Raw genomic sequence first — 144,179 nt, forward strand, 5'->3', positions numbered from 1 at the left:
AGTCGACACCAATTTATTAATACTCTTAAAAAATAACCTTCAATAATAGAGTTTTTTTGACTTTTAGTCCAAATTGCGTTTCGCCCAGGTACAACAGTTGGGCTCATCAGTTAGATGCTGTTGTACCCTTTCTAAGACGCAAAATTTTGGTCGATGATTACCGACACTTATTAAAATTACAGCATAAACTGGGCGAAACGCAATTTGGACTAAAAGTAAAAAAAACTCTATTATTGAATATTATTCATAAAGTCCACAAAACATAAACAAAAATTATGAAATTATTTTCATTATTTTAGTTTTCTGTTTTCTTTCTTCTATAACTTAAAAAATAACGTCACAAACAGGACAAAGAGGAACTTAATGGAGGATTTCGAGAAATAAAGAGACACCATTCCGAAATTGCTCGTTAAGCTGTTACCTTATACCAAAAAGTAGCCTCAAATCTACAGATAGAGACTTTTAAAAGGAATCCTTAGAATCCTTTACAAATCAGTGTAAAGGGAACTTATAAGATAAAAAAGAAGACACTTCTGAAGTATTTGAAGTTAAAACCTTTCAACAAATCCCAGATATATGTAAGGTCCTTTTACCAATCTAGCTATGTGAAAAGTAGCATTCTGATATAAACTCCTACGCACAACAAATCAATATACCGTCGGAACAACGGCAACGCCAAAACCGCGAATCAGCATTTTTGGACATTTTAACTTTTATTCACTGCGTGCGTCGATCCCAATTTTCCATCTTTTCCCTAGAAGCCTAAACTATCAATTTCCGTTGCACTAGTTTCCATAAGATTGCATAAGTTTCCAAAATTTTGAAGCCGTTCTTCTCACATTTGAATTTGTGGCCACTATATAGTCAGTACCGAAGGATCAAGGGATATCCCTTTGAGAAATTCGATCTAGTATAAGACACTATAAAAGTATATGTATAAAATGAAATGGTAACGGAGTTACGAATAACAGAGTTACGCGCGGCAGAGTTACGGCCGTCAAAGTTACGCGAAACCGAAGTTACGAAAAACTAGAGTTACGAATTCTAAAGTTATGTTAAGCTATGACATGTGATTTTTGGGTTGGCAACAATTGCGATATGGAATTTTGGAAACATAAATAAGAGAATATCGATTCTCATTAGTTATTTTAATAGATTTTAACGAAAATGGGTGTGGTTTAATCTTTTTATGCAAAAAACAACCCCATTCCTTGTTTATTTATTTGACACATAATAAGTTAAAAATCAAACAAAAACCCCACCTAATAAAAAGAATTCTAATATTCCTATATATTTGCCATATGGGCAGATCTTTTATGTCATATTTATGTACCTGCCAAACTATCAGAATTTTATGTTTTTTTTTGGTTCGTTAGAAGATTGTCACCCCAATTGCTATTGTCAACAATAGTTGATGTATATTAAAATTTAATAATTGAGTTTGAAAAGACAACGAATTTAAGTATTTATCATCAATTATCCAATCAAAATTTTACAAGATTAAATAACACCCATTTTCGCTTTACTCATTTCGTTCTGACCAATGAGAAAAATGTTAATCTCTTGTTTGTATTTCCATAATTCCATATCGTTCCTCGCAATTGTTGCCAACCCAAAAATCACATGTCATAGCTTAACATGACTTTAGAATTCGTAACTCTAGTTTTTCGTAACTTCGGTTTCGCGTAACTTTGACGTTCGTAACTCTGGCGCCCGTAACTCTGGTATTCGTAACTTCGTCGGTTACCCGTATAAAATTAAACAGATTTTTAAACCCGGTCCATATCCCTAAGTTTGAAGAGAAATTAAAATCAAGTCTCTTAAATAGTCCCATGATAATCATAATACTTTTGTTGAGTGCGACGACGACCTTAAGCCTATAACCAATTGAAAGTAATACATTCTTGCTTAACTCTATTTTGCTAGCCATCGTTCAATGAATGAACGAAAAAAAGACAAGAAATACAAAAAAAATAGCTACCGAACTCATTCCAAAGCAAATAGAAAGAGTAAAGTCTACGTTTCCAGACTGAATAGCGGACAACTTCTATTCGCCAGGACGAGATTTTTAGAGTTTACAACCAGTTTACAAACAAAAAACTTTCCTGCAAGATGAACAGAAAAATATATCCCTCTGCTACCTATGCATAAAGGTGTACAACAGTACCTGCATGTTGTTATTGTTAGATTTGTTTATTTTCGCGTAATTGAAATTTTAAGGTCGACTGCTTTTGAAAAGGGGAATTTTTGTAGTTCTGTGTAGGTACCTACTCTGGCATGGATGTGAAAAGTTTTTATTTTTTATTGTTTTTGTTATGTTTTTTTATGTTTTGTTGTGTTGCGGTTTATATCCAATTTAAAGTTTCTTTTTTGAAAATCATTAAAGCATAATCAATTCGAAAATCCTCTTTAAAACCACATATATACAATTATACATATTATTTCCCTTTATTTGTAAATGGGAATGAGGGGGTAGGTACTCAAGATTTGATTAAATAGACACCTTTTTATTACTTCCCTGAATCATCCTCATTCCTTATTTTTATTAGGTGTAACGATGTTATGGAATGTATTTACCTACGATTTTATTTTTTAAATTAGCAGTTAAGTAAATTGCCATAAATCAGATTTTTATGTATCAAAATAGAATATTTTTATAATATTTTTTTCAAATTATGATTGCAAACACTTTAGCAAACATAAAAACTCTCCTTGAGGATTAGATTGCGTGCCAACATACATAATCTTATTTGCTCAAGATATTCCTGTTTATTGAGTTCGACAATTGAAAGTCTATACCCACAACGAAGGAAAACATAATATCAACTTCAAATCCTAAAACGTGAATTAGATAAATACACGTTTCAGTTCATTTCTAACCTACAAGTTTATTGCACAAAGTAATAATTTGTCTCTCCCTAGCGTTACATATATATTTCGATATATAACGACATTAAAAAAGGACCAAATAACGAAAAAAAAAAATCCATTCAGATTCCAAAGTAATATAAAAAAAGGACTAATTGTTGTGCATAAAGCGTAAACGCACATTATCCTTCTTGAAAAATATTTATATTAAGGAGACTACACAAATATAACATAAGGCATGAAGAATTATGTGTTCCTATACTCTCTTCTTCTTTTTAGAAAACAGAGTAAAAATAAATAAACCGGAATGGAAACAAAACGGAAATAAACGACGCTTTTCCAAGCAATAAAATTACAACGCAAGCAAAATGTAGGGATTTGTAGGCATAGGATAGAAGCATTTTGAATATCACAAGGACAATAGAACAAAAATAACAAAATATGAGGGATAATAATATTGACAGAGCACAGGTGTAATAAAATGTAATGCATGCATATGCCTAAATGATGTTCTATTGTGCTGAGTGTGAAAAATAAGGGAATGGTGGGTAATTTTGGACAATTTTAATTTTGTTTTTACCATTAGGCATATTTGGTGTAATATTAATCAACAATTTTGACTTTATCATTAAGTTTCTATGTTTAGTGCTCAAGTAATTTACATGATAAAATTTGAAATAATAAAGAAGAGTTTAATTTTCTAACTTCAGAATTTCCAAGGAAGCCGAATTATATAAATTTTAAAATATGTATTAAGTTTTCTAAATAATTTTTTTTTTTTCACAAAGACACTACACGACACTTGTGTGCACACCACACTACAGACAGCACACCGATCATAACCCCGATGATTCCAATCACTCCGGTGTTTCGGATCAAAGCCTCGAAAAAAATTTTGGTTAACAGATATGAATAGGCCTAAAATCTAAAAAAAAATCCATTTTCAAAAATTTCCTCCAAATCTTTTGAGTGATACATCAAGAAAGGTCTCTTTGAGCTCTATTCATAACTGAAAACCAAAAGTGTTTTGGATGTCTGATTGCTAAATTAAAAATTAGAAAAGAGGAGTCTATGCAGATCCCTTTCCCCCTACTAGTTTACCTTAAACCTCAATTTAGCATTTTTCCCTCATGATATCACTGACACTTAAGCGACCCAAGGATAAAGTGCCATTAGTGAGATAGAATTGTCGAAACGTGATATTTTTAAAATTATTTTTGGTAATATAAAGTATAATACACCCCTTCTTCTTCCTTTTTCTCGGCGCTGTTATGATCTCGATGTCGAGGGGATCATAACTATCCCACGTAACTGCTTCACACTAGTGATCCGCCTGTGGGGTTCGCCGGGAAAGTAAAGTATAATACACCCAAATAGTACAAAAGGTACCTATTTACTATTAGAAGGTATCATAAAAACATAAAAAAAATATGGCAAAAAACTGTATAGCAACGATTTTCCTTTTACCTAACGCTATCAATAATACGAAAAAGATAATTGCCTTATTTTGGAATTTTTGACGTACTCGTATGTTTTAAATACTTGGGCAGATTAGTAATCAGAACATAAGCTTAAGACCAAAAACGATAGAGCCTTCTGTTTGCTAGATGATTTTTTCACAATTCAGATTAAACAAATTCAAACAAAATTAACAGCATGGTGTAATTCCCTTCATAATAGAGATGAACATCTCGTAACTGACCTCTTTAGATTTTACACACGGATTTTATAATATGTTTTCTCCTGAACAAATCTGATAAATGTTTCTTATACAGCTCCGTGAAGTCAGATTTGCGACCTCAAAATTTTTGAACCATCAAACTAGTCTACATAATTCGTTTGTCCACCGTTTGTCCAGAAAATGTTCGTTTGTCCACTCTTCAAATCATCTAAATCGTTTGTCCACCTTTAGTGTATACCAAATTTTATCGTTCTTCAACCCTCCGTTTAAGAGATATTCAAAAAACAAATTTTTGTACTGAAAAATTGAAATTCCTCTAAAATCATCAAAAATCAATTTATTTCAAAAATTCAAACTGCCGTCGTTTGGTGGACAAACGAGATATTCCAAAAAGAATTTCTTTTATAAGAACTCTCATAAAAAATATATTCTAAAACTCAAACGGCAAAAATTGCTCCCCCTCAAGAAATAAATACAAACAAAAAACCATTGTTTGCCCACCCTACGTTTAGGAGATATTCAAAAAATAAATTTTCAAAATTCTCACAAAAAAATACGCATACACCACAGTGTACCTTGTACCTTCTGAAAATTGCAAAGTCCCTAAAATCCACAAAAATTACCTTTTTTTTAAAAACGGTGGACAAACGAATTAGACAAGTTTAGTTAAAAAATGTTTAGGCTGCAGTTCTGGCTTAAATAAGCTAGAAAATTGAACACAGGATTATTATGACGAATTTCATCACATATTTTTTGAAACGACTAAACTTTCATTATTTCATAAGTGTATACGAGTATGTGGGGGAAATCGTGAAAAAATTTTATGATTCCACCTTTTAGCTACACATTCTGATTCCAAAGATATGCTTATTGGATGTGTGTTGGCATTGTCTTGACTTTGCAGAAACGTAAGTGTGGTAATTTGGAAGTTTATAAGGAATTTAAAAGAAATTGCATATTCTAACTAGGAGACAGGGAAAATGAAAACAAAATTTTATTTTTCAAGGTTCATGAAATGAATAATTTTTAATGAAACTGTTTTTGTTTATTTTAAGTTTAGTGAGAATTTCTTTAAATGATAATGTTTCTATTCATTTTTCCTTTTTATTTCTCAACTTTCCTTTTTTTTAGATTTTTTCTATTTTAGAAAAATATTCTTATTAAATATTTTCAGATTTAAATTGACACCAGTTGAGAGAAATCATGAAGAAATAACGACGATAACGTGTACGAAGAACAAAAATTTTCAAATTGCTTAATCAGTAAAATTAAATTAATTGGAATCAAACTTCACTAAGCTCAAATTCATTTGATTTATTTTACCCGGCATTTTGTTCGAAAGAAGCAAAAAGGATTCTTTTCATCAGCTAACAGTTTAATGTCACAAAATCGATTGATTTTTTCTAAGGAATTTCACTTTTAGTGCTTAACTATATTCAATTTATTTTTTTGTTTCAGTCTTTTTGATCCTTATTGTTTTGAAAACGGTTTGGGGTGAGGTTGTGATTGATTAAATGTCTTGAGAAAATGTTTACCTAGAAAATGGAAATCGACCCCGAATTCTTTTGTATGATGATGGTATTGTTATTTTTTTCCCAACGATTAACTTGTAGACAAAAGGTATTCTTCTAATAAAGTGATGCTTTGTTAAATCATTTATTTTAATTGTAAAGATCATTGGGTATAAGTTTACTTTGAATAATTTTAAGGTAATTAAGATATTTCAAAAATCAAAGAAATACAAATTTGTCAGTCTATATGGATGTCAGTTTGAAATTGATTGGAATGTCCGTTCTTAAAATCGAAGAAGAAGTCGAAGAAGTTAAAGAAGTCGAAAGTTGAAGAAGTCGAAGAAGTCAAAGAAATCAAAGAAAAAGTTGGAGAAGTCGAAAAAGTAAAAAAAAAAGTCGAATAAGTTGACGAAAAAAAGAAAAGTAAGAGAAATTTAAACAAATGCCGGGACCCTATCATGATACATGATAAAGAATTTTTTATTTGTTATTAGAAAACCCTCAGTCAAACTCAGAAAGATTTGATTCCAATAGACTTGACTTTGGATTTTGGTTATTCCGAAAATAGATAATTTTTTTTTAAACATTAGGGTTGAGGTTGTAAACGAAAGATTCACCCATAACTTCAGAATGTTTTTGTATAATGTTAACTATACAACCCTTCAGTCGTAAACTATCGCCTTTTTCATATGCCTAAACTTTTTAATAACTATACTGTGAATTACTATAAAATAAAGTACTTGGAGCACTGAGCGATATTATCTTAAATTAGCAGCCTTTGCCTTTACCATATCCATACCAAATTTCATAGTGGCCATCCAACATGTTCCCTGATGAAATCTTTCAGAGAATAGATTTTCATTTTATAACGCGTGGTTCAGTTGCGGTGGTAACGAGTATAAATTCTGCAAAAACACATAAATCCCTAAAATATCACAAACATATTCTCTTTCCAGCTTCTATTTAGTCAGATGGCAGAAAATTTAATTCGATAGTTGGCCCTGAAGTGGGATCTCTTCACTGCTGATGAGATTCGTTTAATATCATCATTAGACGTGACTTTACCCGGGAGCGTCATACCTGCTAGACAAAACACCATTTTGTGCTTAATAGGATTTTGTCAACACAACCATCCATTTCGTCCTGGATGATGGTGATATACTGACACGGACAAAAATGAAACTACCATAATACCCCCACGTCATCGATTGTGTTCAAAATTATATCTGACAGAGGGACAGAGTCTTTGGTTGGAGGGAGTTAATGAAAAATTTTAGTCTTTATGTGATGCGTTACAGAGCATGTCCTGGATGAACGATGAATGTTTAAGTCTCATTAACAAGAACCATGTATATTATTCGGAACACACAGAAGATTGTATGGGACATGGAACATAGGCAAACGACAACTTGCCAATTAAATAATTCAAATTTCGTTTTCGTGCTCTAAATCTGGAGTAGTTCAGGTTCAAAATAGTGAAAAGGAATTTGAATTTTCAGATCCCTCTTGCCTGTGTATTTTAATTATAAATTCCATATTTTCCTTAAAACTTTCTGCTTGTTTAACGATGGGAACATGCTTCCATGATAAACATCATCATAACCATAATGTGGCATGTAGTCAAATTTTTGTTGCTAATGACAAAAATAAGGTAACGCAAAAATACACTGAGAAAAATGATGGAATATGAAGCTTAATAATTAATATTGAGTGACATAAAGAAATTTGATGAAAGAAGTGTTAACTAAACAGAAACATTTTTTTTATTTTTTCTAACTGAGCTAAAATTTCAATCAAACTTCAAAATAAAATGTTAAAGAACACAAAATGTTTTGAACTGAATTTCTACATGGTCTCTTTCACAACAAAGCCTCTGATACAAAACCCAAAAAAGAGGTTATAATCTCTCAATAGAATTATTTTTCCTGCAGATATCCTCCCAATACATCAATTATTTCCTCTTTGTTTATAACAAAAAGACATTTCACCCACGCCATTAAAATAACACCATGACTACTAGCTGCTTTTATTTGTTAGAACTTCTTGTCAAAAGGAAAACCTATAAAAGAATTTAATATTACAATAGAGCTTTTAAAGCGCGTATCAAATATCAATTTATCGTTTTTTTTTCCAGTGAGAGATTGGATTTTTTTAAGAAAACAATAACCAATAATCATGACCCCATTTGAAAAGGATTTCCATTTGTAAGTCGATGTTTTCCCAGAAAAAATATAAAATTGATGTTAAAAGAACATAATAACGCACACAGTTAAAGTTATTTAATAATTGGCATTGAATAAGATAAAAACGGGTTTGTTTTTTCTTCACTTTGAATTTGATATGATTTCAAATAGACAGCGGAAAGGCGACATCATTGTTTGAATTTTTAATGGATTCTATTGAATTTGCATAGATTAAAAGGAGAAAACAATCAAAAGAATACTGAAGAAAATTGAACTCAATAAAACACTTAAAAAATCGATTCTCAAGACGTTCAAAGTGGAATTATTTGAGAGCAAATAATGGGCTTTATCTAACAATCTGATAAAAGATTGTCAAAAATGAAATTCATTTGTATTTGAACTACTTGGTATAATGTTTGAAAAATTATTGAGAGTTACAAAAAATAGCCGAAATGGGTTCGAAGGAAAACGTCAACCACCTTGTTATTAAAGACATAAATAATTCTAATTAAGTATATTTTAAAAGCATTTTCGTTTGGTCATCCAGAAAAGTCTTAAGTAATTTTTAAATTGTTCGTATAAATATCAACTCAAATCAATATGAAGGGGGTGGGTTGTTTCAGTTCTATAGTTTGCCTACTTTTCCATTAAACACATTTTGACAGAATTGAATTACCATAAACATCATTTTGCACTAATGTCCGGATATTTGCATAAAAGGTTTTCTACTTTATTTTGTATATTATCGTCTATTTTGTTGGCATTTCATAAAACCTCCGGGGGATGTACAGTCAGAACACACTTTTAGTTTTCTAAGAAAATTTTCTGACAAACAATTGAACCACTTTACGGATACCTATTTGATTTCAATTTAATTTCAAATTAATTTATATTTTAATTTCAATTTAATTTAATTTATAATTTAAAAAATTATTTCGCAACTATTACTTTTTAACGAAATTTTAGCTAATTACTAAATGCAAAGGATATAGATAAGAAAAAATCTTTCTTTTGGTTCAGGACATTCGACTACTATAAAATAAAACACATAATCATCGTGAAACATTTAAAAGAAGTCTAAATTGATGAAACAACCAAGAATTCAAAGAAAATAAATATTATGTAGATCCGCTAATGGCGGTCTTTCAACAAAAACAAAAATCTCGCTTTCCATCCATTGTTTGCAGAATATTCTGAAACAATAACCATTCTTCACTAAATAAAGTCGTGCATTTATAAAACATTAATGGATTCTATTCATTATTTTTCTGAGCTTTAGGATCAAAACAAGATAAATGCACCTGCACTTAAAACCTTCACTGAAAATTGTCATTGTTTCAAAGATTATTATTATTTATGAAAATAAAAAAAAAAATATTTAAATGTTTGTCCTCATTTCCTTTCAAGATTATGCATTTTTAAATGGACTGTTAACTCAGAGCTTTCAGATTCGCTTAGCGCTAAGTGCTTTTTAACCAAAGATTGTGTTTTTGTTTCTTGTTGCAATGTCGTCTATAAACAATGTCCTAGAGAAATTATGCATAAATCCTGCTACAGAATGACATCTCTTCTAAAATGTCGTCATCTCCTTGTATAGCCATAGGTCGCTGCCAATGTAATAATTGTAATCATAGTTTAAGCCATCCAGCAAAAACTGCTGTCTTTCACAAAAATCCAATTCGAACTTTAGGGGACAGATTGTCTATGGAATGAGTAATTTTCAAACACTGGTTGTACACGAGTAGTTAGTAATATCCTTTCTCTCATTTTAATGATGTGTGGTGGGTTTAATTGTAGTTTGATTTGGAGGACTCTCTTTCTCTCTTGCAATATAACTACTCGACTTGTTCATAAATAATAGTGTTTATGACAAGCAATAAATGTTATCTTGTTGTTCCATATGCATTTCTATGATCCAGAAGCATATAATGACGTTTGTTCAGTTTAAGTCCAAATTCATGCACAATATACGAAAGAATGATGGATGTCTATTATAAGAAGTCTTAAATTGAATTCAGCACAAGGACTCATTTATGGGTCCTCTTGTTATTGAGTCAATGGTGTTATATGGGTGTTATATGGGGTAACTGTTCCTCTGGTTCTTCCAATGATGACAATGGCAATGTAAGGATCCTTTTGTATTTTATATACGCCATACGCGATGTATAGTGAATGTTTGCCGATGATGCTATATATTATACATATATGCTCTTTCCCGGAGGAAGCTCAAAAATATTTTTTGTGTTGAACTATACTAAATAGTCAAGAGAAATAATGGCTATCAATCTCTAGAACGGAATCGATTTATTGGTTTTGAGTGTTAACCCTTGTTTTTCTCCAGAAAATTATTTATTTGATGGAAGGCTGACACTATTGCCAACTGAGAAATATTATACTGATTTTTTTTCCAAATTGTGAATATTTTAAGAATCATTTTATAGTAAAAATCCCCAACCACTAAAAAATGACGTAAATTATGTTTAATTGGTAAGTACCATATAGGATATAGCCGATAAAGTATGTATACCGCTCGTAGATGATCCTCTTCTACACTGCACTGGTGATATTTCCTGCCAAAGTAAAACTTGCGGAGATCATCACTTTTCCCGCAACTTCAGCTAAATAGTGGAAAAACTTCTACCTTGACCGCTTAAAACTTTTTCCAGTTTTTTTGGGTTAAACAAAAAGCACTCTGCCTCTACCCTTATTTCACCATTTTAAACTACATGATGAAGTGTAAGTCTCTCAATGACCTCTCACCTGGTCACTGTTCGATGCTTTCTTGATATAGAAAAGGCATTCAACAGTCATTCCAAGGTCTAGTTCACAAGCTTGATGAGCTTTTTCTTCGAAGTAGATTTGAATTAGGATTTCAATGTATTGTAACGATGAATTACTGAACGACTTTTAAGATAAAAGTCTGAACACACTACCTACTACTGCAAAGGTAGAAATGTGAACGGACCTTTAGTAATTAAGAAACTACCCTCTGAACACATCCCAAAATATCCCACTAGACTGGAAGTATGAAGCGCCCCTCCTGGAAAGGAAGTTTCGAGAAGCAAAGACGAGAACCTTCGAAGATATTCTCGAATCTCGAAATTCCGGTATAAAAGGGCAGCGTAGACACCGACCGGACACAGTTTAATCTTGAAAGTGAAAGAGTACAGTACAAAGTGAAATAAAGTGTTGCGAATTGTTAGTAGTAAATAAAGTGATTTAAAAGTGTGTTTGTTTGAGCGAATAATAAAAGTAAATTGAGTTGAAATAAAGTGTGTCCTTATTTTGAACGGAAATATAAGTGGAAATTAAATAAGTTTTATTGTGAACCCGGAATAAAACATTACAGTATAATATTAGAAAAATTTATAATGGTTCAACGAAAAATTAAATATTCATTTTTGTTGAACATTGTAAGTTTGTATTATTTCACTTTTTTACTTGCTCTATAGGGCAAGTATTGGTTTCGTGTAGAAAAAAAAATTCGAGGTTTTAATGAAAACCGACATTACGATGATGGAGAAGATCAAAAAAGTGGTTTTCGTCATGCCGTCCGTCGGTCTGTGCGTCTGTGCGTATGTGCGTATGTGCGTATGTGCGTCTGTGCGTCCATCTGTACATCGAGCTAGGGCCTAAACGGATGGACGGATTTGCTTGAAACTTGGTACACATGATTTTTACGTAATTCCCTAGACCCGTTTTTTTTATTTTTCTAATATTTTCTTTTAAACGCATATCTCCCATATAAAGTTTTCGAGGTATTGCAAATTTCTCAAAAACGGCTCTAACGATTTTGATTAAATTTGGTGTAGGTAATACTTTTAGTTTTTCTCAAAAAATGCGGAGAACGGAAATATGGCGTTGCCGTTTTTCAAAAATTAGCATATTTTTTAAGTTCATATATTTCATCAAAGCATAAGTTAATTTTATTTAAAATTTACAGACATAATTTTGAAGTGTCAAAAATAAAAAAAAGTTTTTGAAAAAAAAATTTAATTTTAATTTTTTTAACTTGCAATTTTTTTTTATTTTTTTTTTCTCGACACTAAATTTTCAATAACTATTTAAGATAACGATACTTTGAACTACAAGAGCAAGTACGTGCGACCCCAGTCGTGCATTTTATTTTGACTTTAATTTAAAACATAGTTGGCAATAATATAACTCCAAAATAGCAATTTTTTTAAGAAAAGAAATAGGAATTAAAATTATTATCGAAATTGTTGCTAATAAAAAAACTAGAAATAGCAAAATAAAAGATCTTGAAGCATCTTTTACTAATTTGATCCTATTTGTTTTTGAAAAATTTGATTTTTGTTTATACCTATGAAAAAAATGGAACACCTTTTTTATATCAATAAAGCTAAATTTCAAATGACCCTTAATGTCATGAACTCATGAGGTTTTGCAATTCCTAAAAATATTTTAATTAATAAACTTTTGATTTTGGATATTTTTCTTGTACCAGAAAACAAAATAAAATTACATAACAATAGAGTTTTGTTTTCATTTGTTTGTGACAACCACGTTCGGAAATTTGTTCTCATTTTGGATTTAGTTTATTATGTTTCTTTGGAAAACAAAAATTTAACTATATGATTATCCAAAAATGTTTGCATGGTGAACTTTGATTTTGATGTGAACATGAACATAAATATGAACAAACTATATATAATCAACATGAGTGTATTTCAAACAAAAAAAGTTAGTAAGACAATCCTGTGTTCACATTATTTATAAAATCCTTTGCATAATACGAGCACGAAGGAAAACCAACCCGAGAGGAAATTAAACAATCTAAAGTTGCTCCAAATCTCATCACAAAACTACACATAATCAAACATGGCAAAAGGATTACCCATAAACACTGTAAGCTTCATATATATATTTATAAGAACTAAAAACATACAAGGAGCATTACACAAAAGGATACAAAAACTATACAAATATACATACACACACACATACACACATAGACAAGTGATTTTGTTCGTCTTTCATTTTTGCAAAATATTTTCTCTTGCCCAAATGGATTGAAGTTTTGCCGGATTTTGTATATAATGTAGCTGATGCCGTAGAACATTGCTTAACCAAATACGATTTATAGAATCCATACGTAAGCACTATATCCTTGTGGGATCCTAAACACAGGATATACTTAAATGATATTCCAATACCATTTCCGGCAATTGTTTTTCTGCAGATGAACAAGAATGTAGGGCAGATGAATGAGTATCTAGTGTGTACCACCCCCAACAATACCACCATCACTTCCACCCACACCGTAATACGGATAGATGGATAGGTATAATAATCAACGTCAAAGGAAACTCAAAATGAGATTAGAAAATCGGTAAAGCATATTTTTGTAACCAAAAAACACACACTCACTCACTCACATTCGGGCAAACATTTTAAGCATCATCATTCTTGACAACAGGAGAAAATCTGGGAATACTGATTTGTGGTTTATTTCTGGGGAATTTTCTTCAGGCTTATAACAACCTTCTGGCCAAGTAAAAGTATAAAGAAGGCTTTTGTATCACTTCAGATATCCGTTTTAATAAACAAAATTTGTCCACAGATTTCATCTTAACAAAACCTAAGGCTTTAATCTCTGTTTTCTGAACTAACGAGAAAGTTTTCCCTTTCTTAAAGGATCTATTTATGTTTGTTTAATATAAAGAGTGTAGGAGATTGTTGATTATTGTTTTCTTTTTTAAAGTTACATAATGTTAGATATTCACAAATTTCTGTCACAAAACAGGTAATTGAGCACGCGGCTAAGCTCAGTAGGTATACCGTAGAATGTCCATTGTCGAAGTTGAATTGCTGCACCAGAGGAAGAGACACTAGAAAATTTTCTATGCAACTGCCCATGCCCAGCCCTATCCCAATCAAGAGATCAAGCGAGAGATTAACAAGATAGTTTTCTGCTAAACAAAAGCAAATAAAAACTCCATAACGTTATCTCTTTCATGTTGAAAAAAATTCCTGCTTTTTCGCCAATCATATTGATTATGATCCAAATGGGTACATATTTATGATGCTCAAAATTATATCATTCTTCCTTCAGGCTCTTAGTTGCATCTTTCTTTTTATTTCATCACTTGAATTCTTGGTCAGTTTTCGTCAGGTCTGTAAGCGGTGTTATAGTTGCATTGTTCTTCACAAATTTTGGAAAAAATCCGGTGAGACCTAGAAATTTCCCAAATTGGGTAACACTTTGTTTATGTTGTGTTGGAATTATCTAAATAGATAAGCATTTTTATACGTTACAGCGTTACTGCCACAGTAACACATTAGTTCATGTGTTTTTTTTTTTTTTTGTTTTTGTTGAAAAATGAACAATTACCTCTTTTAACAGAACAAATGTTTAAGACCAAAATATGAGGATCTGCACCGGGATTTTTTCGACCGTAGTAGGTACATAGTTGAAAAGATTTAAAAAAAATTTTTTTAGTGACCAAAGTCCTCAATTTTTTTTTGATTTTATAATTTTTTAATCAATTTAGTGATATTTGATATTTCATTATGTGGGCCAAAATAATATTTAGTGCGTAAAAAGTTGTCCCTTTGGACCTTTGGTTGAATTTCTTTTTTCTTGAATAAAAAATACAAATTAGTAGAAAAACCATAGATATTGAGTTATAAAATTAATTTATTTACGTTTACAACAAAAAACAACGCATGAGTTTTTCATACAAAATATTGTTGTCCCAGAGCATCAATCTCATGACATTAAGAGGAATTTCTCAAAATATCTCGTTTACGGCGTTGTAGTTGAATACTGTTACCAAAGGAATGAATTTCAACTTTAATCCAATCACCAGTAAATACTTATTTCACATAATACACAAATAACTAAAAATATTTTACATTTTGTAACCAACAAGGAATAAAATCTTAGCCACACTGCGTTACCATGTGAAATCAAACTTAAAGTTACTGTAATTTAGTACGACTTATTGTACTCTTAACAAAAATGAAAGCCATTGGTCAGGGAAAATAAACTAGAATAATTAAAAGCTTCGAAGTCACTAAAAACGGGTACGACTGTTTATTGCTCAACCACTGCGTTACCGCATTTGTGAAATAAGTAGGTATAGATAATATAGTGACAACATTTTTGAATTTTATTTTTCAATTAATTTCTTATTTACGATATATTAAGATATTTACAACTGCGTTACTGCTCCACTCCGTTACCAAAAAGAGTAAATTGGCAAAGCAATTGTTTTCGAAATATTTTAAAGTTATTAAATTCAACAAATTTCATATAAATAAATTGAATTCAGCTTATTTTAGAGTGTTACTATATAAATACATGAAATCGGTTTTTTATTTTGTTTTCCTATCTAATAGTTATACAACCTTATGAAAGTACCAAATATTTGTAGGTAAAATAATATTCTGGTACTAAGATAAATACTGCTTTACCTCATGTCATCAGTTTTTTTTTTATAGTATTTCTTACTATATTGGGGCTTCTGATGACTTTAAAATGTCCTAGTTTCATACGTCCCGATTAAACATCATAAGTTGAAGCTTCTAACAGTAAGATGAATTACGTTTTTGCTATCTTTCCTGTGTTTTTAAAAATTTAATATTTTTAGGTAACACAATGAAATAAACTTTTAAGAATATTCAATTGAAATTAATTTTTCTGTGATTTAACTTCATAGGAGACTTAAATTGTTACTATAGTTTCAAGTAGGAATATCAGAGAGCTATATTATATGATATTATTATATAAAACTGAAATTTGCAGTAAAGTGACGCAGTTTTTTTAGTTTTTTGATCACTTTGTGTTTAAACTATCATAAATATAGAAATATAATTCAAAACATCACTGCAAATGTTATTTTATAATAGATTAAAGTATAATCATTCAAAATTTACTAATTAGGCATCAAAAAGTATTTTGGCCCATGTGCAGGTTGAACCTTATTATTTTAATGTTCTAGCTCCAAGATATTTTTAAGCTATCAATTTGACATATGAACAAATCCTTTTTTTTTAATCCATATTTCATTTATCCTTTGAATAAAACACCACCCCACATAACATTGAATATAATACTCTAGGAAATGTTTCTGTCATAGAGGTAATTTGCATTGGATTAAATTAAATGTACCTATAGAGTTTATGTGCTAAGATTGATTAGATTGCCATCCAAGGACTTATATAGTCCAAATAAACGAGACAACACTGAGCACATCCGTCGTCACTGACAAAGAGATGAAGCGAGAGGCCTATTCATTATCCTAATGAATTATTTGTGGTCGGAATGGAAGTGTGTTCCGTCAACAGCCTTGAGGCTTTCAACTGCTCTGGTATTCAGGTCAACACAACAACTGCCCCAGGGACTTGCCAAGATGTTCTTCATTAATTATATCGGCTGCTGCAACAGCAGCAGCAGTTCAACATCCTTGAAGCTATAAGCAGAGTTTCTACTGCTGCTTCTAGGTAATACTGTTGCTGATGCTACACATATTCGCACTTAATTCATCTGATTATCGAAAATGATTGTAATAAAAACGGAGTCGTGAGGTTTTGGGAAAATTAATTTAGCCTAATGAAAGCCAAAGAGTGGAGCATAAGAGAACTCTGAGTGATGAGGAGCAGATGAAATTTATATTGAAACTAACCGCCAACTTTTTAAATTAGGATGTAATTTGCTCTGGTGTACGTGAGCTCAACTTGTGTGTGTGTGTTGATTTCAGTTGAGATGAGAACATAAAGGAAAAAGTTTCTCATGAAAAAAAAAGCAAGCTCTTTCGGATGATGCGAGTGCGATAGATGCGAGATGTGAGAACGGGAAGGATAAACTTTACTAGGTCCTGTGGATTACTATCAAATATAGATTTGTTCTCCCTCGGGAAATTGAGTTGTTTTTGTTGATTTGGCATTTGCAAAAACGCAAAAACTGGAATGCACGATAAAGCTATACTTTATTCTATCAGTTTTTGTGAAGATAAAGTTTAGTCCTTTAGGGTTTTGTTGATTTTTTTTTTTTTTTTTTAATTTTGTTGAAAGCCAGCGGAAAATTTATTAGTCACGACCTCATCAAAAGTTTTGTGCAATATTCTGAAAGTACTATCATCAGCCAATTAGAAGCTATCAGGAAGTTGAATTAGAGAAACAACAACTATTATGGAGAATGGAGATGCGTGGGCAACAACGCACAACACAGGCGACTGACAGAACTCAAGGATGAGTAAAAAGTTTGCCATCATCTGTTGATTGGTTTTGATTAAACTTTTCTCTATACAAAGTCCTATCCTATAACCACTCCAATCAAGGTGCTTACTTTCTAATTTGTTATTTTGATTGAGATAGTAGATATGTACTTTCTATCTTCTGTAACTGTATCCTTCTTGCCTTAAGCTGTGTTTTTTTTTTGTTGGCAAGCACTTTTTAGGTTCCTGCTTGGGAAGGCAAGGATATTATTTTCGCTTCGACACGTATAACAGCAGACTCATGGGAAAAAATTCTTCTTTCGATAAAAACATATAAAAGAAGAAAGTTCAGGCAATATAGAGAGAACAAGAAAAAGAAACAAAAAATAATGCGCGTATATGACCAGAAACCAAGTGTTTCAGTGAGAAGCCTGAGAACAAGACCGTAGCTAAGGGGTTTTAATTTCCAGTTATTTAGTCCTTTTCCCTTTTCCATTTAGTTGGGTTTTAACATCGTTTATGAATTTTTACATTTCTTTTGCATCGCCTTCTTTAATATTTCACAACTACGGGATTGATTCATATCCCATTTTCCATTAAAATACCCTTTAGATGCAGTGGCAGGTTTATGTACGATTATTACAAGGAATCAACGTTGCGAAACGGAACTTCATGCAGTGAGAATAAATGTTCTGTAGTGTTGTGTTAATGGATGTTTTTGTGTAATCTGAAAACAAGAAACAAAACAAGCAAAAAAAAAATTTACAATGTGGCCTGTTTTATTACAACACACGCGTTATTGCAGTAAAAGCGGAAGTGAGCCTTAATTTTGGTCTATCATAGTTTATACTTTCACTCCCTTCACTCTGCAGTTGAATACCAATATTCCAGTTAAATTCTATTTCAGAGAATAGTAGAGTCAATTTTTCTTTTCCAAAGATAAATATAAACTGTTTTAATGCGAATTCAAATCAGTTATGATATGAATATTGAATATATCAATCATTGTTTGATTTTAAATGCATTTCTGCGACCCCTCTTTTCTTTTGGCCTTTCATCAAGGGAAGTTTTTAATTATTTCAGAAAATTGAAAGGGTAGAACAAAAGATTCCAAAAAGCAGTAAATCAAACAAAAAAGTGAAATAAACCATGATCTATGGTAGCTATGACAATGTTAAAATTTAATTAGGATTCATTGCAGCAAAGTAAAAAAAACAATTCTTTTCCTACATAAACTAATACAAGAGCAGGGAAAATGTCAAAAATGCAAAATATATAACCCAGTCAACCTAGTAACCAGTAGAATGATAGATAACACAAAGTAGATAAAAAATACGAAATTAAAACTTCATAGAAGCTGTGGACTTGTCGCTCATACAGAAAAGACAAAACTTAAGTCACGTTTCCTGTGATGTCCTTTCGCTTGACACCAAACAATGTTCTATATTTCTTAATTAAGTGTTTATTGTTATAAATGAGCTGTCAGTTGTGTGCAATTTCCTACAAATGTCATGGTTTTTTTTATTATTTTTTTTTTCACTGCTTTGTGGGCAACAGTGAAATAATGAAACAGGAGTAAGTCAATGAAGAGGACAAAACTTAATGAACACCACACTCAAATTCAAAACAAAAGCATTCCAAAAATGTTAAATACTTTGGTTATTGGAAGAAATGATTTCCCCCTAAATTTTGTTTGCTCATTCGATAGACAATTAGGTGAAATTCAACTTTTGGCCGTTATCAACCGTAGAAAATTCAATTTCGAGTCTTTCATGTTAAGAACATTTTTTTCGAAATTCTATCTGATATTAAAATAGATACAAATCAAAAAACTAAAAACCAAAAAAAAAAGAAAGTTTATAAGTTTTGAGCACTTTTTATTAAAATTATAAGAAAAACCTTCCTAGAAAAGATAGTTCACCTTAAAATTCTATACAACTCTGCTATACAACCTTTTTTTTTTGTATCGCTATAAATACAAAAGTTATTTATACTTTTTTGTTAAAAAAATACCCCTTTTTTGAAGAATGAAGAGAGTAAGAATATAAAACGTCTTGAATGTTCTCTTCTAAGACAAAGCAATAAAATACTCACTAATCATTTAAAATTCAAGATTTGGTTGAAAAAAATTTAAGAAAAAAGTAAAGATAAAAAATACAGACAAAAAAAAGCATTTTTCAAATAACTTTTGTATTTATAGCGTTAAAAAAAAAGTTGTATATTGTCGGAAAGTTTTTTCATAGTTTTTACAAAAAGTGCTCAAAACTTAAAAACTTTCTATTATTTCTGAAGAAGAACATTGGTGTTTATAATACAAGTTCTATTATACCTACTACTGAATTCAGTAAAAAAAAGAATAAGCACTTAATTTAATTGGACTTTTTAAAAATATTGATTTAATATAGCTTTTTACGGCCTTAAGTCCAACCAAAGAAATGGCGTTTCGTCCCGGTGGAGCTCACTTGGACTCATCAGTTGACTTATCGTGACTATTATTTCATTTTTTTTTTTGTTTTTGTTACTTTTTTGGCTTGTAACTTTTTTAATATTCATTTTTACCATAATAACCATTTTTACGTAGGATAAAAAGAAGTCGAGATATTTATTAAAAACTAAAATATAAGATGGCTGCCAAAAGATTCATTTCACGTGTGCGAAAAATCAGTGTTATGATATTCACCAATTCTCTATCAAATGAGCAAACAAAATTTGGTTTAGAAAAAACTGCTGGGTCTTCCATAAATGAACATCATAAATGCACTGGACTATTAACGAAACCAATGAACCACGCATATAACTAGTGCTAACGCTAAGGGATTCGCACATGCCATTTTGACGTAAGACCATGCGAGCTCATGCTTTGTTGGTCCTTAAAAATGGTATTAATATTTCCATATCCGACACTAAAAACGTGTTTAAATATAGGCTGCTCTATTGCAGTTTTGAAATGCGTTCTTATACTTTCATGAATAAAGTTGAAAGTAAATTTTAAGACTCGTACTTCGAATGAATGTTTAAAGAAAAACACTGACTTTTACATCCTATACCTTCTGTGTATTCTCTTGTATGCCTCCGAGAGTTAAGAAAAGAATTGACAAGGATGATGTATGACGATAGATATGGTAATTTTGAGACTTCTGTTTCAATTGATAGCAGGTACCTATGATTGAGTTACGTCAAACGTATTCGGTGGTAGATGAGTTTTTTTTATGAAGTGTAAATTTATGCAGGACTGACAGGCATCCTGCCTGAATTACACACATTGAATTTGAATTGGAATCGACTTTTGATTGGATTTTTTTTTTTTTTACTACAGCTTTATTTTCCTAGAAATTTGGGGTTACTATTGAAACAGTTTTGAATGATTTTGTTTAAAGTGAAATAGAAATAAATTTTAGTGGAAATACTGATACCTGAGTATTTTATCAGTTTAAATTGTATTTTCTCCTTATTTTCATTCAACCAACACCTTTTTGCCTTCTGCCATGTGTTTATAATCACCCTTTTCTTTAGAAAAACCATTTTAATTTTCCTTCATTAGAAAAATGCTCTTGCCACAGTTATACAATGAATTCTAATTAAAATCAACTCTTATAATAAGCAAACTTTGCGTTTTGCACTAATAAGCCATTTATCTAGCAAAAACTCATAAATATATCAGTTTGTTGTAGGCAATAAAGTAAATTTTATTGCTCGTCTTGTTTGCACCTTGCCATTATTTCTAATTAACTCTCGGTCTGTTTTTATCATAAAAAGCCAAAGCAAAAGAATAGCAAGAGTAGAGTAGAGTGTTGTTTGTAAAGGTAATATCATCTACATAGATAGGTATCTCTCTACCAACATTATATTTGTATACACACCGCACTTTGGTGTCCTCTCGCATTATAATGCTCTGTGGCAAGGATGCGTTTTGTATACCTATTACCGTAAAAATGTCATTACAGCGGAAGCCACAGGAAAAAAAAAACATAATTTTGCTTTCTGGTTTTATTTCCTCAGAGACGTAATTAACTTTTGCTGTTTTTGTTGTTGTTGTTTTTGAATGAACCCCTGCAAATGACAACACTGTGGTTATGGTAACAATAAAGTTAAGAGATATGGTTGCGTAACACCATCATCACGGGAGATAAAAATAAAAAAACAAAAAAAAACAAACATATATCTCATTAAGTCAACCATTAAAAAATGTTTATTTTTTGTTTGTCTTCTTGTGCCCATGATGAAGTGTGTATTATCAGATTTTGTAGCTTTAAACAATTCATTCGAGATTTTTCTTTTAATTTAATTTAATGCAGCACTTCACATGCACTTATTTTATATCAAATTAAAAATAGTTTGATGATTTTTAAACCTATAAAATAATTTGTTATATGTAAATAATTATTTTCAACTTACCCGAATGACAAATTTCCAGTGTTTTTTCTAAATTGTTTAACAAATACTTCATACCTTCATTACTTTTTCTTTAAATAGGCACCATGTTAACTTTTCACATAATCTATAACCAGCAGACAAACAAGACGCTTTCAACGACACCACATTTGTAAATTTAAGATAAGCAGTTTAGAAGTTGTAAAGGAACACACACCGTCATGAACTGCAACGTACCAAAAATTCATCAAATCTGACGTTCATATATGCAGTTAACTCTCTTTTTAGTGTATTTTGTTGATAGATTGATCTTAAAAATGTTCTAGAAAGTGAGTAAATGCTTCGATTCGTACTTTTTTATATGGCCTTACAACTCCTATCCCTCGGGTTCGGGGTCTTTTTATATTATTATCAATAAAAAGAAACATTCAAAAACGCTTTGTTTTAGTATAAAGTTGATCTGATGAAAAATGTCATCCATCCTAAAAAATCTTTATTATTTATTCTTTGTCATTCAATTTTTATTTGTTCTTTATCAAAAAAATAGCTTCAATCTGAAAAGAATGAAAAAATATTAACAGTAAAAGTGTCTTTACAAAAATCGGAGGATGCATGAAAGGACTAAAAGTCAAATGGAAACATTAATAATGGCCCCCAATTCTCAAAATATAGTTTATTGGTTTTTATTAAAAATTCATGTTCTTTATTGAGTGTATATGGCGACATTGAAGGACGACGCGACGAACGTCCGTCAACACGACTCGAACATTAGATTGATGTCCTTGTGGGCGATTGGAAATCAAATTAATGGCCGATGATATTGTTTCTTAAATGAATGGGATTGTAGACTCTTACGTCTAACAGCCTTTAATTTTATGTGGGGTGTGGGTAAATACTGATGGATTGATAGGTAGATAGGTTTTCAGATTTTCGTATTATCAATGAATTAAATAACAGCTTTTTTTTTATTAAAATAATTCAGTAAGTTAATTAATATTCAATTTATAGGAGCGACGATTGCGTTTAAAGATTTAAAACGATAGGAATTTCTTCAAAGGACTACCTTTAGATTTAACTGATAGTTCAAAGGTTTTTCTTAATAAAATTATAAAATGTTCCACTATGATGAAGCTTTGTCGGCAGATTTTTGAAAAAAAAAAAAATCCTATAAATGAAAAGTGCGTAATAAGCGTTTTCTTTTAATTCCTTTTATTAAAAGTAATTACTTTTGGAAATATTTAATGTTTCCCCAGGCGACACTTTGTGCTATACAGCGTCAAAGTGTGGATTTTGAAATGGTTTTTATTCATTGCCTTGAGGCGTAAAAAGCGTTAAGTGTAAAGTGCACTCGTTAAAAATTATTTTTATTCGTTTTTCGAATTTATTAATTCAGGGGGTTGAATGTCTACATTTAATCCATTTTATTTCTTAAGGGCTTTCAAAATAAACAATCAAATTCTATTTCTTAATGGAATTTTGTGTATTTTAAGAAAAAACAAGTTGCCAATTGATTGATGATGATTCAACAAAAATATCGAAATATGAGTGGTATTGGTTTAATTCTTCAATCCTTTATTATTGCACTTTAACACACATACATACACATGTAATTCTTTAGGTAGTTCTTTAACTTTGGTTGAATCAACTTATTTGATATTAAGATTGAATTGAACATTAGTACCTAGGTATATTTGATACTTAACTCTCGAAGAAAATCGACCTAAAAGAAAAAAATTTCTAACATACCTATAAAAGAAAAATTTAACAGCATTTGAGACTTGGCGAAACCAAACAAAATATATCATCATTTTTGAAAGTATAACATTTTTTCACTATTAATATTAACAGATATATCGTCATTAACATGAGTAAAGTTATGCCAATGTAAGCAATTCTTAAATTGCTAAGTGGTAACAACTTTGAAGATATAGCGTTACCACGAACAATTCGAATATACCCAAAGAATCACCCCTAACATTTTCTTTACCTTATTCCTGGGCACCCTGTTTATAATAAATTAAGAGGAATCCGAAGAATTTTTACAGCGAAAATGGAAAATTGCAAAATTGTAAAGATGGGTTCCCCCTTCTCTGAGTAACGGGAACATCTATTGTCAAAATTTCAACTGATCATGATAGAATGACATTGTGGCTTTTCTACGATCCGATTTTGTATTTTCGGATTTGTTGTTGTTTTATTTCGAAAATCCTATGAAATCCATTTGCCATTTCCTCAGTTACAGCACTGAACCAAAAAGGTACATAAAATTAATGAATTTGTGCATTAAATTAATGTAAAAATTCATGGCAAATGAGCCAATGTAAAAATTCATTAAATTTAAGAATCTTTTTAAGAACAAATTCATAAGGGAATGAATCTTTCTTAAAAATTAAGAATAAGTTCTTAAATTTAATGAATTCTGTTCATACACGAATTCGAAAATTTTTGAACATGTTTAAGAAAAGTTTCTTAGATTTTAAGAAAAATTCATACAATCTAAGAATTATTTCTTATAATTTAAGAACAAAGTTTAAGAAAAGTTTCTTACATTTTAAGATTATTTCTTATATTTTATGATTTTTTTCATAAATTCCGTAAAAATTTGAATGAAATATTGCTTAAATTTTATGAAAAAAATCATAAAAACTATGAATTTTTCTATGATTGTTTTCATAAAATGTAGTACACTTTTCATTAAAATGTATGCATTTATTTATATAGATGCATATAATATACATTACCATTCAAAGCATTTAATTTGTTCCTGAAAAAAATTGTGTTCCAATCAAACAAACAGCAAAAGAAAACAACCCAAAATCTGAGACAAAGAAATGAAACAGTTTTTAAAAATATAAGAAATGGGTTTTATGGGTCACTTTCACTATAAATTAAATTAAAAATATAAATATAAATATCACTATAAATTTATTTTTTAATTTAATTTTTCTTTTTTAATTGATGCATCATCTGGAAAGATAAAAAAAAGTTTGTATTAGTAAAATGACTATGTACTATTTGGTTCAAAAAATCAAAATAGAAGGTAGAATTATCTTTTACCTTATTGTAATCGGCAGCATTAGGTTCAGCAGCTGAAAGAAAAAACAATACAAAATTGAATAAGTTGGGGAAAAATCACAATATAAAAAATTTAGGTAGATACAGAATTAAATAGAATAATTTGAGGAATGTTGATAATATTACTTTAAAACAAAATTTAAATATTTAAAGGGATTAAATAACATGCAACACTTACTAAATTCTATGTTTTCCAAACATGATGTGTTTGCTTTATTTTGCAATGACAACTTTGGGTGTACTGGATCTGTTGCAAATAGACTTTAGGATGGTTTTTACGGTGCAGTATTAAGTGCCCTTTTGCCGGTTCTATTATATTTCGCTTTTTTGCGAAAATAACATTGTCTAAAATTGAAGATTACTCGTTTCACAAAAGTATCTAAATTATGTACCTATAACAAAAAATTTTTTAAATATATTTAATATAAATATATAAAAGAAAGAAATTTTTAACAAATTAATTATGTTTTTATACTTATCTGAGTATATGGGAAAGAGGCAACGGGAACCAACAAGAGTCTTATACTCTTCAAAATTGTATACGTGGTTTTAAATGCTTAACACTGTATTGTTTTTTATTCACAAACTTGTTTCGGCAACGACTGTTCACTTTGAATATCAGATTTTAAACTAAATCTGCAGAGAAAACTTTCTAAGGCATAGATTCAAAACAACAGTTATTATTTTCTAGATTGATGAAAAAATACATAGACTTTAAGAAAATATACTTAAAAACTCAAAAGGTAAGAATTTTTTCATAAATTATATGTATACTTTCATAGAATTTAATGAATTAATTCTTAAATTTTGGAAAAATATGAATCTCGAACTTAAAAAGTATGAACAGATTCTTAGATTTTAAGAATAAGTTCTTAATACCGAATGCAGGATAACGGTAAAATGTTAGTTATTTTTCAATTAATGAAAAAATACATTCATTTTAAGAAAAAATACATTCATTTTAAGAAAAAATACTTAAAACACACAAAATTTATGAACTCCTTACAAATGTAATTTTGAAAATAGATTTTTTCAATTTTAGAAGGGAAAAAAAGTCAATTATAAAAATTATTTTAGCTCATAATACAAATGAATGCAAAATAATAGTGAATTTCGTTTATAAAGGTATGTACAGATTCTAAGATTCAGCAAAAAATTCTTTCCAATTGGATCTAGAAGTTTATGTATTTATTCATAAACTTTCGTATTCGTTCTTAAAAAAAATTCATAAAAATATTTTCCATAGGAAAATTTTTATGAAAACTGATTCCTAAATTTTATGAATCTTTCTTAAAACTAAACTTTTTTTTTAAGAATTTGTGCTTAAATTTAATGAATTTTTCTTAAAAATGTATGAATTTTGGTTTATGAACGAGATTCATAGTTTTTAAGAATAATACTTTTTTCAGTGAGGAAAGAAGTACATAATAATGTACTAATGTATATTATTTTAAAGGCAGTGATTATGGTATCAATCTTTAGAAGTCAATTTTTTTAATTTCGTCTTAGTTTTTGAAATATATGTATTTGCTTTTAAGAAAATGGGAAAATTTTCTATTGGAATCAAAAAATTTGTTATAATGACATAAAAATTCTGCCAGTTTGTTATTAAAAGAATCTTTAAAGATGATGAAAATTCTGCATTATTTTCGTGTTATGAAACATATGGTCGCATCGCTATATCATTAGTAGTTTATCAATATTTCTAACACTCAATTGTTTTCTAATTCACACCCAACAATAGAATCTTTTACTTTATTTTTATTCAGATACAATTTTTATATCCTTTTCTCACTCCCAGTCTTGTACCAAAAGAGTAAAGTTATTTTCTATAACTGTCATCGTTTATAGGAAAAAGTTTTTCTTTCAATTTTGTTTTAGATATTCTTCTGTCACTCCTTGCAAACCTCCTTTTCTCTCTCTCTCTCCATTATATTATTGTCCAGTTGGCTGCGAAAATGTTGATAACCATTCGACAATGTGTTGTCATAGTTCTTCATACACAAAAAAAAGAAAGTATATAAAGAAACTTTAAACTCTGTTCGTCGCTATTGGCAGCAGACAGAGGACGACAAAGTATTAAAAAAAAAATCACCAATAAGAAAAATATCAATACGGATGGATGCTAGAAGAATCCACTGCGAATATAAGAAAAAGTTTTCTCCTAATCAAAACTTTTGCATTGGTCTCGGGGTTTATCTGATCTTTGCATGTCTAGTCTATCGCCCCATCAATTTGAAGCGTCCACCTTAAACATTTTTCAAAATAAAAAATAAAAAAAAAAGAACCAATAAGTTTGTGAAAACTTTATATCCAAGAATGTGTTCGAGAGAGAATAATAGAATAGAAAAAAAGGAAGGATACGAATTGCGCTTTTTTCTGCAATTTTATTGAAAAAAAGGAGAACACTGAAAACCACTGAATGACCAGAAACTTTGTAAAAACAGTGCTAATCTAAATAAGTCTTTTGTTGGTAGTTTTCGATGTTTGATGCAATGAAGTTTTTTCTTGGCCTAGTTTCAAATTAAATTGAGTGAAGAAATAAAGCTCAGAATTAAGTTCATATTTAAACACGTTTAAGCCCATGTTAAATCATGATTTAACAGTTTTTTAATCCACGAATTGCCTATGAAATATTTGATTTGAAAAAGCCTTTAAAATTTTGTCTCTTTTCACTAAAAACAGGGAATTTTTTAATTCTTTTGTATTGATACACTAATTACACTCCTATAACACTTCTCCCCACAAAAACAAATCATTTCAACCAACAGGAACAGCTGCTAATGTCCATTAATTAAAAAAAAAAATCATTTGCATATCTTCGACAATGTATTTGCTGATAATGCGATGCTTTCGTGCCATTACGTAACACCAGCGTTTTATCACAGATAATGTAAACAGAGCTTTTTGCGTATAAATACTCCTTTTGCCAGTCGCTTTCGCACCCCAATGCAAAACCATTCAGCCTCGTCAATGATGGGTCCGACATAATCTCATTTGAAGCTGCTGCGTCACGTTTGCCTGCAAATAAACGACAAAAACCATGATGTTGGTGACGTCCTCTTCTTCTCCATCATATACGAATCCCTGAATGACACATAACCCAGCATGAATATCAGAACCGACACACAACATGGTAACCCTCACACCAAATTCATATCAATCTGACACCTCCTCATACACCACCTGAGAGCTGATTCGTTTATATATGTGTTTTGGAATCCAAAAATAGCAGCCCATGACAAAGACACGTAGTGAACCAAGGACACCAAAAAACCGATAAGCTAGAATGAATTTTTCTTTTTGTCTTGTTTTGTGTCATTTACCTATGTGTGGGTGTGTGGGGGGGACATAAAGTCTGTGACATCCCTAATGAGAAAAGTTTAAAAATAATTATGAGCGGGCACATTGTTTGAAAGTTTTTTTTTTTTTTTTAATTAATAACTAAGTGGAAAAAAATGTTTATGGGATAAAGTTTTGATCACACGGATGTATTTTTGTTTTGACAAAGCATAAAAAAAGGAATAAGTATTGATTTGATGAAGTATACTCTTAAGTTAAATTCGAACCAATTCAATCAATTTTTAACTGAATTCTAATGTTCTGTGTTGAGGCAGGAAAAAATAAGTTATCAATGTTTGTTTTTTTTATTTTGTTTTTTAATCTTATAAAAATTTTTCATAAAGTGCTCCCATAATAACTGTTTTCTTATCTTCAACATAAAAGTCAAAATCATTGAAACTTGAAATTGGTTTTTGCTTAACACATTTTTCGATTCTTTTCTTTCTATCTCAAGCTATAAAAGAGAAGATCATATTCAACCACACCATCAAATTACTTCACATGAGTGTAATACTTATTAAAATATTATATCCATCGTTATTTTCTATAACATGTCGCTGTCAAAAATGGTCCGTACAAAAAAGATTGTACATTATAAAGCTGGAAAGGGCTCTTTGGCTTCAACGTTCATTGAATTTTACAACATTGTAAAAACAATTCTGCCATTTTCTCATTTGTTCGTTATGTTTAGTGTAGCATATGTCGAACAAAAGACTTTCATTTGTATATTATTCAGGCTATATAAATGTTGATAGTGTAACACACTGAATATGAACACTTTTTCGGAGATTCAGACATAAAAGTTTACGATTTCCTGAATCATTTACTTTCAAAACAATTTGAAGAAAATATATAAGCTCAACCAAAATCAGCGAAATATTTATGTTTTTTGTAGACCTTATGAATACATAATTATTTTTTTGTCGTTCAAATTATCCTTGGAAATAGTGAAGCAGTTTATTGTAAAAAATTGAATGGACACTCGGGCGTATACGTAACTAAAATCGTTATTTGTTTTATAGAGAATTTTATGTCTTAAGGGTATTTTTGTTTTATGAAAAAAGAAATATTTGACAAAAAATGTGAAGAACTATTATAATATTTTGTATTTACAATGAAAATTTGTTGCTGTAAGGTTTTCCGATAAAAAAACAAAAACACTTGACAGTCATCAATCATTTCTTTTATATGAAGACAAAATCAATTTCGTTTAAATAACTTATATCATTTAATGGAAATTCGCCCCTTCAGATATTTGATTGATGAAAATGACAATTAATAAATTTGCTATACCAAGAATACTCTCAAAAATTGAAAAAAAAAAAATCATGCTTGTTCTCACACCACACATTCAAACATTATCAAAGAAAATGATGGATGTCCTGGCAAAGGAATTTAATTAATCGCCTCAGTTGTAAGCACTTCTTCAATAAGAATAATGATCATTTTAATGTCATCAACCCAAGAAATATAGCTTATATCCTCTTGCTTCTTGCCACAGGTGGCACAGTATTTATTTCATTTTTAGAACTGAAAATGGTTCTTTTTTTTTCGTGGTTTTGGCCAACAATATTCATATTAAAATTCATTTAGAAAAATTTAATCAAAAGATAGATAGATAGCCTTAAGATAAAGCGGAAAGGTAGCCTATACGAACATCTTTGTGATAACATCATCTAATTTCCTTTCGAGGAAAATTAAATTTCCTTTGACAAACGCTAAAACAAAATGAAAACAAGATAACAAAGCAGAATTTTCTGCGAGGTGGTTTTTATTTTTTTGCTGAAAAGGACAAAGTTAATTTAAATATTTACTTTATATAAAAAAAAGACCTCAAAAACGTTGCAATCTTCGAAATAGTTGCTATTCTTAGTGCTTGTTAACTCTTATGAAATCAATGTACTTCCGTTTTTACACTGGATACAAAAAAAAATCAAACTCAAAACATTTCAAAATCCCATTAAAGATACACTTTTCAGCGGAGTGACTTCCGTTGTCAATGTGCCAAGTGCACACATTCATCGTTCATTAATTTTAACCCATCATTTACTGGAGTCGTACAAATTATACCAAAATCTTTACCTCTCAATTCGTGGACTAGACTTGGCCACATGCTGAATGCTGCCAAAACGGATTTGTAGCCAATAAAAACTATCACAAAGTTGTTCAAAGAACTCAAGTCGTTCTACAAAAAAAAAATGTGTAAAAAGAAATATCCTAGAATGGTATCCTTTTGCCATCAAATGGGTACCAGAGCGGTTATAATTCTTTCTCCGTACACATTGTTGTGGTTGTTTGAAAAAAACATGCAGCCATTTTGACTAGGATATTCTATTCTGAAATGAGGTGACCAGGCCTTGAAAATATACAAATACATTTTAAGAATAAAATAGTGTAGGTAATAGAAACTTTATTATAATTCTAAGCTCTTGCTTGAAGTAACTTTATTTAGTTTCCAGTCGAGTCAATTTTTTATACACATGCACTCAGTTTTTTTATATACATTTTGAGAAAGAAAAAATTTACCCAAATGGTCACCCTTACCATCCGCTTACACGTATTATGAACTCTTGGAATAAAAACGATATCTGGTCTGTTTTATAAAGGAAATTAATTCGCAGCAATTAGTTGCAAAAAAGTACCTTTCGGCAAAAACAGAAAAAGCTTTTCTATATTCTTTCCGTGGAATGGATGGTGACTTTTCGTATAGGTTACTTTGTAATATAGCCAGTTTTCTTTTATTTTTCTATTTTTATTTTTTCTTGTTTCATTTGAAATAAATGAACTCATTCTGTGTTATGGTTTGTGATAGACATCTTGGAGCCCGGAAATGTATATCTAGTGTTCTTTCCTATGACCTGTGTCTAGGAATATTGTTGTTTTCATAAACACACAATTAGATGTTTGTCTGTTACTAATTGTCAGAATTGCCATCTCTATTAGAGCCATATGAAATGAAAGAAAGAATATTCGATAACAACAATGATAAATGGCTGGATGGCCCGCAGTTTCAGCATCAAATGCAAAATCGTGAAAAAGAAAATATAGAAAATAAACATATTACCACAACAGAATGTAAATTATGGACTTTTTTTCCGAAATGACTTTTGTTTTGGAAATGGGAAAAGTTACATTCATCTGATAAAAATTAGAAATTAGCAAAAGCAAAATAGATATTCCAATTAGCATTTTATCAAAAATTAGCAAGGGAGGGCGAAAAAGTGGTATTCATTTCATAGTTAGAACTTCTATGACCAAATGAATCGGTGATATAGTTAAAACGATATACATACTCGTAAGTTAAATTTTTTGGTACAGGAATAAGAATCAGAATGTTTTCTACGACGCACGGCTGAAATTAAAACACATTATTAGAAAAAATTGAGTTATTTCACATGAAACCTGTAGAAAATAAAGCGGTTTTGTCTCCCATTATAGGAAAAAAATAAAACTTAAATGAAAAATTGCTACCGTCAGACTCAATAAGGTAAGAAATAATTAATTATTATAAAAAAAAAAGAAAAAACCGACTTCTATGGAACGAAAATTTATTTAATGGTTTTCTCCTGGATTTTGTAGTCCGAACTAGATAAAATAAAAATGAAACTACGCTGCAGGCAACAGCTTTCGAATACAAATAGAATTATCAAAATTGATTCACCCAGTCCAATGTTATGAGGTCAACAAACAAAACAAAATACAAACGAATCCATAACCTCCTCCCTTTTGGAAGTCACACGTACGGGTTTTTGACCCAAATATGTAATCAAAATTATTTGTTCGTATTTTCAAATAAAAAAGGTTCTTAAGAAGTGTAGTTAATAAATACTAATATTATTTACCATATTACAATTTTTGTAATTTGTATTAACCAATAACACCCCATCCATGGGGGTAAGCCTTGTCGTGGCGGATGGGCTTACGGTGACTACTACTATGAAGCTAAGAGCTATGCGATCGCGAAACTTGTTTTCGCAGAAGGGCCTCCCATGGTCGACAGGTCGAAGCGGAGTAGGCTGTTGCTACTAATTACCCCCCCCAACGAAGGAGTGTTCCCACCAAGGCACTCCCAACAATTGACGGTAGCGGAAGAATTCATTTACAGAATCAACGGTAGCGTCACCAGTTCCAGTTAGGCCGAACTACTTGGTGAACCCCTTATATGAGCTACTCCGACATATTCAGAGCACAGGTCTATAAGGAGCAAATCACATCTAGGCAAAATAACATCAAGGTGAGCCTAGCGATACACACCAACATCTAAGAGCTTTCCATTAAGCGTGCATGCAATTCCTTGGGTTAGGCGACTGGAGATCACCGGCGTAGTAAAAGACGATCACATTACAAAAACACTAGCATGCCAGTGTCGACAATTGGCGAAAAACGTTTCGCGAAATTTTCCGAAAAATTTCGAGCATTATGGAAGTACTTGCTAACACGAACAGCACTACCCCGCCAGGCAGTACCGCTGCTACACACGGTACTGATCCTGGACCGATTAGAAATAATCGGGTCAGAGCTATACGGATTCCGGGGGCTAGCAAAGTAATGCACGAGGTTAGAAGAAAATTGAGAGTCGCGAGTTGGAACGTGGGTAGTATGAACGGCCGAAGCTGTGAATTAGAAGAGATGATGAAGAGGAGGCGAGTGGACATCTTGTGCGTCCAAGAAACCAAGTGGCGAAACACTGGAAACAGAGCCCGTTTCTTAGACGTCAAGACAAAACAATACAAGATGTTCTACTACGGAACAGAGCAAGGTAGAAACGGAATCGGTGTCATCCTTGCGGAAAAGCTTCTTGGAAGCGTTTTGGCCATTTCGAAGTCCAGTGACCGATTGATGTCTCTTAAACTGGTGATGGAAGGAAAGGTGTGGAATATAGTCAGTGCATATGCTCCCCAAATTGGATGTGAGCAGGTGGAAAAAGATGCATTCTGGCTAGACTTCCACAACCTCATTAAAGACATCCCAAAGGAAGAGCTTTTGTTTGTGGGTGGAGATTTAAATGGACATGTAGGAAACGGCAACGAAGACTATGAGGACTGCCATGGTGGCCTTGGATTCGGAGCTAGAAACCCTCCTGGCGAAGAAATTCTAAGCATGTGCAGGTCACATGGTCTTATAGTGTTGAATACCATGTTCATTAAACAAAGCCGACACCTTATCACTTATAGCAGCGGTGGAAATGAAACACAGATCAACTACCATCTGGTATCTAGTTTCATGAAGCCGCTAGTGAAAGACTGCAAAGTGATATTAGGAGAAGCGATCGCCCAGCAACACCGTCTCCTACTGACAGAATTTTTTATGGAGACGAAGGCGGCAAACAAACAAAGAGAGGCTACCGGAGGTATCAAGTGGTACAACCTGGAGAAGGAAAAAGGCGATGCATTCATCTCTGTTATGAGAAATTATCTGTGCGAGACCACCAGCAGATTACAAAACGAAGAGTGCAGAGTACAAAACATGTGGGACTCTCTGCAAAGAACTTGCTTGGTGAAGGCGAGGTCACTGCTAGGAACATCTAAAGGAAACTACCAACGGGAAAAAGAAACATGGTGGTGGAGCGATGAAGTCAAAGCAGTGATATCAAGGAAAAAGACCGCTTTCCAAGCTTGGTCCAAATGCCCCTCTCATAATAGAGATGAAAAAGCACGACTCGAAGTGGACTACAAGCGCTACAAGAAGGAAGCAAAGAAGAAATGCGCCCAGCATAAGGCAGAGAGTACGGAAATCATGTATCGCGAGCTTGGGGAAATATCTGATCCAGCTGCTGATGCAAACCAGGCTCTCCAGGAACTGCGACATGCCAAGATGAACAAGGGTGCAGCTATCTTCAAAATTGCCGCTCAAAGGAGAAGGAATGCTCAGGAAATACGTTCACCAAAGTTCATTAACGATGCTCAAGGCCTACTACTTGTGAATGACGACAAAATTCTCCACAGGTGGCGACAGTATTGTGACGAACTCCTAAATGAGCAATTTCCCAGGATTTACTTTCCAACAGCCGAACCTAATTTAGAAGAAGTACCCGACCTTACAGTCGAAGAAGTTAGCGTGGCGGTGAAAAACTCCAAGAAAGGAAAGGCGATTGGTCCAGACGAAATACCCTCTGAGTTCTGGAAGAAGATGGGAGACATTGGGTGTAAATGGCTCACGATTCTCATCTCCAAACTCATTAGCGGTGACCAAATGCCAAATCAGTGGAGAGAAAGTTTCCTTCTCCCAATCTACAAAGGAAAGGGGGACACACGAAACTGTGATAACTACCGATCCATTAAGCTGATGTCACACACCATGAAGATCGTTGAGCGGATTTTGGACGGCCGACTACGAAAAATAATACGGCTGTCTGATGACCAGTGCGGGTTTGTCTCGGGTAAATCAACCACAGATGCCATACAGAGTTTAAGAATCCGAATGGAAAAACACCGTGATTCCTCGAAGGATTTGCATATTGTGCTGGTTGATTTCGAAAAGGCATTCGATAGACAACCACGAGATCTGATATGGGTGTCCCTGAGACAGCGAGGGGTTCCGGAAATCTACGTGCGGATGATCAAGGACATGTACGAGGAAGTAAAAACGAATAAAATGCCCCGCAGGAGTCACCGAAGAGTTCCCAATTAAAGTCGGTGTGCACCAGGGAAGCGTCCTGAGTCCTTTGCTCTTTATTACCGTCCTTGACTTTCTGCTTGAAGAAAAAGTGACGGATCCGAAAGTGAGTCAGTTATTCTTTGCTGATGATGGCGCCATCATAAGTGAAGATCCAACATCCCTGCAACGAGCACTTGATGTATGGTTGGATGTTCTGGAGGGAAGTGGGTACCGGATAAGCGCGAAAAAGACAGAATATCTCTGCTGTCCATTTTCTGACCCAGACGGCCCTATTCCGGACATTTACCTGAATGGCACAATACTTCCCAAGTGCGAAAAGTTCAAATACCTTGGATCTATGATCAACAACCAAGCTTCTTGTGATGACGACATCAACCACCGAATAAGTGTAGGGTGGATGAAGTGGCGCGAAAACTCTGCCATCTTCTGTGACCGAAAAATGCCCCCTAAACTAAAAGGAAAGCTCTATACTGCAGTTGTTCGCCCAGCACTTACATACGGTTCACAATGTTGGACAATGTACAAAACGTATGAGAGTAAACTGACAGCAGCAGAGATGAAGATGCTTCGTATGACAGCAGGAGTAACAAAGCTTGATCGAATAAGAAGCAAGAAAATCCGAGGAAGTCTTCACGTCAAAAATACCGTCTTGGATAAAATACAGCATGACCGTTTAAGCTGGTACTGTCATGTACAAAGAAGAAACCCTGAGAACCCAGTTCAAAAGGCGATCGCATACGACGTTCCAACGCAATCGCGAAGAAGAGGCAGGCCTAAGAACTCATGGAGAAGACAAATGCAACGACAACTGCATTCAGTTGGCCTTAGACATGGAACAATTCGAAATCGAGAAGCCTGCCGACGTTTCCTGAGGTCAACCCGGCGAACCCCACATGCGGAGCCGTAGTGTGAAGCAGTAGAGTGGGAGAGTTGTGACCCCATCCGAGATCATGACTATCGTCGATAATGGAGAAGAAGTATTAACCAATAACATATTTCAATTTAAAAAGGTTACACATACACCACAGTGACCCGCAGTTAAGACGCAAATAAAATAGTTAAATCAAATTTATAGCTGTCTAAACAATTACAAAAGTTGTTGACCATTAAATAAAAGTAAAAATTTTGCATATGGGGTGAGAAGATTTCGAAGCTATTAAATATAGATAGCGAAAATGGGTATTTTTTACCCACTAACCCATGCAGAAAAAAAAAATCATAAAACAAAATGGCAAAAGTTTGGCGAGACTTTTTATTTTATTACCTGATAGGAGAGTTTTTAGGTACCAAAAGGGCTACTGTATTACTTTTTTGTTAATTTTTCTTTTTCAGCTTTCGTGAACATACACTTTGAACTTTCATCAAAATCAAAAAAAATTAATACCTAAGGATTCCTTTTTTAAAATTACGTAAAAATAATTTAAGACCTGCAAATGATTATTGGGTATGCAATACAATTTTTCATAACAACAAAAACTGTTTTAAAATCTTTTGAAATCGTTTAATCGATTTTTTAAATACATATTTTTCTATACGCACAAATTTTGAAATAATTGGTACACCACAAAAAAAGGATATGTTAATTGACACATTAAAACAAAGTTTAAAAAAATGGTTTTTCCAACAAAAAAAAAATTTAAATATTTAAAAAAAAATCCAAAAATAAATTATTTTCAATATTAAAGTTACTCAATTGTTCCATATATGTACATATATTTCTTTGCCTTAACCGATTTGAATGAAAATTCTTGTATTCTTTGCCTTAACCGATTTGAATGAAAATTCTTGTATACAAAAGAGTTTGAGGAACAACTAATAAACGTTTATAAGTCCTAAAAGCACATACTTATTTGCATTAAAAAATATTTTCTTTGAAAACGGTAAATAAACTTTTAATTTGTCAAATAATGATTAAGTTTTTTTCCTCTCCATAACTTGGTTAAATGGAACTGTTGACATAAAATATTAATAGAATTGGTCATTGTCATGCAAGCCAGTATCAATTATTATTAAAAGACAAGCAAATACAAAACGTTTTAGACAGTAATTTTTTTCAAATATTTTTGTGCATATACCTATCCCAAAAATTAAATCAACTACTTAACTTTCTTATCCTTTAAATATTAATTATTTTGAAAAAATATCTTAGCGTCATCTTAATATTCATTATTAACCAAAAACTTTGCTAATCTCAATCCACTTTGGGTATAATAGTCCGTTTTTACGATCATCGCTCCACATAACATTAGCCAGCAAATTTCATGATGTCAATTTTAATTTAAACGAGAAAACTTTTATCATTGAAACTTTTCTTATTAGCATTGAGGCGAAAATTTAGTTCCTCTACCAAAAATGCCACCGTCAATGTCCTCGTACATCCTCATTCAACTATTTATGCTAAAACCCGATAAATTAAGTTAAGTTTCTAGGCCAATATATTGAGTAGGTAGTTTAAGTTTGTAATAAGAATTGTCACAGAAAAAATTAGTTCCTCTGAGTCTTTTAGATAAGTCACTACTCGAGAGCTAATGGAGTATAGAAAATTACAAAACAGAGTTGGTTGATTCTGGTTTCTATTATAAAAGACGGTCCTAATCAATGTACTGAACAAAATTTAAGACCTAAAATCGAAACATTAAATTCCATGGAACTATAGAAGTGTTATTGTTTTTACCACTTTTTTTATTTGAACTTAATTAAAATAAAATGAATTCGATATTATATTAAAGAAAAAAAAAATTAGACTTAACATTTTCCAAAAACTTATTAGATATGGAATTCTAAAAATACTTGAATCTCAAAGCATAATTATTTCCACATTTTCTATAAATAAAAGTTTTAAACAAAAGAAAAAAATCTCAGCATAAATGATCAATTTAGTTTTCAGAGATGCAAAGTTTCAAAAATACTTCCTCACATCCTGTGCTTTGAGAAGATGAATATATTTATTAAATATTCAGTTGAAAATGTTTGAAAATCAATTTTGAATATTGATGTATAAAAATCTCTGTACACTCATAGTTTGTATAGAAAATAACTTTTCTCTAAAAGGAAATACAGGCCGTGTGTTTTGTGGGTGGTTAAGAGAGTTCCTTTATATAGCCTATCTGAAATTTTATATGTTTAGGAGGTAATAATTGTTGTGAGGAAAACACGAAACACCTTTGCTTATAAATAAACTAAAGATAGAATTTGATTTAGAAAACTCTTTGATTTGCATTTTCTAAAAGTAAACTGAAAATAGAAATCCCAATTGAAAGGTAGGAAGTAGGAACGCATCACACATACGAACATCGGATAGGTAAATGTCAGTGATCTTAGTCTAAGTGAAAACAAAGAAGGATATAAAGGAAAACCATCAATCACCATACGTTATTCGATCCATTTTATCTTTATTGCAAATGGGTATTGGAAAAAGGTTATAGCTTAGTTTGTGGTCTAGAGGGAAATCTTTTAAAGAAGATGCAACATTGTTTTGATATAAGGCATAAAACGAGACATGATGCAAAAGAATACCTACAAATGTATTTTATGCAAATAAGTTTTCATTTTAAAAGTTTTGAAAAATGCAAAGAAAAGATATATATGAAAGAATTAAAAAAAATGTGAATTGTAGACTAGAGGGAAGTAAAAATAATTTTGTTTGTGAATTCGTTACGTTAAGATTGGAAACTCATTTAAGCTCAGAAATTGATTTTTATCATTGCAATTATTGCTAATAAAAATAAAATGCACTACTGGGGTCTCACTTACTTCCTCTTGTAAAGGTAAAGGTTACTCAAATATTAAAGATTTTTATTGAACAAAATTAAGTAAAATTTGATATTTTTGAGAAATTGTTTTTATAATGTATTAAACACCGTTTGAAATTATCTTTTACACAAAACCAAGTATGTCATTTAATTTCTTATATAAAATAAAATTCTTAGAAAAAAAATTCGAAAATAGTTAGAGTCGTGTTTAAAAAAAATATATTTTTTGCCTTAAAAACTTTTGTATAAAAATTTTCGTTGAAATCGGGTTAATCTTGTACAGGATATTCAGAAACCAAAAAAATCGTTTTATGATAAGTACCTACCGTTAATAACAGTATAAAAAATTTTTTTTTTTTTTTTAATTTCAAAAGTTGGCTCTTATGTGTAATACTACACATACAAAAATTTTAATCAAAATCGTTAGAGTCATTTTTGAAAAAAAAAGGTACCGTTAGTTTTGGTCCTAAAAAAAATTTCAATTTGTCTTCTAAGGAATCACCCAAAACTAGTAACTATGAAGTTTGAAGAAAATCGCAGGAAAAAATCCAAAAATATTTCAATTTTCCTTTAAAAAAATGCCATTTGGAAAAGAAGCTCTATGCTATAACTGGGCTGATAAGAATGATTTTATTTTATTTGTTATGGTCTTATTTTGCTCAGTAATTTTAATACTTCAAAAATGAAATACTTTTCAAAAAAAAAAAAAAAAAACAAATATCCCACAATACTGCCAATGACTGTTATAACTCTCAAATTTTCGTTTCCTTCTTAGAAATCATATCCAAATTCAAATAATCTTTTCGATACCATTAATGGTATGTTGTATGCCCCATTGCAAACATGGCAAGAAAAAATAACCATTTCATCCGATATCCATGGGCTTGTTTCTTGTTATGTGTATTGAAATAACTAAAGTAATATCGACTGCGCCTTTATATATTTTTTATATTCGAACAACAAGCGCATAAAATATTTAAATCACGTTTAAGACGATACATTTATGAACTGTCACGTCTTTGGAAAATCCTTTTTCCAGTGCTAAGGACCTTTATACCCAGTTGTATGGAATGGGTACGAGGTTGTATTTTGTGAAATTGGGGTGGTAGCAAAAGGCATGATGGAATTCACGTTCATTTTCTGTTTTGCCTCTTGCACGTGGATTTGGGTGGGATTTTTATTTTTATTTACTCATCGCTTTCATCGTCATCACAGTAGCTAATGTTACTTTGTTGGTTTCCCCCGCTCCCTCGAAAAGAAAACACTACCATCAATAGCAAATAATATCGTCGCACATTATCGCTTCATAAATAAACGTTTTTCTTATTTATTTTGTACTTTGTGTCCTGGTAAAAGCAAATCATTTTTGTTTGTTAAGGTTTTAAGACCGTCTTTTTTCAATGAATATTCTTTCTTTATATATTTGTTGTTATTTAATAAAGAATAAAAGAATAAAAAATTAACATTTTAATCCTTCAGTAATTTTGTAACTCAAGATGAGTAAGGCGGCTACAGAAGTGGTGTTCTTAGTGAACTTTACGTGTCTATCAGCAATTAATTCTTCAAATTGAAAGGATTTTTCCAACAATCCAGCTTCATACCAAACGACTTGCTTTATTACAGCTTGGTCTTGATGAAACTTACAGACACCCACTCTGCCCTTAGAAAAGCTAATCCTGATTTAGTACCTGGTGAAATTGATTCCAACATACAAGGAAATTACTGATAACATCGAACTTAAGGTAGTTAAATTAAATTCAAAGTTTGCATTGCAAATTAGTATAGTTACAATCTTTCAAGGATCTCTCAAGTACGCACACTCTTTCAATACACTATATACACAACCACAATGTGGTGAAAGGTTAATCTTGATTAGAAATAAGTGCAATAGGTTGCTTAAAAGTGAAAGAATAGGTATTAAATTTAGCCCTCAAAGCTATAAATATCAAAGAGGTGTATTTTACGATCTTGGAAATAGATAAATTCCAATCCAACATAAAATTGATTCCCCATCAGAATAAATGAATTCGTGTTTTCTATTTGACTCCAAGGCAATATTTTTCAATTTGAGGTACAAGTTTACAGGAACTAATACATTTTATCATAAATCATAAAGGCTTTTCAAATAGTCTAAAAAATTATGTTCGTCAAGTTTCAAAATAAAGGTTAAGCCCATAAAAAGTAAAATGTCTTTATTAAAATTTTAAAAATTCTCCTTTTTTGTGTTTTGTATGCAAATTTTCTTAGTGATTTTATGATTTTATGTTCAATTTTTTTATTGCAACCCAACAATCAACCCTTTTGCTTGGATTGGAGTAAGAAGTATTTTTAACGTTGCTTGGGTGAGTTTATAGCATGCAACCATCATACTCTACAACAGGTGTGCGTTCCATTTTCATCATACTTCAATAATTACGAGCGCACTTTATTGTTTCTTTTTTGTTGCCTTTGTTTTATTTTAACAAAAAGTGTGCCACACAACGATGCATGTTCTTGGAATTATGATTTTTATCAAAGTTACTGCTAAGTTGTTAGCATAACTTTGCCTAGTTAAAACAGTTGTAACGTAGGTATTTTGTGGTGGTTTGTGTAAGGTAAGAATGTGCAATATATTATAGGTGCATTTATTTACCTGAAAATGTGTTGCTTTACATTGCACACACATATGTAAGATTTTACTCTATTTAACGAGAACCAAATGTAATATTCTTCATATAAATATCTTATTTTCTTTAAATAAGTTTTGTAATTTATCTCCCTAAATCGTTTCCCTTGTTTGAATGCCTCGATATTTTTATATTCTGTTTCTGGTAAGACAATGTATCGTATTTGTAGACAGCTTTTTGTTAGGTGACATTCAAGATTTACACCAAATATTGAAACTTGTGACAGTCTCTTATCTTATCAGTAAATTTTTAAACAATTATCTGCTCAGCAAGCATGCTCCTAGGTTTAGATGTTGGATATAAAATGGTTCACTAGTTTTTTAACATATGATTTGTTTTTTGCACCAGGAGTCTGGGTCCGATTTCTAAGACAGCCCAATACTATTTTTTACTTTCATATTTGTTTTGCTCACAAATAACACTGGTCAGCAAGGGCTACAAGAACCAAAATATCGCACCCTCAGTGCAAAAGAGCGATAAGTCAAAAAATGACATTTTTGAGATAATGATGAGGAAATGTTGCATTTTAAATTATCTTTCTTTTGAAGGGCTTGTTGTTTACATGAACGAAAAATTCGAAAAATTATGACTGTTTTTATCCAATTCCTACTATATTAAAAGTCAAACTCTTTCCTAATATCCAGTGCAAAACAGAGCTAACACAAAATGCTCACCTTTTTTCTTCAGTAATTTCAATGCAAGAGAGAGATAATCCAAAATAGTCCCATAAATCACACAGATTTTCTCATTTTGAAAAAAAAAAAAAATCTATGCAAAACAGAGACATTCCAAAATAATCCCCTTCAAACAATTCTTGGTTCCAATGCAAAACAAATACAAAACAAAAATATTTCATTTTTCTTAGTGCTAAAGAGCGATAAACCAAAATAGTTCTCCTTTTCTATCTGAATGTTTCAATGCAAAAGAGCGACAATACAAAAAAGATTTTTCTTTTCTAATAATTTATATTATTTAAACAAATTTAAAAAATAAATTTATTAAAAATACAAAATAAACATAATGGTTCTTGTAATACAGCTTTGACATTATGGAAATTGCTGTCGCATGGAAAGTTATAGGAGAAAGTTTAGAGTCAGTATTTTGCAGAAGCGTTTTCTCGAAATGAACTTTTTTGAGTTCACGCTCTTTTGCACTGAGGGTGCGATATATACATAGGTTTTTGATGTGCTGAACTCGAATATAAAGTCAGAAAATTTTTATTGGCCTCCGTTTTTTGAAATATTACCTACTGTTAGAAAATGCCTAAAAAAGTCATTTTGGCTGTTTTCGAGGTTATGTATTTTTGTGTGGTAATTTAAACTGGTTTCATTCTTGAAAAAAATGTTAAAATCTTTCTGATATCTCTTTTACTTAAAATGTATGTATGTATTTGACTCAGAAACAGCCCTAGCCAACGAAATTAAACATTTTTTTGCCACAAAAGCCAAAATATACTTTTCTAAAGGTTTTTGGGTTGCTGAACTCGAATCCACAATTAAAAAAATTCTATTAGCCTTCTTTCTTGAAATATTACCGTTATAAAATGCAAAAAAAAAGATTTTTTTAATAGAATTTTTCTGATTGCGGGTTCGAGTTCAGCAACCCAAAAATCTTAAGAAAAGGATATTTTGGTTCTTGTGGCAAAAAGAGATATCGGGAAAATTTAAACAGTTTTTGAAAGAAGAATATCTATAATCACCGTTACAAATTTGTTTATAATGAACTACCCCACACAAAAACAGGACCTCCTTTAAAAACGGAGGCCAATCAAATTTTTCTGACTTAAGATTCAAACCTCTACAAAAGAATATCTTTGTTCTTGTGCCAAAAAAAAAGTTCAATTTTGTTGACCAGTATAATTTTTTTTTAGATTTTAGAGAAATTTTTTAGTTCCAAAAATTATATCAAATGTCTGTACTTTCGTTTCTTAATGAAATTCATTTCAATAACCATCAGAAAATTCGTTCATTAACACACGTATCAATGCAAACATTCCAATATTTTGTATCACAGATAATATTATTGCAAAAGGATACTTCATTTCGAATCATTCAATTCAATTTGCTGGAAATTCCACTTAATCCTGTTCTCTCACTTGATATACCTACTATATTATAACTTATAGAATTACAAAGTTATCTCATTTGATCTCAAAACTAATAAACGCTCCCATTTGCCAATCGAAGTGCAATCCACTTCCACAAATCATCACCAATGTTTCATTTGGAATTACAAATTTAAATGTAGATAGACAGGTGCCCGGATTTAATATTCAAAGTCAGAATATAGAAATGCATTTAAAATCATTTTGAATTGTGGTTTAAACTGTAATGGAAATTATGAGAAACTAGTTACTTTTGAGGGGAATATTTGAATTATTCTTCATGAAAAAGTATTTCGCATCAATTTTATCATTGAAATGAAAATTCTAATTTTTCAAATAATCAGAGGTGGAACATAAGGATCACATATTTCATTTTTATTTAACCCTAGTTTACATCCCCAAAAAACTTACTACTTTTCTTGCCTGGGGTGTGTTACACCCCAACAGTTTTAAAGCGCATATATTTGTTTAAATTAATGTTCTGGTGCCTTGTTTACGTTATTTTTCAATCGAGTTGACATTAAAATTGTTGTTTAATGGACACGTATATTATCGGCAAAATTTTAATCGATTTTGTAGAGAAGTGCAAAAAGCTTTGGAATTTACTAAAATTAAGTATGAAAATATTGTTTTATAAAATAAATGTTAAAAGTTAAATATCTTTGTAAATGTATTTTTTGTTTTAGTGTGTAATTTATATAAGTAATTGAAAAAATATAATGACTGTGATGAAAAAGAAAGGGCAACACCGTTGAAAGTAATGCTAGACTTTGGTTCCAAAACCCAGGAAACAAGTTGTGCTGCTTTCAACACAGCACTTTTTTTTAGGGTGACCAGCGCCGTAAGGCGGCTACAATCCGCTGTGGATTTGGGCCTTAACCAACAAGCTTCTTCAACACAGCTCATTGTTGAAAAAGCAGTTTTCGGACCGCAAATAAACCTGTCATAATATTGGGCTATAACCTATAACGGAACAAAAGAAGTCGACGTGTTTGACCAAATGGTATCTTTATATTCATGTTCTCATCAAGCCAATCGGTGGCCCATGGTTGTAGGTATTTTACAATTTGTTGGATTTTTCAGCCTTGATTTTAACCCTCATTCAAGTAATTTAAAGTTATTTAGAAACGAAAAGCTTATCCAGCTTGCAGAAGAGCTAATGAAAATGGAGTTGGATGATCGTTCGCATCCTTCTATAGAAAAAGGGTTATCCAAAGCTAGTCAAGTCTCACCGCACTATGAGAAGATAGTCGCAGGTTTTTTCGATCAGTTGATAAGAAGCTTCCACGAAAACAGGCATTGCTTATTTAAAAAAAAACGTTAGTAAAAATGCCACCTTTGTCCCAGAGCAGGCGTCAGGAAATCGAGATGCGATGTTTGTGAAAAAAAAAAAACACTTGTCATCGCCACATCAATACGGTTTGTACTAAATTTCTCCCAGAACTTTGATCTATACCAGAATAAGTTTACGCATCGAAATGTTAATTATAATTTACTTATAATTCATGAAAAATAAAATAAACACTAAAAAATTGATTTATTTCACATTTTGATCATTGGGGTGCAACACACCCCAGGCAAGTGTGGACGACCTTTTTTCACACGAAATTTCCAAAAATCCAAGTTGAAGCTCTTTGATAAAATAAAGAAGAAAAGTATTCAGAAAAAAGAATTTTGTTCACTGATTTTTTATCCCAAGTCGAAAAACTGATTTTCAAAAAAGTTACAAGCATTTAAAAGTCGTCTGGGGTGTATCACACCCCAGGATGTAAACTAGGGTTAAAGAAGGAATTATAAAGGACGAAGGACGATATTATTTATTACTGAAATTAAAAATTTTAATCAACACAATTTTAATTAAAACGAAAATTTTTATATTTCTTGTTTCAATCACTCTGGTGTTATTATGTTCATATTTTTAAAAAATTGATTAAACCATCTGGTTTTTTCATAAAATAAGACCTTAACTTTTGGATTTGTACAAACTGCCAAAACAAATATCAATAAATTTTTTTAATCTTGATTTTATTTGACTTTAGCGCGAAACACTTCCAAGTTGTGGAAAATCAACTTGTTGAAAGCTTTAAAAGTCGTAAATTATTTATGCCAAAAGCAATTATTGAAATGATTTTAATTAAGAACTTTGTTACTATGGATTGCAAATAATGGCAAAGTTGATGGAAGTATTGATATAATTGCTCTCCAAACAACTTGAACAATATTGTAGAAATTTATAGATATACTAAAAAATAAAAGTTAAGAGTGAAGGCAAATCATAAATTTTTCAATTCGCCCTCGGCTTAGTTCTCATTGGCAATAAGAGGGTTCTTTGAGTAAATTTTATGGCTAATTTAAGTTCAAACAAAAAACGTTTAGGGTAAAGGCAATAAAAGTTTTGTAATTTTTATTTGAAATTGAAAATTATGCTGATATATTTTTTATAAACAATTTTACAAAATACTTTATATTAGTTTAGAGGTCAATCGTTAATATTATTTATATCGACTAACAGACGGATCTGTAAGACAAAATTTAGATGATAAATTAAATTTTTATAAAAGCATAAATTGCCATAAAACATCTACTTCAAAAGTTAGATACCTACTACTTCAATCTGGAGCCTTATAATCCTTTGAAAAATCCAGATTCCAATTGGGTTATAAATCGTAGATATCCTTCGAAAAAAGACTTGAATATGTTTATTTATTATGATTATGAACTAGAAGTGCATGTCACGTATCCCATTAAAGACTTCAAACGAGAAGTTAATTGGCACAATTGTGCCTCCAAAGGAATATTTTTGTGAAATTGCACCATTACACATTTACACACACACACATACACATTACTATAATGTTCAAAGACTTTCTCAAAACTACAATGGAAGATATTAACCCAGCATTTTCAATTTGTTCGTCGTTGATGTCGTACTGATTTTTCACATTCAGAGTCGATAACAAAGCTCTTTTTTCCATATCCGCCTAAAAGAACATATAAAAGGACTCGGAAAATGGTATAAGGAATCAAATCGAATGGAAAGTTTTTTTCTTTCTGAATTTGAAAAGCATCCTTCGTCATATGGAAGGATATACTCTCAATTCTAGTGTACATTATTTCTCATATAGTGCTCTTTGAGTTTATTTTTTTTTTGCAATTTTGAATTTTTTACAAATTTTTGCGAGAAACGAGGTTCATCTTCAAGGATCATTAGACTTCCATTGTAATATTTTGAATACCGCATATCTACATTTTATTAGTATTCTAGTGAGCACTCTCTCTCTACATATTATCATTTTATACTTCGTATTATGTCTGGTTTATTGGTACTGTCTGGTGTTTAGAACGCCTTGCACTCTACATTTGTGAAATGAAGAAGGATTCAGAAAGAGGTCTTTTTTTTATTTTTTATTATATTTTGCTTTGTTATGCAAAAAATTGACATTATTTCTTATTTTTTTTTTTTTCAAATAATTAAAATTGTCCTTCAATTTGTAAGGAAAAGGATTAGGAAAATATATCTTAAAAATTTTTTCAATATGTCCAAGGCTTAAAACTATTCTTTCAGTTTTAATATTGAAACAGTTTTTAAGTACGAGTGTATAATATGTTAGGGTAACATTTAATCGATTCAAATACAATTTTTTAATGCATACTAGGAATAGTCCTAGGAGTAGTTAAGTAAAAGCCCCATTTTAAGAAATTAAATAGAGAACAAAGGTTTGCCAGATGTCATCAATAGTAAAAATAAAAAGTTAGTAACATACACACAGGACTAAAATTTTTACTTTTATAATCCAAAAAATAATTTTTTTGAAAATTTTCCTTAGTTTTAACATTACTAAAGATACTAAAAAAAAGTGTTGAAATCAGTTAAGTCTTTAACGAGAAATTCAGAACATAGTAAACAAATTCAGTAGTATAACATAATATTTCTTGTATAACAAATAATTTTAACAAAACAATATTCGAAAATCCTTTGGGCAGTTTTTTTATCAATTTTTTTTTTGTTTTAACAGAAAATATAAATCAACGCATAATAATGAAATTATTATAGAATTCATCGGTCCGTTTTAATAAAATTTATTTTTTTGGAAATTTATCATAGGTAGGTACCTAATTTTATTAGGTATTGGAGTTCCTAAAACTGTTTGTACAAAAAAATTAATTTTTTTTGAATAAAACCGAAATATTCAATAATAGAGTTTTTTTTTTTTTTTTTTTTTACTTTTAGTCAAAAAAAAAAACTATTAAAAAAAAAAAAAAAAAAAAAAAAATATTATTCATAAAGTCCACAAAACATAAACAAAAATTATGAAATTATTTTCATTATTTTAGTTTTCTGTTTTCTTTCTTCTATAAAACCAAAATATTAATAAATCAGTCGAAATTTGGCGAAATTGGAGCCGTTTGAAACAACAATACCATTATACCTAACGAAGCGAAAACGAGAAAATTACCTTTAAGTTTTTCAAATATAAATTACTTCAGGAACTCATAGTTCTCGTCTGTGGTGGTATATGTGGGACACCCTGTATAATGGCTTACTAATAAGTAATAACTTTCGAGCTAAAAAGGAATTTACTGTGCTTTTCAAATGCCCAAAATATCAAAAAGAACTAATATAGCTACTATTAAGTTGCATGCCAAAACATTGTTCTTTCAAAGTTTTTATGGTATAATATTTCCTTAACATTATTTTTGCTTCTCAATGTTGCACGCAACATTATTCACTCTAAGGATTTAAGTACCAACTGCTGAAAAATCACCAACTATGATTTTTATCTGAAATGATATGAAAAAATAAAAAAAAACAAAAAAAATTAAAACAAATCTGGTTAAAAAAAATCTATTACAATATTATATTTTTTTTCAATTCTTTTTTCCATTGGATATCGTTTCTCATGCTTCCAACAACAATATCCAACAAAGTACCTGTTGAAGTATTCTTCTTGAAAAATTTCCCACTATTTTCCATACTGCGCACAAGCATAGTATCCGCCTTTCATGTTTATCGTAGTAGTTCTAGTTCTTAGTTCACAAAAAATATGTTAGATGGACTTCAGAAGTTCTATTATGGTCTCCTGTTGAACATTCACTCTTGTAGTCGTTCTGTTTTAGTTTTCAACAAAAATTCGATTTTTTAACGAGTTTGCATATTTCAAAGAGGCACGTGTAGTCGACTGTAACAAGGACAACATAATGTACCTCCAGAGCAGCTTATTCTATGTTTCTATTTGTTTGTATTGCCACAGGGTGGGTAATGGTTTTCATTTTCTCGTGTTTTGTAATTTTTCAAATTTTCTACGTATCAGTTTTACCATCGTATTTCCTGGTTTGATGATGAACGGTTTGGTCTTTTGATGATTTTTTCTTAAACTTCAATAATTTTGAGTTATCTAGAAGACTCAAGGGAAATTTAAAGGAAGCCACAAATTCATAAAAAAAATTTCAAAGAAATATGACTCAAGTTTATGTGAAAAACTTTGTACGAAATGGTACGAAGGGGAAGAATGATTTAACAAGTCAAAGTTGTAACAAAGTAGGATCTTAAAACTGCTTAAATTAAAAGAAAGTTTTGCCTTTGTAACCACAAAGGGACAATGTTTAGATTCTTCCTTCAAAAAGCATTTTTTTTCCAGTTCCCGCATTTTGTATCATAAAAATATCGGATTTCTTGCATTTTGTATTTCTTGTTTGCAAATTTTAAATAAATATTTAATAAATGCAATAAATTTGTTAGCGCCAGTAAAAACGGTCATTATATTGGAAGGGCTAACAATTTGAACCAACCAGAGGAGATAATTGCGTTGTTTCCTGTATGGTAAGAGACAGATTCAGTTAACTAACTGCTATTGTTTCATGTTGCTCTTGCTTTACAAATTGAAATAAAATCCAATACAGTTACCAGTCAAGTGAATGAGCATGTTGTACTGATTTCTGTGTTCAAAAACGATGAATGAATAGTGAATACATAATCACAATTAAATCTCCCTACGTGTGTATAAGTGCAACTCAAAATGGATATTGATTTCATAAATTTGTTAATGCATTTGTTTTTCTAACCACACTGGGGTTGAATAACTCATTGCAATGAGGTCAAATTGTGTGTTTATGTTGGTTTCCGGTTGCAAATTGCAATAAATTTTATATAAAAGAATAGGTAAATTTTTGTAATTTTGATTTTCCTACTCATAATAATATGAGAGGTAGAATTGGCTGCAATTTAAATGTGAAAATGGAATTAGATTGCTTACTTTAAAAAAAAATCTAGGCCAATAAAGTTGATGTTATAATTTTAAGTATTAAACTTATTGATAAATAGGTACTTTAAACCTAAAAAAATAACTATTACAAAGCTCCAGTTTAAAGTTATTGAAGTATTACACGTGCATTTTCGGCTTTCTTCGAATTTTTCTAGATTGCTTTGTCGTGTTAGCTTTCATGATCTGTTCAAAAGCCATCTTGACTCATGTGTGCAATTCGCACGTGGTAGAACTGAAACCTTAAAAACTCTTTTTTTTTAATTAAAAAAAAATTTAAAAAAAAATCTTTTTTTCTACCATTACATTTAAATCCATTTTTTTATATGACAAGCTATAATAAATTTTATATCATCTGAAAGCTTATTATTTTACCTTTTATATGAAGCTTCAATCAAATTTCTACGATGCCTACAAAAAAAAGTAAGAAGCCAACCATGTCGAAATTTCAAATTGAGATTACTGTGCTTCCTACACTCTGCCGTGCTTAGCAAAAAGGGCGCATATCCATTTTTATAGTTTTGAGATAAATGCATTTTACTGACAAGGGAAAAGGTTGAGAATTGTAAATGTGCTCAGTTTCAAAAATGATTTTAAGCAACTTGAGGTAGGAAAATTATAATTTTTAGTTTACACAATAATTATATATTGTTCAAGCTTCCAAAATACGTATCTTATTTTTTTTTTGTATTTTTAGAGTTAGTAATAAATGCATTTTTCTATTGAGGAATACATCGGAGTATTATCGTTGTGCTCCTCTTCATTGACTATTTTGAGCCACTTGGACTTGAAAATGCGCTGTTTTTAGTTAACATATAAATGAGGAATTGTTTCAGGATGTCGAATAGGCCTTAAACTCAATTTTGGATTTTTGGCTCATGCGCCCTTTTTGCTTAGTACGGCAGCACTGGTGTCTGGTCATCGGTGACAGATCTACTCAGGTGTTTTGGGGTATTTTTTTAAGTTTTTCAATTTAGAATTGTGTAGGTAACTTGTAGAGCACGTACTGTTATGTGTGATATAATGTATCAAATAAAGTTATATCACAACAAAAACATTACTGTTAAAAAAGGAGCCAAGTTCTTCTATGTTGAAATTATGCTGGCACAAAAAGTACTGAGATTTAAAAGTGTACCAAGTTCTAAAGTTTGGGTTCAAATTCGTATCAATAAAATTTTGATGTTCTCTTGACAATTTTTCTTAACCATCGATTTTTAAAGTTATTTCAAAAATTGCCAAGTAAACAATCAAAATTTTATTGATACGAATTTGAACCCAATCTTTAGAACTTGGTACACTTTTACATCTCAGTACTTTTTGTGCCAGCATAATTTCAACATAGGAGAACTTGGCTCCTTTTTTAACAGTAATGTTTTTGTTGTGATTTCACTACTTTTTGCAAGGTGTGGCTGTAGAATATAAAATCTCTTTATTTGATGAAAATTCAGTGAAAATGGGTGGTTGCCACGCCCCCTGCCTGAAATTCTCAAACTTTAAATTTTTTCCTTTGTGTAAACTACCAGCTCCACCATTCTACCAAATTTCAAGATTCTACGACAATCAGAAGTGCTCTATAATAATTTATGAAAATTCAGTGGAAATGGGCGGTTGCCACGCCCCCTGGATGAAATTCTCAAGTTTTAAATTTTTTCCTTTGTGTAAACTACCAGCTCTACTGTTCTACCAAATTTCAAGATTCTAAGATAATCAGAAGTGCTCCCCAACTAACAATTTTACTTCCACGAGGTTAAGATTTTTAATTTCTTGCAGCTATTATCTCTACAGGGCTTGTATTTAGTTTGTGAATCGAAAATTCAAACTTTCGAGGCTTAACTTTCGTTAACCGCTTCCTAGAAACCTAGTGCAAGTGGAATCTAAAAATTTCTGTAAACATTTCGTTTAAATTTCAATACGGCCACATGAAATTCCATTGTAGAAGCACAAGAAATAAAAGCCAATACCTGACTTCTTTTAAATGGCTTTGCAAAAGAAATTGTATTAGAACTGCTTACAAAATCTTTATGAATGCTTTCTATTTTTTTTATCCAATTGGAAAATTATTAGACTCAAAAATGACTTAGGTATGTATTTAAGTATGGTAGAAGTACCTACAACTTATATAATTGCCTTAAATGCATTTATTATTATAATTCTATATTACCGAAATTATGTCAATAGTATATGAGTCGTTATATTCATTAAATAAAAAAAAATATTACGTTGAATTTCAAATAAACCGCATTAAACGGTTTTGCCTTTTTAAACAAATATTCCACAAAATAGATGTGTTATTGTTACTGCATTCTAATATTTGAATTAAAAAATTGTTGAATCATTGTTTTTGATTGAAAATATTACAAAGTATGTTTTATATTACTTTCAAATATAACGACTTACATAAATGTTTATTTTGTATCTCTGTATGAGAAAAAAAGAAGTTCAATTTTAGGCGCATGCGCGAAAAGCTTTTAGTTTTATATGTTTGCCTTAGCGAAGTTAGGGGACATTTATTTATATTTGTAGAGATCCTTTAAGTACAAGCAAAACATTGTAAAAAGCATTTAATTATATAAGTTTGCCTAAGCGAACTAATTTTATTTCTAGAAGCCTTGTGAAAGTGAGTACAAGCTAAATTTTTTAAACTGTCAGGCAAACTCATGAGAATAAGAAATATTTGGATAAGTGCCATTATGGTGACCATTTTTGGTTTTTTTTTATTCATTGTTATAAAGAAATAAATAAAAAAGTGAATCTTTTCATATCGGTAATTGGTTTAAAATAGTGATATTGAAAATGGTTTACTGACCAATTTGGAGTTCATATTCAAGTAAGTAGAGAAGAAAGGAAAACAAGATTTTAATCTTCTCCACTTATTTAATTATAAAATATTGATAGCCATTTTAGATTTTTACCTAAGTTCAAAAAAAGTTAATTCTCTTATTTTTAAGAAAAAGCCAAAAGCCCAAAAAAATTAAAAATTTTTTTTCTGCTTCGGAAAAATGCAAGTTGACGGCATCCGGGTGAAACCTCTAAAGTCTAAAAAAACCGAATTTTTCAGATATTTTTTTCTGCTCCAGAAAAATTGTTCTTGAGTAAAAAGTTATTCTCTTTCATCTTCTCAATAATGATAAGATTTGACAATCAGAATATAATTATTATTAAGTCTTTAATAAATAATTTTTTACAACATAAAAAAAATCAGAAAATACCTAACCAAAAATAATAACTTTGAAAAAAAAAAAACACAAATGGTCACCATATTCTTTAAGATAGTGCAACTCATCAGGAATTCAGTCGAAGCCCTTAGAAAGTTCTGGTTTCAACTAGTCCAAATTTGAAACTCTTTTATTATATACCTGAGTAGCTCGATGGGTAAGGTACCGGACTTTCAATCAGGATGTACGAGGTTCAAATCCGGCAAAATTCGTCAAGTAAGTAGAAGTTTTTTTCTTAATATAATTGTGTTCGGAAATTTAATTTCAGAAGCAAAACTTGTCTGGATGGAAAACAAAGAAGAAAATGAAAAAATAAAATGTAATAGGTACACAAAAAAAAAAATAAAAAAAAAATATTTTTTTTTCTTTATTCTATTTGGGATATACCTCGTTTAGACTTTCACAATCATTCCACAAGTCTGCTCAGAGCTTCTAAATAAAAATAAAAGAATGCAACAATAATACACATTTTCAAATTTCAAATGTTGGTTGTTTCTATAAGGCATTAAAGACATGTTATGAGTCTCTCCAATTAACTTGCATATGACTCTTCTAAGGCCTATCAAGCTTCTCGGGTGGGCCAGATGGGCTTCTCTATGGTCGTATACAAGTAATATTTCTAAAATCGAAACAGCTTCGTTAGATCCTTGTGGAAGTAAAATTGTTAGTTGGGTCTATAATATATGATGAAAATTCAGCGGAAATGGGCGGGTGCCACGCCCCCTGAATTGAAAATGTCAAATTTTCGATTTTTTTCCTTTGTATACACCACAAGTCCTATCACCACCGTGTAAAATTTCAAGTTTCTACGATATCGGGAAGTTCTCCATAATTTTGATGATCTGTCAGTGAGTCAGTGAATCAGTGAGTCAGTGAGTCAGTGAGTCAGTTACGGTTTTTGCGATTTTTGAAGCCCTTTATCTCAGAAACTACTCATCGTAGGAGGCTGAAATTTTGTGAGGTGTTTGGTTTTGACGAGCTCAACAAATGTAGTGAGTTTGAATTTCTAGCATCTTTGGTGTGGAAGTTAGAGGGGGGTCGAAAATGGCCTGAGTTGTTTCCTGTAAATAAGGGTGTAGTGCCAAAGTTGCTAGAGAACTTGGCTGGGCACTACCGTGCCCCTTGATTATCATCATGCGTTTTAAATCAAATCTTTATGTGTTCTATATCAAAAGATATATTAGAAGAAGAACATCTTTTCACCATTATCTCAGGATTTTGAAAATGAAATTAATTGAAATTTTGTACAATTATAGTTAATTCTATTAGCTATCTACAATATAAATTTCGTTCATCTATGTATTAAAACAAAAAGTTCTAATCAATTGATTTTTTCTGTCGCTTTTTCGTTTCTTGTTTCAAATCACTACGATACTAAAGAAGTTTTCACTTCAAAAACTGGGTCGGTAATGAAAATTGGGTCTTCAACTGGGATTGTGAAAGTTTTCTTTAAGATTTCTCCTTTTTAACCTTTTTTTAGTGCGCAAATTACTGTCCTTTTTTTTACTTGGAGCACACTATAGTAATTTAGTACAAAATATGGAAGCAGATGGAAATAAAAACTATGCGTAGTCAGCTTTAGAAAATGTTCTTATTACACGGATCATTAAAACCTGAATTCGAATTTAAAGTAATTAATTGGTTTTATTTTGACCCAGAATAAAATTTATCCTATAGGTACACTGAGGGAAAAAATAAATTGAAGTTGAAACATCGTTGTTTCAAAGATGAACTACTTTGATTTATGTAATTTTAAGATACGAAACCATCAAAAATTTACATTTTTTCCACGTTGATTTTAAAATGTTCATCTTCAACGCAAAATCATTCCGATTAATAGTTAAATCAATGTGGTTTTCATTGATTTGACGGGGTTTTATGGCGGCTTTTCCCTCAGTGTATTGACTAAGCTTTCGTCCCGGCAACTCTTTGTTGTGTATTTTCCTTCAAGTAGCTATCTTTTATTGAAGAAACTTTGTTAGTTTTTTTTTTGTCATTAAAATATTAAAAGCTTGCAAAAGTCAAAATCACTTGCTGGAATGATTTCACGTCAAAATCATTCATGCATAGAATATTTAATGTTTTTCTTTGATATGTGAGTTCCCAGCCCGCAATGTTGATAAAAATGTAGGAGGTAGTTGAACTTAAAAAGAGCCCTATCCCTAGGAAAAAATATCAACCCTACTTCGGGGATGACTATGTCATTTCATTTACTAATGTGCCCCATATAGTTCATGACGTAGAAGGACTATTATTCTAGGAACAAGCAAACACCACCTCTTTTTTATCATTCCCAAATGGAATGAAATATCTACTCCTGTTTGAGGAAAGTGCGCCGCTAAGGTATCCCTGTTTTACAACAACTCGTGCAGATTGAACATACAACTTTGAAATGTTTAAAAATTAAAAAAAAAAAGAATGAAGAATAGTAAGAGAGATATTTAAAAAAATGTTTACGTTGGAAAACACATCTTCCACTTTTAATTTTTGTTTTTCTAGTTTTCATTTTACTTCAATCCTTATTCGCTTGTTCCCCGACACATTTACCCTAAATAAAGCGGAACATGTAGTCCCTACATGTAAATCCCTTACTTCACTTTGGCCGTACTTTGCTTCAATTCTCGTTTCAAATACTTTACCTACCCTAATGTGCCGCAAAGACAGTAAGCGACATTAAAATTCCATGAAATTATGATTTTGAGTTCAGTCTTGTTTTTCTCTTTTCAGGTAAAAGTTGGGATTTTGAATTGTCAGGATGATGTTATAGAAATATAATTTTATCTCCTGAGTGACAATGCCTTGGAGAGGTTTTAAAAACTCTTGTTTCCAGTCGATTTCATTTATTATTATTGAACTCGATTGAAAGTTTTTTCTTTCAGTTCTTGGTATTGTTATATTTCATCTTACATTTAAATAGATCATTTCCATCATTCTAAATCGTAAAAGTTTGTACCCTCAGAAAAAAGGACAGACAAGCCTTTGGCTAATATTAAGCTTCGTTCATCGTTCTTTGAGTTGAAAGATCACCCTTATTTTAGTATTGGAACTAATTTTATTGGAAAATTTTATAAATACTTTATAACACTTATACATACTTGACAGCAATTCTGCAGGATGGTTTTCTTCAACCCTAATTTTATCACCAACGACGGAAAAAAGTAACCTAGCTTCTGGTATATTTAATCATAATATATTTTGAAATATACCAGAAATCAGTTAGATATACCAGAAATAAAGTTATATTTACCAGAGGAAAGTTATATTATGTGATTTCCCGACAAACAATTTTGGTTCTATAAAGCTTTATAGATGCAATTAATGCTTCTGAAAAGCATTATAGAAGCAAATATGTTAGTAGGGTTAGTCATGTCTTATCGTGAAAATCGTAGAATGTCCGATTGCGCTTTGGCCAAAAAACAGATGTTGACTTCAAAGAAACATCAACAAATATTTGAATTGGGAAAACGGGACATGTACACTTTTTGTCAAAAATAAACTAATGATGAGGTCTTGTACTATTTACTGAGCACTATCTGATGGCATCCTTTCTTATGAAACAAATTTAAGCCTTGTTGAAAATATAAGTAAATTGTGTGCTCTTAGTAGGTACCTACTAAGTTGTGTTTTTCTCGAAATGAGTTGGAATGGACTTGTGCTGTTTTTCTCCCTAGACCCTTCATTTGTTAAGGTACCTAAGTGCAAAGTCCATTTTTCTTTATTTAAACCATCAAAACCACAGAATGATTTGGGTTTGCATGTCTTCCAATTTACGTCCCATCGAGTTTGGGTATAGTTTTTGAACAAAATTTGAATTTGCTGTGTTCCAAAACATTGAAAGCAGAAGACTCCCTTAGAAAAATATATATGTTCCCTTGCAACAAACTCTTGAGATGACAACAAAAATATGCTAGAAAATCTTTCTTTCAAATATCTTCCAATCCTTATAAAGTATTCAAATTTACCCATAAACCAAGACTACTCGACTATGAAGCATGAAGACTCTGCTTGCGGACATAAGATTCATTACGACAGCTTCTGACAATATTCTTAAGTAACGCATTATAATGCACATTTTATGGTACTGGCCAACACAAAATAACACAAAAACACAAAACCACATACCAAACAAGCAAAAAAGAATGTTCTCCTTTTGTCCATTTTAATTGAAAACCAAAATCGAAGAACCACATTCACAAAATTTCTTGAATTGAAATCCTTTTTGTATACAGGATGGAATGATAAGTGGGTGGTAAGGAGCCAGTATTACGAGTATGCTGAAATGTTGCACAACACACAAAGTAATGTGCACATAAAAATAAAATATTTCATTTCCATTATTGAGGGACCTTAAGAAACTGAGAAAATCTTCTGGGCAGGGAAGTGGGAAGTCTTTTCGGACAACAATGGCCGATTGAGAAATTTATTACACAAGAGGACATCCTTTTCCATTCGATGTTCAATGGTGTAAGTTGAGAAGAAGTATATTCTCTGTGTTACATAATACCTTGAATGAAAGTATCAGCGGAACAATATAAAATATTTAAGGCAGAACTCACATCACATGGTTCGACGGACAACAATGCTGTGGGGGATATAATTTAAAGACCTTTTCTTGGAAGTTCAAAGTGTTTAAGCACATTTTGCTGACAGTTTTTACGACCCTTCTTGTATAAGTTTACTATCACCTTAAAGAATCAGAATCTTTTGTAAGACACCAAACAAAAGCTAAAAGAAGAATAGAAGTCTTACGTGAAAAATCAATCTTTTTATGTAATTTCTTGACTTCAAAGCTTTTGTCATGCTTGAAAAACACTTTTTCTTTTTCTTTTTCTACCAATATTTATATCTCAATTTACACAAATCCATTTCAATCAATCAAACTGACTTAATCGTAATTGTTTCAAATTGAAAATTAACCTAACAACCTTAATGCAAGCCTACGCGCTCTCAAAATAGCCCCGTCACAAGAAGTGTGAAGACTAATGAAATCCAATTAGCCATATCAGTGTCAGTCTTATGTGTCGGGTATAGTTGGTTTGTCCATGTTAAAATGAAACCACGAAAACAATCACTATGATAGTCAAGTCAAGTCAGGACATATACAAAAGCATGAACTTTCCCATAATGTATTATGTAGAAACCCTCAAGAAAGTATGCAATGGCTTTTGACTTAATTCTTTGCGATTAACTTACAGAAGGTTAACATGGCTCTGGCGTGTCATGATTCATGTCAGCCAGGTGGTGAAGTACAGCCAACACTATGACTATATACAATATTCTTGGACATTTGACTCTGTGAGACGAGCAAGGTATATTATGGTCTTTTTCGTGATTAAAGTTAATATGTAGTGGTGTGTGGTGGTAGAGTGTAAGGTTTTTTTTTTTTGATAAAATACACAACCTGGCTCTGAAAGGAAAATAATGGAAGTCATTAGCAATGATAAATGTTGTTTGACTTGGCTAATGGTCTGTGTCTTCAAATGTTATTTCACCTGCTCGATTAGGAGTGAGATTAATATCGAGTGTGTTAGTGTTGGATGTACTATGTTAGATATGTGGGCGAGGAGAGGTTAATGAAAAATTTAAGATTGTGTCATAATCTATGCTTCTTTAGTTCTTGTTTCAACTCCTGGTTTAGATTAAAATAATACAGGAAACCGTATTTTTAGAGTCCTACCAAAGTAACAATTTGGCTTGCATAAGGTCAAATTATTTCGATTCGACAAGCTATTGTTTGTAAAGGTTTAGTTTACAACTTGATTACGCAAGTCACCCATTTCGGAAAATAAAGGAGGTCTCCTTAAGACTTCCTAGAAGTGTTTATAGGAAGCCTCGTAAATTATAGTTAAAGAAAGCCTTTTTAAGACCTTTTTGAACCGAAGTCACGTTTTTTTCAAGTGACAGAAGGCCTCTTATGACCTTTTCCAAGAGGTTCTTTTATCTTTTATCTGTGCTATCTCAAGTAGCACAAAAGTCTAAAACACACCAAAATATTTGGTGTATTTTTGCACTTTCGTGATATACATTTTTAATATAAAAAATACACCATTTGCTGGTATATAATAAACTCCGGTAGTTAAAAAAATATACCGATTTTTGGTGTATAAATGGCACTAGTGGTATATTAAATGATCTGGTTTTTGGTGAAAATTATCCCTCTGAAATTGAAAAATACACAATAAATCTATGGATAAAATACACCATTTAAATTATTCTGATTTAAAATTTAAGCCAAAGTTTATTTTTTTAACTCAAACAGTTTGATGAATTCTAATTCACACCATTTCTTATGAAATAAATGAAAATGAATTTTTGTTCACTTTCATAATATTGCCATAAGAAACTAATGGTTAAATATGAATTTGTTTGCCAAATTTTAAAACGAAACACATTTTGTCTTTTAATTATACCCTCTCTAAAAATCGAGCGCCTCAAAAATGTCAGTGAATTAATGATTTTTTTTTTTTTTCGATTTTAAAAATCAGTTTTTCAAAAATTATATTTTTTTTTTGTTGTTTTTAAATTTTTTTAGAACAGTTCTTTTATAATATAATATACCGAATCGAAAAAACCAAGAATGCGGGATAATAAGGTCGATAAATATACTATTATAGTAAAATAATTAATCACTTTCTTCTTTTTTTAAATGGCGGCCATTGAAAAATATGTCGTCTCCCACTTTTGCATTCTGGTAAAGAGAGTGTACAAAATATACCGTTTTGGTTGATCTCAGAATCGAATAATTTTATGCACCATTAATGGTATAAAAACAACTGAATATAGGTGTATTTTTTGCACTGAATCTTAAAAAAATGTTTAAATTTTTATACAGAAAAGACAGTGGTATAATTTTTATACCAATAATTTTGAGAAATACACCATATTTTTTTCAATTTAATCAATTTTACACCAAAATTAATGAATTTACACCAATTTATACACCAGTGTTTCGTTGTTTTTTAAAAAGGGTTCTATAAGGTCGTTTTACGCTGTTCGTCACAAGCTATTAGCTTGTGGATTGCCTGTGGAGAAAGGTCTTGAGGTAATGTGCGCCAAAATGATTTGCATAAGACCTGTCTTTCTTCTTAAACAAGTCAAAAAATAGTTTGCATTGAACCTTATACAAGTTAACCATCCTTAACAACGTTTTTAGGGTGGATTCAAAAAATCCTTAAGTGATTTTAGTCTTTTCGAAATCAACTCAAGCATATTTTATTTCAGCGATTTGTTTGCCAAGGATTCTTTCGAAAGCTGATCCTTGCATTTTATCAACCCTTATCGTCTTATCATCTCGGCAGATTTGAAGGAAAAAGAACCACTTTCATGTTGCATATAAAAATTACCGACTTACAATTAAAGAATAAGAATTTATATAGGCAACGTTTGACCCATAGTTTTGAACGTTTTACTTTTTTTTTCTAAATCTTAAAATCTGACGCACTTAGCAGCCTGCTCACTATTTTTCCGATTTGCGTATCAAATTGGCATTATTTTGAGAATCGTGAATGCACATACCCCGACAACAACTGCGGCTTGTAGGGTAATTGCGGGAGAGATGCCGCGTCGGGAGAGTTGCCGCAGTCAACCGAAATCATATATCTAGTCGTCCAGGCAAAAATTTGTTTTTTCTAATTTGTTCGTTTAACATTCAAATTAAAACATAGCAAAAAAAATCTGAACATATTGTATATGTAACGGGAGTTTTTGTCGTTTGTTTTGTTTTTTGCTCGCCTTTTGACTATGGAAATTTTTTAGCCTGTGGGAATTTTTCGTTTCTGAGACAAGTTTTTGCGTTTTTTTCTAAATGTTATGATTTTGTTTAGTTAATATGTGTTTCAAGAAGTGATGGGTGTGATTTTTTTTTTGTTCTTATTTTTTGTTGTAGTGTGGTGGCGTGCGGCATCTCTCCCTCACAAAAGGGAGAGATGCCGCATTTTTGTTGGGAGAAGATGCCGCATCCTGATTTTAGTGTCTTTTTTTTGTTTAAAAGAAAATATTAAGCTTTATTAGGTCACGAAAATGTATCTGAAAGAATAACAGAGGAAGTTAGACCAAAGATGTCTTAGAAAAAACTTTAAAATGCATCGAGAAAGGGATAACCCCGCAACATCTCAGCTTTCAGAAACAGCTCTTCTTCCTACAACAATTTCAGAACTGACATTTCCCACGTAAGCAATCACGTTCACTCTTGCAATCATTTTGAAAAGCGAATTGACACATCATAATGTTTCAAAAGCGCTGCGCCAGTAAAATTATTTTAAGAAATTCAGCACTTCCTGAAAAACGGATGCCAAATTTTTAAAAACTTAGGGTATTTTAAGAGGTTTTACCCACTACCTAACTACCTCAATAAAAGAAAAAAAAAAAAAAACAGGTTAAAAGAAGATAACAACTGAAAAGTGAATGTTGAGCTGGCTGAGCCCGCTGAGAACCGAAAAAAATGTGACCAATGTTGGAAAAACTATTTCTCAACAAAAAAAAAAAAACAAAAAAAAAACAAGAATGCATCCAATGCAAAAAATATAGCAAACGGGTACTAAAAAATCGTACCCTGTACAAAAAAAAAAAAACGAATTCATCAATCGTACAGATTGTAGGCGTGATGATTAAAGAATACATGTTCCACATTAATTAACAAATACAAATTCAATGCATTTACTATGCGGCATCTCTCCCACACATGAAGGGAGAGATGGCCCACTTAATACTTTTTTCTTTATTGTTAATTTCATAAAAAAAATAAATTTTTTTTAGGTTAAGTATTTTTTTATGATAGTAAACAAACCCATTGTTTAGTTTTTATTTTTTAATTTAATATTTTTCACCATTATATAATTTAAAAATTAATTTTTCAAAAACCGCGGCATCTATCCCGCAATTACCCTATATCAAAAATGTTCATCATGTTCATCTTTATGTCGAAATGATTGAAGCTGAATATAATCTCTTCAAAGGAAAACTCAAATGACGGGCATTGATGGCTATGACGATGTAAGTACAGAGACGTCGTCATCGTTGTCAGTGTGTGGTATCTTTACAAGGATGATGCCAATTAGGAGCATGTAAACAGGATACCATCATCCAGTTCATATATCCCAGTACCATGATGAATACTAAAACCTACATTCTGTACATACCTTACACTACTTCATTGTGCAATTCCTATCCAGTTAAAAACTAAGCTCATTTTTCAATATGGCTCTTAGTATCCATAGATGCATCGCTGATTAGACAAATTTTCCTCAAAAAAGAGCTTTTTGTGGTAAAGAATATCTTCTTTCATTCATTTGATTCGATTGAAAAGAGCTTGATGAAGAATTAGGTTGCACTAATTAAGATAGAAGAAGAAATGAATAGATAGATGGATGATGTGATAGGAGGATTATTGTTCATTAGAAGGCTTTTTCCATATTCTTCATGTTTATTATTGAAGAGCCATCAAAAGGATTTAAGATAACTTTATTTCCTAGAAATTAGATCTAATATCCTTTTTCTTGTGTTAAATGAGTTGCAGAAAGTACTCTTATTTTTAGGAATTCATCATAGGTGTATTCTTAATTCTGAAATATACACCCACTATTTCCTTTTGCTTGATATAGCTTAACTGCAAGTAAGTAAATATTCTAAGAATTCTGTTAATAGTCAAGTAAAATGAGTCCAAAAATAGTTCGAAAATGAAAGTTTTGATATTATTGTTATCTATAAAGTGTTCATATCTTCCATCATTACTTCTAAACTACTTATTGTAATTCAACAAATGGGGTATCGTTAAAAGCATCTTGGTTATCCGATGAATATAAATTCAGTTTTATAAAAAAAAATATCAAAATCTAGTTGCTGCAAGAAACTTTTAACTCTTTTTTTGATAAAGTACTCGTTTTACTTTAGAAAAAACACACCATTTTTGGCGCTCCTAGGAATACACAATTTTATATTTATAAATATAGGATAATTTCTAAAACTTTTGTATAACTCATTTTTCTATAAGAATTAAAGTAATTACCACATATGAAACAATAACAGAATCACACATGCTTCAAACGAGACGATGACGACGACGACGACGACAACGACGTCGGGAATGTTTTTAAAAAGTTTTAATTACACTTCAAATTTTCATACCAAACTACTTGCCAACTGTCGCATATCCTAAAGCAATAGCGCTTTGCGCTTTATTCCGTTCCATATACGAAATCTAAACTAACAAGTCGCAGAGAGAAGGAAGTCCCCCCGAAAAAAAAGGAAAAGGGTTTGGGAAAATTATTTTAAATTTGAAAAGTTTTTAGCAGCAGCAGCAAGTGTGTTTGCCGTCGCCGCCGCCGCAAAACAAAATTGCCATAAGCAAAACGGTAATCTCTTCTAATGGATGCTCCACAAAATAAAATGTTATTTCAAGTTATTTTTTTTTTTTTGGTGAATGCAATGAAAGGGTTAAATTTTTCTTTCGTTTGATTTTTATATTCAAGGTCATTTGGATCCAAAGGTCCTAAAATTCTTTGAAGAATGAAATTTTCTTAATTATTTCGATTAAAAGTTTTTAAAAATTGTTTTAATAAATTATTTTTTTAATATTTTGTTTGGATCGAAATAACATCAATTTTTCATCTAAAATTTGGAAGAAAAATAGATTGATATTGCGCAGGTCTTGAATGAGAACAGTATTTATAATTTCTAATGTGTCAAAACAAACTTATGTATTTTATTAATTGTTTTAATTATGGCGCATTTGGGGTTATTATACAACCTCTTAAGGATTTTCGGGAGACATTATTTTTTTTCAAAAATCGCTTCCAAACCTGCAGATCTAAAGTTTCCATCAGCCCTCTTGATAAATTCATATATCAAACTCTTTTCAAATAAATCAACAAATGATTCTTCAAATTCACCACAAAATAAACAAAATCAGAGGTAGATGTACCTACCTCAATAACCAAAGTCAAACAAAATTCCAATTCTCTCACAAAAATATTGCAAAATAAAACTGTGAGTGGCAGTATACTGACCTACAAATATAAACAAACAATACCATGAATTGTTCCCATCACAGTTTTCATCATGCGTACTCACACCTTTCTCCAATGCACACTTTTGTTCTTTTCAAATTATTGCAAGGATCTCCCAATAAATTAAAACAGCGCATATCCTTTCTCAGCTCTTTCCACTCGAAGTTTCATTTATTACTGCGCGTTTATTGGCCTCGTGACTCAGTTGTCGTGGTACCATTGAATTCAGAGCAAGGGTTTTATTACGAAACGTGTCCTTTTGTACAATAACAAACTCAATCCAATTCATTTTAAATGCTTAGAGGACTTTTAATAATTATACAGATGTGTTAATTCAATGTTTTTTAAAAGTCGGCCGTTTAAAATTGTATTTGAATTTGAAGATTGACTTTTTCCACAATGTGATAAAGTGAGTATTTTGAATATGGGAATGAGAATCCTCAGAAATACAATAACAATTGACAATGGATCATGGAAAGTAAAGATAAGGACAAAATAGAAAAAAAGAGAAAGTCGAAGTTTTGGTGAGAAAAAAAAATATTTTTTCGGTTTTTCACTAAATCATTCCCTCAAAACCACTCAAATACCCCCACAAATTTATTTCCGCATGTATTTTTCATTGTTTACTTCCAACCTTTACCTTTATATACACAGTTCCTTTTTTTTGCGCAAAGGTAGGTACCAACTCAAAATTCGTTGGAATTATGTAAATTTTTTTTGATTAGACGATTTTGATTTTTTTTTAAAAATTGAAAAAGAGGAACTGTGAATAATTTTTAAATTTATTTAAATTCATAATTATTGTTTTTCTATTATTTCAATGAATTATGAATGATTTGAAAAATCTAGAAAATAACTGTGTTTCGAACAAAAACAAAAATATTTAATAAAGGATGCAGCAAACAATGTATTGTTGTTTTTTTGTCCTTATCTTTTGACTTGCGCAGTAAACAAAACAAAAATTGAAGATGCAACAAGAAAATGATTTTACAAAGTCAGTTTAATATTATTTTCACCACACTGATTTTGAGGAATCAGAACTAAAATAAAAAATTGAAAAAATGATAAATTAAAAGTGGAATACACAGTGGAAATACAGGGTCGGAATAAGGATAGCGCGAATTAGTTAATCGACCAGGTGCAAATTTTTAGAGGCCTCAATTGCCAATGCTGTTTTTAAGAAAAAGAAGTTTCTTCTTTGAAGAAAGAATCACGTATAATAAATATTTTCAATTAGAATATTTGGAAAACTAGACGAAAAAAGTTAAATTTTAATAACTTAATAACCCAAGATGGAATTCCATTATATACATTATACATCAGGGTTTACATCATTGCTTCTTGAATTTTGGAAAATGTTTGGTCTTCTTCTACATAGTTTGAGAATATTACCATAAGTCACTTCTGAATCAAGTTCGCTGTTCAGCTCTTTTGTTTGATTTATTGCATTCTAAATGCTGAATCTACATCTCAAAACCAAGAATGTCCATTATGTTTATAGGTACTGTCAGTTTGTCAGTCGTATCTTGATCTACAGACTAAACTACTGAAGCAATTTTATTCATACCTATTATTTTTAATTTTTTTTTTTAATTTCCTAGAAGCAAAATTGAAATTTTTTTTAGGGTCAAAATTAACGGTGACTGTTATATTACAAAAGAAAAATTTTAATTTAAGATGATACTTTTTTTTAGTCTTTGTTCCGATTTTCCTTCCTGTTTTTGTTTGTTTTGGTTTCCTTTAAATCTAATTTTCCTAAGAAATCATTCTTCATCTTTAACTATCTTCATAAATTATTGTACAAAAAGACAGTACTTTACATTTTTATACTAGAAGGAGGACCTTTCACAAAGTGAGTGAATTCTGAAAAAGCAAAACACAACAAAATACAAAAAAAATATGTAAAAGCCTTGTAAAACACGTAAGGACTTTGTAGAAATATGTTTATAGCTCAGACTATTTTATGCGGAAGATGGGTGGGAAGCGGAGGAAGAATTCGTCGCCGGTCTTCGCCGAAAAAAACTTATTTAATTATTTTTTTATTTTCTTTTTGTTCTTCTCAAGGAGTGGAACAGGAAATTTGAACAAAACTATATAAGGAGCATAATAAAGAGAAAACTTTTCGAATACAATGTTAGCAACTGAAGCGAAGCGACTACGAATAACTAACCAACCAGCCAGCCAGACTTTCTCGCCAAAAGTTTCTTTTTCGTCAGAAAACAATAGAAACTTAAATTGTGAATAGGAACAATGGTCTGATGGCTTGTAGCACGGCACTATTATTCATTATTTTTCACTGTTCGTGTGATCTGAAATGTTTGGAAGTCGAACTAATTAAGTTTTGACACCAAGCTATTGTGTAGCTAAATAATATGAAGTTGATGAGTTAATTGATTTTTTTTTTTGTAATTTGTTGAGAGATGTAGGTAATTAAAATGTCCTAAGTTTGAACCCTTTCTCATATTTAGGGGAAAAATGTATAGGAAAAGATGAGTTAGAATTCGTCCATCAAACCCACAAATCTATTGAGAATAAAGCATTCAAGTGATATTCTAAAAAGCAGAATAGACTTTCAATGGTTTTACTTCAGGTAAAATACAAATATTTATTTACCAACATTTTCAGACACGTAACAATTTTATAACATTGTTCTGAGTAAGTTTCCATTCTAATGCTTTTTTATTGGTCTCTATTTCCAAACACACCTGTTACTTTTGTAGAATACTTGTTTTCTGTCACGCAATTCTTTAATCGCAGAAAAATAGAACAAGTAGTATTTAATGTTACTACTGTTAATCGCAAGTAAGTGCATGTTTCAAATTCATTGGGGCTTAAAGTCTTTGCGTCCATTTAATTGCGTCGTTTGACTATTTTTATTTTTAAACTTGCAACATTTGCATCGACAAAATTAAACCAATTGTTACGCTTTAATTGCCAATGCGTTTCTTGGTATAGTATTTGCATTTACTCGCATTAAAATGCATGAGTGTTCTATTTTTGTGATTAAATATTCGTGCGACGGAAATCGCATGTGTTTCATATGTTTTATTTCATGTTTTCATACATAAGTCACATGCTACCTACATTTACATTATTTCTGATTTCTAAATGAATTTTTAGTATTATTGTAGTGAAGGTAATATGCGTTTTTATATACCATGGTAAATGTGACAGAAATTGTAAGTTTATATCGTCCAAGCAATTGGGTTTGATTTTGTCTTATAGGTCAAGCTTAAATTCCTATGTTTGCAGATGTATGGTATTAAGTCATGCTTTCTTTAATTGGGATTGTTTCCAGAGACATATACGAGTACAATAGGTAAAACTAAGTAGATTTATCATGGACCACTCTTTGAAAGTCAAACGAACACAAAAAACTGAAGCGATTAAAATTTCTAGATCTAGAACAATTTGTCGTTTTTTTTCAAAGTTATGAAATTCTGAAACAAAAGAGCTGAGCAAAAAACTTGATAAAGCTATTACTTTATAATCAAGGGGCACGGTAGTGCCCAGCCAAGTTCTCTGGCAACTTTGGCACTACACCCTTATTTACAGGAAACAACTCAGGCCATTTTCGACCCCCCCTCTAACTTCCACACCAAAGATGCTAGAAATTTCAAACTCGCTACATTTGTTGAGCTGGTCAAAACCAAACACCTCGCAAAATTTCAGCCTCCTACGATGAGTAGTTTCTGAGATATAGGGCTTTAAAAATCGCAAAAACCGTAACTGACTCACTGACTCACTGACAGATCATCAAAATTATGGAGAACTTCCCGATATCGTAGAAACTTGAAATTTTACACGGTGATAGGACTTGTGGTGTATACAAAGGAAAAAATCGAAAACTTGAGATTTTCAATTCAGGGGGCGTGGCATCCGCCCATTTCCGCTGAATTTTTATAAAATATTATAGAGCACTTCTGATTATCGTAGAACCTTGAAATTTGGTAGAATGGTAGAGCTGATAGTTTATACAAAGGAAAAAATTTTAAATTTGAGAATTTCAGCCAGGGGGCGTGGCAATCGCCCATTTCCGCTGAATTTTCATCAAATATTATAGAGTACTTCTGATTATCGTAGAATCTTGAAATTTGGTAGAATGTTAGAGCTGGTTGTTTATACAAATTAAAAAATTTAAAATTTGATAATTTCAGCCAGGGGGCGTGGCAATCGCCCATTTCCGCTGAATTTTCATCAAATATTATAGAGCACTTCTGATTATCGTAGAATCTTGAAATTTGGTAGAATGGTAGAGCTGGTAGTTTATACAAAAGAAAAAATTTAAAATTTGACAATTTTAGACAAGGGTCGTGGTAACGGCCCATTTTCTCTGAGCAATACCTTACAAAAAGTAGTGAAATCACAACAAAAACATTACTGTTAAAAAAAGAGCCAAGTTCTCCTATGTTGAAGTTATTCTAGCACAAAAAGTACTGAAATGTAAAAGTGTGCCAAGTTCTTAAGCTTGGCTTTAAATTTGTATATATAAAATGTAGATTGTTTACTTGGCAATTTTTCAAATAGCTTTAAAAATCGGTAATTTAAAGAAAAATTGTCAAGAGAACAATTAACATTTTATGTATACAAATTTAAAGCCAAGCTTAAGAACTTGGCACACTTTTACATTTCAGTACTTTTTGTGCTAGAATAACTTCAACATAGGAGAACTTGGCTCTTTTTTTAACAGTAATGTTTTTGTTGTGATATTATTTAAATGAAACATCAACAACTTGATTATATTACCACAATATTTTAATTTCATATCATGGCTTAAGACTTAAGAGAATCCTTTAGATATTAAAGGTTTGAACTCAATACTAAATCAGAATTAAGAATTTTCATATATTTCTAATTTCACCGCACATAATTATTGACCAATATATTTTTTTGTATATAAAAGTACATGTAAATAAGGGAATTTTTTCTCTCCTAGCACCATGTCATAGAAACTCACAGACATAGCTTTCACTCAGAAAAATTGTTAAATTCACATGAAAGAAGAAATAGACTGTCCGTCTTTGTTTAGTATTTTGCGGAAAGATATTTCCTGGATAAACTTGTACACTTGCATAGGCTTAAATAGTCTTTGAATTTTAAAGTCGTTGTGTTTCCCTTTTTTGTGCTGGTTCATGGTTATTCAAAAAAGTCATTTTAACTCGTTTATTTAGTGGGCGTCTGGATTTTTGTTTATTTCGAGTATGCTCTGAAGGAATTCCTTCACCAAATGAATAAATTTTATTTTGGCTGAGTAGGAGAGTGCATTCAAATTCCATGAGGGTAAAAATATCCCATACTGAAAGCAGGAACTTGTTAGAAGAAGGAAAGGAAATGCACACATTTTTGAAATATTTGAATTGAGACCTAAGCAACGCAAGAAATATTCTGACTGTTGGCTGATTGGAGCTCAAGCTATTAGGTAGATTTGTTACTTTTTTATAGTCTGCATGCAATAAGCACTACTGAATTTTTTGTTTAAGAGTTTTGTTTCTCAATGAAAAAAGGAAAACAAGTTGGCAATTTCTTGACTGGTGTTCATATTTTTGTTGATAGATAGTTTTAGTTTGTTCAATTTTTCAAAATCTCATCGATAACTCGATTATCTTCTCTTCGACTATTCTTAGAGTGTGTGGTTGAAAACATGACAATTTGAGTTCGACACTTTACCCCTAACACAGACAAAGAATCTGTTTTCTACGGCTCGACATGATAGTTATTGTTGAATTGGAATTTCAATTTACATCGCCACAGATGCTACATAGTAGTGACATCTACGCCTGTCTGCGATATAAGATGGGTACTGGGGAAAGATAAACAATGAACTAAACGCACCCCCCCCAAAAACAAACGAAACATTTTCCATATTCTTTTACCAAAAAAAAAACTACATAAACAAATTTTGCGGTTTATTGCCTCTAAGTCCTTCTCTAGCATCTTGGATTGCGGGCAAAATAACCTTCATCCTGATGTTGATGTCACTGTATAATATTGCTTCAGCCAGTACCGACTTTCGTTGAATCTCATACAAAATCCTCTTCAAATGGAAAGAAAATTTGTATTCTTATTATGTTCTCGCGTATATACGTTTGTCGAGGATTTTGTTTATGCACTCTCCTCTCCCTGTTTTATACGAAAATATACGTGGTGAAAATGTACTATACCTAGTGATGCCATGGTAGCAGACATTTTTTAGCTGCTTGATGTCGTTTCGTCTCGGGGTGGATTAGGACTACAAAGTAGATAGATAACTAAGAAGGTTTGGGGTAGAAAATTAATTTTTTAGCATCATTATTCAAAAATTTGTTTACTTAGCATGTAACGGATGTTCGTAAGAGGAGAAAGGTTAAAGTTATTGGGGATTCTGTTTAGGAAATTTTGAACTCTTGGAATTTTTATTAAATTATTTATCTTGTCGTCGTTGGTTAGGGGTGCATATAAAAACATTGTGTGACCTTTTCAGTGGAGACATTGACATATGGTTGACAAAAACGCGAGTGAATCATACGAAAGTAGCAAGAATATTGAATCAAAGCAGCCAAGTCATATTGGAAAAAATGCTTTAAATAAATCAATATTGAATATTATTTCTTTTGCTTAAAGTGATAAAAAAATTTTTGAAGCTTTAACAAACCCTTTTGTAATTTAATAAAATTTGCAGTGTTAAATTTCAACGCTGAATATCTGACCCTCTTTTCTTCTCACTCGAGCTCCAAAGTTCCATTTAAACAATTGCTTTTATGTAGTAATTGGTAGTAGGTACATACATACTTACTGCACAAACTTGAACTGTTTTGCAAAGGGAATGTTAACCCAGTCGTTGATTGTATGCATGGCCATGTGTAAGTGAAAATTAATTTTCAATCCAAAAGTAGGTCAAGTTAAAAGGGATATCGAATATTAAAGTACTATAATACTGTTATTTCCAGTTACATTTCATAATGTTAAGTGTTGTGCTTTGTGAATGGAAGGCGTTCAGTTAGAAAATTGTTTCTGCTTCAAACTTTAATATGCATACAATTTTTGTTTCAAATAAAATTTAATTGGATTAAGTAAAAAAAAATTAGGAAAGAAAGAAATTCTTTTCGATGAACATTGAATTGGTTATTCTTCACAATTAACTATTAACCTAAAATATTACCTTCTATTTGCACTGATTCTTAAAACATAATAATTTGCAACAAAATCTATCATTTAATATAAAAAAAATGTCTCGCATTAAACATCCCGATGTTAGAAACTCTTTAGTTTCAATGATTTCATAAAGTAGATTTAGGTGACACCAATTGATGAGAATCAACAAGAACGAAGTTTTTTTTTTTTGTTTCGTTTTCATAATAGAGTACTGTATTGATTACACTGGTCTGCAAGGAAATCCTCGATTTAATACTTTTCTAAAGGATTTTTGTGTGCTGATTCCGAATTCGAAGTCAAAATTGGCCTAGCACGTCATGTTTTTTAGATATTCCCGTTTGAAAAACCCAAAAACCCATTTTTTGCTGTTGGCCTAATGGAAACTTTTTCTACTAAACTTTAAAATTCAGTTTCAATCTTCTCAATATCTCTTTTCTTATCGGAGATATATCTAAATTTAAGTAAGTTAAATAGATTTGGCTTATCTTACCATAGAAACTGATTTTTAAAAGTTCATATTTCTTTCTCAGAAGAACAAAAGTATACTTTTCTAAAAGATTTTATTATGCTGATTTTGAATCCGAATTCAAAAAATTTCGATCCCGTTTTTGAGAAATAGTAGTTTTTTTTTTTGAGATTTTCTAAACAAAAACTTGATTTTGTGATTTTCCAACGCGTATTTTTCAAAATTTTTTTAATTTTGATCAAAACGCTGTTAAGTTGATTGAGAGCTACTTATACAAAAGATCGCAGAGAGTTTTATTAAAGGACACATATTCATCTCAAAAATATCTCAAACAGGGAGTACCACAGGGATCAATTTTAGGACCCATCCTTTTCTGCATTTTTATAAACGACCTACAAAAAGAATGCTTGCATTCCTTTGTTCATATGTATGCTGATGACGTGCAGCTACATATTGCACGACCTTTTACATCCCAAACTGAACTAGTTTCTCTTTTAAATGAAGATATAAATAGAATTCATGAATGGTCAGTCAGAAATGGTCTTCTTTTAAATGCTAAAAAGTCACAAGTCATTGCAATTTCACACAAAAACTTCAACAAAAATGTGTTAGATGATATAATGCTGTCTAGTACTACACTTTCTTTTGTTGATTTAGTGAAGAGTCTAGGAATTCATATAAATGAAAAATTGTCTTGTAGCAACCACATAAATTCTGTTATTGGTAAAATATATGGTTGCTTAAGAAAGCTTTGGGTAGCTGCAAGCTTTACTCCTGTTGATACACGGCGAATGTTAGTTAAAACTTTAATTTTACCTATCATCACATATTCAGAAGTTGTATATAGTAAACTCGACTCATTATCGAGTCACAAACTTGAAGTTGCTTTTAATGATGCAGTGCGCTACGTGTATGGAATCCGACGACATGAACATATATCAGCATACACTAGTAACATTATCGGATGCTCATTTTCAAATTATACCAAGGCTCGAAACTGTATTTTTCTCCATTCCATTATGCAATTTTTATCTATACAATAATTTGAATTTCCCGCGATCATTAAGATCTCAAAGCCTTCTTCTGCCTAAGTTCAGATATTTAATTTCTTCCCGATTGTTTTTCATTCATGCTGTTAAACTATGGAATAGTTTACCCATTGCAATTAGAAAAGTAATAAATATTGACAATTGAAAAGAAATAATGAAACACTTTTCTACGCAGCATTAATATAAAATATGATTTTTCTTTTTGCATTTTTATTTTAAAATTTTCTTTTTGAATTACATTAATTTGAATTATATACATTAATTTTTAACTTATCTTGGTTATAACTATTATTGTTGAGCTCAAAATAATTTTTTTGTTATTGTTATAGTTTTTTTATATTATCATTAAAATGTAAACACATGTAAATATTTGTACTATAAAAGATTAAGTTCTTAATGTACAGCTCTAGATATATTAAATAAACTGAAACTGAAACTATTTCTAAATAGAAAAATATTATATAAAATTACAAAACACGTATAAATCTGTTTTAATGTATATTCTAATAGTTTTCTTTACATATTTGAATTTTTATATATAACGGGCGTTGATATTTACACTTTTCTTAATTAAGGTGTTTTTTTTTCATGTAGGATTTATTAAAAACTGCAGGATTTCAAAATGTTTGCTGTTCTTGTCAATTAGTATCTTAAAATGTGTTTAACTTTAATTAATAAATACAAATTTAGTGTCATATGAAATATGATAGATCATGATATGAGAAATAAGTCCTAAAAATTTGAGCTCAATACAAAAATTAGTTTTATTTTTGTACTAGGTCAACCGAATTAAAAAAGGTTATTTTCTACAAACTACTCATTTTTTTTTTTTTTCAAAATAAATTTTAAAAAAATGGCACGTGCTAGAATTCTTCTGAAACCAGATTTAGATTAAAAAAAGTCAAATCTTTCAAAATTTCAAAAAATTATTTGAAAAGGAGAAAAAAGGATACATTTTTCAGACCAGTGTTATTCAATACTTTTTATTTTTATAAATGGACTTGTATCAATTTAAGTCACAAGCAGCAAGGACAAGAGAATTTCACATTGTTTTGTCCTTTTCAAATAGCTTCAAGTTCAAAATAGAGGTTTTTGATGAAAGGATCGAAATGTCTGAAAAAAATTATTGCTACCAGAAGGAACAGTATTAAAGGAATATCTATTCTGAACAAAAAGATGTTATAGTTCTTGCCACAGCATTTCAAAGTAGTAGAGAACAAACATTTAACAATTTATAAAGCGTTTCGCCCAGGTACGACAGTGGGCTCATCAGTTAGATCTGTCGTTGAGGTCACTTGAACTTATATTGAATTATATTCAATCACTCCACGAACAAACATTTATTTAGGAAAAAATAAAATAAAATAATTAAATCGAATTTAAAGAGATACTAACAAAACCATTTTTTAGCGGTCTCTATTTCCATTGAAATAAAATCCCATTCATACAAATGCAATAACTAAAATCTAATCCTTCTAATCCTCGAACCGATATACACATATGTGCACTTCTGTTTAAAACTTGATTGTGCTTTAGATGAATTTCCATTGGTGCACTCGTTAAGTTGTGGTTGAAATTTCATTTAATTACCATCGTTCTCTCATATACGACACACAACGAACATCATTTGAACCAGTACAACCCATAGAGTAAACAACTTAAAAAGTAATACCAAAACCCGACATACAAAAATTCTCAATTACTAGAACAATGGTCAAGGATCTCGTCATAGGACGACGCCGCCGCCGTTGACGGTTCATGGCTTCACCATCGTCATGCAGAATAGAACAAAACACACAAGTTGTTGCTAAAAGCAGAGAAGCAGAATGGAGAACACATCATCGGAAGCTGCTACCAAAACCGCGAAACAATTCCCTCTAAACTACATCCACACAATACCGCAATACCCCGACGATTTGAGCAGATCTACGACCAGTTTCGTAGTAAAAGCTTCCAAGTTGTTACCCCAAAAAACCCCCGCCAGCTCACTTTGTCATTGATATAAAATAGTTAGCTGGATTTAAATGTAACCAGTAAAAACCCTCTATCCTATATCCTATAGAATAGGGAGGACATTTCAGGAATGAGAACGAACAAGGAGAGGGTATATCGAAGGCATACGCGACTTAGGCAAACTTTTTAATAGAAACTTATTCTAGTGATTTGCATAAAATTTTACTGCAAATGTTAAGCGCCAGAGTGAGAGTGCTATGAGTTTTTACAATTTCCTTTTTCTGTATTACACTACAGTTATGGTTGGTCCTTTTATTTTTAGTTTTTTTTTTTTTGTTGTCCTTATGTAAAGGCTTTATGGTTTTGAACTTTTCGCTGGTCGTTGTCGTCGTCGTTGTGTTTCGAGAAACTCATTGTGGTCGGTGTCTGTCCGACCCAGAATTGGGATTTTATTTCAACTTAATTGTTTATTCAACATTTTTGTGTTCTTTCGTTCCCAAAGGGTCGTCGTTCTCGTTCCCATTATTTGGTTTACGTAAAGAAACGTTTTGAAAAACATTTCTCGAAAGTTTTTCCACACAAATGGGGGAAAAATAATGACACTTAACACCTTTGACTTTGTACAATGCATTGGCAATGGGATACGTTTCCGTTGATTTTTTTGTTGTTCTAAGAATTGTATAAGGACTCGTGAACGGTGTTAATAGGTACAAAGTGGTTTTGATAATGTTTTTTTAGACACGAGGAACTACTTAGTGCTCAGATGGTACTCACAAGTGAAATGAGAATACCACCTCCTATTCCAAAACACATTTTCCGAACATCGATGAAAACCGATTTTCAAAAATGGAGGCAGAAGAGCCTTTTAAAATTGCCATAGCATCATATATAATATATATAAAATTAATTAACGCCTTGGCAACGATTGAAATGACTATTCAAAACACTAGTGCTGACATTGCCATTAAATGGAACCTTTTGGCCGAAAGTGACATGATTAACGAGATTAATTTTCATTAAACGAAGCAACCAAACGGAAATTGACGTATACAAAATTCCAAAAACTCTCAAAACATGATACCTTTACACCCCTACTTCTAATTATTCTTCCAAAATCATCAGAATAAAGGAAAAAAAAAACTTATTATTCTGTTAAGCTAATTTCGTTATGACCTTGTTCAAGGCAAATGTTGCCTGTTTTTGAAATTCTCCCCCGATGCTCGTTCACTCTAATTACCTAGAAGACTGGCCTATACAATATCATCAAGACCAATAGAAATAGCATTTAGAATTTTACATCGTTAATTTAGCTGCTTATTAGGGGGAGGGGGCTATACGCACTGTCTATACAGAGAAGGTATTAAAGATGATCATCCACTTACGAATATGAGGGGGAAATAAAGTCTTATAAGAGGAAATCTACAAGGTAGGTCAGAAGTTTATATAAATAAGCTACAAGTGTCTGTCGGTGTGGAAATCTTTTCAGCCAGCTACACTAGATAAAAATAATAAACCATTTTAAGCTCATTTTGTCTTAAAGAGGGTGTATCTTATAAGGCCTGGTCTATGATTTGATTAGATATGAACAAAACAAGTTTTAAATATAAAAGCATTACGGAAAGTGGTCAAATTCATAATGTTATTAAAATATGCCAACTAGAAAGTTGACGTTTTTTTTTTTTTTTTTTGGACGTGATAACGTCTTAAAAATCGATTAACCATGGCAGCCCCGCAAAAAAGTGACGCCATTTTCTCCCGTTCCACCTGAAAATTTGAGCAGTGCGGCAAAAATTTCAATTAAAAAATTAAAAACACTATTGGAGATACAAACATTTTCTATAGCTTATTTGAAATATAATAACCTAAAGTTAATCCAAATGAAGGCTTTTTATAAATTTCATCATTTGATAGGGTAAATAGGGGTAAAACAAAATTGCAAAAAAGTAGCTATTTTCTATAAAAGCGACGTTGTAGAAAGTTGAATTTTTTTTAATCAATAAAAAAATTTATTGTAAGGCCAACATGGCCTTTTAGAAAATTTTCTAAAAAATTTTAAAACCAAGTTATAAATGGTTTTTTTTTTAAATTAAAACATGAGGTACACCTTTGACAAAGTAGAGGAAATTTTTTTTGAAGATTTGAAAAATGCCATTCCAAAGATAATGAAAAAAGAAATTAGGGGTATTTAACGGATTTTTTTGAAGTCTCTGCGTTTTTTAATATGCATTTTTGAATTTTTCATTTTTAGTAATTTTTCGTAGCGCTCAAAAAATCTCAAACTTATAGAAAATAAAGTTTATGATCGTGCGCATGCATGTACACAAAAAATAGTATTCATAAATGATTTTTGACAGAATGACAGTTTTTAACGTTTTTTTAATTTTAGACTATAGATAGATAATAGGCAGGACTATATTTGTGTAAATTTTTTAATCAATTTTATATTCACATTTTGAGATAACGGTAAAATAAAGTTGTATTTTTCGAAACTTCTTTCTTTTGATCTAGAGCAGATAAAATTTATTTAACTCTATTGAGTATGCTAATAATATTACCTTTCATTTGATATAGTATCACACATATCTTATGGTTATGGTACATTTACTACAAGCTACACAATGTTAAATTAAAAATCTTCAGAAATACCTCAAAACACCTGTGGAGATCTGTTGCCCATGACCAACCAACAGAGTGGGTAGTACCGTATTCTCAGTTTAAAATTTTTACATGGTTGGCTTTAAGAAATTCCTACTTTTTTTTATAGCCATCGTACAAATATGATTGAAGCGTCATATACAAGGTAAAATAATAAGCTTTTAGATGATATAAAATTTATTTTAGGTTGTCAATTAAAAAAATGGGATTTAAGGTAGTTGAAGAAAAAGAAGATTGTTTTTCTTGCTTTTTTTAGATGAAAATTAATTTTGTTCAAAATATTCTAGCTCTTTTTGTAGATGTCATGCAGACATGGTTGATATAAATATTTTGAGCTGAAAAAATAGGCTTTCAGATGGTATAAAATTTATATAAAAATGGATTTAATGGTGTAATGAAAACTGATTTTCAAAAATTATTTTTATACCTTTTACGCATTGTACAAATTTAAATATGGCTTTATTCTCTAGAAAAAATATTAAACTTTATAATTGTGTAATTTTTTTGTAAGCTTTTCATTCAAAATTTGATATAATGACAAAAGAAAATAAATTGCACGACTGGGGTCGCACGTACTTGCTCTTATGCTTAAAATAACTATAATGTTAAAGCTTTTTATTCAAGAAATTTAAAATTTGATATTTTGAAGAAATTTCATAAGTAGTATAAAAAAATTAAATCTGTTTTTATAATTATTAAAACTCAATTTTAAAATATCTTAAAAAAAAAAACAAATATGCCATTTTATTTCTCGTATAAAAAGGTATTTTTAGAAAAAAAAATTTGAAAATTGTAGGAGCCGTTTTTTAAAAAAATAATTTTTTATATATAAAATTTTTTTAACATTTTTCAAAAAAAAAGTTGGTATGCCATTTTGAAGAAATAATTTATTTACATATAAAAACTAAATTTCTAAATTTTTCATTGATCCGTTTTCAAAAAATTGATTTTTCAAAAAAAAATTTTGAAATATTTTTTAAAAAACCAAAAATGCGTTTTTTGAAAATTTTCTAAAATTTTAATATTATCTTTACTTACACACTTTTGTATAAAAATTTTCATTTAAATCGGGTTAATTTTGTACGAGATATTCAGAAACGAAAAAAATCGTTCTATGACAGGTACCGTTAATAACGGTACAAAAAATATTTTTCTTATTTAAAAAGTTGGCCCTTATGTGTAGTACTACACACAAAAATTTTAATCAAAATCGTTAGAGCCGTTTTTGAAAAAAATTACCTTTTCTATTTCCGTTATATGGCAGGTACCGTTAGTTTTGGTCATAAAAAAAAAATTTCAATTTCCCCTCTAGGGAATCACCAAAAACTGCTAACTACCAAGTTTGAAGAAAATCACTTCACTCGTTTAGGCTGCAGCTCCAGATAGAGACAGACAGACAGACAGACAGACAGACAGACAGACAGACAGAATTGCCGGACCCACTTTTTTGGCATTCTCCATCATCGTAATGTCATGTAAAATTGTTATCTCGAGTTCGATTTTTTTTACGAATCCTAAACTTGCCCTATAGTACCTACACTTCGCGTCACTTGAATAGAAACAACAATTTTTCTTTAGAAAATACCGATTGGCGCTTCGGTGAGGTAACTTAGTAGATTTTTGGTTTTGCATTTTCAAAGAGGAATTTTTAATAAACAATGTTGTAAAAACAAAAAACCCAAAACAGAAACCGTATGGCTACTAGTTGCGTTTTTTTGCATTACTTCACAAAAAACAGTGTTTTTTTTTGCGTCACTTGAATAGAAACAAGCTCTTAAATTAGATAAAAATGATGAAAAATCATGGACAACACTAATTTTTGTAAAGCAGTCTTAAACTTTGACATTATTTGCACATTATAACCAATTATGGGCTACGAGCTACCATTAGGCATCACAGAAAATGCATAAATAGAATTAAACATTGAAAATGCACTTGGACTGTACACAATCGTGGACCTAATTGGAGAAAGAGACTATAGTGTTTGGTAACTTCTTACAAATTAAGAAAATGACATTTTCTACAATTTAAGGTTTGAATAAGTGAAATAAACTTTCGTTTTTATCCGGAATGCATCTGTTTTGTTTCTATTGCGTTGTTTTTTTCTGGAACTCTCCTTGTGCAACCTCTAAGAGGGTTGTTTTTCCACGTTCCTAAACTTCCCAAGAGCTTCTTCCATTATTTCTTTGTAAAAGTTTGCATCTTTTTTCGAAGCGTGAAGCTTCAATTTTCCTATTGCACATCATAAAAACAAAGCGTATTACTATAACACATTTTATTGCCCTTTATTGGCGATGCGATAAAAGTTATTCTTTCATAAACCAATGAAATAGGACTAATATTAACGTGGTCCATCTGAGTTGGTATGTTTTCCTTTAAAAAACCACTCTTTTCCTCACTTCTTTTCAGTTCAAATGCAATTATAAAATAGTTAACTTTTTTGTAATCTTAGTAGAACTTAAAATGTTGTTATTTTGCATTTTGAGGCTTTTTAAATGTTGTGCACCTTTTATAACTTCCATGATGGAACAAATTAACACATTACCATCGCACTAACACCACGTTTTTGACCGATTTTAGCGGCAAAGTGAAGGAAATTGCTGCTAGTTTTTAAATTATTTTTTTCTCTGCTCTTGATTTGGGTCTCACCTGTCTTATTTTTTTATTCAATCACTAGTTTACGATATTTCAAAAATATTTTCATACAAATTTGGCAAAATTTTCCAATATCTTTCGCGATTTTGCATAGTGCAAGTGCATTTCCAATGTTAGCTGCTATTTATGCATTTTCTGTGTTGCCTAATGGTAGCTCGTAGCCCATAATTGGTTATAATGTGCAAATAATGTCAAAGTTTAAGACTGCTTTACTAAAATTAGTGTTGTCCATGATTTTTCATCATTTTTATCTAATTTAAGAGCTTGTTTCTATTCAAGTGACGCAAAAAAAAAACACTGTTTTTTGTGAAGTAATGCGAAAAAACGCAACTAGTAGCCATACGGTTTCTGTTTTGGGTTTTTTGTTTTTACAACATTGTTTGTTAAAAGTTCCTCTTTGAAAATTTAAAACCAAAATCCTACTAAGTTACCTCACCGAAGCGCCAATCGGTATTTTCTAAAGAAAAATTGTTGTTTCTATTCAAGTGACGCGAAGTGTATATCGCAAGTAAAAAGGCATTTTTTTTAGCTTTTTCGTGTACATTATGATAAGATTCAAAAAGTTTTTGCGTTTTTCTACAAAACATAGGCACAGATATAAATATGTACGGTCTTATTCTTAAGCTTAGGTATTTTACTATAAGATTTATTGTCTAATAATTTTTTTTACAAGAAAGTTGACAAATAAATAATTTTTAAATATATTTTTTTAGTAAAAGCACGCAACCTGTTTTCTTATGAAGTAGTTATTACCTAAAAACTGGCTTTACAGACAACCACAATTAATTCATTTAAGCTACCTAGACTTAAATGAATTACTTCCACGTAGTTAGTTTTATTTTAAAAACTATTAAGGGTAACTTTAAGAAGTTCCTTTAAGTGTCAACTTGGTCTAACAAAAATTAGAAGGTAAACAATACTTGTCCCCCATCATCAACTACCCCAAAACTCTACAACAAATAATAATGGAAGCTTCATTGTTTGTTATGTTTACTTATCGCCTAATTGGATTGGTTTTGCGTAATTGGTAGTACATTGGCGGGTGCTCTACTCTGAAGGTACATATTGAAAGTTTTCATTTGATATTCCACCCTGTGATAATTTTCAGAATTTCATTAATTTGTAGTGGGGGGGGGGAATTTATTTTACATTGACAAACCAACCGATAAAATTGCCCTTTTCACCGCTAATTAGTAACTTCTCTGTATTCAGGTTTCGTATTTTTGCAAAGCATACTGAAAAGGAATATAGAAATAGATGAGGGGTTGACAAGTACCTATAGCACTAACGACTGATGACAAGGACGAAACGAGGTTGATAATAGTCAATTCAGTCTCTGCGTGCACTCTCTCTTTTTGGGTGCGATTTGAATAAGAAAGTAAGAAACACTGTCGTGGTGTAAAGCCTTCGGGAAAGAACATTTGCAGTTAATTATTATAGACAGCGAAGTTAAGGCAAGCGAAGAAATAAAAGTACCTGCCTGACGGTTTTTACTTCTTAATTAATATCAATCAAATTGTTAAACACTGCCTGTATGGTAAATATCACAGCCCTCATCAGAAAATTGAAGGTAAGTTCTGATTCCATTTGAATCGACACTTGAACGAATTTGTTTATGCCTGAAGAAGTTTCAATGAAACGATTGATAGGACTTACTTTAACTAAAAGGACTTATGTGTACGTGTCAGAGTAGGAATATATGATTTTCAAGAAGGTATACGGGTGATTTCGCAAGACTGCACTTGAAATCTCCAAGTATAGTTCAGTGGTATTAAACCAACTATTAAATCAATATTTGAATTGGTTAATTACAATCCTGACACAGTTTTCACAATCCCATGATACAGAAATATGGAAGACTTCTTGTGTTCCACCATCATCCACTTCACCGACATCAGCTACCAGCTTTATCACCTCCTTTCTCAACCACCATCTTCTGAAGTTATTGAGGCGAAAATTTTAGAAAATTATTTCAAACTCATTTCGGTGGGAGATAACATTCCACTATCACCCCATCGACCCTTAATGCTTTCGCCATAATGCAGAAGACCTTTTTGTCGATACCAACCAAGTGGAAATGTTGAAATGTTTTAATGAGCTTATGTCCTTAGTCGTGGCTTTTTCATCTTCAGCGCTAAGGATAATGATGAGGAGTTTTTTTTTTTTGTCTAAATTTGTCCTTACGCTGCAAAGACATTTAGAGTTCCAAAAGACTTTCGGACCTGATTCTCCTGACTTTTCATTTTACGAGCCTCGCCAAAATGAAAGGATTTTCTTCGTTTAGCAATTCTCTGAAGATAAATCGTCTATATGCAATAGAATTCTGCTGATGTGGTGCCAATATGGATATTTATTTTAAGCTTGATGGGGATTTGAGGCCTCCTTTGAAAATAATTTGTCGGAAGCGCTGAATTGGATCCTCTCTGCTCCCGTATTCATTTCGAAATCATAGTGGTTCTTTAAAATTTTTTATCCTTCTTGCAAAATAATAAATACCCTCCAAAGTTCCACTATTAGATTCAGATAACTTAAATTGAAAGTTTGTTCGGATTTAGGTAGTTTGTTTGTTTGCTTTCTCATTTAATGCCCCAAACTCGTCCACCATCATTATCATACCACAGATTACTATACCCTATAATACTGTACCTTATTACAGGTTACCGCGTTACAGGGTTTATTCAGGGATTGTTACCTACCATTTCCATAAAACCCACTGTGTGCTGGTTACATGATGATAATGGCTTGGCCATCAAAAAGGATGACTGTTGACTGAGATGTGGCCTTTAGGGGAATGAAACGGGGGGTTAAGGTATAAAATGAATGCTTTTACCTTAAAATGAAAGCCAAATTTATTTGCTTTTTGGCAAAATATGTTTGCTGCATTATTTGCTGAACGTGATTGGTATTACTGTTGGCTGCTTTTCAGCTATCAGAGGGGCTGACTATTATACTACCTATATGGAATCTACACGTGCGTCGCGTATACACAGGTCGTGTAAGGTCTATGATACTGGGTAAAATGTGAAAACCTTTTTGGCGAAATTTAATCAGTGAATCCTTAAAGCAAACACAAACGCAACACAGTGTTGGTTGATGTGATGGAAAAGTCTCTTCTTTCTGCTCTGATAGTCTCGTTTCTCCCTCCTATACCCTCTTAGACCATGATAGATTGGTAAAAGAGGACGTGTATACCTGTTAACTATGTTCATAGACAAACACAAAAGTCTATTCTGTATAAGTTTACCAACGAGGAATGTGACATATTGTTTCATATCGAAAATACTGGGGGAATGTACCTAATTCACTTTGATCTCATTCCCTGATGCAGACCATTATAATGCTTGCTTTTGGGAAAATATTGCCGTTTTCATTAATTTACATACTCAAAGGAAATTAATTGAGGCTGCAGGATGTTTGGATACATTTGATTATATTTTTTTGAGGGATGGTAGGTATACGTAATGCAATCACGTTACGTTACGCACATCAAAAGAAGTGTTTTATGAGATTGTATTTCAGTATTGTAGACAGAATATGTTATTTAGAGGAAATATCCAGACATTAAAGATGAATTGTAGTTATATAAAGATGAAAAAATACAATACCATACTTTACCTAAATACAATAGTTGTTTGTAACGTCTCAAAAAGGAGTAAAAGCTGAAACACATATACGGCGTATACAGGATTTCTTCTTGGGGGGAGGTCATGCCAAATTTTTTTTACAAAAGTTTTGATAGTAGGTAGGCATAAACTTGAAAATGTGCTATTTGAATTAAAAATATTAAAGTTTATTCGTTTTGCAAATCGAATCGAGCAGTTCCGAAGAGTTCTAAGAATAACCAAACAAAAACGTTGTGTGATTCGTTTGCTTTTGTTTAGGGTTCAACCTTAAGTCTAACTAATTAAGACCATCCTGTCCTTAAAGTACAGTGTAATGTATACGGATAGGATTTTCATACACTTAAAAACGAAAAATATGCGCTCAAAATATACTCTTAAAAAAAAAAATATCTACTTTAAATTTGCTTTTAAGGCCACATGAATTTGTAAAATATAAATATTTCTTTAAAATTATAAAAAGATTTTACGTAACTTTTATGAAATCTATATACGAAACCATTTCCGAGTTCAAAGATGTAACTTTTTGGAAATATTGGGGTTTTCCTTAAAAACAATAAATAAAATTGGCGAAAATTTAGTCTTAAATAATCCAATTTATCATTTGATCGTGTTTTTTATGAGTTTGGACAATTTGCCAGTTTTGCACAGCATTTGCTTACGTTTTTGACTTTTTTCCAATTGACTTTCAGTCACTTTTAGTCAAAAATTTTAAGCGTGAAATTTCGTTATTTTTGCCAATTTTTGCGAAAATATGCACGAAAAACATGCATTTATTTCCAAAATATGTCAAAATATGCAAAAACAAAATGCTAACAAATGCAAAATATGCAAAAATATGCACTAACGATTGATTGCCATTTTAAAGGAAATATCCTGATTCGTGTACATACTACGTTGCCATGCTTCCGAGGTGTTCCTAAAAAAACATGCATTTGCATGGAAACCCGATCCCTAGTAAATGTACAAGTCCTTCGATTCAATAATTTGCCTTTAAACAACTCTGCATTGTTTTCCGCTAGTCCAGAATTATTTTATAAGTTAAAATAAAAATCATTTTATAAGACATCCATTTACTGTTAATTCATATAATTCTCATTTAAATGTTCAATATTCTAAATTAATACTTCATGTTTAATCACTTTAAAATAATTTATGTTTGTAATCATATATTTCATTGATTTAAAATTATTTCAAAAAATCATATAAAAGGCAGAGCTTGATTCAAAACAAATCACTCTTGTTTGATATTTCATTGAGCAAAGGTTGCCTAGCGCTAACGTTCTCAAAAAAGTATCACACCAGGGGGAGGGGCTTTAATTATAAGCCAACCTTAAATCGTTTAATTATTTTTTATTATTTACGACGTTTTCTTCAAAGCGCCTAAATATTTTACAAAAAGTAGTTCAACGCAGTTTATGGTTGCCAACTATTTTCATTTAACGTAATTTAAATTTCTCATTTATTTTAATAATAAAATTGTTTGTATTCATATTTGAAAATACAACAAAACATCTTTTCAATCATCTTTGTTGGTGAATCAATTTTCTTTTTGTTTAATACCTTTGTTCGTTTATCTGTTCAACGTTTACTACGGTCTTCGGACAGTATAAGCGCCTCAGAATAAATAAACAAAGCTGTGATTTCTAGATTTGTGACAGATAAGAGAACTGATACTACACAATAGTGTGTAGTCACACCCACAAACATCAAGGACGAAAACCTGGTCCTACAATTTTAATTTAATAACACTGGTAACTTTCGAATTAATTGTCTTCCTAACCTCAGGCAAACGAATCGCAAAGTTTTTCCAAAAAAATTGTGTTTGAAAATATAATTTCTTTTAAATTTTGTTTTAAAATTGTACGCGAATTTTTATTTTTTTTTTAAGACAAGGGGGTTACAGGATTCAAATAGGAACCTCTGTGAAAACAGTAAAGACAAAAAAATATTTTTGTCGTAACAGAAAATATTAAACAAAATTATGCTAGTTTTAGGGTAGATATTTTTTCGAAATTTCAAACGCCAATACTAATTAAAGAAATGTTTTAGATCACTCACAAAGGATTTTACAATTTTCGGCTCTGATTTTGTCAGCTTTGAGGTATTTATCGGCGGTTTAAAATATAAAACATATACAGTTATATTTATTAGTTTTTGTTAAATTGCTTATCGAAGGATATTTTAAGTGATCTAAGCTTGCTTAAATATTTAATTTGCCTTTAGACAAGCTTGCTTATATTCTTATCTATTTTATCGGTTTAGTCAAAATTAAAATAGTATTTGGATTCTAAATCCATACAAAACTCTACAACACAGCTTAACTTTAGCCTATCAATGCCTTATATTATCGAACGAATCAAAATAATCCTAATCCAGCATAGCGGTTGCTAAAAATATCCCCAAATATAGGAAAATAGTTGGTTTGAATACCGAAAATTTTTTTCACTTTTCATTTTCGTTCATGTTCTAAAACTTTGACATTTTGCAAATCACATAACAATTTCTTGTTTAAGTTTTGAGCTCTTTTGGGGGGTCATGACCCCGTGACCCCCCCCCCCTGTATACGCCGTTGCACAATCACACTTTGCCAGACGCGTCATCGCGTTACGTTGAGAAATCCTCAAAGTGCGCTTCTGTCACTTTGACTTCGAACAGCTGATTGAAACAAAAAATCTGCTGTCAAATAAAAAAAAAAACAGTCACTCACAAAATTATTGGGCCTGGTCTTTATCTTGATTTAATTGTGGAAAAATGAAAAAGGATATTAATGTGTTTAAAAAATGCATAGAAATTTGTTTATTCTTTAATCCTATAGATATAAAAACAAAACCAATCAAAATAAATTGTTTTTAACAATAAAACTCAGTCTACAACATCATTAAATTATTTTTGTTTTTAATACGTAAATTGTTTTGATTTTAAATATCTCGATGTCGTTTTTTTGTGCAAAATCTATATAGAGAAATTAAAAAACACACCTAGGTTTGCAATAATTTATTTTTTTTTATTCACATTTGGCGGAATAATAATGTGGGTGACTGTAACTATGTCTCATAAATGTCAGAAAGCGAGGAAAAGTTCAGTCTGGTTGAACTTTTGCTCGCTTTCTTACGTTTCCATTACGTTTGTCAAAAAAAGCGTACGTAAGAAAAGCGTCATTGTGGGAGATTACCCATATTTCGTATGGTTAAACTTTTGGCAGTTGTCAAAATCGACGGCAAAGCGTGATTGTGTTTCAGCTTTAACAGTTGTCCTCAGATAAACGAGCCTTGATTTTGTGTCTTATTCTGGTAAGTTGCTTTGTGTAGATGCAAGCGGAATTTCTGCAATAGGGTTCCTGGGTTTACCACAGCATTTTTGAATTTTGTGCCAAAAAAGTTATGCGCTGATTAATAACATACCTATTGTATGATAAAGTGTCACGTTACACTCTCCTCAAGTGAATGCAGTAGAATAAAATTTTGAACTTTGACATTTTTAATTAACATTCAGTTTTTACAACAAAACAGAAGCAACTTTTGGATTTTATTAAACTTTTCAGAATTTTTTAAATTAAAAGGTGGAGACTTTGACTTTTATAGGATTATGCTCCCTCCTTTAACGAAACGATTGGACTTATTAAACTAATTGCAATCGTTTGTCCAAATCGAGTTTTTACTAAATACCAAAAAATAATCTTTTTCAAACTTCTTCCTATTGAAGTTGCAGTTCTGGCTTCACAGAGCTCCGAAAATAAATGGAAGAAATTAAGATGTTCATGTAAAACTCAATTAAACCTCAAAATGCATATGAAATTAAATGCCATGACCACGATTAATCAGCTTTTCGCTAGATTATTTTACCACATCAAGGCGTAATTTATATTCAAATCCAATATCTGCCCGTTTATGAAAATTTTGATTCATATTAACAAAAAATATCTCTCCCGCATGTTCTGAGTTATTTCGGACAGCAAATGTTAATAAGTAATTCCTACTTCTGAAATATTACAAAACCAGTAGCAGACTAGAACACATAAAAAAATAGAATTTCGAAATTATTCGCTGCAGCGAGGTGGAGAGAGCAACTGGTAAACTTTTCGCATTAACCTGATTTATAGTGAAAAAAATCATAAATTCAAATAAACACCGACTAACTGAACCTGGCTTCCATCTCATGCAATGCAGGAGTTGAAAAACCGTCTTTCTATGAAAACCCATTCAAACAAAAAACGATGGAAATACCACAGAATTCACCTTCAAAAGTTGTAACATAAATCTTATTTCCTTTTAGTCAGATTTTCTAGGAAATCGTTTAAGGTTTTCATAAAAAAACATTTAAAAAAAATTATTTTAACCAAGTCACTAATCACAGTTATTAAGTATTGGTAGTAAATGGAAAATGTTAAGTAGGTACTCATTAACATTAAATTTTTCAGAAATCAAGAAATGATGCTAATTGAAACACTCTTTTAACTTGAAGTATTTTTTTTTTTTAAGTTAATTGAAGAATTCTTCGAAAACTGATAACAGTGTTTGTTGAAAAAATAAATTTTCAATTAAAAGCAGATTTAATGTAATCATGATCTTTTAGCAAAAAAAAAAAAAAAACAAAATAAAAAGTCACTTTAAACTTATTTAAAGGTTTCACCAATATGTCCTCTCTGATGTATAGTAGAAGGACAACTAACAACTGTTACTGTGTTTAAATTTTTTGTAATGAATAACTTACATGCGAGTGTTTGGGAAATTCATTATCCTTTAGAAGGATAAAGTTTTTTACGCGTGATTTAAATTTATTTCTTCTAACAATGTTGACAGTTTAAATAGCTGTTAGACAGACAAGTTAATGTGTAAAGAAGGAATAATGTTTTTTGTGTCCTTTAATCACATTTTCGTCATGTCATTAATATGTTTTTGTGAGGAGTTGCTCGAAACTTGTTTTGCAAACATAAATTTGTTTTGTCCTTCGTTCTTAACATTGACATGGTTTTTTGTGTTGATATTTTTTTGAAGGAACTGGTAAATCAACAATTTGAAACAGATATTTTATAAAGTTTAACTGAGGTTTTACCTTTTTTATGAAGAACTATAATTCCCTTACTTAATGCTAGTTTGGGTTTTAACCCTTTTATGTACCTACACGTAATAGTTTAAAAGCCTACTTATTTTTCCTTAAAATCTCCATCTTATCCCTTTTTTTATCATGTAGGGTAGGATGGTATAAGAGTGCGCGGTTGATAAGAGTGCGCAAAGCGATTTTCTACGGTTTGAAAGGGAATGTATGACTGAATGCACTTATTTTGGAAAGATCTAACTGATTTTGATCTGCTGTCAAAATTTCATGCAAATGTGTTTGTAAACAGAGGAGCTAGTTAAGTTTAAGTTTTTTAGCACTTTTTTTTCCAATTTTTCTTGCCAAACAAATTAAATTTTCCGCTTAACAACAAAAAATAACAATAAACAAAGTATGGGACATTGAAAAGTCGACAAAAAGAAACATTTGAGGAACACGTAAGAATGGTCATAAAGTGCATTGTGAATTACATGTATATTCTTCGATTACATGTCTGAACGTGTAAGAGTGCGCACCATGATGATGTATAAGAGTGCGCGGGTTAAAAGAGCAGTAAATACTATCCAAGGCTTCAAAATAACTGGCATTTGTCCATATGCCAGCAAACAGCAGCTAGAAAAAGCAATTCCAACCAAAAAGAAACCAAATACAAGTTTAAAAAAAAACAAGCGAATGAAAGTAACTAGGAAATATTGAAATTTTCTCGGAACCATTAATCGAAGACTAAATTGATTGTTCCTCATTCAAGGAGTGATATATTGAAAAATACTCTGTTTATTTAAAGATAGGCAGTTTTATTTGCGACTTTTGTGCGAACTTACACCTGTACGCAGCTGCGCACTCTTACAAACTAAGCCGCGCACTCTTACACAATAGGATGTATAAGAGTGCGCAAATGACCTAACGCGGTAATTTGTTTATAACTTTTGAATTAATACATTTTTGTCACCAGTTTTAAGTTTTTTTCGTTGCTTTGATTATAAACTAAAAACTATATATAAAAAAAGTAGTTAAATTCTTTTTGTTATTGTTTTATTTGGTGTTTTGTCTAAAATGCGCACTCTTATACCACCTTACCCTACCTCTGAATTTCAATGCTTATAGATTGACCTTGTTAAACATTTGTCTAACTTTAAGAAAATGTTCTTCAGATAACTTTTTTAGGGGCATTATTACTTCATATGGACAAGGATACTCATATGAAATATGCAAACCAACAGAACAAAACAAGATACAAGTTCCTATGTAAACACAAATCGTTTACTTAATATCGATTTGTGTCTCCAGGAAATATTTCATCTCTTGTTTTTTTCTTCACCCTCAAGAATATCAAATTACCAATATGAGATGTGAGATGTAACAAGTGACAGTAAACCGATGTTAAAGTAAAAATCAATAAGGGTATTTAGTTTTGCTTTGTAGCACAGGACATTTATTTAGGCAGCAAAGAACGTCCTTCGTCGTGATTGAATTTTGTTGTTGTTGGTTTTTGTTGAAAATCACATCTTTCGAATAGGAAGAACATAACTTAGACACCAAAGTATCAATTTTTTTCTTGGTATTCTATATTGTGAAGTGGGGAACAATATAAAGTTCCGCTAGTAATAAATTATTAATGCGTTATCGAGTGGAACAATATTCAATTTAATAAGCCAGCAGCGGAATATTACTTTGTTTTGAAAAATAAATAAGTTGTGAAGTTGGGCACAGAAAACAAACACTTAGTGACTTAAATACATTCTTAAAGTTATTTGGGAAAATGAAAATGAAACACGACCGCGTTGACTTAGGGGAAAGAGTAAGTCTTGAAAATTCTTCAATCCCTTGTGAAAATCATTAGGTAATTCAGAAAAATAACTTTAGGTAGCTAAGCTAGCTAGCACTTTCATAGCAATATAGTCGAAGGTACTCCTTTGAGCTGCCTAATACCTATTTTTAAAAAATCGGAACCATCATAAATTTTAAGTGAAAAAAAAACAAAAATGTTTAAATTTATTAATTTCCTTTAGATCCGTCATTGTAAACAAGGATACGAAAGACCTTTCTGATTCAATAAGGATTAGATAATTAGATTCTACTAAAAGATGGAAACAGTTTCATCTTCTCTAGCTCCTAGAGCAATTTCAACATATTTTTTTTGTTGAGCTCTCCACACCGCTGAGTTCTCGCACACAAATAGGAGTGATATCATAATATATCGTGGGCATAATGATATAACGAAGAATCTGCATAAGTGTGGTTTTGAGAAAAACGGCTTCAAAGGTTTGGCAACTCATGTAATCTTATGGTAACTCGTGCATCGTGCAAAGTAAAATGACGCATTAAAGTGAAAATGTCAAAAAATTCAGAATAAATATTTTTATATTATAATAATATATTTACGCCATACAAATGTCTCCTGAATCGGTTGGAAAATATGGGTCCAACCTCACAGAGTCAAATACAGGGGTAAGCCAAATTTCCGATGGTTTGTTTTCCAGCTTAAAATTTCTTCAGCACCCCTTTGATGTGTTATTAAATCATTTAAATTATAATAGCTAAATGGGCTCTTAAGTTTTCGCTGTTTATTAATGTTTATATCCACCAATGTATTTTTTTTTAATTCCCAACCGACATTTGTCTCATTTGACATATAAATATTTATGTTCTGATAAATGTGTTGAAATAACCTCTGAAATCCGCTTTATTACCTTGGATACATAATTGGAACTTTTCAGCACACGTGTATGTAGGTACGAAAAGAAAAACTCCTGCTTTTATTGCCTAGGCTAAAAATCTTTTAAATTATTATTGACTCATCACATTGGTAACTTTGTATTTACGCATTATCAGCCACATACCATTAGTCTTCACATTTATTATGTTTCCTAAATCGCATTAAGAACGTTTATATTGGTGTTTTATAGACATTTTCAAATGAATGTTTAAGTTTCCTTATTTTGTGTCATCAACTGCCTATTCAATGAATTTGAAAAAAATTATCAACACAAAAAGTTTTCTTCTCACTCCCTAATGTATGCCAAAAGGCCATTTCAAGCTTGAGAAAGTTTAACAATAAAAAGACCACAATAACAAAGAACCTTCTGAAGGATTGACACCTTGAAAGACTTGTTTATATTTTCTTTTTTTTTTTCAAAGGATCAAGATTTAAATTTATTAACTTGTGGGAAATCCGAGGTATTTTTTATGAAAATCAGTTCAAAATTGGCTTAGAAAAAAAAGATATCAACCCAGATACAGAAATTTGAACGTTTAGGCACCGAACAAAAATGTTATTTTGGGACGTAGTACGATAACTTGGGCGCCAGGATTTGATTGGTTTTCGTAGAGGAGTTTAATACAATCCTTTTAACTATGAGAAGGGGGTCTATGTCCCCCCTTTTAGGAGTTAGGGGCAATTTTCTAAAAAAAAATTATTAAAATAAACAATTATTAAAAAACAACGGCAACACTTACAGTTATAAGTGATACCATTTCTGAAAGGGAGAATTGTACATTTAATTGTAATTTTAAAATTAATATATTTCAACAAATTGTTTTTGAAATAATCTATTTCAAAGTTAAAAATAGTCGAAACAAAATTTAAAAAAAACTCATTAATTTCTATTTTTGTCCAGACTGTGAATTTTAATAAAAAATTGACTCATGCAGAAAACTCTCTCAATTGATTGCTTATCGAATAGAGAAAACTAAATGTTTCTCTGCCTTCTAGGTTTTGAGGAAATTGAAAAATAATTTTATCAGATAATTCTTTTTTCAAATTATGGGTAAAAATTTGACGAAGCTAGATTTTTTTCAATGGGCGAAGGTCAAAAACACCGTTTTTTGCCCCTAACTCCAGATTTTGGGGGTGTTAGGGACTTTTTAAATACCGTTTCGTAATCAGTGGGACTAGCTCTACAAAACGTGATAGGTCTCCGCCCGCGTATATTTTGAAACTTCATTTTTATAACAACGTGTAATCTATCAAATATTTCAAAGTTTAACACAAAACCCTAGAGGCAATTATACACACAACATCAAAGCTTTAAAATCGCCTTAAAATGTTGCTTGATTCATAATATTGGGAAGGTGAATTGATTTTAATTTATGTGCACATCAAAGAAAACACTTATCCCCTATGGTGAATGTAGAATGCCAATCTGCTTATGGGAAATCTTATAAGCTCAATTCGAAAGCTTCTAATCAGGCCAATTATTGTATTATTCCAGATTATAGTGTGCATCCAATTACCGCAACTCTCTAATGCATCTCTCTTTTCTTTTCATTTGCAGAAATGCCTTTGACATCTTTGGGAACATCAAGGATAAATACCGTCTATACTTTCCCGGTCACTAGGGGCAACCATCATCTAATTAACAACTAAATGCATTGTTTGGTGGTTAAATTGGAAAACTTCTCCTCTCGTGTCAATATGCATTTGTCGACCAATATGGACACACACGTTATACCAAAGAGTTTATATTAACCCACGACGAACGACAACATTCACTCTTGGAGGAAGTGAGACTGGTTGTTATGGTTGGGTCGATATCTGCCCGCAATGCACTTATACCTGATAAATTATTTAACATGCATCTGGCATGTTTTGTGGCGCGAGAGAAATGACAGCCGCTAGTGGTTGGCCATCAGCATCACCGTGGCATTATAACAGTCCTGTCGCTGACTGTGTATAGAGATACTCTCGTATTCAAGGAAACTGCCATCACACACATTTCACCATCACTCCTTGTCTGTGGCATATTCGATGGCATAAGAGGATTATATGTGGCTTCAGAGGTATATACAAGGTATGCTTGCATATGTATTATTTAGGCTCTTGGATAAATTTAATTATAGACATTTTAAATCAGTATTCTTTTGTTAGGTTTCTTGTCAAAATTTCTTTTAGTTTCACGATTAGAACCTTGAATTTCAAATTCAGTTCCTGATGGTGATGGTTTAAGTGCAATTTACATATAAAGATTTAAGAGAAAAGGATTTTTTTTTTACGATTTTTTGTGTTCATCACAATAAATAGTTTTGAAATAGTATCAAAATTCCAAATACAAAGTTCAAAATCAATCCTTCATAAGGGCACACTAAATCAGCACTTTAAAAAGTTTGTTGATTGAATAATTGAAATCTGATTTATATAAAATATAGAACCCACAATAATTTTATCATCTCTCAACTCATTAACGTATGTTATGGAAGGGAAACTTTGGTTCATATAAACATCTTTTCCCTTTTTTTTTGTAGTCATTCAGTGCTGACTTGCCTCAAACTTTTCACTGAGAAAAGAAAAGCATTTAATTTGCTTCTTTGAAATAGAAAAAGAGTGAATTTTATAAGATTAGTTAATGAAGAATAGATGCTTATATAGCATAATAAGAACTAAGCTTTTGACATTTATATTTATCCTTTGGCAATTAGGAAATATTTTTTTTTTCTAAACTAATTATATTCATTAAAAAATGAATATCAAGATAAATGAAAATAATAAAGCTGGTTTATAGTGTGTATGTATTAGGTTTATATGTAAATAACCATACCTATAACATTTATTGAAAGAAGGTCACTAAATAGGTAATAATTAAAACAATGTTTATATAAAGATAACTCAATTTGAAGAAGTTAATCCAAATAATTCTTTAAAAAAAATCAAAATACACTCTGAAAATATTACTAATGTTGTTGTTTTACTTTTTTGCCAAATGTTTTAAATTTATCCTTAAAAAAACCTTGTATCCTTGTGATTTAACTCATGTTTTACCCTTCATTTCAATTCTTTCTTTCATTCTTTTAAACAATATCTTCTTAATAAATAAAATTATTATTATTTTTATTTCCAGATCATTGAATACACGACTGTTAAATGTGGTTACCAGCTGCTAATAAAAAGTGTGGAATATATAATGAAGGCTCCGGAACAATAAAGCATTGCAGCCTTAAAAGAAGAAACAGCATTCGTTTTTTAATACCTAAAGTATATAGATTTAAAAAAAAAAATAAAATTAAGATTGATCTCAAAGTTAATCAAATTAAAATAATTTGCATATAATTATTTCTGTGTTCGTGACCTTTCTTGAATATTTGTTCTATTTTTTTAACAGGAGATACAAAATAGGTAAATAGACCTCAAGCCCACATAGAATTATATTTTTAACTTGCAAATGCTTACATAATTTAATAACAAAGATAATAAATAAATACTATTATCTACAAATCAATAGATATGTTTTTTTATTCAAAAGATTCTTGTTTATTTCTCAAACTAAATTAAGACCATTTTCTTGCGAAAAATAGAACAAAACATTTATGGTCACTACGGTGTATGTGTAACATTTTTCTCATTTTAGGATTTAGAGTCAATACATAATCGACAAATACACTTATTTAAATCTCTAATTAACTATAGCAGTGGATCTTATCTAGCATAGAATAGATTTGAGAACAGTTTCGATCTTGTATTTTTTTTAAGGAGTTTCTGACAAAAAAGCAAATCGGAAATTCTGTGAGGTCTAATTTGCTTGTGATTAAACATTATAATAACAAAGATTCAATTCCCAATTCATTTTACAGAGTTTTTCGCAGTGACTGTCTGCTTGAAGTTGCAAATATTTTTTATTTTAAAAGTAGAACATTTTTTGCCATAGTAAAAGTATTTTTTTAATCATAAAAATAATAAAAAGTACATACATGACGAAAACCACTTTATTGGACTTCTTCATCATCGTAATGTTAATTTATAAATAAACTGACAACTCCTAAAAAAATATTTTATATTTTTTTGTAGGTAAAACAAAAGTTACTATGTGCTAGCGTTGCGTATTTCTGTAGGCATAAATATTTTAAATCTTCTTATTAACATTAGTGAACACTTGAACTTCAAAACATTCTCCCGCATTTTCTCATGTTCAAAGCAGAGCTGTTAAAGGCAACGTTTATACAACCAAAAATGTCGGTGTAACGATTATAAGGACTTCATTCTTTGCGATGAGAGAGGAAAATTCTTTTAGGAATCTTATTAGAGATGGTTAACATTACGTGCAATACAATGTTTAATTTTCAGCAACGTCGTGTTCAAAATAAATACTTATATCCTTTTCTGCTACTAAACTAAAGACTTTCTACTTCGTTTTCTTTTATTTTTTTTATCGTCGGTAAAGTCGTTCTCATCATCATCCTTGCTGTCTTTTTTTTTATTTTTTTTTATGAATAGATACTATGCTGTGATAGTGTGAATTTAATTTGAAAGTTGCTCCCCCTTTTTTTTTGGCTTTATAACTTTTGTTTGCTCGTCTGATGTAATTACAGTTTTAACAGACTATTTTCGGAAATGGGAATTTAGTATGGCTAGCTGCTAACTAACTACTTACACTCTTTGCACTTTTTTAATCAAGTAATTTTGTGTTATTTTTTATTTTGTTTTAATTTCTCGATTTTCTACTACTACTAAGTAATTTCATTACTTTTTTCTGCTTTTTGATTTTAAAAGTCCATTTTTTGCTAAATTATTGTTTTATTGAAGCATTCTTATGTAAAATAAAGCAAAGATAATGAAAAAAAAATTAAAAATAAAAATAAAATAAAAATAATTCAAAAGAGCACGCCGAACATGTATTTTCAAATTGAATCATTTCACTTGGCTCTAAAGGTCATCGACAATTTTCCAAAAAAAGTCCAATTTGTTGTCCAATTTTCGCCTGCCGAAATTAATAGCTTATGTAATTGAAGTTGTCTAATTAAAAGTTCTCCTCTTTTTGCCCAAGCCGTACATTAGCTTTAAGTGAGGATATCCTTACATGAATCAGGCACAGTACAGAGATAGTTTTCAACAGCTCCACAACTTTTCGTATTTTCCAAGAACCAATATTTTATCCGAAATGTAGGTAAGTGCAAAAATTGCTCCTGTAGTTCTTTCACATACATCTTGGCTGGCTGTGATGATGGTGTCGGTAGCCAGTGTCGTTCTGAGATAGTACTTCTTCCTTCCCGTTCACGGTGATGATGGTGTGTATATACGTTGTACACATTCTATAAAATCGGTTATTTAATTTTTCAGATTTTATTTCTTCTCTTATTTTTTATGTTTCTTGTAACTTTACAAGACGGACAGATCGAGAGATTGCTCCATGCTCCTTGTTTGGCAATTGCAAAACTTTCTGGCGGCATGCCAATGCCAAAGCAATATAAAATATAGAAGAGTCTGAGTCCTTTTTCCTTGGAGTATACGTACGTAAGCATTATGGATTCCATTCTTTTTAGGTATACGCTCTCCTACCTATGTACCGGAATTGCTATAGCCTTTTTTTCTGCTTCGGTTATTTCACCCTTGAATTGAGTTGGAGAGTTGCCTGTTTAATGAGGTAATTTCAATTAGGAAAAAGGACATTTTTAGTGGTCGCTGGGTCTCTCGCAATTGTCAAGGGGTAAATGAAAAATGTTTGGAATTAGTTTGGGTCTTTTGGTGTTTTTCTGTTCGTATTTGATAAATTTATTTTTCCTTTTTTTTTGTTGGGGTTTTGTGCTCTCTTTTGTATAAATTCGAGGGAATTAATTGAAATTTAACAAACCCCAAGTTAGCCTGAGTTTTGAAGTTAGAAAAACCGTCATCGTTTGTCGTCAACCCTACCAACGAACGTTGGGATTTGAATGCCCTAAGTAAATCAAGCATTAAAAGGCAAATGTCATAAAAGTCCTTTTTTTTTTGTTTTCTTGTTAAGTTTGGGAATAAAAATCACACTTGAATAATTGTTATTGAGCATTTTAAGTGAGCAAACAAAAATTAAAGGAAGTTTTTTCCTTTTTTTTTATTCACATGAACGTTGATTGTTTTTTTTTTATTATTATTTTTCTTCTGGTGGTGCCGCTGATGGCAGTCAAATTTATTTCGATTGTTAAAACTGTTTCACTTAAGAGGCGAGTTAGGGTTTGAATACTTATAAGAAAAAAGTTTAGAAGTGTGAGAAAGCGTAAATGGCTGACATGTTTCTTATAAGGACTTACGTGATATGGCGTGTAACAGGTGAGTATAGCGTGCGCCTAAAAGAGGTGTGAGGTTAAGAAATTATGTGCAAATCACCTAACATGTTCGGGTCACTTAATGGTCAAGTGTTTCAATGACTTGTTACCATTGTTAATATTTTAATATCTCGAACAAGGGCAAGTAAATACCTGAAAACAGAGTTGACGGAACATGGAATAAAAATGTAAATTTAAATAAAAGGTTGAGAGGTGAATGCTATTTCATACAGTCTTTGTAGTGTCATTCTAAAAACCTGGAATGAGCTTCTATTAATATAATTTACCTAGATTTATATCAAGATTTATATATTTTTTTAATTATAAAGCAAACAAAACTTCATTTCAAGCTGTGTGTTGAAATTAATAAACTTATGAAAAAAAAATAAAGAAAAAAATGCGACATGCCAGAGAGACTGAATGACAGTGAAAACTGTGGTGTACGACGACATCTTGACTTCCTTTCAATATTTCATTTCCTTCCTGGTTCTCTGCACATATAAAGCAAATAAATAAGTGGGAAAAATCAAGGAATATCATACAAGGACATGGACAGAAATACATGTAAAATATGACGAGTTTTCTTTTTTCAGTACCAAGGACGAGTATCGTCAAAGTGGAAAAAGGCACGTTCGTGAGGCAACATGTGAGCAACATGATATGTCATATTGTGCCATTTTTATTTTACCATGTTCCCGTCTCTCGAACGACGACGTCAGTGACATCTGTCGTGTCAGTGAAAAATATGCGAAAGAACTTTATATTTTCTAACAGCCAGTCTTATATACCCACAGCGAAGATGATGACATCCTGTTTCTCATCCTCCTCCAATTCGACATTTCTTCAAAGTTTGTGTTCCAATGAAATCCGTCACTCTATGTCGCTGAAGAGAAAACTTGATTTCGAAGTTTTAATAATTTGCCTTCTTCCTGGGGATATATCCCAAGGCTACAAATAACATCAGAGTGAGGTTGAAACGCTCGAAAAACCTTGGTCATTCTCTTCAACGATGATTCCCCCACTTTTCTTTTGTAAAAAAAAAACTATAATTGACTTTTGGGACCAAAAATACTTCCGTTCTTGTGTTACTACTGACATCAAACCCACTGAGACCTGCATGTGCAATGTGCACCTAGGCATTCGCGCCGCCTAGACTAATGTTAACGGAAAAGTTATATTTCGTCAAACAACCAACACAGACTAACGGAAACTTTTTCCCCCAAAAAATATAAAAGTCTGGACGGTAAAGAAATTGAAAGAAATACACGGGCCAAGTTCCGTTTGTTTTTCTGTTTTTGTCACCCTTGATGAAAGTTTCACTGCGATGCGGATATAGTTTCCAGGAGGATCTGAGTTTGAGAACTTTTTAGATAGGATGACTCCTTGAACTGACGAATTGAAGAACTAAACTTTTTTTTTTTCGTCTATCTTTATTTTGATTTTACTTTTGCGTTGAGTTGGAGTGATTATTTTACTTCTTACCGAAGGAAGAATTGAGTTTATTAAGGGAAGGTAGATAAGGTAGGTTTTCTAAAGAAATAGACTGATTTTTTTTGGAATGACGTGCTGATCTTTTAAGCTCTTGAAGGCTTATTTGTTTAAGAAAACTTCTGTTTTAAAAAGTTTCTCCTTTAATATTATTTCGACCTCGGGTATCATCTATCTACAGAATCTATATAACAGGGTTGAATTGCTGGTGATTTGGATGGGAGTTGTTTAATGATAAATAATAATAATAAATTTATTGAATATTTGTAGATGATTCTGAATAAAGTTTTTGTGAAATGACGATGATGATAAATAAATAAAATAATTTGTCTGTCAGAGTACTAAGTGGTTAGTAATTTGGAAATCAATTTGAATGTATTTCAATTGAGGAAATTAGCTGACATTCAAATTTTAGTTTGTTGAAATAATTAATTATTGAATGGCACTAAATTGAAGATCAAAAATCATGGTTTTAGCAAAATTTTCGGGGGAAAGTGGGATTCACAAATGGTAGCTGTTGAGCTGAAATATTAAAATTTTTTAGCCATTTAATTTTGATCAAGGGTAAAAAAGAAGCAGAATGTTTAAAACATCATGAATGGTCATAAACCAGATTTTCCAAAAAATATCCTTGAAGAGAACACTTCATAAAAAAAGTATATAGATTAAGTAATATTAATCACTTCAAATAACATCTACTTCCGATAGGTAGAAAATTAAGTAAAGATGGCAGTCCGGGGTCAAAATTCTTTTTTCAAAATTCTACTTTCAAAATTCAGCTTTTCATAATTCTGTTTTACAAAATTCTGTAAAAAAATAAAAAATGGTTTGGAAAATGTTAAAAACCGGACGCTTTTTAATATTTCCCAAACCATTTTTTTAATTTTTTGCAGAATTTTGTAAAATTATCTCCTCACTGCTTCATTGTTTGTTTGATAAATCAATAAATTAAACAAATATTAAGAAAAGGTTTTTAATGTTAAATATTTTGGAAAAATAAATAAAAATGTATTAATTTTTCTAAAACTGAATATTAAAAAAATTGAATAAGAAAAGGAACATTTTGTATCACACAACATTGTTTCTTATTAGTTTTCAACGGTTTATAGGATTTGGCAGGACAAAAATAAAAAATACTTATTGAAAATACTTTTTTTTGGAATTGTGAATACAATATTTGAATTTCTCTACATCAATTTCATATATGTTTCTCTATAAAATAGGGAGACCGAAAAAATTTCTAGCGACATAAAAAAGTTTAAACCAAATTCGCAAAAAAGAGGTGTGCCTACAGAGGGATAAGAAAGTCCTTCAATGCATTTTAAAAAATATTTGCGACAGTTAAACAACAAACAGTAATTAAAATAATTTTAATAATTTTTACCCGCTCAATCTTTGAAAGTTTCAACATTTTCAACCAAAGATGCAAAAATGTGCTTATAAATAACTCGGCACAATACAAAAAATCTAGAAAATATTTTAATTTTCCTCCTCTAAACACAATAAATTTATGTCATATGCACGTTTTTTTATATTTTTGCATGAGATATTTTGGCAAATACTATTCCCATCCAACAACTCTTTTAACATCATATAATTAAACGGCGAGCATAGTTTTTGTGGTACAAATTACCGGGCCCCCAAAAACCGAAGGGGCATAAATTATACACGGAACGAAAGAGAATGACGCGTAGATGTGCAGAATCACATTTTTTTTTACTTTTTATTAACCGAAATAACGAAATTAAACAAATTAAAATTCGATAAAAAATATAAAAAAACAAAAACAAAACAAAAACAACTGGAATTCTATTGGAAAATTTCCAATCGACTGGAATGAAATGTCATTCATGACTGAATGAATGAATGAAAGCATTCAGCGAAAATCAAAAAATATTAAGGTGGGTTCACATTGGTGCGTTGTTTTAAGATCGCACGTAAACTATGGTTAACTTTCATTGTTTTAGTTATCTAAGTTTAGAAAGTAAGATGTTTGTTTTATTACCATGAATTTTTTTGTTAAAATCAATTCTATTAAAATCAAGTCTATTACTTTTGTAAACACTTTTGATACCAATGAAATCTATTTTCTTCCTTTTCTCTCTTGAAAGAACATAAGAATTTGTCAGCAATTACATGAAGCCTCAAGAGGCGCGACTCTTTTTAAACATAATGAGTGCAACAGAGAAAAAAGATGAAAGAAAAAATTATCCGACCGGAGAGTCGTGGGTCGTGAGTCCGAGACTCTTTTTTGACGTTTCTTTTTCCACTTTTTCTTTTTTCAACATTCCCTCACATTTCTTTTTGCTTCTTGGTGCAATACAACAACAACAAATTTTAATTCAAAAGATAAATGTCAAATTTGAGTCCTTGACTCAAGAGGCATCGTGTAATAAATAGTACGCGCCTCACAGAATGATTACACACCCGACAAACAATTTTGGTTCTATAAAGCTTTACAGATGCAATTGTTGCTTCTTTAAAGCATTAAAGAAGCAAAATTGTTAGTAGGGCAGCTACACAAAAAAATATAAAAGTTCTGACCTGGGATTGCGACTAAATTTTTCATATAGTTTTTGGGTCGCTGAAACCGAATCCGAATTCCGTTTTGCTCCATCACGTCAGGCTTTCGAGATAACCTCATAAAATGTCACGAAAACAAAAAATTTGTTTCTCTGATCTGGATGTGCGAATATGTTAATCATATAGTTTTTGGATCACTGAATCCAGATTCGAAGTCAATTTCGCCCTATCACGTCAGGTTTCTGGGATATCCTAAAAAAAATGTCAAAACCAAAAAAACAAAAGTTTTTACCTGGGGTTGCGACTAAATTTTTCATATAGTTTTTGGGTCGCTGAAACCGAATCCAAAGTCTATTTCGGCGTATCACATCAGGTTTTTGAAATATCCTCAAAAAATGTCTAAACTCAAAAAAAAGTTCTTATCTGACATTTTTTGAGGATATCTCAAAAACCTGACATTATACGGAAAAATAGAATTCGAATTCGGTCTAAGCAACCCAAAAACTATATGAAAAACTTAGACGCAACCCCAAATAAGAAATTTAGTTTTTTTGGTTTTGACATTTTTTGAGGATATCTCAGAAACCTGACGTGATAGGGCAAAATTGACTTCGAATCTGGATTCAGTGATCCAAAAACTATATGATTTACATATTCGCATATCCAGATCAGAGAAAAAAATTTTTTGTTTTCGTGACATTTTTTTAGGTTATCTCGAAAACCTGACGTGATGGGGCAAAACGGACTCCAGATTCGGTTTCAGCGACCCAAAAACTATATGAAAAACTTAGTCGCAACCCCAGGTCAGACCTTTTTTTTTTTGTGGGTGTGTTATCAAAAGAAATTTCGAAAAAAGAGTCAAGCCTCTTGAGGCTTCATGTAATAGCTGACATTGACAGTTCCTTTACCATTTTACCAAGTTTTCACTTTTAGACGTTTACATTTTTGCATAAAAGGCAATAATATTTTATCGCCGCATGGCAAAGCGTTTTTCTTATGAGGTTCAGGGAAAACTAACAAAAACGTCTTTTTTGTTCCTTATCTACAATAACCTAAAAAGTGAAAAAAAGGGAAATTTACAAAATTAAATTTTTTTTATTTCTTTCTAGCGCTATTTGTTTTTGTTTATTAAAGCAAAAAATAAGCTTTTTGCATCATTATTTTTGATTTTAAGGTAAGAAAAACTGTCAAAAAATGAATTTGAAAATTTTGTAAAAAAGAGTTAAGGTATACCTACAACGGCCACTTTTTGCAAAAAGTCAAAAAGTGAACATTTTCAAACTCATTTTGTGACAGTTTTTCCCATCACAAAATTAAAAATATTGATGCAGAAAGCTTATTTTTTGGTTTAAAAAAACAATTTTTGTAGTTTTTTCTAAAAAAAAATAGCGCTAGAAAGAAATAAAATTTTTTTAATTTTGTAAATTTCCCACTTTTTCACTTTTTAGGCCATTGTAGTTATACCTTTAACAAATTCTTTTTATACAAAAAAAATATGGTTTTCGCATTTTTTGTTTTAATTTTCTAGCCCGAAGAACCATACAAAAATGCGTTTGAAAATTGCCACTTTTGTACTTTTTCACTTTTTGAGCCAATGTAGTTAAAAGCCACTTAATGCAAAAAGTCAATAAGTCAACATTTTCAAACTCATTTTGTGATAGTTTTTTCGACCAAAAAATTAAAAATAATGATGCAGAAAGCTTATTTTTTGGTTTGAAAAACAATTTTTGTAGTTTTTTCCAAAAACAAATGGAGCTTGAAAAGAAATAAATTTTTTTTAACATTGTAAATTTCCCGCTTTTTCACTTTTTAGGTCATTGTAGTTAAGCCTCAAGGCTTTAAAAGTATAACTACAACGGCAACTTTTTGCAAAAAGTGATAGATTCAAACTCATTTTATGACAGTTTTTACGACGACAAAATAAAAAATAATGATGCAAAAAGCTTATTTTTTGGTTTCAAAAAGAACGTTTGGTAGTTTTTTCCAAAAAATAAAAAAAAAAAACAAATATTGCTAGAAAGAAATAAAAAAAAATTTAATTTTGTAAATTTCCCACTTTTTCACTTTTTAGGTCATTGTAGTTATGGTTTTAACATAAAAAAAACGTTGTTGTGCGACGCAGTTGTCGTGGTAATGCCTTAAGAATTGATTTGTTTGATTAAAAAATGTCGCTTATCACCACATAGTACCACGGATTACCTTTTTACTACTGTATATTATGAAGATCTACACCTGAACGCACCTTTAATAAATGTGAACATATCTTTAAACATTATTAAGTGTCTGAACGCATTCATTAAAATTTTCCTGGAAGATTTGACATTTCTCAAACGTCAAGCTGAAAGTTTTCTTCGTATTGTTAATTTGAGAACACCAACTTCAAATAAAGAGTAAATTCTAATTGAATATCGTTTTTTTATTGCGGAAAAATATAAAATAAATAAAAAAAAAACCATTTGCGATCAAAATATATTTTTTCCTGGCATAGTTATTGTGAAAAAGTCAAATTACTGTGACTTTTCTTCCCGTGATTGTCTTCAGGATATTTTGTCTCTGTAAAACGACAGCATACGGCCAAAATAATTAACTTTCTACTTCATCTTCACTCAGATCTTAATAATATCTGCAATTTCCTATTGATTTTGATTTAATTGAATTTATATTACCGAAGAAAATAAACAAAATTATTGATCAAAGGAATCTCTGGTTTTATTTTGCAGAAGTTGTTTTGATTTCAGATTGACGTACGTGTTAAAATTGTTGTCAAAGGACACATACACAATCGCAAAAAGAACTCGGTCTGTTTTCATGTTCCTACAAGCTAAATGAAAAAAAAAAAATGGTGTGAATCATTGTATATATATTTCCATAGTACTATCATGAAGTAAAACGATCTTAGGAACTCTAGTGGTGACTTGAAAAAGCAGAATTTGTATGAAAAAAACACACTGAGCGCCACCTCAAAAAAGTGGCGACATCAACTAATACTAAATTCGACTTCATGATAGTACTATAGAAATATATATACAATGGTGTGAATGACAAATTTGAGTGAAGTTGGTGGAGGTGAATGATTGACGGATGGAATTTGAACGAGTGGAACATGAAACAGGTTGAATTGAATTGAAATGCAAGGTGCAAACACAATGCCCTTAAGGAGATTACACTTTGCATTTTCTTTTTCGATACTTTTTTTACGTAGTTGAGCGTAGTTAAAACGTAGTTCAACAATATCTAAATCAGGCTTAAAATATATCAAAAAGTAGGTATATTAGGTGTGTTTTTTTGTTTATCTATATAGATTTTGTGCAAAAAAACGACGTCGAGATTTTTGAAATCAAAACAATTTACGTGTTAAAAACAACAAAAACTTTATCTGTATAGATTGGATAAAAAATCGAAAAAAAATTCAATATGGCTACCTTCAAACGCTTATAACACAAGAACGACGCAATTAATGTTAATGGTCATGGTCTTAAAATGTAGCTAAGAATATACAGATAATTTTTGGTTTTTTGTGAAAAAAAATTTTTTTTGAATCCAACATGGATGTAATGGCCTTCCCACTTCGGAGTTAAAATAAAAAAAAAAAAACAAAAGCAACATTTTTGACAGACAGCTGCCAAAGTATATGTACAGTGGTGCCAAATGTTTGCATGGATTTCAAAAATCTCGATGTCGTTTTTTTGCACAAAATCTGTATAGATAAACAAAAAAAACACAGCTATTATATATTCCTGTGTAAAAAGTGTAGTTAATCGTAAGAAAACAACAACAAATACTATAAAAAATAAAGAAACTATTTTGGTATTATTGTGTTCAAAATTGTTGCAAATAAAAAAAAAAATAAAGAAATTGGCACTCGAATTTCGAGGGCTGGGTCGGCTAGTTTAACTTATTACCCCAGCTTAAGGAAATGAACAACCCTCAAAAACTTTTAGTTTGACCATTTGCTCCACCAAATTGTTTTGCTTTCCCTTGTCATTTATTATGTGATGCATTAGGCAAAAACCAGAGCCTTTTTTTGAAATCACATACAACTTTCTCTTTATACTCGTGTATGTATCTCTGCAAATATAAAGGAAAGGACTATATACAAGGGCGTTCAAAAGCAACAGACACACTTTGCAGAGGCTCAACTCCAAATGACGGTCATGTGTGTCGTAAATAATAATGGCCCACTTGCTTTCCCATAAACATTTGGTATAGTTTTTGAAATGGCAGTAGCCAGAGCATTTATAAGGGATGATATTACTCACAATTTATAAATGAACACATCCCAAATGTCCGTTTTACTCTCACACCCGAAAAATTGTTGTGGCTGTTTTCTGGTATTTTCTTGCTTCACTGAACTGATGTGGTAGGACATTTTTAATTGAGAATTAAAAAGGAGAAGTGAACAGTGAAGTACTTTCACGAGCTTTAAAAAAAAAAAAAAAATTTAAAAAATGGCATAACAAAAATAACTCTCCATTTCAACACGATTTACTTTAATTTACCCCTCAACTCAACACAAATAAAATATCACTTCAATTCTAATCCATTTCACAAAAAGTGCCAAAATAATTTTATCCGAAAACTAAGCTCCTGTTAAGCTGAACAATTGATATCATAAAATGTCCACAGAAATTTTCTTTTAAAAATAAATTAGATACAAAACGAACCAAAGTGCACCCAAAAAGCTCATCACAAAAAGTCAACTTGTTGCAACACCCAAAATCCCAATTTCTACACAAATCGTCCAGACAATAGCAGCATCACGAGAAGGGTATTCAAGCATAAAAACAAAAAAAAAAAAGCAGCAAAAAAAAGTCGAACTAGCCAAGAACAACACAAAAAGAAGAAGAATAGAAGGAAAGCCATTTGCTGGCTTCAGACCAAAATCTATATCATCCTGGAGAGGTGGCAGGTCATTGATGGTGGCCGTTCGGGAGAAACAAAGGGGGTCGGAAAAATTAGCTGTTGCTGTAGCACCATCAGACTGAAATAGATGCTCGTGTTCGTGTTCGTGCTCATAGCAAAAAGCTGTGTTCTCGGTGATGAATGAGTTCTCTTCTTGTTCTTCTTGTATATGCCGGGAAATTAAAGACATATTTCAGGCACAGGAGTAGCAGAAACCTACACACCTCTACCAAAAACAGTAATAGAAGCACAACCAGGATCTTAATCCCAAACATTTGCCATCTTAGCCCCCAAAAAACAACGAAGCAACTAGCCAAAATAGTTTGAAGGACGAAGGATTTGCGCTACGGTTGAAGACACTACCGGAGATTCTTTTTTGTCCTGAGAAAGGCCTGGTCTGGTCAGGAGCGACATCAAAAAGACTGCTACAACGACGACGACACGGTTACGATGCCAAACGAAGGATGCAATAAAGAATTGTGTACAGAAAATGGATACTATACCTAAAAGGTCAGAAACTGTTACGAACAGACGGGTCAGGCATGATTTATGTATATCTTTTCAAGAAAAAGGATGACTTGACGCAAGAAGTAAGATATGCCCTGCCCAAAAGACCAATTGTGTGGGAGGTCACCAGCTGGTGGCAGCTATACGAATATAGAAGAGCGAGAGACAGATACGGGCAAACTCTGTTTAGGATATCTTCTCTTCAGTGATTTAAACAAACGGAGCCAAGCATTATTTGCACAGTGTGCCATTACATTACCACCGGCAAGTTTGTGACCGATACATTATCACCAGCTAAGATGGGGGATTAGATTGATATATTTCGTCGTTTATTTTCATCTTCTTTCTCTTCTCTTGTGGAACTCGGTGTTTGTCGAAGAAGGTACAGTAAGATCTTAAAATGATTACACTGATTAATATCGGAAACAATGTTGCAAGTTTTCTATGTTAAAGAAGGAGAACTCCACCTGAGGAAAACTAAAATTCAATCAAATACTCCTACACCTTAAAACCACTGATAAAACATTAAAAGGCAAAAAGAAATTGGAGAATTAATCTGTTTATTATTTTGGGACTTGACTGTAAATTCTATCAAAATAACACCGCAAATCTGTGGCTCTTATTCACAATTAATCTTTTTATTGCGAATTTCTGAAGATTTTCCTCCATTTGGTAAGCCTTTGCTTGGTACGAACGAGTTTCATAAGGATAAAACATTTTTTTCATTTGAAAGAGCTCAAAAAGTCAGGCATGATAGGTATTTGCAAATAAATGTTTTATTTCAACATTAATAGGGGAATTTGTCCTAAGATAGCCCCCATAAGGAAAATATCCCATATCTCGAAAAAAAGTAACATTCAAACTTAAATCAAAGTTTCGCATTTTTTGATTTGCAAAAAAAATTCCAAAATATATTTATTTTTTTTAATTTTCAAGATTTCTTCAAATTTACCCGGATAAAATGGCTTACTGCACAAACATACATGATTTTAAAAGCAAAACAGTGTCTAGATCTTTCTTCGAGTCATTCGAAACCCTGTTCATGCTGGTTGCTCATCTCCTAAATATAATTTTAGGAACTATGAATATTTTGGATGCTTTTCTCCCGAAACAAGGGCTTTCCTCAGTCCAGGACTGCCTCTCTGTAGATCGAATATATTTAGCAACCATTTTTACTGTAATGAAAATGCGATAGTTAGTATAAAATGGCATGTTAAATTAAGTATGCCATTTTACCCGAGTGCAAAGTAGGCCAATTTGCCCGTTTTGGGTTTTTTAAATTTAAGTTTTATGGCAAAAAATTTAAAACCGTTCTAAGTCAACATATTTCAGTTAACAAATAAGAAATACTTTATACATAAGCTAAAGAATCGCATTCATAAAACCTTCCCTTTCGGTTCGATTCTACGATTTCTAGCAAGGGGGCCATTTTACCTTGGGGTGTCATTTTAGGACACTTTCAACTATCAAAATTATTGCAGTCGTTCCTATGAAGTAAAAATATTAATTAACTGTATTCAGCAAACCTTCACCATTTTTCTAGTAGATGGATTTGGGGAGGAACAATTTTTCAAATTCAATTTTTTTCTGTTTTAGCAATCTACAGAATTTTTCGTTATTTTAGTAGGGTCCTTTGGATAAATTCTTAAATTTAAACTTAATGAAATTTTTAACTATAATAAAACATAAATTGAGAATTGATCAAAGAAAGAAAAGATCAAAGTGTATAGTAAGCCTTATTCTAATCGAATCGGTACACTGTGGTGTATGTGTAACCTTTTTATATGAAAAACTTCCAGTAATCCCAAACTCCATATCAAAAATTATGTTGTTTTTGTTTGAGAATTTATTTAGCTGTTAGTTTTAACCCTCTACTGCATACGAAGCTAAATATGGTTTTGTCTGTTTGTATGCACTTTTCTCTTCTCTGTCACAAAAAAATGCTAAAGATTAAATACAATCCTCTTCTTTGTGTTTCTGAGAACCCATAGAGATAGTTTTTTCGTGTGTCCGACACAAAATAAAGGTGTATTTTATGATCACAGGTGAGTCGATCAGTCGTGTGCATTGAAATCGAAAGTGTAGAATATATTCATACTTTAAGTGTTAATTACTGCGTTTGTTTGGTAAGAAAAGTGGAATTAATAATTTATTTTTGATCGATTGTCTTATTATGTATGCTATGAACCAATTTTTATTGAAAAAAAATTATTGGCCTGGTCTTGAGAGGGCAAAAAGTACGGAAGCCATATTTGGCTTCGTATGCATTAAGGGGTTTTAAATCTACACAATTTGTTAAATTTTTTTGTTGAAAAATTTTGTTCCTTTACATTTTTATTTTGCTTGGAAGCTATGTTTTACTTCAGAAATGGAGCCCCTTCACTTTTAGAGGTATTTTTTTTATGTTAACCCCATTTCCAGGGGCGTAACCACAAAAAATTAAGGGGGAGGGAGGCTCACCTATAATATTTTTCAATCATTTTATTACTTTTAAGTTTTTTTAAGATCTAGGAGTGGTGAAAATGTTGGAGCAAGACTTACTTTGACAGTGGAAAGAATGTGATTCAGAAAAAATATATATTACGGAAAAAACAAATTGCCTTTCTCGGTTGCATGGCTTAAAATGAGCCAAATTTGAATTAATTTAATTCTTAACCTTTTGTAATGCAATGTATTTATTTTACTTTGTTTTGTTTTTAAATGATAAATATTTATCTTTTGATATTTTTAATTGTATTTTTTACATAAACTGAATAAATAAAATTAGTAAAATTTCATACCCCTTAATGCATGCAAAGCCAAATTTGGCTTATAAACAAATTTTTTAAACAAATTAATTTAAACAAATTTTTTTAATGAAAACCGTTTTGAAACAACCAAAAGAACCCATGTAAAGCATATTTTTAATTTTTTCGTCCGCTAATATTAATTCATGCAGTATAGGGTTAAATATATTATTTAATATCGTGCAAGGTTGCAAAGGAATAAAATCGACCAAAGACAATGGTTTCTCCAAAAAGGGATACTCTTCTCATCTTTTTAATTTGGTAGTTAAATACCAGTTTTTGATACATTTGTTGAATGATGTTCTAGATTTGTTCATAAAAGGTAAGCTTTTTGTTGTTAACAAGATCACTGCTTGAATTTTAGAATTTTAAAAAGTTAATAGGTATCCTGTCATTTTTTATTAGAATCTAAAGAATCTTAAACCTTTGTGTTGCTTTTAAAATTACTTTTTTGACTTCAAGAAAAGATTGAAAATTACTTTTAAAGTCCTCAAGTATGTATACTTCCTTTTATTATTTCCATAAACAATTTCTAAGTGGAGCGTGTCTATACTATATGTTAAAACTTTTGGCTGCGAAACCATGTGTCGCCTTGTTTCCGGCTATGCATCTTTTTAATGGCAAACTCTGGTATTCTTTGTGATTTCCTATATCCAGTCTTTCCAATCCAGTGTCCTTTGATATATTTTATATTGAAATTGTTGGCCAAAAATACAAATTGATGAAGAGCATTTGCAGAGCTGGCTATATGACAAAACCAATTCGTACTTATATCTTCCGGCACATGACTTCCTTCCTGTTTGTATTTCGGAAGGGTGATACATTTTTCGACTCAAGAGTGTTGGAATATTTTGTGACAATGAATTCTTGTTAACACTTTTAAGCACTTTTGTAGTTTTATTCTTGTTATATGAAAAGAAGGATGAAGGATATTTGAGTGTCCTTCAAATAATAAAATTCCCAACATTGGATAGGTATTCGATAACTAAACTAACAGGATTAATGACACCAAAAAATATCAATGCCAAAATATTTTAATTTTCAAAATATTCTCCACAAAAAGGATTACCAGAAAAATAATATTGTACTAATCACAAGCAACGATGTCTCAGTGAAGAAAAGCTGGTCATTCGAAATATCATCTCCGATTGTTCAGCTTAGCTGTTTGTTTCATAATGTCTTCTACTGAAATTTTAGTACTCTATTTTCTCATGTACCATATCCCCCGAATGAGCTGCCTACATACTAAAAGGAGGTTGTGATGGCTTAAAAGGACCTTCGGGTGGTGTCAGTTAGTCAAACCAAGTAGAAAATCGTTATACAGAAATGTCAATCGTAAGGCTACCCACAATTTTGTCCTCAATCCATAAGAGTTAAAAGTTCCTTCGAAATGTGTCCTGATTGTCCTTTATATGCATTGATATTGTTGGATATTATTCGAATTTGTAAATCAACATCATGAGTCGTCCTTGGATTTCACTTATAGAATAAACAAAATGAAAAGTGAATATCAGTCGATTGCCAGACAGACATCTAGAGAAGAGATACCCCCTCTTATATTCAGTTCCGCAAGTATTTCAATTGATTGATATCCCTCTGACATTTCAATTAAATTTTCACCAATCGAATTCAATGATGTACGTTTTGGTCGCATCCTTCATCCTGTGTGCTTGTCCTTGTGCTCTGGCTCTGCTCTTTCCATATATACCCATCGTCAGAGTTAATGGTTTTTGTCAAACGAGGTTGTTTGTCCAACTCTCGGGTCTCGGTCTCGGCCCGCTGCCATTGCACTGTGGTGTGGCAACATAGCCACAGTATCAGTTTTTGTGTAAGGCAACCACACACTTTCTTGCAGCTCCGTTCTGGTCCAATATTGGTTCTTTTGAGAAAAATTGAATCCCCTTCTCTCACAATGGTTCTGCTGGACCTGGTTTGGCGATGGTAGCTTTCTTTTTTTTTTCGTTTTGTTTTGGGTCCTTTTTTTTGTAGTCCTGTCATTTTGACTTGTTCATGGTTTGCTTGGTGTTAGCATAGTCATCGTCGTCCTCGTCGTCGTCTTTTTATTCAGGATTTAAGGTTTATATGCGACTAGAAGTGAACATGAATGCAGAGCATTGAAACTGGAGCACAAAATCGGATGTCCTTTATTTTTTTTTTCACAGGAAAAACAAAAAAAAAATCAAGAAAAAAACAAATCATGAAACTGGTTCAGAGGAGAATATTCGCTCTTTCCTTACCTTTCCAGTTACTTCGAGGGTAAACGTAATTTTCGAGCTTGTCTCTTGTCTGGCTCAGTCTATATGGTGCAAATATTTAGCTGCAAAAGGATATTTGAAGTTTGAATTTTGTGATGGTCTTTTTGTTTTGTTTTTTTTTTTCTTTGTTTGTTGGGTGTTTGCTGTGCAGTTCAATTTAAGATTTTGGTACACAAACAGAGCTATTCTGTTATTCATAAAAAAATCCTTGTTAATTCAAAAGTTAAATAAAAGATGAGTTTATTTGTGAGAAATGTATGTATTTTTCAAATCTTCTTCTTGCTTTGTCTATTTTTAAATTGAAAAATCAAAATTTCTGTTGAAGAGGATCTTAAAAAATAAAATTCAGCTCAAGTTAAAGATTTCCTCAAATTTGAAAAATAATCATCTGCAATCAATTGATCTATATAATTTATTGAGACTCAATAGAAACTAATTTTGCACAATAATTTTCAGTTATTATTCAAACAATAGCAAATAATTTGACTCAAAAACCATACTTCGATTGCAACCAACGTTTTATCATGTCTACGCACTGCCATAGTCTGGATACCAATTTTGATTTAATTAATTGAAATCCTATATCGTAGTAGTTAATTGAAACCGGCAACAGCGAACGTATGCCATGTTTGATTGTGAAATTCTCAAAATACTGCCCGAATGCCGGTACCAGAGTTTGGCTGATAATAATCCCAAATAATTGTATCATTAAGAAACAGAGTAATTTGTTGACAGCAAATTAACAGCGAATTGAATTTCCATTTTCAATATGCATTTGCTGATTCTACTGAACTATACGCACACTATGATTAGATAAAAGAGGATTTTGGTTGCATTGCGGTGTGATATGTTTTAAGTAATTGTTCTCTCTCGAAATTTAATTAAAAATGTATTCTATTTTAAACAGGCATCACACACACACAAACATACCTATGAGAATATGCAATACACAATATTATAGTTGACAATGTGAATTAAAATTTGCAGTTCCAATGTTTATTTGAATTTAATTTTTGATCATTATCAGCAGGGATAGGATCTTGTGGACCTAAAAACTTTAAAAAAGGCAAAATAAAACTCGCAAAAAGGCATAAAAAAGCATTTATTGATTAATTGTAACAATTTTGACCAATCATGACTTTTTTTTTTAATAAATCGCCTGCGACTGTCCCCTAATGGGGAATTCCGTGCGGCGAATCTTTTCAACTCGTGTGAACGTAAGCTGCAAGTCCTGCGACATATCGTCCGGCTAAAATCGACTCGTGAAAAGTCGGCATAAGAGTGCCTTAAAGGAGGTAAAGATTAAATTAATTAATTAAAGCACTCGAGACTCGACATCACCCACTTCAACATTTACCAGGAGCTCTTGATTTGTGTCCCCATTTATTACTCAATTGACTTGTTCAACTCTCTCGAGTCCCTTAATGCCCAAAGAAACTGATTTGTACTTCTCAACAACATCTTTTGCGACTGCCCCTTTTGCGGCTTCCAAATCTCTCTTGATTGTCAAAATCTGGAGAACTTCTCCAATCGAATATAGTGAATTGAGTAAGTTAGCTTTTGAACCCTGATAGTAGGCAATAAATGGTAGCAATAGCAGACAAACAAGTTGCATAGGTAGATTTTTTCACTCGAATGTTGTTTGTGTGGGGTAATTAGTGAATCCTTAATATAGATATATTGAGTAAGTAATACATTGAGAAAGTTAGCTTTTTGTTTGTATTTGAGTGTTTTGTGTGTAAGCATTTAACGCTAAAAAGATAAAAAACATAGAAAAAGGCAAAAAAAAGGCAATAACAAGAGAAAAGGCAAAAAAAGGCAATAACGAAAGAAAAGGCAAAAAAAAGGCAAAATAAAATACATATATTTGGCACGAGGGGGACATGAAACGTGTTTATTTTTAATCTATAGTGTCGTACGACTGAGCAAGAAAAAAAGGCAAATTCCACAACATCCTATCCCTGATTATCAGTTATTTTTCCATGTTCAATTAATTTCAATAATTGTTGAAAGCAAATTTAATTTTTCAAGCAAAAATGTAGAGCATTTTTTTTTTCAGGATAGCAAATTTAGAATTTAAAAATAAGTACCTTCTGAAGACTGTATGCGAAGACCATGCGTCATAATCTAGAACTTCTGATTTATGTTTTGCAGAAATTTGAATAGTTCTAATCCAAAACGTTTTCGATCGTGAATGACGAACTCAAGTTTGTCAAAAATCTTATAATTGACAAAGAAAAAGTGAATTTTGTAGGGTTTGCCAATTTCAATTATGTTTTTAAGACTATAGTTTTTAATAAAAATGATGTTCGATTTCCTTGAAGTATAAAATTGTTTCTGTGAGGCAACAAACAAGAGATGATCAAATATTACAACATGCCAAACTGGTTTAATTATTGAATTGAAAAAAAGCTTCTAGCACCAGCTGAAATTTTTCTACGAGATTGTTAATTTCTTGGTGCTTCCAACTTGTTTTAAAATTTAAAGTGTTTATATTGACTGACGTCTGACGGAGTACCGGAATAAAGCATTGATACGCTGTATTTTACTCCATATTGTTTGGAATTTAATGATAATTGTGTTTATTAAACTCAACTTAACAAATCACATGAAGGTCTAGGGAAACATTATTCTTAAAAAGCTTTGGATTTGCGGAGAAAAATGGTTTCAAAGTCGTTTTCTGCCATTTTTACTTGCAATACTATAGGGCAAGTTCGGGATTCGAAAAAAAAATCGAACTCGAGATAACAATCACATATGACAATACTATGATGTTGAATGGGTCCGGGAATTCTGTCTGTCTGTCCGATTGAAAGAAAAAATAAATAAAAAAAAAATAATTTTGTAGGTAACCTTATTAACGGTACCTGCCATAAAACGCTTTTGTTTATTTTCTGAATATCTAGATTTCAACGAAAATCTTTATACAAAAGCGTTTAAGTTACTGTAATATTAAAATTTTAGAAAATTTTCAAAAAACACACTTTTGGTTTTTTTTTAAATGGGATCGGGTCAAAATTCTGGCTTCAAAATTCTGCTTTTCAAAATTCTGCTTTTTTAACGAAAATTCTGTTTTTCAAAATTCTGCTTTTTTTCTATTCTGCTTTTCAAAATTCTGCTTTTTAAAATTCTGCTTTTCAAAATTCTGCCAGCATTATACTTAAACAAAAAAATTCTGCCAATTCTGTTTTTTTTATAGCATATGTGCTGACTAAAGAAAAATACACCTCATTAATGTAATTCAACATAGGTACTTTCCTAATTTTTTTTTGTTTAAGTGTCGGAAATATTTTTTAAAATGCATAGACTGACTTTCTTTCGAATAAAATCTATAACTTATTGGAACCGATGTTGTTTGATACAAAATATTCCTTTTCTTATTCAAATTTTTGATTATTCATCTTTATTTGATAAATTAAAAAAAAATTGAATTATTTTCGGAAATGTTTAGTATTTAAACAAAAATTAATATGCATTCAAAGAATGACAAATTATGTAGGTAAGTAATCAAATAAGCAGACAATTTATCAAGAAGATGATTTTACAGAATTTTGCAAAAAATTAAAAAAGGGTTTGGAAAATGTTAAAAAGCGCGCGCTTTTTAACATTTTCCAAACCCTTTTTTAATTTTTTGCAGAATTTTGAAAAACAGAATTTTGAAAAGCAGAATTTTAAAAAACAGAATTTTGAAAAACAGAATTTTGAAAAGCAGAATTTTGAAAGCAGAATTTTGTGAAGCAGAATTTTGAAAGCAGAATTTTGACAAAAGAATTTTGACCCCGGCAGAATTTTGACCCCAATCCTTTTTAAATATTTCAAACATTTTTTTTTTTTTTGAAAAATCAATTTTTTGAAGTGAAAACTTCTTTAGTATCGTAGTGATTTGAAACAAGATGAAACGAAAACGCGACACGACTTCAACTTGTTATAACTTTTTTTGTTTAATAGATAGATGAATGAAATTTGTACTGTAGATAGGTAATTAAATAAATTATAATTGTACAAAATTTCAATTAATTTCATATTCAAAATTCGGAGATAACGGTAAAAAGATGTTCTTTTCCAACACACGTCATATCTTTTGATCAAGTGCACATACAAATTTTATTTAACTTTAAAACGCATGCTGATAACATAACCTACATACACAATCTTAAATTGAAAAATACCTCAAAACACCTGTGGAGATCTGTTTTGCTTTTTTTAATGAAATTTCATCGAGTTTAAAAAATTCTAGCTCTTTTTGTAGATGTCTCATAGACTTGATCGATATAATTTTGAGCTAAGACAATAAGCTTTCAGATGGTGTAGGTTGTTATAGGTTGTTAGGGAAGAAAATGGATTTAATAGCGTGAGAAGATAAAAATACGTGTTTTTCGCTTTTCTTGATGGAAATTGATCGATTTCAAAAAATTCTAGCTCTTTTTGTAAATGTCTCATGGACCTGATCGATATATATATTTTGAGCTTAGACAATAAGCTTTCAGATGATATAAATTTTATATAGGTTGTCATATAAAAAACATGGATTTGAAGGTGATAGAATAAAAATAGGTAGATTTTTTCTATTTTTTTTTTTTTGCAAGAAAACTGATTTTTTAAGGTTTCACTTCTACCACGTGTGAATTGCCCACATGATTTTTTTTTAATAGGTTTTTAATATTTAATAGGTTTTTAAAAAAAGGTCAATGAAATATTTTAAAATCTTGTTTTAAAGTGTTGAAAAATGTTAGAAAATTTTTATCTATAACAAATTTACCAAAAGAGCAAGTACGTGAGCTAAGAAACTAATCTACCTTTTACGAGCAAGGAAGGAATTATTGCAAATAATTGAGCCATGGTTTAATAAAACACTCTGTGTCATAACTCTGGAGCATGGTAATGCTAATTCAGAAGAAGTAAACTAAACGAATTACTTAACTTACCCAAAACACTTATTCCTCAAATTTACCCAGAAGTTGGTGTTTAAAATTCGTATTTACCCAAGTCATTTGTGTATCCAATCCTTGTTCGTTTTTTGCTTATCAACACCTAGCAAGAAGAACAACATCCGAATTTTACCAACAACAAAAAAAGGATGCAGCAACAGGATAATAGTCAACACCATGGTTGGGTTGCGATTCGATACGTTTTCACATTACACTTATCCCCCTTTTGAAGGAAAAGAACAAAAAAGGAAATTATAAAGGGGGAAAAGCTTTGGCAAAGTGTTCCATTTTTGAAGGATTTCACAGTGTTTTTTGCTCTCACATGCACAAGAAAACAAACAAATATTGCTTGAACGGGTAGAAGTTACAATATTATGGTCTTTTTGCATCAATATCATTCTTTTTTCTTGTCAGCATCCTTTTTTTTTTCGAAAGTCAAGTGATGAAATTCTAGGAAAACAATAGATCCTCTGAAAAATTGATACAAGCCATATCGCATACAGTTCTTTTTTTTAGAAACCAACGAGTTTAAGTTGAAGAATTAAATTTTATTGCATTTTTTTTTTCGTGAAGAAAAAAAAATATAATGAGCATTCGTGAATTTAATACTCGAGTGGAAATAAAATAATTTTACAGAGCGAGGAGACATTTGGCAGACTTTTCCAAACTAAAAAATAAAATAATTACTTTTCATTTCTCGACTCGCTCTAGACCTAGACAGAACGCCTTGCCTGTGGGCGTAGATTTTAGTAAGAGTTGGGACGTGAACAAAAATGTTTCCAATTCCCTTTTCACTGTATATATGGAAGGACGACGTTTTTTCGTATTTTTTTTTTTTTTTTACTTTTTTCTTAGACTTTTCATTCGGATATCATTATTTTAAAAGGATTTTCTTGGGCAGGAAACACATCTTTTTCAGTTTTCATTTCAACCGCTGGTGATTCGTTTCCCTATGCTCTCTGGAAGGCAAACGCAATTACTTTTGTCCTTAAATGGTAGATGGTTGGTGTACTAGAGCGGGCGTCTTTCTCTTGTCATCTACTTGCTGGAAAATGTCCAAGAATTCTCGAAAAGCAATTTGAACGAAGAACATGTCGGACATATCAAATGTGCATATAAATGGACCCTAGATAGTCAAATAATATCATTGTAGTAGAAATAAATGGAAAGAAATTTGCTCTACGTGTTAGTTTATTGACAAAAAAAAGTAAGAAGATAAGAAAGGATATTTGTTTAAAATTTTTAAGAATGGTAGAATCCACTGGGACATGATTTTTCGATATTGAAGTTGCATAGTAATATCTAGCTGCATTTTAAGTCTCTTGAAGTTTTCTTATCATCGATAGGATGTGGTTGCCATGTTAACAGAAATTCAATTTTTAGAGATATTTTTTCACCAAATTTTTGTCTACGAAATAAGAAATAGGTCTTTTTCTAATGTTCCTTTGATATCTAAATGTAAACATCGTACGTATTTAATCTAAAAACTTATATTTTCACATCAATGCAATGAGGAAACATTTAAATAATAAGGACACAAAGTAAAGAATATACTCTTCAAAAGCAAACATGCAAAAATGCAAACATGCCTCTGAATCAGTTCCTTATATCCTTAATGTCGAAATAGGTAGTCGTAGTAGTCCTGAGAGCAAGAAAACAAAACAAAAGGCTTTTCATTTCACGGAAAATCATATTTGCTTTTTACCAAATTGGATTTACCTGAGATGTTTGCTTGTTAAACATGTTTTAGATTCATCTCTATCCAAAAGCGACCACATACTATTTCTAAAGAACTTTACTTTACTATTGAACGTCTCTTTTATAAAGAAAGATATACTTATATAGACATTGGAGAAGCAATAAGATATCAGACACATTTTTCATTTCCAATCAACTTTTGATACTATGTACTACTGGTATGCAGATAACCTTTTGTAAAAAAAAGATGCAAGTAAGGTTATTTAATAGCAGAGAGTTATGATTGATCCTGAAAATAGCTTATCTTATTTCTGATACAAAATATTTGTTTTTTTTTCTGAAAGATATTTAAAACGAACTGAAACCATATTTTATTTCACAATTATTGCACCTTTTTTAACAAAGGGAATGTTGGTCAATAGCAACTTTTGTTGATTCCAAGTTAGATCAAGATAAAGAATTCATATAACGAATATAAGCCTTGACATATATCAAAGGAAAGTCCATTTTCCTGTGAGTCATTATAATGTGTTGTATTTCAGTAACATATTGTGCGGAGGTGCCATTAATTAAAAACTTTATGTCAACTTCATCATTTTATAGTTTCAGGAAAGAAAAAGGCTTTACGTCAAACATACATTATGTGCAGTGCAATCAGTTTCAAATCAAGCTGACATCTAACCTACTTAGGCGTAATTTATGAGTTTTCACATGTCTCAGTTAAATTTCGTTGTATGTCAACTCGAACTGCCAGAAAAGCTAAGTTTATTGCAAATTAGTTGGTAGGTAAAAAAAAAACAATGGTTTTGTGGATTTCAAACTTTTGTGTTGACTTTTTATAAAGAAATTAAGTAAATGTATTTATTGTAGGTACGTGTACAAAAAAACACACAAAAATCAATTTTCAAAGGAATAAAACAACATCTGAAATCAAATTGCCCTCCAAAACAAGTATGCAGTTTTATTTGATAGATTTAGATGCATTTTTAGAAAAAAAAAATACAAAATTGTTAGAGCCGTTTTATATTTAGGTAGGTACAATAATTTTTTTGGAAAAAAAGTAAAATTGGTACCTATGACATTTTGTAGAAATCACTAATCTACATCTTAAACTAAAATTTAAAAAAAATCAATGTCCGGTTTTTGAAAATTTTGATTTTTCAAAAAACAAAATTTCAAAAATGATTTTTTTCGAAATTCTATTTTTGGATTAGATTAAAATTATATAAATGCTTTTTTACAAAAAGATTCATTTAAGTCCATTAGGAGTTTCGGAGAAAATCGGGTTAAAAAAATATCTATGGCAGGTACCGTTAATAATGATTTTCAATTTATTTTTTTTTTTTTTTTTCATTTAAAGATAGACACTGTCTTAAAGCTTACATTTGAATTTCTTAAACAAAATCGTTGGAGCCATTTTTGATTAATTTCAATTTTATTAAAATCGGTGTATATATGACAAGTACGGTTATTTTTGGTTCAAAAAATTAAGTCCAAAAACCCCTCTGGATATTCACCAAATAACGCTACATACCAAATTTGACATTTATTAGTATCTCTTTAGACTGTAGCTTCGTATACAGACAGACAAATTTTTGAAGTTTTTTTCACATAAAAGGTTGCGTATACACCACAGTGTCCCGATTCAATTAGATTTTTATCTAAAAAGCTATATTTTTCATCAATTCTTAATATTTTTTTGTTTTTGTCTTATTTCGGAATGAAGAAAATACGGCACTATTTGCTAAACCTTCACAGAGAAAAATAGACCACATAAAATAGAACAAAAACAATAAGATTTCTCTATGGTTTTCATCCAAGAAGGAAACCTTATTAAAACAATCGGGTTTTCCTTGTTTTTTAATTTTAATAAGATTTTCTTATGAAATGTATGGACGGTAAAACAATATGGCAATCTGTTAGTTTTTAGCGGGTCATATTTTTCTCTGTGTGCTTCTAAGATATTTGCTCTGCACGAGTTTTATGTAACATCTTCTATGCAAAACTTCTGCATAATATTTTATGTTTATGTTTGTTTTATAATAAAGAATTTAAAAAGCATAAGTAAATATTTTGAGTACAAGTCTTTGTTCTCTCTTAGTATGATAATCTGTTCTTTAAAAACAACTGTAACCCCTCTTTGGACCTTTAGCCCACATGCATATCTATGGTTGAATTGCAATCAGCTGCAGAATCATAATATAGAACCACATTATTCTTCCTCTCCCGACCAAGACTACCAACCATGGAAACTCATTATCATCCATATTATGAGAAGGTTTGAATCATAACACACCCACAAAGCACACATAAAATAAATGTTAAAACATAAAACATAACGACAACGATGTAGCACGGACAATTCAACTGTTGGTGATAGAACAATGGAAATCGTTTCATTTATCCTGCAAACAATGGCTCTATATGGCAATAGAACTGCTATTTATAGTAGCAAAAGTATAAAATACAATATCAAATAATAAACTTATACACAGTGCCACAGAGAGCACTTGTAGATATATATATAGATGGGTTATGGGTACATAATAATATGCAAACGCTGTTGACTAGATGGCTTTATAGCGCTGCGAGAGTCCTGATTCCTGCATGACCTTGCCTCCCAGTCACCATATTCACAGTAGTGAACAATATTGTCACACACATTCTAGCAGTGCAAATGAAATAGGAGTCTCATATACAATGTTTTAACGCTTTTAATGCATTGTTTTGTTCTAACTGCAAATATTTTTATTATCACAATTTGAAATGTAAGTCCTTTGTTGGCTTACATATGATATGTGCGCATAAAATAAAAAATGATATAATCTGCCCCATTTCCTATTTCCTTGTATATCCACTTCCACAGATTTCAAACCGCTGGCTGGTTCATAATGTTCCTTGGAATAATATGAGAAGCTAAAAGACAAACTAGCTAATATTATGTAGTTAAGAAACACGTTTGGTAAACAATTTGGTCTTCAGAAGCTCTTTTATTAAACATTTCCTATTATGACTATATTCTTAGGTAGAAACATTTTCTAATTAAAAAATTACAAGAGCGTCATCTAAAAATCATTTCGGTGATGAATGATGTTGATACACTTTTTGTATTTTTCTTTTTTCATTTTGTAGGTGGGTACTCCATTTTTTGTAATCCATAAAAATAGGAACAACATTCAACGTTCCATGTTTATTGGATGTGCTGTGAACCAGAACTAAGCATGATTTTTAATGAGAATTTTTTTGTTGGCAAAATATATTTTTTAATTATTCACAACCTTTCTGCTGAACGAAACTGATAGTTTCATTTTGGCGTTACTATAGTAGCAACGTTAGGGAGTAATATTAAAAAAGAATTTTCATTATTTTGCAACCTAACAAATTCATTATCTGTTATTCTAAAAATAAAATATACCAAAACCCCAACTATCCAGTTTCAAGTTAGTTAGTTTTTTAGGTCGAAAATTTTAATCAAAAAGTAATTCATTTACTTTGACATACAAGTTTGATGATATTAAGAGTTATGATGTAGTTATATACTTATATACACAAGCACCCTTATCAAGGATACCATAAATAAATATTTTTACCTATGTTCTTCTAAAATTTTGCTATTCATCAGAGTTTTAATAATAAAAGAAAACACACACACAAACATAATACTCACGATATAATTTTTTTATAAAAATTATATATATAGTTTAAAATCACCTGAGATCAAATAGATTTTATAGGACCTATATTTGAAAATAAGATTGCATTGTCATGAATTTCCAAAAGAAAATAAATATTAAAAATGAAAATTTTTTTCTATAGAAGTTAGTTTGTTTTATTTTCTCAAAATTAATTTTTTTCATTTAAAAATCAGAAAAATAACACGATAAACAGTTTGTTCTATTAATTGGTTAACGAAAATAAATATTTTTGGAATAATTTTACAATTCTTGTTTCTAGCTTTAAAAATAATGTTGCTGAGATTTCTCATATAAAAGATTACGCATACACCACAGTGTACCGATTTTATAAAAATCATCCATATATTCATTTCTCTTAATATTTTTTTCAGGTTAAAGCATGAAATGAAAGGAAATATAACAATATAAGTAATTTACAACTTCCGAGAAATTGCAAGGCTTTTAAGATTTTCCTAGAGAAATGGTTGACAATTGAAGTAGCTTGCCAAAAACGTGATAAAATCCAAGTTTCAAAATACTTCGTAGGAGACACCGAGTACGTATTGGTGCCGTTTTGAAGTATTGGGCAAGGAGAAAATCTTTATGGAAGACAGTTTTTTAAATAATTTTGTCTGGAAAACTAAAACCATCAATTTATAAATCGGACATATGTATGAAATTATCCACATTATGTAGTATTGCTACAATTTTTTGTATACAATGAGAAAAAAAAAAAAAAAACAAATGGTGGCTCAAGTTTGCGCCATTTAATGCTGAAATCCAGGAGGAAATTATCGGTAAAAAAGCCTTACAAAAACCTAAATTTAGTGAAAACTAAATCAGAGATATAAAAAACTAAAAAAAAACACTTTTTTCTTTTCTTAAACAATTGTTAGAAATAATATTCATTTTTAAAATTACATCAAAATTTTAAGTTAATGCAATGACTAGTCAGTTTTCGACTAATTTGCACTAAATTTATAGTTTTTGATAGCTTTATTTTGTACGATTCGCAAACGAAAATGCAGTAAAAGCCAAATTTGACTTTTTTGAAGTCGCCTGAAAACACATTTTATTGTTTTTTTTTTTAAATGAGTATACATTGATGAACGAAATTCAGTTTTAAGAAACCTTTTGTGTTTGATTGTTTAGTCATTTTTAAAAATTAACTAACATCCCTTTATTCAAAATTGTTCCATTTGAGTTAATTGAATGTCTATTCATTTTTAAATAATCTGTATATAACATGATCCGCAACAAAAAATGAACAAAAAGAACAATACAGTAAAACAGATATTTAAATTTAAAGTCAAGAATATGTTAATAGCTGTGCAAGAAGCCAATTTCTTGTACTGCAACACTAAAACTCAGAATTTTTCTTACCATTGCAGCACATTAATACTTAAAATGGACGAACATTTTTTTTGTTTTTTTTTTTTTCAAACATCCAATACAACCACATTCACACGTTCATATCTCACCACAAGAGCAATTCTATAGTTTCTTCTATTTTTTTTTTTTCGGAAATATTTTTATCGTTAGAATGTTTTATTCATCGCATAAAATATTAAATTATGTTGCTATATTGCAATAAAAACTCTTCGCAGACACCATACCGACCGACACAAACCACAGACATTTCTTTCACACCCTTTTTCCAAGTTTTGTTCACTTGGAATTGTGTGGAAAAAAAATATAACAGATACTGATGGATTTTTTTATAGCCATTACTTTATACTACTTTATAACCAGACGAAGAAAAAAAAAATAAATAATATTACTTCAATGCCAACCACGTACAAAAACATTGTAACAGGAAAAATATATAAATTTTTTATTCAAATTTCTGAAATTATTGTATAAGATGTTTGAAAGCCAAACTAAGTTCATGTGTTTTTTTTTTTCAATTCTGATTGAAATTTTACAAATAAGTTAATCATCTTATCTTAAAGTTCGTTAACCTTTTACAAATAAATAAATAAATATTGAAATAATAATCTTTTAAAAGAAATTGAATAAAAACTATCAAACTATCGATAGTTGTAAAATATTCATTCATTTGATAGTTTGAAATCATTCATTCATTTAGTTACTATTTTCTTTCGAATAGTTTTTTCATTCGAACATTTTTTTTTTATTCGATAGTTTTTTCATTTGAATAGTTTTTTTTATTCGATAGTTTTTATTCGATAGTTTGTATCCAATTGTTTATTCGATAGTTTATTCGATAGTTTTTATTCGATAGTTTTTTTCGATAGTTTTTATTGGAATGAATAAAAGAATGAATGAAATATTCGATAGTTAAAATCGTTCAGTAACTAACTATCGATAGTGTAAATCATTCGATAGTTCCCATCACTACTTCGGCGTTGGGTACTTCAGATAAAACCCTTACACATCAAACCCTCAGCTATACCAGCTTGCTTGCTTCCGGCAATTTTTTTGAAGCTTTTTTGCTTTCTTGCTCATTTATGTCTAACAGCTTGCACCCTTCGTTTATTTCCATTATCTCCCTCAGCGACTCAAGCTATTGTTAAATATTATTTAAACAGCTTTCAAATTTATACACAAAATTTAATGCTGCATCTTTTAAAGTACCATCTTGAGCAGCCGCCCCCACAATACACTCCCGTTGATACACCTAATCTCATGCATAGCGAAGTTCAGTAACAGGCTTAATAATGCGATTATAACCTACCGCACTAATAGAATTCTCTAAAATTCTCTATAAGCAAAGTGCATTATAGCCTAAACCTGGCATGTATGAAGATATAACATTTATATAGAAGCTTCCTAACCGCAGGATGCACACAAGTTTCTCAGTCATTTTTGGTATGTGGCGTCGTGTCGGTCGTCGTGTGTGGAAGTGGAAGTGAAAGCCTGCTGTGTAGGATTTGCTAAGTGGTTGAGAGAGAAGCTTAACTCTTTCCTTTTGCCCAAATACCTACTTTTACTCGTTTATAAACCAAATATGTGCTGAAGACTATTTGAAATCTACTTGCTTCAGTTTGGTTGTTAGTTAAAGTGAAGGATCTTGGTATATACCTATCAGGACGAAAATTTAATTAACATGGTTTCTTCTTTAGCAAAAGAATTCTCTGACTATAGTTTTTTTGTTTGTGGTCGACAAGGCACCAAAAACTTCCATTTCTCTTACGTCAACAGTGACTAGAAGGGCAGTGGAAAAAAGGCCATTTTTAGATAGATATAGGTAGTTTTTTGTCAGTTTTTTTTGTTTTCCTTTATTTTATTTGCAACTTCTTCTTGAAAGTTTGGACTAGTTTGCTTGTTTTTGTTGGTATGAGCGTTAGACTTTTTCGACCACAAATTTTCCAATTAACATGTCAACTTTGCCACTTTAAAAAGCCACGATGTCGAGCAGGAGCAAACAAAAATGGACTCCTCTGGGATATAGGTGGCATTGGTGGCATCACGAGTGTTTGAAATTAAAAAAGTTTCCCCCTCTCTCAAGGCCTGTATATAGGTAACAACATTCTGTTTATATCCTTGTTTCCAGGATACAAGTTGTTCCATGTTTTTCAAACTTTTTTTAACCGGGAACATCAAACAAGTACATAAAACCCAGTCTGGGACTTAAAAGCTTCAGTTAAAACCCTGAAAATTATACATGACCAAAGAGTGCACACACACTTTGTAAAATAATAATCCCAAGTGTAAATATCATAATTCCATATTAACTCTTTGGATAGATATGAAGAATCGGCGCAAAAATCCAATATTCAATGTCGATGCATATAATATCTCTTTTTATTACCAAACACGTAAAGGCCATGGCCTCGACCTGTGTGTCGACTGGATTTGCATGCCTCTATCGATTAACCACAATTTTCTGATCAAACAAACGAGCACGGTGTGTGGCGGTTAAATTATAATCCATCGGTGTCCATTACATCATGCAACCGGATTATATGCGATTCTGTGCGTGCAGCTAATTTTACAAAATCCCCTGGAAAGTCCTCAAAATTGATTGTTAATTCCATTGATGAATCTAAAGTGAGAGAGAGAGAGAGAGAGAGAGAGATAGAGGAAGCAATCAAAAGTGTTCAGGAGCTTTGATGAATTTATTATTGTGTCGCTGTATGATACTTTGGATTAAGCTGTCCTTCAAATTCTTGTCATATCAGTGAATCAGTTATGGACAACAATGACTTCAAATAGTTAATTATCTCTACAATAGATTTACACACAGGGTGTTACCGACTTGTGCGTGTAAACACTTTTGAAAAAGCATTCATAAGGTAGAAAGAAGTTTTTAGATACCCTTAGCACAGTTCGTTTTTTAACTGAAAGAAAGTCATGAATTTGGAGAAAATATGTGAAACATACAATCAGGATGCAGGATGAAAAAAGAAGACATTTTCAGAACGATTCAAAAAACCGCAAAGGATGCCAAAAACGGCGAGCGGAACTGTTTCGAAGTCAAAACTCTCTAGCTGAAATATTACACTGATTTACAGCCAAAATGCACAGACACTCAATCCCACTATTTTTTTTCTCACGTACTTTGAGCTCAGGGACTCGGGAATCACTTTAAAACAAATTACGATGGATACGTTTTCGAGATAATAATTTTTCAAAGTTTTTTGTCGTTGTTTTCCCAGCATGCACATCAGTATTCGGGTTACATATTGAGTATTAAACGATCAATCTGACAAAAAAAAACAGCACCTGAAAGCTGAATACATAAGCAAGAAACATTGAAACAACTTTTCTGAGTCATTCCAGCTTTTTAAATGCAATGCATCAAAATATTTAAAAAAAATGAGATAAAAATAAAAATATTTAATTCAACAAAGGTCACGAAGTAAGGAATAATTTAAAAATAAAAAGATACAAAACTCCTTACTACAACTTGTATAATGTGTTAAAGAAAAATGGCTCAAAAAGACCAAAAACAGTAAATTTTGAAAGTCCATATTTTATCCAATTTTAGCCGTATTCAATTTTTTTAACCATTATGTTGAAACATATTTTCTTTTCTGCGTTACATGTTCAATATCTCGCTCAAAGGATAAAAATAGACTATTTATTAAAATCATCAAAAATTTCATTTTTTTTTCTCTTTTTTTTTAATAGTTTGTCTTAAGTTTTTTACAACAATTTAATTTTAAAATTTTTTAAAAGGATGCACATAGGTAGACAGAAAATTTAATTATCTACAACAAACTACTTAATACAAATTTTCAAAATCAGCTTGGTTTTCAAGTTATAGACAAAAACTCAAAAGTAACAAAACGAGTCGAAAATATTGATCGTTACAAAAATGTTCAAGATGTAACCCAAATACTGTGTATGAAAAACAACGGCAAAAGATCACGAATCGACTATTTTTAGAGTAGTGGTTTTTCTGATAGGAGTTTTTGTGAAAATCATTACATTTTATTTATCCCTTCTGAAGCTATTGTGCCTTCTGAGAAAAATTCCGACTCGTCTTACTGCAAAGGGATACGCAGTTTCCACATTTTCTAGAATAACTTATCTGGAGTATAAAGCATTCCATTGAATTACAGTGGCTAAAAAGATGTTAAGACACTTATTCCAATAATGAGAGGCTTTAAAACATATAAACTTGGTCTTACTTTCAAATTTTCAATAAAATATGTAGGTACATAAGATATTTATAAACTTTCCCAAGTTTTGATTATTTCTCCCCCTCAAAGAATCTTCACCGTCCCACGCTAATGACTTTTCTCACATACAGGTATTCTCCTTAATTGCATAAAGATTAGCTCCTCAATTATAATTGCTATCCAAGACGTCTTGTCTATCAACTGCAGCGTTATTAATCCTTCAAAAAAATTCGCAGCCCTCTGCAAACATACTTCCTCGCAACATCCAACAACAAAAATACCAAAATGTTGGTAATTTATTCACACTCATCCGCTCGCATATGGTTAGAAACTTGGAAATCCGTTAAATATAAATTATTTATCAGAATACATAATCCATTTTTGCTTGAGCGCGATACTCAACGTCAACGTCTATAAGGCGTTCAAACTTTAAAACTTTTTCTTTTAATTTCAAACTTGAAGGTAATTAAACGGATTCTTCTTTATACACATACACAGTGGAGAAAAAATTCATTAGCTTTCAACATATCACATTTCTGTACCAAATAAGTTAAATACCGACGACATCCTTTCGACTAAAAAGAGAGAAGATGGCTTAGTTCTGAAAACGATGTTCCCTTTTTTCTTGGTCCTGTTTGTGCCGGCAAACAAGAACAATTAAAATGATAATTAAACATATTCGCGTATCCTTTTTTATTTTATAATGTAATTAATATTCATGCAAGAAAAACTAATTAAAATCCCTAAAACGACGCTTTTATGTGCAAAATATGCACTGTAAACACACACATCCCGCTTTATTTTTTGAAAATGAAAGTTTTTGTTTACTGTAGAAATTACCGTTGGATTAAGGAAACTCCGGTTGTCGGTAATGCTGTCGCAAAGACGTAGGAGAACTGTACGGTGTGGGATGGTGATGGTAATATGAAATCATCTTCTTTGTAAAAATAGTCCTTCCGTATACGTATAGAAGCTGTTAGTGGGTGTAGTTAATATTGGGCAGAAACAAACATCCTCGTCAACGACAAACTCTATCAACCTAGAATGGATAAAGAAGAAAATCCAATTGAGTACTGAAGTTGATGACATAAATGGCAAGGGAAATAATTATAATGATCATCGCAATATCGCTATGTGATCTGTACTTATTCCTGAAGAATCTTATACCTTCTTTTGACTTCAAGTGGAAGTTTTTTTTGTATATTTTTGTATAAAAAAAACTTAAAAAGTCCAAATATTAATAAAAAGAGCTAAGAAAGCCATATTCGCTTTCTAATCTTGCAACAAAATCTTAGGTAAAATCTGAAGTCCAATTTATTCAATTATCAAATGGAGGCACACGACAAAAAAGTTCTCTGCCATAATTCAACATGGTCTTTTAATTAAATTTTTACGGTTTTGGTTAAAAATTTCAAGTATTAGTTTTTAGACAGCGTACGTGCTCTACAAGTTACACAAATTGAAACACTATAAAAATACCTCAAAACACCTGTGGAGATCTGTTGCCGATGGTCTAGAAAATACCGTAATCTCAGTTTGAAATTTCCACATGGTTGGCTTTAAGAAATTCTTACTTTTTTTGTAAGCATGGTAAAAATATGATTGAAGCGTCATATAAAAGGTGAAATAATAAGCTTTCAGATGATATAAAATGTTTTATAGGTTGTCACATACAAAATATGGAAAAAAGGTAGATTTGTCAGTTAAAGTTTCATTGACCACGTTGGTGCTAGGACTTTCTCAATTTCCTATTTGAATTATCATCAAAATTTAAATTTTTTAAGTTAGTTTGCACATTCATCCTTAAAAACCATTATAAAAGGTGTTGAAACATTTCCATTTCATATTTGCTTTTAATCAACTCAATGCCATCAAATATAGGTACTCGTTTATAAACTTTCGTAGATATCAAGACGTGACTTGACAATTTATTTTAAAATAATTGCAAAACATGGTTTTAAAATCTTCCACCTACGTGGTTCGAAACAGTTTTACCTCAGAGAATACCCCCATGCAATTTAAAACATTCTGAAATGATTAATGCAAAATATTTCTGTTGCAGAAATGTTATCAGTGGGCAGCCTTCCTCTCTCACAGGTACAACTTACATAAATTCCGGAAATGAGAAACAACCTCACAGCCATACAACAAGACAACACCAACACAGCTTATACGTAGTTATCCTTTTGGTGGCAAACGAAACAGTTTATACTTTCATCTCCTCCAGGATGAGTTGCCGGTGGTAAACAAATCAGGATATGAGTTCAAGTGACGCGTTAAGAATCCCCAACTTGTTTTCCGTTCTACATTTTTTTTTCCAATTTAATTTCTCACTTTAAGATTTTAAGGATGCAATATTCCCCCACAGGACTTCTTTCCATATTTGTTGTAAATGCATCACCATGATGCTTAACACACTTATAGCCATCACAAGCCCACCATTCCGCGTCTCCATTACACTGTGACTGCTGCAGAGAGAAAAAGGATAAAGTTTTCTCTTCTTGCGCACGTAGGCAATACGAAACGTGATTTTCCGGAATATTTTCGCTCCTCGTCATCCAATTATCATTCTGTGCGAAAATGAGTTTTAATTTCGAAAAAAAAAAAATAACAGATGTGACAATCCTTCCGGCGGCTTGTCATAAAAGTGTCTGTTATTTTTATGGCTTAATTGTGCCACCGCCTATCTGCCACTTCCACTTCTTCAATTGCACCAGAGCAACAGAGTAGAGCCATCAACGATCGCCTATCCTACCTCTCCTGCATCACTATTAATGAGGCCCTCATCAATAAACTCCAGAGAGACAAGCAAACAGAAATGTCCATGTCCATGTCGTCCACCAGGTCAGGAGCAGGACATAACAAATCTCTTCGAAAATGCAAGCATCCGATATAATCCTAATTACGAGTGAGGCTCTTTGGTCTCGTAGCATTAAGTCGTTTGATGAGTGCTGCATATGTGCATCCTGAATGTAGGCCTATAGCGCCTGGCAATGCTCTAAAAGGATTTCACATTCATCAATATCTGAAAATTTCCAATCGGATTGAGGGTTTTTTGGTATGATGGCGATGTGGAGAGTGGTGGTGGAAAAGTTTGGAAAATGTTAAAGGTTCACCCCTTTTCAAGGACTTTGAACAGGATCTGTGTTTTGTAATTTATATCGATTTCAAGGATATAAATTTCAACTCTTGCATTAATTCCCGGGGAAGAATTAAACTGTCACATATATTTAAGGCGGCATATGTCACATTTTATTTGCCCTATCAAACCTGATTTATTGCGTCCAACAAACACTATACTGTAGCAGCAGCAGCAGCACCAACAGTGCGGAAACAAAAACGGAACTCTCTAGACCAAAAATTCAGCCATTTGAAATTTTACAATCGGCCCCTTGGTGGTGATTTCCTAAAAACTCAAACACTCGTACACTCGTACATTTGCACATAAAAACTTGTATATGTGCGATGCAGTTTAGTTCGGTTCGGGTGACACACATTATGGGGGGCGTCCAGAATCGAGCTCTCTCTCTGTGAATGCAACTCAACCATAAATTGCCACTGTTCGAAATGGATGAAATTGTCATGAGGTTTTTGTTTCGGTGACGATGGCCATGGTGATAATTTATAGCAAAAGCCACACCCTGGTATGCCGCCCACACGCCTTTTAGCCGGAATTTGAATAAAATGCTATGTGGTCCACCAATCCAACCGTGCATCCGTCACTCAACCCACATCAAATAGAGAGGGAGAGCAGAGACAGAGAATTTTGAGGGTAAATTCTAGCGGCAAGGATTAGCATATGTTTTTGGCAAAGAATTAAAGACTGGTCGGTATGAAACTTGAAACATTTTGGAAAGGAATTTTATTTTGAATGATATTTTTAGGTATTAAAGAGATATCTAATGCCAACTAAAAATGGGTTAAAACTTATTGGATAATAAATACGAGAATTGCGGGAAAACTATGGAATAACCCATAGCCCATAGCTCAGAGAACCAGTGGAAATATTGAACGTCTGAATCCCTTCGTCAATAAATAATCTGAGGTTCTTAAAAGCGTGTCCTTAGACCATGAAAGTCCACCATCTTTCGACCAAGTATTTATATTACTGCAAATCTTAGATATCAATGAAGGCAAAACCAAGTATGCTGTCCTCAAAATTGGATACTCAACATCGACGTTTGAGACAAAATGTCTCCATGAACTTTTAGGCAGTAACGAACTTCGTCTACCTATGCTCCGCTCTGCTATAATAAGAGACATCAATAATGATGTAATGTGAAGATGTACGGACTTTGACTAAGGCGGATGAAAACTCTTTGGATTGGTTCGAGAGAAAAAATTTTGGAGTGGTTTTGGGTCCCGTTTGCATTACAGCCAATTTAATCATAAAAATTGATTTCGTTGATAGAAAAAAATGGGACGGTTAATTAGAATTCAATTTCGAGTATTAGTTTCTTTCTAAAAAAATGTATAGAATTCGTACTATTGCCTATAAGAGTTCCTTTAAGAACTCCTTAGTTGAGTTTGTCAAAAAGTTTATTCGATAGTTTTTTCATTCGAATAGTTTTTTTATTCGATAGTTTTTTCATTCGAATAGTTTTTTTATTCGATAGTTTTATTGAATATTTATTCGATAGTTTTTATTCGAATAAATTTGTAAATGAATGAATGAATGATCTATTCGATAGTTCAAATCATTTAGTTACTCTATCGATACTTCAAATCATTCGATAGTTCCCATCACTTATATCAATGGCAAAGTAAAGAAAAGACTATTCTTTACCCATCAATGATCCGCTTAAAATCTATTTGAACTTTCAAATCTTAAACACACTTCGAGTAACAAAGTTTTCCAGTTTCGAGGGTTTTTGTTATCGAAAATATTTTTGGGTTCCGTACAAAAACCAAAACAACCTTAAGCATTTTTACCGCAGTTCTTTGACAATTTCTCCATTCTTATGTGCTGAACCCACTTTCATATTTCCTTACATGAATAAATTTATTTATCTCAAGTAAAGAACAACAACCGCGATATACTTTTTGGTAAGTTTGAAAACCGAATTTTTTTGGCTCAACTTATTATTGGAAATGATTCGGTGAAACTTTCTGCCATAACCCGACCACAATACCTACATCATATTCTGCCAAAGCGCCTTGAAGCACTTTGCAACTTCCTGTTTTTGTTTTCGTCTTTATCGTTCCGCGATTGAATGCATATTTTTTTTTTTAAGGAGTCTTTTGTTAAACTTGTCTCGCAAAATATCAAAAGTTCCCTCAGGCTTGGCAAAGACACCAACTAACTTAAAATATACCAAGAACACAACAACCACATCAAAAGGACTTTATCGCATATGAATTAAAAAGTTTGATTAATGAGCGGAATTTATGATAGTTATTGCTTGTGTATATGTGGTGGGGAAGGTTAAAAAGTTTTCCAATAAATCGCGTGTCCTGGAAGCAAATGTCACTATTCACTAAGGGAGCTCATCTTTTCGTGTAGGTATATGCAGAAATATTGTCATTTATTAGTTTTACATTAATAATATGGTCACGTTGCTATAGCTTTACGAGGGTTACCCACTTTTATTTAAGGAGCATTACCCGTCATACATAATTGAGATATAAAAATTTACCATCCATCTGCATTAGAGTAAGCTGCATAAAGACTGTGAAATATTAACAACCACTCCTGGCACTATTCTCAAAAGGTTCAGTTGGTCCTCTTCGACATGTCCGAAATTAAATTTTAAAAACATCATAGTTTTTGGCTTAGTACGGTGATGGTTGGACATGGTCGTAATATGAATGAATATACCTTAACCCTCCCATAATAAATTATTAGAAGGCACTGTTTTTTATTTCTGGTTCTTGAGGACGAGGATACATTCCTCTTCTTACCCTCTGCACGGTCCTTAGAGATGCGGTCAAACATATGGATAATACGCAAAAAAAACGAATTTTAAAATGATTTATGACTGAATAACAGGAAGAACAAGTTTTTTTCGCCATTTTTAACTGCTTCTTATTTTATTTGTTTTTCTTTAAAATTTAAATAAATGAAGTTTATACTGTAAATAGATAATAGACGGCAATATATTTTTCAAAATTTCATTCCATTTCGTATTCACAATTTTGGGATAACGGTTAAATAAAGACTTTTTTTAACACGTTATATCTATTGATCTAGAGCAGATAAAAATTTTATTTAACTTTACTGGGCATGCTAATAATAATACCTTTCATTTGATATATCACACATGACGGTAATTTAACTACAAGCTTCAAACCGATGACCAGCCAACAAGTGTATCTCAGTACCGTAATCTTATTTTTGTAGGCATTGTACAGATATGATTGAAGCATCATATTAAAGCTGAACTAATAAGCTTTTAGATGATGTACAATTCAATATTGGTTGTCATATAAAACAATGAACTTTTAGGTAATTGAAGAAAACAGTTTTAATTTTCTTGCTTTTTTTCGATGAAAATTGATTGGGTTCGAAAAATTCTAGCTCTTTTTGTAAATGTGGTACAGACATGGTTGATGTGAATATTTTGAGCTGAAACAATAGGTTTTCAGATGGTTTAAGTCTTATAATAGGTTGTCATATAGAAAAATAGATTTTTGGGTTATGGAAGTGAATTTTTCTTCTTCTTCTCCATTATCGACGATAGTCATGATCTCGGATGGGGTCACAACTCTCCCACTCTACTGCTTCACACTACGGCTCCGCATGTGGGGTTCGCCGGGTTGACCTCAGGAAACGTCGGCAGGCTTCTCGATTTTGAATTGTTCCATGTCTAAGGCCAACTGAATGCAGTTGTCGTTGCATTTGTCTTCTCCATGAGTTCTTAGGCCTGCCTCTTCTTCGCGATTGCGTTGGGACGTCGTAAGCGATCGCCTTTTGAACTGGGTTCTCAGGGTTTCGTCTTTGTACATGACAGTAATAGCTTAAGCGGTCATGCTGTACTTTATCCAAGATGGTGTTTTTGACGTGAAGGCTTCCTCGGATTTTCTTGCTTCTGATTCGATCAAGCTTTGTTACTCCTGCTGTCATACGAAGCATCTTCATCTGAGCTGCCAGTTTACTCTCATACGTTCTGTACATTGTCCAACATTGTGAACCGTATGTAAGTGCTGGGCGAACAACTGCAGTATAGAGCTTTCCTTTCAGTTTAGGGGGCATTTTTCGGTCACAGAAGATGGCAGAGTTTTCGCGCCACTTCATCCACCCTACACTTATTCGGTGATTGATGTCGTCATCACAAGAAGCTTGGTTGTTGATCATATATCCAAAATATTTGAACTTTTCGCACTTGGGAAGTGTTGTTCCATTCAGGTAAATGTCCGGAATAGGGCCGTCTGGGTCAGAAAATGGACAGCAGAGATATTCTGTCTTTTTCGCGCTTATCCGGTACCCACTTCCTTCCAGAACATCCACCCACACATCAAGTGCTCGTTGCAAGGATGTTGGATCTTCACTTATGATGGCTCCATCATCAGCAAAGAATAACTGATTCACTTTCGGATCCGTCACTTTTCCTTCAAGCAGGAAGTCAAGGACTGTAATAAAGAGCAAAGGACTCAGGACGCTTCCCTGGTGCACACCGACTTTGATTGGGAACTCTTCGGTGACTCCTGCGGGGCATTTTACCTTCGTTTTTACTTCCTCGTACATGTCCTTGATCATCCACGTAGACTTCCGGAACCCCTCGCTGTCTCAGGGACACCCATATCAGATCTCGTGGTTGTCTATCGAATGCCTTTTCGAAATCAACCAGCACAATATGCAAATCCCTTGAGGAATCACGGTGTTTTTCCATTCGGATTCTTAAACTCTGTATGGCATCTGTGGTTGATTTACCCGAGACAAACCCGCACTGGTCATCAGACAGCCGTATTATTTTTCGCAGTCGGCCGTCCAAAATACGCTCAACGATCTTCATGGTGTGTGACATCAGCTTAATCGATCGGTAGTTATCACAGTTTCGTGTGTCCCCCTTTCCTTTGTAGATTGGGAGAAGGAAACTTTCTCTCCACTGATTTGGCATTTGGTCACCGCTAATGAGTTTGGAGATGAGAATCGTGAGCCATTTACACCCAATGTCTCCCATATTCTTCCAGAACTCAGAGGGTATTTCGTCTGGACCAATAGCTTTTCCTTTCTTGGAGTTTTTCACCGCCACGCTAACTTCTTCGACTGTAAGGTCGGGTACTTCGTCTAAATTAGGTTCGGCTGTTGGAAAGTATATCCTGGGAAATTGCTCATTTAGGAGTTCATCACAATACTGTCGCCACCTGTGGAGAATTTTGTCGTCATTCACAAGTAGTAGGCCTTGAGCATCGTTAATGAACTTTGGTGAACGTATTTCCTGAGCATTCCTTCTCCTTTGAGCGGCAATTTTGAAGATGGCTGCACCCTTGTTCATCTTGGCATGTCGCAGTTCCTGGAGAGCCTGGTTTGCATCAGTAGCTGGATCAGATATTTCCCCTAGCTCGCGATACATGCTTTCCGTACTCTCTGCTTTATGCTGGGCGCATTTCTTCTTGGCTTCCTTCTTTAAGCGCTTGTAGTCCACTTCGAGTCGTGCTTTTTCATTTCTATTATGAGAGGGGCATTTGGACCAAGCTTGGAAAGCGGTCTTTTTCCTTGATATCACTGCTTTGACTTCATCGCTCCACCACCATGTTTCTTTTTCCCGTTGGTAGTTTCCTTTTGATGTTCCTAGCAGTGACCTCGCCTTCGACAAGCAAGTTCGTTGCAGAGAGTCCCACATATTTTGTACTCTGCACTCTTCGTTTTGTAGTCTGCTGATGGTTCCGCACAGATAATTTCTCATAACAGAGATGAATGCATTGCCTTTTCCTTTGTCCAGGTTGTACCACTTGATTCCTCCGGTAGCCTCTCTTTGTTTGTTTGCTGCCTTCGTCTCCATAAAAAATTCTGTCAGTAGGAGACGGTGTTGCTGGGCGATCGCTTCTCCTAATATCACTTTGCAGTCTTTCACTAGCGGCTTCATGAAACTAGATACCAGATGGTAGTCGATCTGTGTTTCATTTCCACCGCTACTATAAGTGATAAGGTGTCGGCTTTGTTTAATGAACATGGTATTCAACACTATAAGACCATGTGACCTGCACATGCTTAGAATTTCTTCACCAGGAGGGTTTCTAGTTCCGAATCCAAGGCCACCATGGCAGTCCTCATAGTCTTCGTTGCCGTTCCCCACATGTCCATTTAAATCTCCACCCACAAACAAAAGCTCTTCCTTTGGGATGTCTTTAATGAGGTTGTGGAAGTCTAGCCAGAATGCATCTTTTTCCACCTGCTCACATCCAATTTGGGGAGCATATGCACTGACTATATTCCACACCTTTCCTTCCATCACCAGTTTAAGAGACATCAATCGGTCACTGGACTTCGAAATGGCCAAAACGCTTCCGAGAAGCTTTTCCGCAAGGATGACACCGATTCCGTTTCTACCTTGCTCTGTTCCGTAGTAGAACATCTTGTATTGTTTTGTCTTGACGTCTAAGAAACGGGCTCTGTTTCCAGTGTTTCGCCACTTGGTTTCTTGGACGCACAAGATGTCCACTCGCCTCCTCTTCATCATCTCTTCTAATTCACAACTTCGGCCGTTCATGCTACCCACGTTCCAACTCGCGACTCTCAATTTTCTTCTAACCTCGTGCATTACTTTGCTAGCCCCCGGAATCCGTATAGCTCTGACCCGATTATTTCTAATCGGTCCAGGATCAGTACCGTGTGTAGCAGCGGTACTGCCTGGCGGGGTAGTGCTGTTCGTGTTAGCAAGTACTTCCATAATGCTCGAAATTTTTCGGAAAATTTTGCGAAACGTTTTTCGCAAATTGTCGACACTGGCATGCTCCTGATTTTGTAATGTGATCGTCTTTTACTACGCCGGTGATCTCCAGTCGCCTAACCCAAGGAATTGCATGCACGCTTAATGGAAAGCTCTTAGATGTTGGTGTGTGTCGCTAGGCTCACCTTGATGTTATTTTGCCTAGATGTGATTTGCTCCTTATAGACCTGTGCTCTGAATATGTCGGAGTAGCTCGTATAAGGGGTTCACCAAGTAGTTCGGCCTAACTGGAACTGGTGACGCTACCGTTGATTCTATAAATGAATTCTTCCGCTACCTTCAATTGTTGGGAGTGCCTTGGTGGGAACACTCCTTCGTTGGGGGGGGGGGGGTAATTAGTAGCAACAGCCTACTCCGCTTCGACCTGTCGACCATGGGAGGCCCTTCTGCGAAAACAAGTTTCGCGATCGCATAGCTCTTAGCTTGGGTTGGGGTCAAAATTCTGCCGGGGTCAAAATTCTTTTGTCAAAATTCTGCTTTCAAAATTCTGCTTTACAAAATTCTGCTTTCAAAATTCTGCTTTTCAAAATTCTGTTTTTCAAAATTCTGTTTTCCAAAATTCTGCTTTTCATAATTCTGCTTTTCAAAATACTGCAAAAAATTAAAAAAGGGTTTGGAAAATGTTAAAAAGCGCGCGCTTTTTAACATTTTCCAAACCCTTTTTTAATTTTTTGCAGAATTCTGTAAAATCTTCTTTTTGAAAAATTATCTGCTTATTTGATTACTTACCTACATAATTTGTCATTTTTTAAATGCGAATTAATTTTTGTTTTATAAATGAATAAATTTGAAAATATTAAGAAAAGGTTTTTAATATTAAACATTTCCGAAAATAACTAAAAATTTATTAATTTATCAAATAAAGATGAATATTCAAAAATTTGAATAAGAAAAGGAATATACAACATCGGTTCCAATTAGTATACATATTTTATTTGAAAGAAAGTCAGTAGCTATATGCATTTCAAAAAATATTTGCGACACTAACACTTAAAGTACCAATGTTGAATTACATTAATGAGGTGTATTTTTCTTTAGCCAGCGCATATGCTATAAAAAAAAACAGAATTAGCAGAATTTTTTTGTTCAAATATAATGCTGGCAGAATTTTGAAAAGCAGAATTTTAAAAAGCAGAATTTTGAAAAACAGAATAGAAAAAAAGCAGAATTTTGAAAAACAGAATTTTCGCTGAAAAAGCAGAATTTTGAAAAGCAGAATTTTGAAGCCAGAATTTTGACCCGATCCCTCTTAGCTTCATAGTAGTAGTCACCGTAAGCCCATCCGCCACGACAAGGCTTACCCCCATGGATGGAAGTGAATTTTTCACTTTTCCCATACAAAATTTGTAGGTATATACAAATGTGAGTTTATTTTTTTAGCTGTTTTGTATTCCTTGATTCAGCAATCAATATCGAAAACTAAGGATATTAATTGGATTATAACAAAAGTCAAAACTACAGCATTCATCTGCAGGATTGACATCGTACTGAACCTAAAAATTGGATGGGAACAGTTAAGGAGTATTTCCTATTTTTAAGTGGGTAAACCCATCTGAGAGCCATTTTAACACGTTGACTGCCAAGTGACCCACCGGTGGGTCACGCAAAAGTTTCCCAGGAGGCCAGGTGACCCACCGGTGGGTCACAGTCAGAACATTCCTTAAAAGAAAAGAAGATATGACCCATTTATGGGTCACTTAGGAATAAGCACAAGCACTTAACATAAGGGGCCATGTGACCCTACGGTGACCACACTTTTAAAACACATCAAAAACACTTATTACTTAAATTTAAAGACACAGAGAGATACGTTTAAAACAAACGTTAAAGGTTGGCCCTCAGGGGATGCTTTTTTTTTTGTTCGGTGGCAGTCAACGTGTTAAGAGTACATATTTTTAACCACAAATAGCTTTTAACGATATGTACCAATCAATCGTCAGAATAATGGCTATATAAATATAAAATAAAGTATCAACTTTCAAAAGACTTTAAATTTTATATATTTTTCTCTTTATCTTGATGATCGGCCCCAAAATTATTGATTCATTTAAAAAGCTTATTCTTCTTATTCGAGAAATTCATATAAGTATCTGTTCGGCGTATACCTACAAGTGTGTATATGCTCTCCATTATGCCACTGATCATCCTTCTGTAGTGCAGAAAAATATAAACGAAAAAAAAAGAAAACTTCCCATTAAATATTTAAAATAAGTTTATCTGCAATAAAAAATTAATAGCATGTGGGAAAACAAAATTTTATTCCGCAACGTATCAGTGGAGAAAATGTCATACAAAAAGCCCTCATTTCCCAGTTTTTAATTTCGTTTATTTTTTTAAAAACCGCTCGGCTCTGCTCTGTGGAAAAACCTCATTAACGAAAGTATCTTATTATTTTATTATTCCGCAGAGTTTCTTTTTTTTTTTTTATTTTGCTTCGTGTAGTTGTATGAATGTGTTTGTTGAATTTGCAGCAGCATTGCCGTTGCAATCCTTAATTATTTTATTTTTTTTTTTTTGTTGCACTCAACATTTCCAATGTGGAAATCAAACAATTCAGTTTAAAACAGATTTAACCAACCGAAGATTATATAATGAACTGCTGTCATCCTTGCAAAAAGTCCTCTCGTATACACTCTATATACAACTGTTGTGGGACCAAAGTGAAAGGAAAAAAAAAAAACAGAAAATGAGTGGGTAACAGGCTCGTTAATGACCACAGTTTGTATATAGTTGTTGTTAGTGAGGGAGATCCTTTTTGTAAAAAATAAAAATATGAATATATTTTATTCATAAAGCAAGCTGCTGGCCTGGCCAAGCGGTAGAAAACTAGCATTTATCAAACATTTATCCCAGGCAACCCACACACCGTTGGGGATTCTTTTAAAAAGGACGACCGACGGTTTTAGGATCTGGAAATAATTAACAACCTAAAAAAGCTCATAAATGCAAATTAATTTAAAGAAAAAAACGCTTTTTAAATTTTTCTCCTCGGACATTATTTTTAATTCTATTTATCCTGAAGTAGGGGAAGGTGGCCTAAAATGGCCCCCCTAAGGAAAATGTCCTATATCTCGAAAAACAGTAGCATTCAAACTTAAATGCTATATACTTTTCAAAGCTTAATATATTACTCTCACATTTTTTTCATTTGCGAGTTGAAAAAGTTCCAAAAAGTATTTAATTTTTTTAATTTTCAAGACGTCTACAAATTTTACTGATCAAATTTACCCGGGTAAAATGGCACACTGTCCAAACATACGTGATTTTAAATGCAAAATTGAGTCAAAGGGCTTCTTTTCCATTTTCTTGGAACAAGTGGTGCTTAATCCCCCCAGATCTTTCATCGAGTCATTCAAAACCCAGTTCATGTTGGTTGCTCGTCTCGTTTTGTGTAGTTTTTGCAACTTTGAGTGTTTTGGATGCTTTTTTCCAGGTTTTTCACGGAATCAAGGGCTTTCCTCAGTCCAGGACTTCCTCTCAGTACATCGTTCATAAATAGCAACTATTTTCACTTAAAAAAAATAAAATGTGAAAAAAAAAATTTTAAATGACATGTGAAATAGGTATGCCATTTTACCCGAGCACTAAGTAGGCCATTTTGCCCATTTTGAGTTTTTTCAATTTAATTTTTACACCAAAAAATTTAAAATCGTTTTAAACCAACTTATTTCAGTAAATTAATAAGAAATACTTCATGCGTACACACATTAACTTCTTTTTCCAAAATACAATGTTTTTTATACTTTTTTTTTGCAAAAAAAATTTCATAAAATTTTAACGAGTGTACTTTTTGATGTGGATAGAGACAGTTTGACCTGTCAAATTTCAAATAATAGCTTGAAGTTCCTGAAATTTCGTAGGTATATGTTGGTTTTGCCAGATAAACTAAAGAATCGCGTTCATAAAAGTTTCTAATTATTTTCGATTCTACGATTTCTAGCAAGGGGGCCATTTTACCTTGGGGTGCCATTTGAGGCCACTTTCCCCTACTATGGTTGAACAAAACTTGCTTGCAGAGTAATGAGCAGTGCTGTCGAATTATGAAATTTAGCAGGATTTTATACTCAGTGGAAAATCTCCCGAATTAGATAAAATTTAAGCTCTTACCGAAAAAGGCTTGTTGACAAAAAGATTAATAAAGATCCTTAAGCGCACTCAATTATTTCTTTCATAATTTGAACTCACCTTCTATGTTTCAAAATTGCAATAAACGACAGCACTGGTTCATTCTTTCCCATTTGATTTCTAGAACTTTACTTCGTACCTTGCAACGTACATCCAACCAATTGTGGCACATAAACGTCAGAAAAAATGCAACAAATTAATTTTATGTAAAATTTATGTTTATCTTTGTTATTTTAATGGTTTCGCATCGACAGAGGTGGCGTGGGGTTAATGTTTGTGTATAAAAAAAACTGCACTTAATTATGCAGCACAAAATAATCATAAATTTATAAAATAATAATATCAAGAGTTTATTTTTATGAATTTTTGAGTGGAAAATTATGAAAATGCTATTGGTTTTTTAATTATTTTTTGTTTTTTTTTTTGTATTTTTATTGATGAATACTTACCGATTATTGTATGAAACAAAAAATTTTCAATATAGTCTATTTTAAAATCAATTCAATCTTTTATGGTTCAATAAAATGAATGGAAGTTTATTTTATTTATTGGTTATTTGTTATTTAACCAAATATTATATATTTTTTTTATTGGAAACTCAAATTGAAATATTATGGTGACATAAAATTCATAATAAATGATAATAAGAGCAGTAAGTTTTTTATATTTATTATTTATTTTGCAACAAAAATACAATAAAATATTATTGTTTCAATTGACTATATGGAATTTTTATTCATTTCAATATTGTTTTTTTTTGGTTCAATATTATTTAAACTATAACAACAGAAATTTATGAAATAAGTTCTATGATTATCTTAAGATAAAGGATGGCATACTTGCACGTACAGACTAATTTAAAAAAAATAAAGGATTAGGTCTTAAGTATTTGGGCATACAAAATTTCATTCAAAACTATTTTTTGCGACTTTTAAAAAATGTTCAACCACAAAAATATTTATGAAGGCATTTCAAAAACTAGACATTATTCTTCTTAAGTCTAAGCTAAGCTCTTGACAAATATTCCTCAATTTTTCAGGTTGACAAAATTGTAAAATCTTAATATTTATAGAAAATTGTTCAACTTGAATCTTGAATTACATCTTATCTACAATGAATCAAGAAAATGTAATATTTTGCTTCTTTAACCCCACAGTTTACTTCTATATAAAGTTTTTGGACATCAAATTATAGTCTAGTGCATAATAATTTGACCCAGCAGTTTGTACCACCCCCAAATTTTTTTTAATTCTTGTACATTCTAGGTAAAAGTTGGTTATACAAAAATTGCAGACAATTAAATTTCGCGTCTTTTAAATTCTCTACAACTTTGCTGTACCTACAACTTTTTTTTTTGTATCGCTTGAAATACAAAAATTATAATTTTTATATTATTATAATTATTAATACTTTTTTGTTAAAAAATACCCCTTTTTTACCAAATGTGGAGACTTAAAAATAAAAAAATTGCACGTCTTGAATTTTCTTTCTTGTAAGACAAGGCTATAAAATACTCACTTATCATTTAAAATTCAAGATTTGGCTTGAAAAAAAAATTTAAGAAAAAAGTTTTTAAGCCATACCCAACAAACGCGGCTGAAAATAGCTTACAGCTTGTTGATAAGATAGATGAAAGTGAAATACCAATTGTAAGATTAAAAGAAGTAAAAAGTATGTGTTTACATCAACTATCAAATAAAAAATCACCAGGTTACGATCTTATTACTGCTCAGGTTATGAAAGAAATGCCTTTGAAAGCCTTCATAAAACTCCAATATATAATAAATGCATGCCTTAAGCAACGGTATGTCCCACACCATTGGAAAATTGCTGAAGTTATTGTCATACCCAAGCAAGGTAAGCCACCTACAGAAGTGACGTCTTACAGACCAATATCGCTTATACAATTATGGCAAAAGTTTTTGAAAAACTGCTTCTGAAGAGACTTAGCAAAATTATAGAAGAAAGAAGGTTAATCCCAAATCATCAGTTTGGCTTTAGAAATAAACATTCCACGATAGACCAAGTTCATAGAATAACGGATGTAATAGAAAAAGCATTAGAAGAAAAACAAGTATATGTTCAGCTATTTTCTTAGATGTTGCTCAAGCCTTTGACAAGGTTTGGCATGAGGGACTTGAGTACAAACTGCAAAGGGATCTTCCCAGACAGTACTATGAAATATTAAAATCGTACATCTCAGACCGATTGTTTAGAGTAAGGTACGATCAAGAATATTCGGAATTGAAGAAAATAGAAGCCGGTGTACCACAAGGAAGTGTCCTAGGTCCTACCCTGTATTTACTATACACAAGGGATATCCCAGTTGGGAATCACACCATAATGGCTACTTTTGCAGATGATACCGCAATTTTGGTACCCGACAAA

The 144,179-nt window shown here is 31.5% G+C and overlaps 1 long non-coding RNA gene across 1 annotated transcript; it reads left to right on the forward strand.

The window, feature by feature from the left end:
* The first annotated feature begins 64,030 nt into the window (after positions 1 to 64,030).
* LOC129905510 (uncharacterized) lies at positions 64,031 to 94,581 on the forward strand. Its single transcript, XR_008770613.1, has 3 exons — positions 64,031 to 64,355; positions 92,693 to 93,208; positions 94,253 to 94,581. It is a non-coding gene; the product is annotated as an uncharacterized LOC129905510 (long non-coding RNA).
* The last annotated feature ends 49,598 nt before the right edge of the window (positions 94,582 to 144,179 follow it).

The sequence above is a fragment of the Episyrphus balteatus genome, chromosome 1, assembly GCF_945859705.1.
Source record: "Episyrphus balteatus chromosome 1, idEpiBalt1.1, whole genome shotgun sequence".
Taxonomy (NCBI): Eukaryota; Metazoa; Arthropoda; class Insecta; order Diptera; family Syrphidae; genus Episyrphus; species Episyrphus balteatus.